Source organism: Schistocerca americana, chromosome 5 (assembly GCF_021461395.2).
Source record: "Schistocerca americana isolate TAMUIC-IGC-003095 chromosome 5, iqSchAmer2.1, whole genome shotgun sequence".
Taxonomy (NCBI): domain Eukaryota; kingdom Metazoa; phylum Arthropoda; class Insecta; order Orthoptera; family Acrididae; genus Schistocerca; species Schistocerca americana.
The window spans coordinates 202,608,871-202,753,049 of record NC_060123.1 but is presented as its reverse complement, the minus strand read 5'-3'; positions in this window follow the sequence as shown (position 1 = coordinate 202,753,049).

Sequence of the window (144,179 nt, the reverse complement as noted above, 5' to 3'; positions counted from 1 at the left end):
GATCGAGTCTTTATAAGGTTGCCGTCCAAGCTCCGCAGTGTCTTTTGTCGGCAGTCAGTAGGCCTTCAGTTGGTGACACAGTATAATCTAGCAGCAATCATTAGATGATCAAAATAGTGTTCTGTAGAACATAAAAATATTCCAGCACTCTTTGGACTCTGTTTTTGGACAGATACAGTTGTGGGACTTAGAAAAAAATCTGCCATAGTTTGGACTCAGATTATTTGGCACAGTGTGTTACAGACAGAATTGTGCGAACTTCAATTAAATTTCTTAACTAATGAGCTTTTTGAACAGTGAATTGTTGTCAATCAGTCAGTTCATTGGTGAGGGTATTTCACTGAATTTATAGCTGTAAACACAGTCTGGTATCTTCCAGCATATATTAAATTTATGGCGTGATGTTATCCACCATTGGGGTCAAGTCATCTTATTAATTCGACATAACAACTTATGTTGATTACCAGTCAACGGATTAGTGAATGTACAATAAACTACATGTTAGATCTTCAATCACGGTAGTTGGGTACATGAATTAGAACAGAACTTACTTCCAACCTAGCAGATAGCAACTCAGCTGTAACTATTTCACTGTTTAAAGTGTTACAAGTTAGGAAGAATTCTGCTCCTAGATTAACAGAGGGAGAGGGGAGGGAGGGAGAGAGAGAGAGACTGGTTTTACTGTAATAATTAAATTTTAACACCAAACTGCATTGCAACTGGTGTCTCAGTTCTGGAGTGTAATTTACCATGCAACTAGACCCAAGGGCTAGGTTGACGACATAGCAATGAAAAATTAGAGTCATGCTGCAAATACATTTGGTTATATGTGAACACAAGTCTGTTGCCACAGCAACAGAGCCACAGTGAGGTCTTTTCCAGCAGGCTGCAGCAGCCATGCCATGGCCTTCACCAGCACGCCATAGCAGCCACATGTCCTGGGCTTCTGCCGGCACAATGGAACAGCCCCATGCCGAGCAGTCATCAACAACACGCAGGAGGCAGAGTCTGGGCCTTGAGGGTCCAGGTTTCTCAGCATGCCACCACACTGATCATGCCACAATAGCAGCTACCTTTGGCGGCCGTAGACTAAAAGTTACATGGAAATAGCATTTTCATGATGGATGTATCCACGTGTGGAATCTTTGAGGAGAACAAATGTTTCCAGACTGCATTCATCATCATTATACTGGTCTAGTACCTGGCATGAAGGTAGGGGGTGCCTTTGGGTATGAATTACAAACACCTCTGGTTCACACAGCCATCAACTCGGTTGGTCATCATTCATTTCAGAAGGGTTAATGCTCCTGCTGCACCCTGACTTTGAGGTCTTAAAGACATCCTTCAACAGGGGCTGCATGCTGTCCACACAGTCTTGACTTACCTTGATACAAAGGGTGTTCAACTACTACCATGGCCAGCACATCTTCCACATCTGTCACCCATTGAAAACATGTGGTAATGGTTTGCTAGGAGACTAGCATTCCTCCACTCACTAGCCACTATTATTGATCAAACTGAGAGTTCAAGCAGCTTAAAATGATGTACTGTGTGTGGTGAGCAGTAGCAATGAGAGAATGAAGGATAACTTTTTATTTCTTCAAAATTGTAACTGACATTATATGTTCAGTTCTCTGTCATGGCCCAGCCCTGCCTCTTTGTCACAGTAGTGATGTGAGCCAGACCCAGCAAAAAAAAAAAAAAAAAAAAAAAAAAAAAAAAAAAAAAAAAAAAAAAAAAAAAAAAAAAAAAAATTATATATATATATATATATATATATATATATATATATATATATATATATATATATATATATAAAAATAAATCCACGCACAGTACTCATGGATGCCTTCCAAAGCACAGTTACAAAATTTTTAAATAGCTGATTTTGTCCATTATAAACAGTTCTGTGAAAACAATAGGTCTGTTTATAAATAACTTTTCTGCTACCAGTCATAATTTTCATATTTTACGCGGTGCGTTTTGGGAAATGATTTTTCAGTGTGTGGGATTCTGTACAAAAAAATGCACAGCTTTTAGTTAGTTATTGATTTTGGGATGTAGTTATTGGTGAAGTTTGAAAGAATTTATACTTACAGTTTTCTTGTGGTCCATTTGTGCAGTCTCTCACACATGTTAAACATGACCCACAACTTCCACTGCACAGTACACATTAAGAATAACTTACACAAACAAACAGTACAAAGACATATTTAGATGTAGTTGATAGAGATAATGTTACAGATCCTCCACAGATATGCTTTTGTACAGAAAGTTATTTATCTTTACAATACTGGTTATATTTTGCTTACATATGTTTTACAATTGTTTTTTTTCTATGTGTTACTACTTTTACTTAAGCACATTGTCGAAGCACCCGAAGAAATTGTCTGAGTCACACATTTTACAGCAGAGTGGTGAACAAAAGAGATATAAAATTTGACCAAAGAGAAAACAATCTGCTCCAAAAAGGACTAAAACACAGCATAAAGCCTAAACTCTACAACCAGACACTAAAACAGATAATAGTTGCAACTGAAAATGCAGCAGATCCTGTAAAATTAAATTTGAATGCAACAGCAATAGGTCACAAAGTAAGGGAACTTCTTGAGAAAGAAATGAAGAAAGATAAATTTAGATCTAAATAATACAATAAATGATATAAAAACCCTAATAAACTGAAAGACAACCAATCCAAACTGAAAGACAACCAATCCATAATCACAAATCAGACAAAAGCAGTATATTAGTTGCGATGACAGAAAAAGAGTACATAGACGTAACACATGAATTCTCTGATGCTAATAATATTCAACATGAAAACAAAACAGTTTCACAGTAAAATTAAGCAGCAACTAAAGAACACACATTTCCTACTGACAGAACTGAAAGGAAATACCTTACATGCACGAATCCAAAGGCACCATGCCTAAGAGCCCAGCTGACAATGCACAAAGAACGTATTCCAATACGTCCCATGGTAAACTCTATAAGCAGGACAGCATACAAACTGTCACAGAAACTGAATAAAAAATTGATAAAAATTATACACATGAAACAATATATTCTATAAAAAATGGCATTATGCTAGCTGAAGAACTAAAAGGCAAACTCCTCTAAGATGCTCAGTTCTTATCACTAGACATTACTAATCTTCAAACATGCCTATACAAGAAGCTGTAACAGTAACCCAAAAGAACTTTATGAAGCACAAGAAACTTGCATACACAGAGGTCATTGAATTTATTGAACTCCTCTAGCTAACTCTAAGTTATAACTACTTTACCTTTAATCACAACATTTGCGGGTAACCTGATGGCATAGCAATGGGATCATTTGTATCAGGTATCATAGATGATATATACATAAATCACTTGGAACAGAAGTTATTTATCAGCCAAGCTTCCTGTCTAAAGAAAATTCAATTTTATAGAAGATATGTAGATGACACACTTCTGTCAGTGAAGGGGGCGCCAAAGACATTACAAACATTCTAACTTGCTTCAATAATCTACATGAGAAAATTACATTCACAGTGGAACATGAACAAAACAAAAGACATCAGTCACCTGGACCTAAACATTACAAGAAACAACACATGCACATTCAAAATTTACAGGAAAAATACAATGTCCAACACCACAATCCTTGCAACCTCATGTCACCCAGACATCCATAAGAAGGCAGCAAACAGATCAGTGCTACATAGCGCAACTAAAATAACTGTTAACCAAGAAAACATGCTACAAGAAATAAATATAATGAAACATATTGTAGTTGGTAATGATTATACTGCTTTCATGGTTGACTCAGTCCTAAACAAAGTGAAAAAAGCCCCAAACAAAAGTGCCCCACAGAAGAAAAAGACAAAAACAAATGTATATCTGGCACCACAGAAGAAAAAGGCAAAAACAAATTTACATCTAGCATCCCATACATTGGCAATATGTCACAGAAGATCAAAAATATTTTCAAAAATCACAAATCAAAAGTTGAGTTTCCTACATCAAAGAAACTACAACAAAAACTGACACATAATATAAAGTGTAATCATGACCCATAGTCAAACTCTGGAACATAAAAAGTAATATGCCAGGAATGCTTATGTTCTACCTAGGGCAAACAGGCTGAAATTTCAACAATTAAGCTCATTAAAGCCTACACACAGATGGTCAAAGATGGCACTAGTAGAACAGTAACTTGCCTCAGCCGTGCAGTTGATGAATCAAATGAGAACTGCAGCAACAGCAGAAGGAGAGTGATTAAAAACAAGGAAATTACATAGCCAAAGCTGTTTTGTATTAAGTTGACAGTTCAAGGGCAAGATGGCCACGAGTGTGGAAGTTGGAAATTTTAACACGAGAAATTGTTATAGTTATGTAGTTAAAAAGAAAACCTGTGAAAATTGTAAAGCTGAAATTACAACCCTAAACAAACGAATTTCAAGCCTACAATTCATAGTCAACAATTTAAAAAGGGGAATAGCTGCACTGAAGAAAGAAATCGGTGAAGTACAAACAGTGGAAAATTCGTGTGAAGTGAAACAAGATACACGAGAGAAATCATCCGAGTGGATAGCAGTGTCGCAAAAAGTTCGGTCTCAAATCATGAAAACTGTTAAAAGTGTTACTTTCTTAGATAAAAACAAATATGATGTCTTGTGTCATAACGAGTGTACAACTGATCGTGATGTTGTAAAAACCTGTAATTCGGACACCAACAGTAAACTTGGAAACAGTGGTAAGCGCAAACACGTATCATTAAGGAAAAAGTGTGGTATTCTCTTGCTTGCCGACAACCATGGCAGAAATCTATCAAGCATGCTCCGAGAGAAAATTCGAGAAACGGCAGTGACTAGCATAGTGAAACCTGGAGCGGGAACACACCATGTCGTAGACACTGATCTTCAGAAGAACACAACTAGAAGTGAATAAATCTAGGAACACAATAGTAGCCACTGTGCCTCATAGACATGACCTAATTTTACAGATGGTGTGTTAATAAAGAAATTAGGAAAACTAACATCAAAATTAAGAAATTGTGTGCAGAATACGCAAAGTGCGATGTACTGGACATAAGTAAACTACATCAAAACCTGCACACCAAACACGGAATGCACCTTAATTACGATGGACAAAGTGTTATGTGCAATCACATCAGTGAAATAATTAAAGAAAGACTATTATGAAATAGATCTATCAGCTTCCTGAAAGACTTACAGGCAAAAATGAGGAAAGAAAATTTGACAAGAACGAAGAAAGCAGGAAAGAGGAGACATCAGAAGATGCACAAAGGACTGCAGCAGCTACACCTGTAAGTGTTAATTTAAGATCAAGGTGGAATATACCCAAGAAGGAGGATTTTTTCTATTCCCCTCTGAGAAAAGAAAAAACTTAGCATCACCAAACAAGTTAAAGATAGCATCATCAAACAAGCTGAAGACACACCATGAAACTTGCAAAGGACTCCATCAGCAAATTGTAGTAAATAAGGCAAAGTCGGAACCTCCTCACCAATGTATAAAAAAATTAAACAAAACAATTCTTGATCTAAAAGTATACATCCATAATGTACAAGGGCTCAAAACCAAACTTAATGAATTAGAAATTTTGTTATCAAGTGCAAATGAACTGCCAGATACACAGATATTATGTATTAATGAACATTTCATGAGGTATTTTGAAATAGAAATTGTTGTGATACCAAATTTTAAACTCATAGGTCACTTCTCAAGAACATCTTACAAAGGTGGAGTTAGTTGCATATTTGTAAAAGACAACATTACTGCTACACCTGTTGATATTTGCAATTTGTATAGTATTGAAAAAGATATAGAACTGTCAGGTGTAGAGCTTACAGATCTAAATGTTTATATACTAGCACTTTACAGGTCACCCTCTGGTAGCATAGGGACTCTCTACAAAAATCTAGCACCAGTAATAGAAAATCTAAGTAAAAGAAAATCATAATAGTGTTCTAATATGTGGTGACTATAATATAGATTTTCTCTCAGAAAACTCTAGCCATCTAAGCATTAAAAATTTTATGAACAGCTACAACCTAGACCTAATGGTCAACACTCCAACCAGGATAACAAATCACAGTACTACTTGTCTTGATCAAGTAGCAAGCAATATAAATTGTACTGTATCCTCCGCTAAACTAGGATTTTCAGACCACAACGCATTAATTATGCAGGTCTGGTTGCAAAATAACAGTCATGAACATAATAAAATCACTGTACAGAGGAGAAACTTCAATAAAACCCACATGCATACTTTCCTCTTTGATATACAAAATGAAAACTGGCAAAATGTATATGAGTCTCAAACAGTAGACAGCAAATATGAAGCATTCTTGGATATTTTCTGTTATTATTTTAATTGCCACTTTCCCTTACAAACAAAATGTATCAACAAAGATAGAAAATTCTCCAGCTGGATCACCCCAGGAATCATTAGATCACCACAAAGAAAAAGAGAACTTTTTTCATTAGCAAATCTAAACTAGGCAGTAGTGAAGCATTTAAGTCATACTTTACTCTATATAAAAAGATATTAAGGAATGTAGTAAACGCAGCCAAAAAGCTACAGAATGATAACTACCTCAAACTGTCATCAAATAAGAGCAAAAGCATGTGGGAACTTATTAACATGAATACTAATAGAGGAAAACAACTACAAAGTGATATTACCTTAAAAATAAATGGAAAATTAGTCTCCAGTGGGAAAGAAACAGCAGAGGAATTCAGTAACTACTTTACAGAAACAGTAGACAACCTGGCTAACCATCTTAAAAATAGCTGTCCCTTACAACTAGAACCAAACTTATGCTCTGAGACTCTATTTTTAAGGTCTACATCTGAAATTAAACTAGAAAAGACACTTCATAGCAAAATTTAAAAAAAATCATCTGCTGGACAAGATCAAATTCCATGCTTCCTCCTTCATAATTGCAGTATCTTTATCAGTAAACCCCTAGCCCACATAATAAACTTCTCATTCATGAATGGTTCATTTCCTGGTATGCTCAAAATTGCAAAAATTATACCTGTCCACAAAAAAGGAAGCAAAGAGGATCCCAGTAATTATCAACCCATTGCACTGCTTTCAACTTTTAGTAAGTATTTGAATATATAATGGCCACCAGAATCATGTCCTTTCTAGACAAAGAAAATATCCTATCACCTCCTCAGTTCGGCTTCCAAAGTAAGAAAGCTACAACTGATGCAAATACAAGAATTTCTAGATTATGCACTGGAGCTAGTGGACAAAAAACTCCCGGCCATAGGTATCTTCCTAGATCTAACAAAGGCCTTTGACATGGTTAATCATAGTATACTTTTGCAAAAGATGCATTCCTATGGAATAAGAGGAAATGCCTATGACTGGTTTAAAAGCTATTTGGAAGATCGACAGCAGTATGTCGAATTAAATGAAACTAAGCTCTCAGGTACAGCTAGCACTGTACACTCCTCCATACATACCATAAAGCAAGGCGTTCCCCAAGGCTCCATCCTGGGCCCCTTGCTGTTCTTACTTTACATAAATGACCTTCCTCACAGCCTACCAGACACAATAACCCTTTTGTTTGCTGATGACACCTCTGTACTCATATTTGCGCCCGAACAAATTCTCCAATCTAATATAGATATGACCACAGAACAAATAAGTCGATGGCTTCAAAGTAACAGGCTGCTTCTTAATGCAAAAAAGACAATTGGAATAACCTTCTACACTGCCTAAAAAAGAAATCCATTACTACCAACTATATCACTGGACAAAAATAATGTTAAACTTGAAAATGAAATAAAATTTTTGGGGATCACTATTACTGATACGGTCACATGGAAAAGGCACATTGACGTTACCAGCACAAAACTTAGTAAAGTATGCTTCATGATTAGATCAATAAGGAACGTCACTAACACAAGTACCCTAACCACAATGTACCATGCACTCTTTCACTCTGTACTTCTATGGAATCATCTTCTGGGGCCAAAATTCTGAATCAATTAAGATATTCAAACTGCAAAAGAAGACAGTCAGAACAATCATGTTCAAAAAACAAAGAGACACTTGTAAACCATTATTTAAGAAACTAAATATTTTGCCCCTCCCATGCCAATACATACTAGAATTATTATTCTTTACCAAAAAAAGTGTCAACAAAATTAGCAAAAATATGGATTACCACGATTATGTCACAAGATCAAAAACCTCTCTAAGAATACTTCCCCACTCAACGAAACTGTACAGTGATGGTGTCAAGTGCATGAGAATAAAATTATATAACCATCTTCCAACTTTTACACAAGAAATCCAAGAAATAAACAAATTCAAACAGATGGTGAAATCTCTTTTAATAAAAGACTGCTTTTATACCATCCAGGAATATTTGGAATCAAAATTGTCTTAGTGCATGATAATGTATCAAAGCTGAATGTTATTAAGTCAATTTTGTCACATCATGTAACAATTCTCTGTAAAGCTGTAACTTTAAGTAACATAATTTGTAGGTAATGTAAAATAATCATTCTTCTGTGTTCTTGTTTACTGTTGTAGACTCCTGTAAATTGTATATTTGTATTGACTAATCCCATTTCAGTTGTACAAACCATTGTACTGATTTGATCTATGGGACAAATAAATAATAAATAAATAAAGTAAAGCAACACTTTTCTCTACGCTAAAAAGCATTTTCATAACAACTCAACATGTGATAAAAGGCATCATCTGGGTGAAATGTAGCTTCTGGTTACATAAAAAGTGCACAAATATGAATCTTAAGTTTGTAAAGGATGATATTAGGTGGTCATGTTGTAACTGTGTTTGTGATGAACGTGAAGATTTACTGAACACGATAAATCTAAAAGATGAACTAATCAAGTTACTGGATACTGACATTAAGACTCTCAGAAAAGAAATGGTAATCTTGATGCAAGAAAACACAAAACTATTGAACAAAAAATGTTTATGGATTTGTGGAAGCGGTGAATCAGTGACAGAAAATGGTAAAAAAAAGGTCAAATTCAAAATATCAAAAGTGAGATGCAAACCAAAAAAAGTGATAATAATGCTGAAGATCGTGTAGGAAGAAATACAAAATATGTCAAACCTAGAAAAATGTAAGTGGATTGCAGTAACACACAAAAACAAAGGAAGAAAGCATCCAAGATAGTGACAAACAAGGCACTGGAAATAATGTCTCAATACCTTGTGATAATTAAGAACATTGCAGTATCAAATATTAAAATTTATGTCTGCCCAGGGATAAGTATTCATTAATTAAATAATCATTTCAAGAACGTGCACACAATGAAACAAAATGCATTCCTGCTGGTGAATTTCGAAGAAAACTCTAAAGGTGTTTTCATCCATGTGGGGACAATCTTGCTGCAAAGCAGCAGTGAATAAGAGATTGTAAACGAAGCACACAATGTAATCTGGAAGGCGAAAAATGCTTACCCAACATCAAAGTTAATTATAAGTAGTATCCTACAAAGAAGATTGGTAACAGATAAATACATAGACAGGATAAACAATCGCAACAGAGAGGAGTGCATGGAAATTATTCAGTTCTAGATATAGGAAAGTTGGATAGAGGTCAACACACTAACCACAGATTTCATTTGAATTATGCAGGTAAACATTATTTGCGTAAAAAATTAAATCAAATAATAAAAGAAAAGCCTTATATATAAAAATGGTTCATTTACAAGTGAAAGTAGTCCTACAGAAACTTTCGTAGAGTAAAACAGGCTTCACCATGTATATGTGAAGGCAAAGCACTTGACAACAACATCATAAATGACAGTAAACTTAAAATAATATCACAAAACATCCAATATATTACCAACAAAATAGAAAAAATTGATGAATTTCTAAGTGTTAGTAGTCCTCGCGTATATATCTTGTAAGCGAACTAGGGCACAAAACTGAAGAAATGTGTAGCATTAATTTAAGTAATTATAAAACAGTCAGTGTCTCTCACCTCATAAAAACTAGACTATAATAGTAGGGAATGTGAACATAGACTCCTTAACTAATAGTATAAATTATCTTAGATATACTGATGTTTTACAATCCTATTATTACACCCACGTGAATTCAAAGCCAACAAGAATTACATGTGACCCTCGGACATGTATTGACCATGTTATTACAAACTTAAGAAAGGAAGACCTTGCAGTTAAAGCTGTTGAGAACCACATTTCAGACCATAGTACATTAGTCCTAGAGCTTCATATAAACAAAGAAATAGTATCTGATTGGGACCTCTTTACCTATAAAAGGAAGTTTGACTCTCGTACATTAAAGGAAACTTTGGCACACATAAATTGGCATCAGGTAGGCCTCTATGAAATAGAAGATATTAATGAAAAGTGGGACAAATTTTATTCAGCATTAATTCATTGTCTTAATCAAGTGTGCCCAGTGGTCAAAATACTAAAGGAAACTAACAGCTCCAGGAAACTTTAACTTCGCTCTACCATGATAAAACTAAAGGAAGGCATGAAGGATTTATATATTCTTTTTAGAGACATCAAACCACAGTACTTCCAATTTAAATACAAAGCCAGTAGAAAAACCTACAAGGAAGCACTTAAGACATTAAAAGCGTAGATGTATGCCGAACAGATGAGGCAATGTAGTAATGTTACCAAAACAGTGTGGAGTACAGTAAATAAGGCAAGAGGGGATAGCAATAATGCAGTGTGAAATAACATAATAATAAGTGACAATGAAAAGTTGCTGAGTAACCCAAAGGAAGTACGTGAGAGATTCATAGACCAGTTTCCTAAGATGAGTAGCAAGGATGTGATCGACCCACCACAGGCGCTATGAGGTGTGTTACAGAATTGGAAATCCTGAAAACCATTTCCAACTTAAAAGCAAATACATCCAGTGGCTGGGATGACAGTGAAAATTTCTGAAAGAATGCAGAAATCTGTTGAAAGTCACTGAAATAAGACCGGTCATAAAAAGGGAATAACCACATATACAAAATTATAGGCCTATTTCTTTGACACCAATACATACAGATGTACGAAACACTACTTGAATCATTTTTCTGTAAGTACACTCTATTAAAAAACTGTCATCATGGTTTCAGGAATGGCATGTCTACCGTAACAGCTGTAGCTACATTTTTGCAAGTGGTATTGAATAAACTTAATGATGGTAACAAAATGATTGGCACCTATTTAGACCTATCCAAGGCTTTTGACTCTGTAAATCATTCTGATGATTCCTTCTTCATACGGTGGGGCTCTACAAAACAGTTATCAGTGCAAATTAATGCAGAGAACATTAGCCTCATCACAGAATATCTCACCAAAAGCAAATTGGCACTAAATAAGGACAAAACAATTCTGACAGAGTTTCTACTAAATTATAAATCAAGACCAAAGGGGATACAGAACCAGAGCTATCACTTGAGACAATTGACAAACATAAATTCCTGGGTGTAATAGTAGACTAACATCTTACATGGAAGAAGCACATCAGCTACATGTGTAAAAAGATCTCCTGTAACACCTACGTGCTAAAATGCCTTTCTAGCACAGTAGTGCAACCTGTTTTAAGACAAATCTATTTTGGAATTATGCACTCTCACCTGCAATATGGTATCTAGATCTGGGGTATACCAATGGTATATATGGATAGGTCTTTTAGGGCCCAGAAAAGAACAATTAGGATAATAGCTAATATTAGTAAGCATCAGCTCTGTAGAGAATATTTCATTAAGTATGACATACTTACAGTGTATTCATTGTATGTTCTCAGAAATATACTGTTTGTAAAAGAAAATATGGAGCATAGTGTAATCAATAATGAAGTCCATAATTATAATATAAGAAAAAGAGAGGATTACCACATAAAATTTAGTAATAAAAGAGCAACGGATCACAGTCCATTTTTTGCTGGAAGAAATTTTTATAACAGATTGTCAAATAATATAAAATTGTTAAAAGGAAACACATTTAAGACAAAATTAAAGCAACTGTTAATTGATAAATGTTTGCACTCAATCAAGGATTTTAATGTTGTTGTGTACAATTTATCTTTACTTCTAAACTTTTTTTAATGTTCTTGCATTTGTAAACGGACTATGTCCATGACTGTTAAGTTATTATGGACAATACACCATTCATTATTATTTATAACAGACTTGGTGCAGTTTTTATGGATTTGAATAAATTTATTAGTAATAAATGTTTAGAAAAGATGTGCTGCATCTAAGGATGCTAGGGTCACCTACGTTCAGCAATATCAGTGATATTTGTAAGATCATACTTAGTAAGGGAAACTAGTATGAAGAGATGACGGTTTAAAAATGATAAAGTTGAAATGAAAATACGCAAACCGTGTTTCAAAACAGATGCCATTAAGAATACTTAAAAAAAATTGCAAGGCATTCTTAATGCATTTGAACAGAAAATGGGCTAAATTTAAACTATACAAATGGCAGAGAAACAAAACTCAACAACTTGCAAATTACCTTGTTAGAAATATCAAATATCAAGGTTTTATGCTTGAATGAACTTTGGCTTACAGAAGATAGTATCAGAATCTTAAATAACCTTGATAACATTTATGTTGCCAGCGGCTTTTGTACGCGTAATTTACCTCTAGGAGGCTCATGCTTACTTGTGGAAAGAGCAATGGAATATAAAGCAAGATTCTACTTTGATGCCCTTAATGAAGAATGTACATTTGAAAGCTGCTGCACAGAGATGGGGCAATATATTGTAATTTTATCTTTGAATAGAATTCCAGGCACAGAAATAAGGAAACAGTTTTTGTCAAAATTGCAGTGCCTATTGCAAAAACTTCAAAAAGAAACCAAGAAAAGAGTCATAATAACTGCTGATTTCAAGATAGATGTTGCCAGTGAAGCCAACAACTCAACAAAATTCATTGATATGATTCAAATATTGGGTTTCAGGGCTAATTTCACTGGTTTTACTCAAGCAACCAAAATGTCAGCAACATGTACAAATAATATTTTAACCAGTTATATTTTAATGAGGTAAGTAAGTTTTGATTAGATTTAGGATTTTTTGATCATTACGCTCAATTTATGGAGTTACCAAAAACAACAGAACTTTGCTCAGGAAAAAATCTTACACCAAACGCCAGTTCAGCATAGAAAATATGAACTTATTCCATCATAGATCAAATGAGGTGGAATGGGCTATAAGATCATAATATTTTTACTATTTTCTTGGAAAACTTCCTACATGTTTTAATGACTCTGTCCTCCTTACTGGACATCATATAAAAGTAAGAAATAAAGTAAAGTGGATTACCGAAGGAATAAAAATCTCTAGCCCAAGAAAAGGACAACTACATAGGGAACTAAAACATGACAAAAGTCCTGATTTTGTTACCTATGCAAAAAAATAACAAAAATATTTTTTTAAAAGTTATAAAGGCAGGAAAAGAACTGGTAAATTATATATTTATTTCGGATAGCGAAAAAAAATGGAACCCTTTAAGGTCAGTGATCAAAGCTGAAAACAAGTGCCACAGCTAGAGGCTACGATGTTTCCTGAAATCAAAATAGAGGACAAAACTGTTGTAAATTGTGCTCAAATTTCTGAATTATTTAATGAATTCTTTATAAATACAAAGAAATCAAACATCAGTGTAGCAAATTACCCAGATAAGGTAAATCTCTTTAACAATCAGCAATCTGAAGATGAACGTTTCAGTACGTTTACCAAAACTGTTGTAATAGATATAGAAAATATGGTCCTATCTTTAAAAAGTAAAACATCAGCAGGATGGGATTGGATAGCAATAAGAGTATTAAAAACAGTCCCTAAATTAATTGCACAGCCACTATCTACAATAGTTAACAAGTTCCTTCAAGAAGGTTACTTTCCAGACATACTGAAGTATGCAGTAGTTAAACCACTATTCAAAAAAAATGCACAAAAGAACATATAGCAAACTAACACCCAATCCCTCTTCATCCATCACTATCAAAAATATTTGCAAAAGGTAGTCACCATAAAAGATCCAAAATTTCATAGGAAAATTTAAAATAATATCAAAAAATCTGTATGGATTTCAAAAAGGCAAAACCAAATCATCTATTATAAAATATTTTGCAGATAAAATTAGCTCCTCCTAGACAACTCACTGCATACCACAGGAACTTTTGGTGACCTATCAAAGGCCCCTCATAGTGGGAACCACTCGTTGCTACTCTGTAAGCTGGAAAAGTGTGGAATTAGGGGCACTGTACTAGAATGGCTTAATCCTACCTAACCAACTGAAGGCAAAGAATGGATATATTATCAGAGAGAGGAGCTTATACTTCAGAACAGAAAACCATTTCACAGGGAGTACCCAACAGTTCTGCCTTGGATCCCAATCTGTTTGTATACTACATAAATGATCCACCACTTAAGGGAAGCTGGAACAATCCATCTCCTCCATGTTAATTTTAGCAAATAGGAGGAACATTTTTTTTAAAACCATTAAAAATATGCTCTGAAATATGGACTACATGTTCAGTGAATATTTCTGTACAAAGTTATAATGCCAAGTTAAGAAATATTTATTGGTTTTTGTTTTACATTTTCTTTAAAACAGATGCTTATTTTTGTCTCTAAAATTTTGAACTTTTTCTTCTATAACTCTTGAATTATATAATATTTTTTTACAATTTGTTATAAAAATGAAGGAAAAGAAGTAAACAATAATGTGTATAAGTTTCAGTGAATACTGTTAGCAGTTTTTCAGAAAATGTTCCTCATAGATGAAAATTTTAAAGTTACGGGAAATGGCTTCCAAAGTTTTTTAATACATTCCTGCCCCATATGATGGATTATTTGCATTCTCTTCTTTTTCCAGTGTTAGTTTCCTTTTCACTGGTCTTTTCTTCATGTTGTAGGCTTTTGTCTCTTCTTCCTGCACTTCTTAGTTTTTTTTCATCAATTAGGCACATTGTGGAAATGGTGTTGTGTCCTGGTTGGAAACGTAAATGTTTCAGCACATCACATTTGATAATGTTTCCTTCATTGTATGTTACCACTGCATCATACACTCCAAAATGCAATGTTTTTATCTGTACAAACACTCTTTTGGGAATCCTAATCCAAATTAAATTATTTATACTTTCATTTGGATTTTGTGTTTTCCCACGTAAACACTTTTTCAATAAACTTGGCTGTGATAAATCTCTGAATATGGGCTTAATTACATCAATTACAGCATTTGGCCAATTGTTTTTATGGGCATATTCCTTTCATGATTGGTACTTACACCATGAGTCATCACCTGTGGGGCACAGTGTGTGATGTGGGTGCTCATTTGTTGATGCAGTATGAAAAAAATAATGCCCATACAGCTCTCGTCATATGCTTCTTGTATCTTGCCTAACTGCACACCCGTAATACCTCTGCAATCTATCAATTGCTTCATCTGTCAATCTTCCTCTTCCTCCAAGGAAGCTTCTGGGATCCTAATGTCTGCTTTAGTTTGAACAAGCGAGCCCCCATGCGCTTCAGCACATGTCCAATGCACTCCTGTTTTTTAATGTGAATTTCATTGCCATAAGGTTTGAGTTTGTCTACAGCTTTATATACCTTAGAATCACCATCTACTAGATAGTTAGTGTATTGTACATTATGCCACTCCTGTGATCTGGAAAAAATTGCTTCCACTTCCTCTACTTCCATCGCTTCACTCATGCCATGAAAATTAGCTTCACAACTTTCACTATGTTCATCCTTGGTATTGCCCTTACATCTACAATGTTTTGAGAGAATAGCAACATCAATTACTTTGAAGTTGACTCCACTGGTAGCTGTCACAACTCCATTTAAAGATTTATGACCTCTACGTTGCCATGATCCATCTAAAGCAACAGTTAAATCTCTACAATCACTATTATCTGTCACAGCTTCTTCAACTGCTTTCTTCATTTTTACTGGAGCCATATCGTCAGCAGAAGATATCGCCAATTCACTATAAAATCCAAACTTGGTTAGTGGTTTTGACAAGTTCATAATTCCACATAACATTGTCCCTGTAGCACTGCCTTTGCCGATGCAATGCAAGCCATACACTAGCCTAACATTTATATCATACACCTTCTTTCTACTATTGCCACTATGAAGAATACTGTTAGAATTAGAAAACAAAACTTCTGCAGCACATTTGTTACACTACAATAACATTTTACGTGCCAAACAATGTGTGAAGTTATTTTCAATTCCAGTCCTCTTTTTTGCAAACCTGGCATAATATGTTATGTATCAAATTATTAGAGAGCAAGAAAATGTTAATTATTTCATTCACATCATTACTGTCACTTTCATAGTTTTCAAATTTTTCTTTGCTGTCACAAAGTTTCTTGCTGGAAACATTATCACATTCATTTGGAGGAGTTGGTGAAGCAGTCTGAGCAGCATCTCCCTTCAAAATAACGAAATATTTCTTCTTCCACTCAGTGTGCCTTTTCTTAAACACTCGATTGCTGAAACGGGGCATATTGATATCCACAAACCAAATATGTAAAACAGGTACGAGCAAAATTAGTCAAATATGCAAAATTGAACAGCTAAACAACACAAAGCAAACTCCACAAGTCAACAGACACGGTATAACGTTTGTGTTTACCGATATGAACAGACACTTATCACAGAGATAAAGCCATACAACGTTGGAAAACAAAACACTGTCTAATTCTGCAAAGATACCCTGCTTGCAGTCAGGGAGTGGTGCCGTCAGAGGTGACACACTAAGTCGCTACAGCTGTTTATGTGGCACGTCAGCTTTGCAGAAATAAAAAACACTGAATTCACTTAGAAGGGTGCAACTTGATTTGTTTTATTCAGAAAACTCCAAATAATTTTATAATGAAAAACAAAAAACAAAAAATATTAATTTTGTCTTTTCATCATTCCGGCTCCCCTTAATCCTGAGTGTCACTTAGTTTTATGTGCAGATTACACATCCGTAATCATTGAAAGTAACAGTACTGACCAAATTTCCCAAATTGTATTAAACACTGTAGAAAAATTAGATATTTGGTTTGATTTAAATGGGTTAAAAGTAAACATGGAAAAGATTCAGTTTAAAAAGACTCAGTTAATGCAGTTTAAAAAGACTCAGTTAATGCAGTTTAAAACAAAATATGCAAAATTAAATGATAATCAGATCGCTCACAGAAACCAGGATTTGCAGGAAGCTAGCTGTGTGACATTCCTAGGACTGCAACTGCTTAAAAATCTATCATTGCATTCACACATACAGTATCTTGCAAATAAATTAAATAGCCTAGTATTTGCAATGAGGATATTGTACAATGTTAACAGTATGGATGTAAGAAAAGTAGTATATCACGTCTACTTTGAGTAAGTAATAAGGTATGGAATTGTAATTTGGGGTAAATCAAACCATAAGTGTCGAATATTAAAACTTCAGAAAACCATCATTAGAAATATGCAAAATGTAGGGTGAAGAAAATCATGTCACCCACTTCTAAAAAAAAATCAAGATATATTAAGTGTTCCCTCACTATACATCTATGAGCTGATTATCTTTGTACATAGTAACCCTTTATGCTGCCCACCCACCACTTAAAACTTTACGCTCAAACTCCACAGTATAAGGGTATGAAAATTTATAACAAAGTGAAAGGAAGAGAACTGCTCAGCATAAAATTTAGAAACACTGAAAAAACCTTATGTGAGGAATTAATGCAAAAATGTTACTATTCATATTGAGTAGAAGAAATCATGAATGACAACCTGAAAATTTGAGCAGGAGAGAGCAAATACTTAAGACTGTTACTTTTTAAAAATGTGTTACTTTCTAAGAAAGTTATTACTTAATTAATTAATTACACAGTACAGTGTATTATATTAATGATATTACAAGAAAAACTGCAAACCAGTTTTTACGTTTTGATGAGTATCCTGTACATTAAGTCAGTGACTTGAAACTGCATGTTACAGAACAATAAACTTCTATTCTATTCACACAAGAGACATGTAACATCATCAATAGCTACACACATACATAATGCATGACATCCACTTAGAAAAGTAGAGCAAAATGTCAAGGTACTTCAGTGACTAAACAAAGGGTATAAAATGGATTTGTTAGAACAACTGTAGATATACACACATTACAGAAAATGCGAAGACAAAATGCTAAATGAAAAACTTGAAAGTGAATCAGTGACATTCTTCAGATCTTCAACAATACGCTTATATAAAATAGTAACACATAGGAATCAAGCCATTGTAAAATAGGTGTAAGCAAAATATAATCAATACTGTACAAAAGCATATCTGTGGAGGACCTGTAACATTATCTCCGTCAGCTACATCTAAAAGCATCTTTGTAACTGTATGTTTATGTGAGTGATTCTTGCTGTGTACTATGCACTGAAAGTTGTGACTGATGTATAGCAAGTGTGAGACAATGCACAAATGGACCATAAGAAAACTGTAAGTACAAGCCTTCCAAATTTCGCTACTAACTACATACAAAAATTAATAACTAACTAGAAATCGGGCATTTTTAAAATAGAACCTCATACATCAAAAACATAATGTACAAATGGCATAGTAAAAAAAATACACACTTGAAAATGAGAATCATGTCTCAAGATGCGTCGTGTAAAATATGAATAAAAGAAAATTGTGACTCGTAGAAGAAGAGTTATTTATATGTTTTTTAAAAAAAGAAGAAGAAGAAGAGCTAGTGGGAGCAAGCGGGTCGAATACCTCTCACTCTGGCTGTGGCAGCCTCAGAATAAGGAGATTTGTGGCTCTTAGAGTTAGCTGGAGGGAAATAAACATGCATGATTCTTAATTTATGTGTTTTTATTCACATAGAAACTAGAGAGTTCACCTTGGATGCTCACCTACCATTCCCAACTGCATACTGACACCACAAACAGGTGTCACTGAAGTTGGATCTTCCCAATCGTTAGGTCCAGTTGAAACATTCTTTTTACCACCTTCCTACAGAGAGGAACCAGCAGGAGTATTCTCAAGCAACATCTAACTTGCCGAGGGGTTCATGTGGAGTGCACACGCTATGATGGCTCCACATAGCATGTGGGCTCACATCCCTGGCAACACCATGCAGCCACCATAGGCTATTCTGGAGTGGAAGACAGTCTCATGTTTGCTGCGGACTACGCCACTACATACCGCAGCACCACTGAGGGTCCTGTCAACCCAGCCATCAGCAATGATGATGATTCCTCCAATGTCAACACCACCACCTCCGGATGCCACAGCCACGCTGTACATCTTCACTTGATGCAGGAAAATGATGAAAGTGTTGCTGCAATGTGTTGCTACTTTTCTTCACCTCCTCCATTGCGTACTTCTGTTGGGGATACTCGTTACTGCTTAATTTAGAGCAGGCTACTGTTGAGACCCCTCTTTTGTAACATTATTGGTCTACTGAAATCTTGGCCCTAATATTGTAACCTCGACTGATATGTGAATATGTACCTTGTCACAGCGGTCAGAAACGGCTTCTGCAGTCATTGCTGCTTCAAATGAGACAAATCATCTCATGCTCCTACATATGCAGCTTAATCAAAAGGCACTTGGCAAATTAGAGTTACAGAGAAAGCTTGATAGAGTTTTAAGTGAGCCCCACTGTAAAACCTGGCCAGCATCAATACAGACTGTTGCAAGCTCTTCCAAAGCTGCTGCAATGGGTCCTATCATGTACGTGCCTAATGTTGCCAGTACTCTCCCTGCATTTAATTTCATATCTTCATTTTCTGGAAAACCAGGTGGAAATGTCACCACATTCCTCCAAAATGTCTGTGATGTAGGACAAACATGTTCCTGGCCCGAATGTATTCACATATGTAGAGTGTGTTGATGCATTGCGTGACACACATTGCAATGTTACCCACAAAGAGATGTGCCATAAAATAGCAGGAGAAAAGAACGGTTACAGCAGAGCAATAGAAGATGGTGAAACAAGCAAGGGGCGAGGCCGGCCACCCTCCCTCACCCCTGTAAAAAACAATGAACCCGATAAGAAATGGAGACACCTCAGAGGTGGCAAACTTAGTTTAAGATGTCAAGCTGAGAGGAAAGACTGTCAGGATATTAACAGTCACAGACCCTCAGATTAGTGTATTATTTGTTGGACATACTGATAAGCATGAGCTTAAACCATCACATTACAACGGAAGTGGATCAGGTAAAGAAATGATTATTCCTTGTTTATTAAACCTGCACACTGATGGAAAACCATATGCATGTGATATGGAAGTAGTAAGAAAGTGCAGATGGGATTTTGATGTCATCCTGGAGAAAAATATCTCAACCCGTTACCAGGTAGCAATAGACTATGAGGTGCTAACTGTTTGATTCAATGACGACATGCACTGCTTTGACAGTGAGTGCACACTGCAGTTGCAAGGGACTTGCAGGATGAGGCCTCTGATAAAGCTTCGCATCTGGCTGTTAAGGACTACCACACCTGTAAGAATCAATGGAGGAATGGGAAAAGTTATGTAGATCAATGTCAAAGACCAGATGCTGCTGAGATTGGAATGTCTGGTGACCTGTTCACCCAGAACAATGTTCTCGATTGATTGCAGATCCATATCAAAAGGGGTTTAACTATACCAGAAGTACTTGCAAGGAAATTTTGAGTGCAGGTGTGTGTTAGTAATTTTGGTAAATCGAAGACAGAAATTCCACAAGGAACTATACTAGCAAGTGGAGACGAAGTATTGGAAGCAGAGAATCAAAGACAGAAGCAATTTAAGAGGAAGGTAAAGAAACATTTACCAATGAGTGAGCTTTGTACTTTCACACCTTCACTATGAAATCAGTGAAGGGAGAAGTTGGCACATTTGCCAGAATCAAAGCAGAATCTTTTATATCCAGTTTTGGAGCAATATGGGTGATTAATTGAGGAAAGGCAGTACTTGCCAGCAACTGATCTTGTATAGCATGAAATTCCCATGAGAGAAGCTAGACCAACTGCTCTGAAACCATTTAGATTACCATATCATTTACAATCTCTTGTTGAAGAAACTATTCAACAGCAGCTCACTATACGGATTATTCAACTTCTTGCAAGTCCATGACTTTCCCCTGTAGTGTTGGTCTCAAAAAAATCATTAAATGGAGAGAAATCCTGTCGTCTGTGTGTCAATATGAGGGTGGCAAACGAAGTTACTACCCCTGACACTTACCCTCTACCTCAGATTGGTGAAACATGGGACCAATTAAGGAATTGTAAGTATTTTACCATCCTTGACATGCATTCTGGGTACCAGCAAATTCCTATTGCACCACAAGATCGACCCAAGCTGCATTAGTGGTTTCTAATGGATTACGTGAGTCTCTCTGTATGCGCTTTGGTCAAAGGAACGTGCCTGCCACTTCCTATAGAGAGGTCTGAAGCCTTCTATGTGTCTCAGATGATATAATAATTTTTTCAAGGACAACTGAGGAACATGCAGAGAGATTAAGGAGTGTGTTGACTAGGTTGCAAAATGCACGCCTAAGTGTGAAGATAGAGAATTGTTCATTTGCTAAGTTACAGGTCCAGTACCTGGAACATCATTTTAGTGCAGATGGAGTTAAGCCATACTGCAGGTTGCAGAAGCTATAGACAATTATCCAGTATCTACAACTGTTAAATATTTGCAACCATTTCTCGGACTATCAAATTATTATTGCCATTTTGTGGAGGATTATACTGTAATAGCCAAGCAATTGACGAAATTGTTAAAGAAGGGTGGGTGATGAATCTGAGAGGACAGAGGAATGTGATATAGCTATGAAACAAAATTAAGAGCATTTTAATCAGTTCACCTTTGTTAATCTACCCAGATTTTGATTCAGTCTTTCCACAGATGCATCTGATTGTGCTATGAGTACTGTTCTTTCTCAGGGACACAATGGTGAGGAAAGATCTTTTGGTTATGCCTGTAGAAAGAGTTTTTAGCCCTCATGTTTGGAGTTAACTATTTTAAATGCTACCTATATGGATGCAAGTTCATTGTAGTCACTGATGATGCCGGCCTTGTATGGATGTTAAGTTTGATGGACCCCAGTAGCCTCTTAACTCGATGGGCACTGAAGCTAACTGAATATGGGAAGGGGGGGGGGGGGGGGGATGTACACTGTCAAAAGTACACATCCACAGTTTGTCACTGGAGATGGTATTCTATATCACAAGAACCCCTTGGATACCAGAGTGGTAATATCTGAAAGAATTACAGCAGCACATTATGGAACAAGGTCATGACAGTTTGCAGGCCAGTGATAATGGGTGAAGTGCTACAAATGCCAGGATAGCCTCTCACTTTTGTTGGCAAGTCAGGCAAATAGATTCATGGAAATATGTTCAAAATTGTGTACTTTGTGCGCAACGAGCACCTCTTCCAAGGAACAAAATTCCATTACAGACACTCCCAGAAACTACAAAACCATTTCAAACCATAGCATTAGACATTAATGGCCACTTTCCACAAAGTGCCCAAAACAATAAGTTTATCTTGTCTATTCTTGACCATTTTCTCTGTACTTAATTCTAATACCACTTAGGGATAAGACTGCAGAAACGGTTGCTTGCACCTTTTCAATCATTTGGCTCTCTGGTTCGGAAGCCCAGATGCTATATTAACTGACCAAGGTACCAGCTCTATGTCTGTTCTATTTATGCAAATGGGTAAACTGTTAGGTTATCGGCCCCCTTGACATGTCTACATCTACATGGATACTCTAAAAATCACACTGAAGTGCCTGGCAGAGGGTTCATCGAGGCAATTTCCCAATAATTTGCTATTATTCCCATCTCGAACAGCGTACGGAAAAATGAACACCTATATTTTTCCATGTGAGCTCTGATTGCCCTATTTTATTACAATGAGTGTTTCTCCATATGTAGGTTGACATCAACAATATATTTTCACATTTGGAGGAGAAAGTTGGTGATTGAAGTTTCATGAGAAGATTTCACCACAATGAAAAATCCTTTTGTTTTAATGGTGTCCATCCCAAATTCTGTATTATGTCCATGACCCTCTCCCCTATTTTGCGATAACACAAAACATGCTGCTCTTTCTCAGGGGACAGGCAAGCATGGTGTACGCAGTCTCTTTAGTAGACCTGTTACATTTTCTCAGTGTTCTGTCAATAAAATGCAGTGTTTGGTTTGCCTTACACACAACATTTTCTATTTGTTCTTTCCAGTTTAAGTTGTTCGTAATTGTAAGTCCCAGGTATTTAGTTGAATTTATGGCCTTCAGATTTGACAAATTTATTGTGTAACTGAAGTTCAATGGATTTCCTTTAGCACTCATGTGGATGGCCTCGCACTTTTTATTATTTAGGTTCAACAGCCAATCTTTGTATCATACAGATATCTTTTCTAAATCATTCTGCAGTTTGTTTTGATCTTCTGACGACTTTACTAGATGACAAACGGCAGCATCATCTGCAAAAAATCTAAGACGGCCGCTCAGGTTGTCTCCTATAAGGAGCAGCAGAGGGCCTACAGCACTACCTTGTGGAACACCAAAAGTCATTTCTGTTTTACCCAATGATTTTCCAATACTTACTATGAACTGTGACCTCTCTGACAGGAAATCATGAATCCAGTCATGTAACTGAGGTGATATTCCATAAGCATGCAATTTCACTACAAGTCAATTGTGTGGTACAGTGTCAAAAGTATGCTGGAAATCTAGAAATATGGAATCAATTTGAAATCTTTGTCAATAGCACTCAACACTTCATGCGAGTAAGGAGCTAGTTGTGCTTCACACAATGTTTTTTAAATCCCCGTTGACTGTGTGTCAATAGACTGTTCTCTTCGAGGTAATTCATGATGTTTGAATGCGATATATATTCCAAAATCCTGCTGCATATTGATGTTAATGACATGGGCCTGTAGTTTAGCAGATTACTCTTACTACCTTTATTGAATATTGGTGTGACCTGTGCAACTTTCCAGTCTTTGGGTATGGATCTTTCTGCTAGTGAGTAGTTGTACATTACTGTTCACTATGGAGATAATATATCAGCATACTCTTAAAGGAACCTAAGTGGTATACAGTCTGGACCAGAAGACTTGATTTTATTAAGTGATTTAAGTTGCTTCACTACTCTGAGGATATCTGCTTCTAAGTTACTCATGTTGGCAGCTGTTTCTGATTTGAATTTTTGAATATTTACTTTATCTTCTTTGGTGAAGGAACTTCAGAAGGCTGTTTTTAGTAACTCTGCTTTTGTAGTACTGTCATCGATATTATTTCCATTGCTATCACACAGAGAACGCTTTAATTGTATTTTGCCGCTAGCATACTTTATATATGACCAGAATCTCTCTGGATTTTCTGACATGTTTTGAGACAAATTTTCACTGAGGAAATTATTATAAGCATCTCACATTTAAGTCCGTTCTAAATTTCATGCTTCTGTAAAAGGTCACCTATCTCAGACATTTTGCATTCCGTTCTAAATTTCAAGCTTCTGTAAAAGATCGCCTATCTCAGATATTTTGCATTCATTTAAATTTGGCATGATTTTTTTCCCATAAGATGAATGACCGAATGCTGTCTTATTACATGGGAAAGACCCATATATGAGATGTGTTCAGAAAGTAAGGTGACTTTATACTTTTATGAAAAAATATTTATTTATTATCAATATTCATGTTGTACCCTTCAAAGTAATCCCCCTCAGATACAATACACTTGTGCCAATGCTTCTTCCATTCCTGGAAGCACTTCTCATAAGCACTTTTTGATATAGCCTTGAGTACTTCCAGAAATGCAGTTTTTATTTCCTGAATCACTGAAAATCTTCGTCTCTTCAGTTTTGGGAACATGAAAAAGTCACACAAGGCCAAATCTGGTGAATATGGTGGCTGAGGCATGACTGCCATGCTATTTTTGGCCAAAAAATCTCTCACAAGCAACAATGAACGAGCAGGTGCATTGTCGTGGTGTAAAAGGCATAAATCTTTTTTCACAATTCCAGAATTTTTTTGCTTATTGCTTCTCACTAATGGTGCATAACGTCAAGGTAAGACTCCTTATTGACTGTAGGACCTTGAGGCAAAAATTCATGATGCACTACACCATGGTAATTGGGGGGAGGGAGAGGAAAACAGTGAGCAAAACTTTGACATTTGATCGAACTTGGCGTGCTTTTTTTGGTCTTGCTTTCCAAGATGCTTCCATTGGGAAGAGTGGGCTATGGGCTTTGCTTTTGGGTCATAACCGTAAATCCATGTATTGTCACCAGTCACCAGTTATGGCCCTTTTGAGCAAATCAGGATCATCACTGACGTCATTCAAAAGGTCCTGAGCAATGCTTATGTGGAGGTTCTACTGATCAACTGAGAAGTTTTGAAACAAACTTCGCTGACACAAGTCTCATGCCCAAAATACCCAAAAAAATTGCATGACATGAGTCGACAGATATGCCAACATCTGCAGCAACTTCTCTTACAGTAATTTGACATTTTTCCAAAACAGTTTTCTTCACAGCTTCAATGTTATCATCTGTTGTTGAGGTGTCGGAGCGTCCAGACCAAGGTTCATCATTGGCATCTTCTCGGCCATCTTGGAAGAGCTTGTCCCACACATAAATATTTTTTTTTACTTAGAGCAGACTCACAGTATGCCACCATCAACATTTCAAGTGTTTTATAGCATTTGAAACCATTTTTCACACAAAATTTGATGCAAATTCTTTGATCCATTTATTATAGTAATCAAGAACCAAAGATCACATTAAAACACATCTAACATTTCTAACTGTCAAAAACAAACAAAATATGCTGTACACTTGAAACTGTGGACATATGTTTGGAACATGTGTACCAGCATAACAAAAAAAAAAAAAAAAGGGATTGACAATCAAATGTTTGTTGCCTGCACAATTTGAAAGTCACCTTACTTTTTGGACAGTCCCCGTAGACTGTGATACATATGTTGCTTTGGCATATAACAGCCATATGCATGAATTAACTGGGTATTGTCCCCATGAGACAGTCTATGGAAGACCCATGAACTCCCTATCTGAACTCGATAAACTCCCACTAGGAGTAAATGTGAGAGAAGTATAATGACTGATCTGTTGTCTTAAGTCAATCTGGATACAGGTTAAGCAGAACAACACCAAAACTACTCAAAGACAGTTGCACCATAGTAACAAAGTGACTATGCTCCCGCAACATGAATCTGGTGATCTTGTGCTGCACCAAAATCCAGTAGTATGAAAGGGAAGACACCTCTACACCCCAAGGTCTAGGGACTAAGTTTGTTATGTCTACAGAAAAGAAAATACATTGTCAGATTTAAAGTAGAGTACAAAAATGTGAGGAATAATTAATGTATAGGTACAAGGAAGTCTGGAGTGCAAGTCAGCATTGTCATTTGAATTGTGTATATAAATGTGTACCAGATAGACAAATGTAAATGCAACAGAGATGTATGCTGCCCCTCAAAATGGAAGAAGATGCTTGCACTGCTTTATCACATGTAACAATATTGTGAAAGTAGTAGTAGTAGTAGTAGTAGAGGGGTTTTTGGGCGCACGACAGCAAGGTCTTCAGCGCCCGAATATTGTGAAAGGAACGTTGCTCTCCTATGGTGAGCAGCAACTTTCCTTTTCATAATATTGTTACATTCCATATTAGATTTTTCATTATTTTATCACATGTAAGTGTGCTATGCTATAGAATAAGTTGTAGAGTTAAGGATTAGTAACTAGAGCAGTGTAAATTGAAATGTGTTGCTTTAAGGAGAAAATGAGTAAAGTGACGATCTACTGAACTGTAGAAGCTGTTACAATTATGGCAATTTATGCCAAGTAGTCTAGAAAAAACTGTAAAGGTACTATTAGGCCTCTGAGAACATTAGCTGTTGAGTCAAACAGATAGCAACTGTTTAGCTATAAATGATCTAGACTGTATGTAGCAAAGCTCTGTGCTAAGGAAGATGGGTTTTTACAAGTTTTACTGCATTTTTGCTGTTTGGTCTAAATGACTTTGAGCTGAATGCTATACAGTTTTGTCACAGACAAATATGAGATAGAGTTGATCAACATAAGCAAAACATCTTAGTGCTCAAGTATTACAAATTGCCTCTCATATGCTTACCAGTAATTAATTTCACAAGAACACCTACGTTCTATACTAGCCTCATTCAAGTTTCTGTGTACACACAAATGACATGAATTATTTTCCGGTAGAAAGTCTACCAATTTTATCTTTTCATGCAATTCTCAGTGACATTCTATGAGGTGGTTGAGTAAGACTCATCCAGGAAGACAGAGTGCTAAGCTTTCACATTGGTGCCACTAACATACAGCAAGCATGACACTGTACCACAACACAGTCAACTACTAATTCTCAGTCAATCTACTATACTGCTCCACAATAACCTATGAGAGACATTAGAACATTAAGAAACTAAGATTACATATATTTCATTAATTGAATAAGTAGACAGCCACATCTAAATAGTAATGTCAGGTAGGACGACTTACAATTAGTTGAGCTACAGTTGCTGAAACAATTAATACTGTGTACAGTAATTATATTTGTTCAAGTTATTTAGGAAACCAATGCTGAATTAGGTGACATAATTGCTGACCACTTCATACTCCTTTAACAAGTTGCTTTGCGAGGAATTTGTCTTGCAGGGTGTATACGCAGTCAAGGGAAAAAAATTCCCAAATTTTTCCTGGATTTCCTGGTTAAAAATACAGTTTCTCCCAGATGAAAACACACTTTTTCCTTGTTATTAAGTGACCGTATATTTTCCCTTGGAACTGTAAAACTTATCAATCCTTTGAATGGTTATGTTTTTATATATGGGCGTAGAGTTTCCCGGTGCTTTAGAAAATGAAACTCAGGGAAGAAAACTCCTTTTGGAAAGATTTTTGATGTGCACCGACATGTATGCTGCATATTTTCGTATTATGAAAGTATAAATTCAAATTCCACCAAACACTGCATGTTACTTTTTGAACCATTGTAATCGAGATTGCGATGTGCTTTTGCAAGCCAGTCTTAGCTCATGTCATGTGATCCCACCAGCCAATGACAGCGGATATTCCGACCACAGCACATGTGATGTAGTCAGCCTATAGCAACATCACTGTTAAATAGTGCAAATACACAAACAGGAAAAGTTAATGTTTTAAATTAATATGAATAGTGTTGCTACAAGAAAAGCAAAGCTTTCACATATAATGTTGATATTTTTTGCGTGTGTTACGTTCTAAGATATATCACACAAATGTGAAGTAAATTTTTTATGCAAGTCCAGTAATTTGTCCTCAGAGTTTTCCACAAATAAATTAGCTACCGCAGAGGAGAGAGAGCTTCCCATAGCACTACATCAATTTGCTCCTAATAACGACATTAATGTATGATCTGGGCTTGAAATACTTCTAAATGGCTCATCATCAAACGCTCTGTGATTTAAGAAATTCATCATACATTCTCGCACATAGTACAACTTGCGTCAAAGGAAACGCTTTTCAAACCACCATTCACAATATTTTCCCGCGACCTGTTAGAAATAGGTTCGTTTCAGCAATCACCAGAGAGCACCAGGTAACAGGCACCACCACACTTCGGCAGCTGCTATGATGCAGGAAGTCTGTATATTCGTATGTGTAAAATATTAAAAGATCTTACATTATGTCATAAAAGAAAAAAGACATCAGAGGATACTCCAAGAGCATCAGAATTTCGTGAAGCATACCAAAATGGAACATTTAAAGTGCATACTTAAAGAGCACATTCATATGTCCAGATTCCCAATGAAGTAGGCCTCGACCTTACGTTAAGCTTTTCAGTGTGGGTTTCGGGATGTAAATTTTCTTGGAGTAACAGTACTGTATTAACTCATTTTTGATTCTTTATTATGGAATAATGCCATATGTGCTATAAGATGAAAATGTGCACTTGAAATGCAGCAAGAAACACTTTGTTTCAAACACATTGACTGACTCAGCGTAAAAGATTAATAAAAACCAAATTTCTTTAGCAACCCAACAAAAATAACTTCATTGTTCTACAAGGCGATTAATGCATGGCTGTCAGAAAAGTGGAAGGTTCACAGTACATAAGTAGTGGATGAGGTGCAGTGCCCAAAAGCCATTTTAATCAGTCAGGAGAAGACACAATGTGTCCTGTGGTACCATGAGACACGACCACCAACCACAGTGCAGAGACACTTCCAGACAACATTTGGAAGGAATCCACCTGATGTCAAGAGCATTAAAGCCTGGTATGAGAAGTTCAAGAACACACGATCGGTTGCTGACCTTCTGAGGTCTGGTCAACCAAGAACCTCAGCAGACAGGGTGGAAGCTGTAAGGCAGTCTTTTCTGCGAAGTCCAAAGAAATCGGTGCGCAGGGCCTCACGTGAATTACAGATGCCAAAAAGCTCTCTCCATGACATTTTACACAAACGTTTATTGTTTCGTGCATACAAAATGCAAATCGTTGAAGCCTTGTTGTCCAATGACATTACACATCTATTATGACTTTGCGGTCGAAATGCTATCACGTATTGAGGACGATGATGGTTATCTCAGACAAACCGCCTTTTCCGACGAAGCGACCTTTTTTGTCACTGGAGTAGTGAATCGCCATAATGTGCGCATTTGGGGTTCACAACCCATCTCTATCCATCTACATCCATACTTCGCAAGCCACCTGACGGTGTGTGGCGGAGGGTACCTTGAGTACCTCTATCGGTTCTCCCTTCTATTCCAGTCTCATATTGTTCGTGGAAAGAAGGATTGCCGGTATGCCTCTGTGTGGGCTCTAATCTCTCTGATTTTATCCTCATGGTCTCTTCGCGAGATATACGTAGGAGGGAGCAATATACTGCTTGACTCTTCGGTGAAGGTATGTTCTCGAAAATTCAACAAAAGCCCGTACCGAGCTACTGAGCATCTCTCTTGCAGAGTCTTCCACTGGAGTTGATCTATCATCTCCGTAACGCTTTCGCAATTACTAAATGATCCTGTAACGAAGCGCGCTGCTCTCCATTGGATCTTCTCTATCTTTTCTATCAACCCTATCTGGTATGGAACCCACACTGCTGAGCAGTATTCAAGCAGCGGGCGAACAAGTGTACTGTAACCTACTTCCTTTGTTTTCAGATTGCATTTCCTTAGGATTCTTCCAATGAATCTCGGTCTGGTATCTGCTTTACCGACGATCAACTTTATATGATCATTCCATTTTAAATCACTCCTAATGCATACTCCCAGATAATTTATGGCAGTTGCTGACCTGCTTGTAGCTAAATGATAAGGGATCTTTCTTTCTACGTATTCGCAGCACATTACACTTGTCTACATTGGGATTCAATTGCAATTCCCTGCACCATGCGTCAATTCGCTGCAGATCCTCCTGCATTTAGGTACAATTTTAAATTGTTACAACCTCTTGATATACCACAGCATCATCCACAAAAAGCCTCAGTGAACTTCCGATGTCATCCACAAGATCATTTATGTATATTGTGAATAGCAACAGTCCTACGACACTCCCCTGCAGCACACCTGAAATCACTCTTACTTCGGAAGACTTCTCTCCCCCTGGCGAGGTCATGGAGTGCACCAGAGGCAGTCCAAAGGCGAATGTTTGGTGCGCGCTATTGCACAATTGAATTATCGGGCCATTCTTCTTCACTGTGGCTACCATCACATCTGCAGTGTATCTGGACATGTTGCAACTGTATGCTGTTCCTCAGCTGCTTCAGTATCACCCTGATGTATTTTTTCAGCAAGACGGTGCACCGCCTCATTGGGATTTGGACGTCCGTGCCTATCTCGATATGACCTTTCTTGGGCGATGAATTGGTCATGATGGGCCAATGGTTTGGCCTCCACCCTCTCCTGACATAACCCCATTAGACTTCTTTTTATGGAGTTATGTCAAGGACAAGGTCTACCGAATACGTGTACCAGATCTTGAAACCCTGCAGCAACGGATAACCACAGTCGTTGAATCGATCCCTCCAGTGATGTTGGCTAATGTGTGGACGGAAACTGAATATCGCCTAGATGTGCTATGTGCTACCAAGGGTACTCATGTGGAAGTGTACTGATGTGTGAAAAAAACTTTGATAGTTTGTATACAAGTAGACACCAGTTTCATATTTGTATCTTACTTCTAGCCTGAGTTATCAGTTTATGTAATCAGGGAAAGACTTTTTGGACACCGTGTATATTAGCCTTCTGTAATTACGTGAATGTATTTTAATTCACTTGATAGCTCCCGGCCACAGAATTCCATTTTGTTTTCATTTAACATGAGAGCAGTAAACGAAAAGGAAACAGCAAAATCACTAAATGTAAACACGGGTCACGTGGAGACTACACACTTCCCCACTATAACTCAGACTGCTCTGCACATCAGCCTTGGATCTACGATATTTCCGAACTGGGACAATACTAAGATAGTGGTGGCACCTGCCCCTGCCCCCCCCCCCCAAAAAAAAAAAATCATGCGTTGAGATACGACATCAAAAATTTAAAAAAAATCGAATTTTCAAAAATATGTTCATTTTGTAGCGCGCACATCTTTCTGAAGAGTCTGATACATAAAACTTATATGTTCGAGGAAATGTAAAACATGTTATTTGGTCTTAAGTGTGCCAGAGTGCAGTGCCACCCTTTTTCACACAGCATTCTTCTATCACACATCACTGTATTTCGCTCCGTGGAATTGAAATGTGTATATTTTGTACTGGATGCCATCAAACTATATTCAGAACAGTGCAAATTAAAATGTCCTAAGGTGCCTCTCCTGCTCCCAGTCGCCTGGTTTGACATCCTGCCCCTCTTTTATAAAAAAACACCACAGTTAATACTGGATGGGTTTATTTGTAATCAGGAGAACCAGAACTCTTCAGAAAAAAATGGTTCAAATCGCTCTGAGCACTATGGGACTTAACATCTGAGGTCATCAGTCTGCTTGAACTTAGAACTACTTAAACCTAACTAACCTAAGGACATCACACACACATCCATGCACGAGGCAGGATTCGAGCCTGTGACCGTAGCAGTCACGTGGTACCGGACTGAAGTGCCGAGAACCGCTCGGCTACAGTGGCCAGCTTTTCAGAAAATGTGCACTCTTTATTGCCTGTTAGCTAATAACTTTCTGTTTTGGGTGACATAAAATTAAATATAGGATACATAAAACCAGTAAAGACACGAGTGAAGCAAGACAGTACACATTTCTTCAGTCCTTAGCTCCTAGCATTTTTCTCTCTCTAATATTGCTACAGCTTTACATGGTGTGCTTTCCTTTCTGCAACAGAATCTATTACCTCATCAAAGATCGCCAAACACTTTGCTACATGAAAAGTCAAAATATCGTTGTCTAATACAGCGCAAGCTGTTGATACAAATAGTACCCAAGACTAGTGTGGTTTCTAGATCTGATTACGTCTGTTTTGACACTGTCTGCTAGATAAAACAAAATAGGCATTTCTAACACTGCAGAAATTGTAGCACACACCAAATAAACATGACTGTTTTGGCACAAATGGTCATTTTTATAGCATGGCAGAATATAATTCACGAAGACCAACATAAAATGCCTATTACACCTACTACAAGCAAAAAGCGCATGTTAGGAAATAGTTTCACATTTCATTCATACGCTCCAGTTTCTCGAGCATGAGATCATAAAGCAGTAGTTCCAGATTTTTATATAAATTTGGAATCCCCATATTATTCCCTCTTTTGTATGATGTCCCTATTTCTTCTCCTTCCTTGTTCTAACAAACAATCTTGTCATGACTAACTCTGGAACTACTCTTGCTTTTGTCAAAACTTATTCGCCAGTTAACTTCACTAACCCTTCCAGGATCACCGGTTTAGTTATCCCTGATTATTCTCCGGTTAGGTGTTGTTATGTTCATACAAACCATTTTCTGTGCTACTTCCAGAATAGAACTTAAGCAGCTGCTAGACAGGGACTGTACAACTGGCCCTTACTAGTGTAGTGATCTGGCCAAAAATTTTCTGACAAAATTTCATTTTCCTGAACACACTGAGTAAATAATACGTAATCTTTCTTACCTGTTATTCCTTTATTTCCACCCTGGTAGTCTGAATGTATGGATTTCCCTAGTAATTATAACACCACTGATCATTTGCAAACTCAAACAACAACATAATCAGACAGCGATTGGCATTCACTCGTTCAGCTTTACTCCGCTCAGCTTGTACAGCCCGGTCCCCTTTTGCCTGCACGAAAGTTGATTTCTAGATGCGACGACAATTCCCCTGACAGAGGCATCACGTACACTTTGCACGCATTCAAAACTCAACTTATGGGATAAAACTGCTGATGTCATTGGTCCCTAGGCTTATACACTACTTATCCTAACTTACGCTAAGGACAATACATACACCCATGCCCAAGGGGGGGATTCGAACCTTTGATGGGGGGAGCCGTGCAAACCATGACAAGTTGCCTTAGACCACACGGCTACACCATGTGGCTTATGATTCATTCAGAAATCAACTTACAGAGTGTGTTCTAAAACCAACAGGGATGCACATCAAAACCATATGAGTAATCGATAGACCAATGTGCACTGGATGCTAGGCACTTTGTGAAACAAGGTTTTTTTTTTCTCTTCAAGAATGCGAATCCCCCCCCCACCAGTTGCATCTAGCTGCTTGCTGCGCATGCGCATGAGCACACTCGGCACACTCGTAGCTGCTTAAATGAATCTAATGTAAACAGTTGTGACGTCATGCTCATCAGAGGCAATTTGTTGTTATGAAGCATTGAATAGTTTTCCTAAAGCCTTTGACATATTTTGCTGTTGGCAAACGCTTGTATGAGCACTGTGTTTTGTTGTTGTATATGGCACTTTTCCTTTGCAATTTATGTTTTATTTTCGTTTTTTTTCTCGTTCATGTTTTATTGTTGCAGTAAAATTCTGCAGTAGTGGGTTACAGTAATATACTTTGTTAGAGTATCGATTCTTACCAGTCAAAATTACAAAAATTCAACTGAAAACTAAAACAAAATCCCGGAATTCTAAAAAATTCCCAGGTTTTTCCCAGATCTCCTGGGTCATATACACCCTGTCTTCATCAAATTTTCCCAAGTCAGTAATTCATATCTTTGTAATAAAAGGAACCTGTTTCTAACTAAAGAGTCAACCAAGGTAAGTTTATTTTCGCCAGTCCTGGGAGATGTACAGTACCACAAGGAATATTATAAGAAATGTGTGCTCACGCTATGTACCCATGGATTATCTACCAAATGCCACAATGTTATCCTGATAGGACACAACAACCCAGTTATAAGCTGAGAATACCAAAAAATTTCAAGTGGGGAGCCATACAGATAACGTCACACCAAGCATGAATTTTTGCTGTGTACGTTCCCACCTTTTCCACTGCATGGTGACCACCACGAAGGACTTACAGAACATAGCCAACCCTGGCATAATGGATGGCACGTGTCTGTTTGGCCACACCCTCAGCTCACTCATGTGCGATTACAAGGTAAAGAAACTGTGACACAACCTCCAACTCAGCCTGTCATCCATTCCTAATACTACTACTACCTGATAGGTTTTCGATCCCATTACAGTTGCGTCATAATGGTGTTCTTTGAAAATAATGGAAAAGAAAGAGTAAAATGCAAAGATTTAATGATTAACTGATTGCACATTTTGAATAATAGTCGACAGATAAGGATCAAATTAATACTTTTACCACTGTCATGTACCAAATAAACTATTCCCGACCATTTCATAACTTTCTTGTAAGCCTTTTGTGTAATAATGACCAGTAAGCATGGCTCTTTGAAAAGATTTTACTGGAGTCCACAAGTACTTTGATTTTGCTGTTTAACTCCCAGGGACAAATACTGTGGTCAATTTAGCTGTCGGCTAAACATAATTTTGTCCATCCTGCTAAGACACCTGATTGCCATCCATCTGGCTGGCTTAGATTTTTGTATCTATTATTGTGGTGTAGGTGATTAAATTGAGTTCTATATATTGGCAAGGGCCCTTCTGCTAAGTGCATCTTCGTGATTCACCTACTATGAGGAAAATATATCCAAACCATGCATGAAATATTTGACCCTTAAGAGTGTTTAAAATAAAATTATGGTTATGATCAAATCTCATTCAAGGTACAGTCTAAACAATACTCATTCCTGACAACCATCCATAATTCCATGATCAGACCAAAGTGAAATAGGTTGTTTGTTTATTAGTTCCACATTAGAACTCTGAACTTGCAGAAGTGATTTTATCTATTTGGCCAACAAAGCCACGGGGGCTATCAATTTTCAACTTTGTAATTACTAAGTATTGACTAAATATCTTTCTATGTTAGAATACACAGGAATTATGTGTTCACCTCCTGGACATACCATGAATCAATATAGGTGTTGGCACCACCTAATAACATGGAATATTGCCGCCTATTAGCCATGAATATTCTCCGTAACAGCTGCCTGTGGAGCTGCAGCGACACATCGCCACAAGCTGCCTGGACAGGCGTGCAATCTGATGCTGCTGAGACTGCACATACCAAGCGCCGATAAGCAACACACTTCATCACGAGCCAGGTGCTGTAGAGTGCACTAGCAACCCAGTACATTCGACTTCAAAAACTCTGCTAATATAGGCCAATATTGTACACTATTTGAATTTAAGTGATGCAACATTCCTTTTTAATAGGCTTACCTCTATCCACCTTGGGGTATCTACACCAGATTTACTGGGAGAAACCACAACTGAAGAGGTTTTACAGACTATCAGCCCGTAGCAAGCCTGCCACTTATGCGCTGGACTTTCACAGTCCCTACTAGATAATCACATCAGGCTAAGTCAACCTTCTAAACAAAAGAACATTAGTACAACATACTGGAATAATGTATTTGGAGACACAGTTGACTTTTAGCAATCCAAACACAGTACCAAAGCTGTTACAAATTTTTGATAATTAGAACTGTACACCACCACATAGGAGATACTCTTTGTATTTGCATATTACATCATACAACATTGCATTGGAAGACACATAACTACTGCAAACACTGAGAGGAAGCACATGTTGCAGTACTACACATAAACTCAATAATGAAAAACTGATTGTTATATTATTTCTAGCACCATGATACACCTTACACCTGAACATAAACTAGATATTCATGAGCCAACTTATTTTGATTTATTCGCCTAAGGGCAGACACAACTTGCACCAAGTCAATCCAGTACTACTTTAAGAAGTGATGTCTCATATTATGTTTATTACCAAGCTCCCATTATTCGTCACACTGGTATGAACCTTCTGATTTACACCCTAAGTTCATCACTGAAGGACTGTCAACACTGTCTATGAGTGTCATTGATCCAGCAGAACTGTTTGTTGTAGACATAGGTAAGTTGAGTGTGAGAACTGAAGTGCAAACCACACAAGCATCCACATTTAAATAGAGACACCCTGACTTAGTAGATACAAGGAAATAGTTTTTCTTTACTAGCAAGACTAAAGAAGCAATGTGAACACAAGATGTAAAGATGTTATTATCAGTAGCCTCATAGGATGCAGACATTTTCAAAGTACCTTCGCAAGTTCAAAAGTTAGAGTGGAGTGGGAGAGGGGGGTGGGGGGTGGGGGTGGGGGGGGGAGGAAATTGCATCAGAATTAATAATGGAAGACTTGACTATATCTACTGCTGCTCTAGCTACTAATAACGATTATTGTGTTTAGCACAACCTTAATGAGGTCTACCTTGATGTTTTTACATCTAAGTATATTAGATTTTATGATTTTGTTATATACCTGTAACTACATGTTGCTGCAGTAAGTTTTTGAGACTTTCCTTTGTAATTCTCAGTCTTTTGCCAACTCTATTTTTTGCTTCCTTCTTCTGTTGAGGAGTGACCAGCCCAGGATAAACTGGACTGAGTCACTCCGACAATAGCTAATCTGTCTCATGTTTTCCATCCAAAAACCATGAGATATTGCTCTCCTCTTGACACATAATTCTGTAATTAGTTTCACACTGGCCTACCATAACACAGTGTCATCATTCAAGACATACAAGGTACAAGTCTATAGACAATGCTGAACTGACTACTACATCTGATGACGATAAGAATAAAATACCTGTTAAATCTATGGCTGGTCATGCTATACTTGATGGTCCATCCATTTTTATAGAATGAAAATTTAATTTTAGTTTCATTACTAATGACACTTTTCCCATTGTAATGGTTGGTTTACAGTATCAAATGTTAGGGAACATTCCGGTGTAAGTAATGTTCCTGGCCTTCAGAGTTTTGCGAATGTGATGTGAAACAACGTATTGATGATCAATCAGTAAGCGGTTGGACAATTCCAGGGAAAAAAACCCTTTTATTATGGCCCACACTAGGCCTCCGACACACATGCTGTGCCCCTTACCTATGCACAGAAAGCATTAGCCCGTCTTCAGCCACATACAAACACCCTGTATTCATACGCAACATGCAATCTATTCACACACACTTAAAGTCTTGCCCCTCAGGCATCTCTATTATTTTACTGCCATACATGTTTTCATTTTTGTGGTTTCAGTATGTTATGACACTTATATGGTAACATGGTGTGACCCACTGCCCCCCCCCCCCCCCCCCCCCTCCCCAACCCCCGACTAATAATGATATTGTGAATGTTAAAAGGCACATCGCTGCTGCACAGTAAAATACACATGTGCAATATCCACTGCAAAACTGATGGCAGTCTGAAGCTGGAGTGTCATTAGGATTTTGTCATTTGGCTGCACTCAGAAATTATATATTGTCTTATTACTGCGCACCTCCTTAGCACGCTACCAAATACTCTTCATACACTCCACAACACTTTACACTAACAAGTCATTTCATTTTGTTCAGAGAAAACAATTTAGCTTTATTGCAATAATTCTACCTCTAATTCATATAACTGAATTTCTGGCTTCTCAAGGTTATAGCAGCACTACTAATGAGTCTCTATGTTACACCTGGTATCTCCTTTGCTGAACTCCTTGTATCAGCTTCCTGTCTCTCTCCTAAAAACTGTTAGGAAGTAAACACTACTGTCCAACTGTACACCCAAACTTGCAGCTAAGCCTGCTTGGATTTTGATGCTTGTTGTTTGGATAAAACTCTTTGACAAGCCACTTCTTTTACTGCCCAAAAGCATGAAACGCTTGTACACCTACATGTTCAACTCACATAGCAAGGACAATCTTTTGTCTACTACCAGACAAATTTGTAGTGAAACTATTGAACCAATACAATAACGCAAGAAACTGAGAAATTCAATCCAGCATGAATTACTTATTATGCACCAGGAGCTGTCAGACTTAACTGCTGCCACAGAAATAAGTAAGTGCTACAAATTCTATTGTATAACATCCACGAACCAAAACACATGCTACCAAATTGCATGCTATTATTCAGCTAGGTTTACAACAAAAACTTAACCATAACTCATTACCTGCTGAACTGTTCTTGCATAAGCTCACTAACATTTCTTGTCACCCACTGTCGCCAGTACTAATGGTGTACCCTATATGGGAATCAACTATGCCATATTATTATTCTATTGCCAAGGTATATTTAACATGATTAGTAGATGTTTTATAGGTATATTTCTACCTGTCACTTGTGCCAACTGTGAATTTGAGTGTTACTCTATTCCCCTTGCCTGGAGAGCCACCCAGCAACACATCCTCTGGCAAAGATCGTCAAATACATGCAGCGATATCTCTTAATGCCTTTCAGTCCCACACCCACACAAACTATTACACGTGTTCTATGAATCACTTATTACTGGGGTAAGCAACTGTGAAATCACAATATTCCTAGAAGAGGATAAAACCGTTCCTTCCACTCATACTGTCCTTACGATAACAAACCTCAGTTTATTTCTGTCAGGAACAATTTGTTGTGCTCTGTGCCACAATCTGCCTCAATAGATTTGATTTGCTATCTGTTGTAACAGCGACAATTCCAGTCGCAGGGTGACCGAGAAAGCGCAGCGGGACCAAACAGAGAGCAGCCCGTGAACAAACAAACGAATGGAAAGGACGGACACAAAACAACAACGGACGATCAAGAGACCTTACGACGACAACATGCAAGAAGTAACGGGGTGACAGAGACAACCAAATGAATCCAAGACTTCCACTAGTAATGAAAACAAAGAATGGTAAACACGTTGTCTGTTGTCGAGGCAATATTTCAAGATGCACACAACGATTAGACTCACTGGCTGAGCGAGAGGCAGGCACTTAAATACATGATCGGGGCACCACTATTGGCCACTGGGAGCACATATTCCACTGTGGCACCCTCACATTAAAGGCGGGCCACAAGGCGCGTGCCACCACGGCTTATGGCGCGATGGTGCAGAGACCTCTAGGGGTCTTCTACGTCCGTGCCATCTGGCGTGTATTCCAAGTCCACGGCACACAGTACGAGATCCCTCCCCCCTGAAACTTGAGCATAGGGGCAGAAACGCCCCGGACGGTGCCGAGGTGGGCGGCAGTGGGAAGAAGAGCCGGGCCCATCAACCACTATTGGTGGGGAGGAAGGGACACCCGAGGTATCCATAACGGCCAACCCAGAGTCCAGGGTGGGGGAGGAAACGGCCGATCCACCAGAGGATGGGGAGGGCCGGTGGTAGGCCCACAGGGAGACGGCAACCGGGGGCAGGGTCAGTGACTCAAGAACCACGTCCGTACTCGAAGAATGTAGGGGAGGAGGTGGCGGTGCGAGTCCTGTGGGGGCATGTGAGCAGAACTGATTATGATGACGGCACTCCAACCATTCTGACGTCTGCACCAACGTCACACGCTGCCCATGGGCTTCGATGACCGTGGCGAGCGTCCAACCGGCCTTGTGCCCATACTCACGCCGGGGTCATAATGCTGTGACGGCCAAGAGTGGGGGTGGGAGGGGGATGGCATCAGCAAATGGAGCAGGGTCCATGGCTGTTGCCCATGAAGGAGCTCCGCCGTAGTGCAATAGGTGCTCAAAAACAGGGTGAGGGCCGACATCGTTAGAGATGTGTTGACCGCCTTTGTCAACTGTTGTTCATAAGTGCGGACAAACCTCTCCGCTGCACCATTGGATAATGGTGGAAAGGCGGGCTACGGATATGTTTGATACCACTGGCATGACAGAAGTCATGGATGAGGACGTTGTGAATTGAGGGCCATTATCGGAGACCAATGTGTGTGGCAGGCCCTCAGTAGCGAGAACCTGGGCCATGGCTGTGAGTGTAGCCTCCAGGGTGGTGGATGCCACGCAGACATCATATGGGTATCTGGAGTAGACATCCACGATGGGCTGTGAGTGTAGCCTCTGTGGTGGTGGATTCCATGCAGACGACATATGGGTATCTGGAGTAGACATCCACGATAAGTAACCACATGGACCCCAAAAATGGGCCCGCAAAATCGATATGGATGTGATCCCTGGGCCGGCAAGGCACAGGCCAGGGTGCAAATGACTAAGGGGCTTGCCTGGTGACGTGCTCACACAGTGTACCCACAGACCAGGTGGTCAACATCGCCATCGATGCCGGGCCAAAACTTCCATACGGGACATACCCCAGTGTCTGCGGTGTAACAAACTGAGCACCTGAAGTTGCAAATCTGGAGGGATGGCCACCCGATGGGCATCTGACTCCGTGGCCAACAGAAGGACATCGTCAACCACGGAGAGCCTGTGGGACAGGTGGTGCCAGGGGCTGAAATCAGACTGCATGTGACGAGTAACATAGGAGGGCCACCTGTGGACCACGTAGTGGAGAACCTGCCGTAAGAGGGTCGCGGTGGGTAGCCACGGCAATGTGAGCAGCCATAAGAAGCAGACCATCCAGCGCATCCCGGCGGGTGGAATCAATGTGAAAGCAGAGGACCCCCTGTTGGTCAAAGGTAGGATCGAGGCCTGCTGGGAGACATGACAAAGTGTCCGTATTAGCATGGTGGGTGGTGAGTAGCACTGGAGACTTTAAGCCATCCGGTCTGGAAGCTGAGAGTGGGGTCCAAAAAGCAAAAACAAGGGTTTATGGTCCATCAGGAGGGTGAACTTTGCCCCAAAGAGATAGGTGTGAAATTTTTGGAAGGCGAACACAATAGCCAGGGCCTCCTTTTCAATGTGGGAGTAGTTCCGTTGTGCTGGGGTCAACGTCTTAGAGGCATAAGTGATGGGCTGTTCGGAGCCATCGGCATCCCAATGTGTGAGGATGGCCCCAATGCCGTATGCTGGTGCATCAGCTGCCACATCCAAGGGGTGGTTCAGAGAGAAGGGAGTAAGGCAAGGGGCAGGCTTCAGCATTGCCTTTAAACAGAGAAAAGCCTGGTCACAGGCAGGAGTCCAATCAAAAGGTACCCCTTTATGATGCAAGTGCTTGAGGGGTTGAGCAATGGAGGCAGCCTGGAGCAAGAACTTAAAGTAATAAGTAATCTTGCCCAAAAACACCTGGAGTTCAGATAAGACCTTGGCACGAGGAAGAGCCTCATTGGTTACGACATTACGACCCGAAGGGCAAATGCCAGCTTTACTAAGCCAGTGGCCTAAGCATTCCACTCCGAGTTGGAAAAAAAAAAAAAAAAAAAAAAAAAAAACAACAACAACACTTGTCCACCCGACAGCGTAAACCTGCAGATTGCAGAGGGTGAAATAAGGTGCTGATGTTTTGCAAATGTTCTGGTGGGAACACCCGGTGACCAAGATGTCATCAAGATAATTCATACAAGTGGGGATATGCTGTGTAAGCTGCTCAAGAAACTGCTGGAAAATGCTGGCACTGATGAGACACCAAAGGGAAGGCGCTTGTATTTATACAATCCGAAAGACGTGTTGATAACCATGATGTCCTGAGATTCGGCATCCAAGGGTAACTGGTGGTATGCCTCAGCCAGGTTGATCTTTGAAAAATACAAGCTTGGTGAGAAGGTCTTCCTGTCAGGGAATGGGGTAAGTGTCAATGAGGGACTGACTACTGACAATAGCACTGATGTCCCCACACAGCTGAAGGGACCCACAGGATTTCCGTATGACCACCACTGGTACCGTCCAGGCACTGTATGTCACAGGCTTCAGAATGCCAGTGGCCTCGAGCCGATCAAGTTCCTGCTTAACTGCCAGCTGTAAGGCCACCAGAAGGGGATGGGCCCAGAAAAAGCGAGGCTGCACATCTGACCGTAGGGTGATGTGCACCTGAAAACCGGAAGCACAGCTGAGATCCGTTGCAAACAACGGAGCCAAAGCAGAGCACAGATAATCCAAGTCCAGAAAAGGAACAGCTGTGGAAACGACCCTAACTTTGTCGGAAATTGAAAAGCTAAATAGTTGAAATGCATTCAGACCAAAAATATTCGAAGCCGACGGGTGGTCAACAACAAAGAGGGTAAGGACCAGAGAACACACCTGTACGCCGCCTGGACAACGAACTGCCCATGAAGGGGAATGGAACCTTCTCCGTAGGCGACCCAATGGCAAGAGGTAGGTGACAACTCAGGAGAGCCCAGCCGGGTATACGTCGCCATATTAATCAGGCAGATGTTGGCCCCAGTGCTGACCTGAAAAGTGACAACCTCAGTGAAAAGGCGGAGCGTGAGGAAAAGCTCCTGCGCTGATGGGTCATCCTGTGCGTTGACCGATTGCAGAGCATGGACTGCATCTTGAGGCCAAGGAGGGGCAGGACTGGAGCAAGTCGAACGACTATGACAAACCAGTCGGGTGTGGCCTTCCTTGTTACACAGGATGCATGTTTTTCAGCGGTGGGGACAATCAGCTCGAGAATATGCAGTAAAGCACTGTGGGCAAGATGGGAGTGGGCCGCGTGACCAGCGATGAGGGGCGACCTCAGACGCTGATGCCATAGAGACGGCAGACAATGAGGAGTCGTGACAGCACTGGCCTCTGTCAGATGGGTCACGTCGACGTAGCGAGGGTGGAACCTGCTGTGATGCCTTGACCGCCATCACGTGCAGCTGTGCCATAAGATGCTCATTAGCCACTTGAGCAATTTCAAAGGGGTGAGCAATGCGTAGAATCTCTTACAAGGAGGGGTTATCGAGTTTCAACACTGCAGTACGGACCTCAGGATTGGGAGCCAGCTGAACCACCACATCCCGGATGAGGGAGTCCGCATACGAAGCCTTACGCAGCTGATTGGTGCATGTAAGATCGCATCTACGGCTGAGACCTTGCAAGACCATGACGATACGATTGACCAGGCTGTTTATGGTACCAGTGGAACTCCAGCCAAGAAGCGATCACATTGTAGCGTTGGGAATAATAGTTTGTCAGCAAAAGGCCTATCTCCTGGAAAGAGAGAGCCACGAGATCAAACAACAGTGCCAACTTGTGGAGAAGAAAGAACGTGTCTGGGGAGGCCCAAGACAAAAAACAACAACCACTGCAAGTAGTTGTTTGTGACTTGAAAAGCCGTGAAATGTTGTTTCAGTCAATGTAAGTAGGTTTCCCAGACCTATTTAGCGTCATTAAAGGGTGGGAAAGATGGTGGATGTGGGAAAGCATTGGACACCCGAGGACTTGGAAGCTGTTGTGGTAACACGTCCCGGGCATCAACTTTGTCCGTTAGCAACTGCAGCGACTGTTGTAAGATGTCTAACGAGAGCTGCTGCTGCTGCTGCTGCATGAGCTGCTGCAGTTGCTCCAGAAGACAGACCAACTTCGCCTCCATGCTAACAACAACCACCGTTACCTCGTCACCAAAAATGATGTAACTGCAACTGGAACAGTCGCGGGGTGGCCAAGAAAGCATGGTGGGACCAAACGGAGAGCGGCCCATGAACAAACAAACGAACAGAAAGGACGGACATGAAACAGTGACAGACGATCGAGAGAGACCTAATGATGACAAAACGCAAGAAGCAACAAGGTGACAGAGACAACCAAACGAATCCAAGACGTCCACTAGTAATGAAAACAAAGAATGGTAAACACATTGTCTGTTGTCAAGGCGATATTTCAAGATGCACGCAACGATTAGACTCACTGACTGAGCGAGAGGCAGGCACTTAAATACATGATTCGGGTGCCGCTATTGGCTGCTGGGACCACATGATCCACTGTGGCACCCTCACATTAAACGTGGGCCATTGGGGCGTGCGCTGCTACGGCTTATGGTGCAGAGACCTCTAGGGGTCTTCGACGTCCATGCCATCTGGCACATATTCCAAATCCGCGGTGCATGGTACTAGACTATCAGTCTGTGCTCATGTTCCAGACCTACTAGATCATCCTAGCTAACAGTGAATTATTATTTAACATTTCTTCAACACTAGCCTTAAGCTTTTGTGTTATACCTACATGCCTTAAACCTTTTATGTTATACCTACATGAAGTACCTACTGTGTTATCACACACAGACAGCGTGCCAGTGTTACCCAACAATTCTAAGACTCCTCTTAAATTCCATTAATTAGCTTTTAGCTACAGAACACGGACAGATTACCCTCGACTGCACTACCGTGTGTTTTAGCGAATGGCGTGGTTGAGATAATATGCGTCAACTGATCATTCCATGTGCTACGTCTGTACCATTAGCTTTCATTGTTGTCCACTTGTTGTATAGACTCTGTAATACTTGTGGCTATTGTAGATGTTGCAAGCCAAAGTCCCAAGTTCTACCAGAACAACAGTCATCTGGTGAATATCATGGTAAATGTCTAACCACTCATGACAATTCCCAGGCCTGGTCCTCTTACACAGTTAAGATATAGAATTTAAGGACTTTTGTTATACTTCATGTTCAGCTTCTACATGTAAATGCATCATGGTTACTTAATGTGAGGAGTAGATTCCATTTATACTTAACAAGTTTTGCTTATCAAGGGAACACCCTAGTTTACAACCCTTGAGCACAAACAATTAGTCAATAACGTGAATTAGGGGGATTACTTAAATTGGTCACTAGATGAATTATTCATGGAATAACCTAGCAGTCATGTAAAAACACTTGTACCTTTATTACTACTTCACTCCCTCTGTATACTGTTAAATGCCCAAGACGCCCCTGATGTGCCCCCTGTCAATGAGTGTTACAGTCAACTGTAATTGGCGAAGCCTCTCCCTGATCCAGCTGGCCATCTCGCAATGGACACATTGGTTCTGATCACTGGTCCACATCACAGTGCCTGTGCATTGCTGTGCAGCTGCTCAGCAACTACCCAGCTGATCATCACTGCCACCACCACCCTTGCACCATCATCAACTCCACTTGGGAGGTCATCATCCAAATGCCACACTCAACCCGGTGACATGGCATGAGCAGGCACACACTCAAAATTAGAGGCAAAGCCACTAACTGTTTAGAATTTACAAGGCAAAAGACAAAAATTGAGAAATTTTGGAAATATGTAAGTGAAAACTACTATAACCCACACTCCCTCAAATATTTTTCTACTTATATATTTTGCCCTCCAATATGTTAACGCCCCATAATACACTAAATGTCAATGTTGGCAAAACCTTTTGTTCAAGCCAGTTCATTATTATTCAAAATGTTTACTGTTTTTCTATTTTTTGTTTACTAGTTTGGATCAACTAATGTTTGCTTTTCAGATCTGTGATACAGCTCCCTTGGAGGGGGCAGAGGGGGAGGCAAGACTTGTGTGTGGGTGAGAAATAGGAATGAGAGGATGAAGGGTAACTTTTTATTTCTTCAAAATTGTATAATTGATGTTATATGTTCAATGCTCCGTCATGGCCCAGCCCTGTCTCTTAGTCATAGCAGTGGCAAGAGCCGAGTCCGGCAAAACACTGGATGTCGCACAATCATTCCACAGTACTCATGGATGCCTTCCAACGCACAGTAATGCTGAGCTGGGGACCCCATCCACAGTAGTGCTTAGTGAGGTACACCTATTACAATGCTACCAACCCGCCAATGGGAGGAGTGGATGCGCGTCACATGGGGTATGTCGGGCAGGTCGACAAGGAAGCGTCACTATGGACAGCTTGCTCTCCTGTCTGCCAGCTCTGCTACCCTCTGGAAGTGTCTTCCAGCCCCTTCCTTTGAAGGCAAGATGCTTCTCACTCTGGCTGTGGCAGCCTCCTCTTGCTGTAGAAATGATCACAAGATCTGTTATCCTTTGGAGAAGGTGATGTGAAATAAACCTCCCTGGGTCTTAATTTACGCACTTTTATTCATGTAGAAACTAGAGACTCAACCCTGGATGCCCAACTACTGCTCCCAGTTCCATCCTGAAACCACGGTACTCATATCTGTGAATCAAGCTCAACTGGATTTGATGCCAAGCTAGATTACAAACAGTCTATTGTGTACTAAATTTTCCACCCTGTAGACGCCTGACTTACTTACAAAAATAATCAGGTATTATTCTTGCACTACTGAAATTCGTTATTTGCTATCCTTTCTGTTGTTGCAGTGTGCTTGGCAGAAAATGTAACTATTATAAAAAAAAACATCAAACATTAGTGAGTCTTGTATCTAGCAGTGAACCTGTGCACAGCTTCTATACTAGACAAATAAATAATGTAAATATTATGCAGACAAAAATGGTACTATTCCAAAAAGGCATACAACCTTAGCATCAAACTATATATTGCATTATCAGGATACATTAAAATTCAAATGGACTAAGAAAAATTCAAATCATCAGTAAATGATTACTTGATTGGCAACAGCTTCTATTTTCTGGGAGAGTGTCTCTAAAAATTAAATTTTCTCACACTCTGATACTGTATTTACTCAAAATGTCAAGGATATGTAATAATACGTCTTGCTGAAAAAGAAATGTGTTTATATAAGAAATGTTAGTAACAGTTAAGAAATAATTCAATGTCTAATAGACATAGCACATAATCAATTTACAGGACAATTCAATAAATAAACAAATTTCTTAAAGAAGAAGCAACTTGTTAGGGTAAAGAAGTCCAAGAATGGTTGACAACTGGTTGATCATCAAGATAAGATGGTTTTTCAAACACTGATATCACTGCTCTACAATTTATCGTAGTACTATCTATTTAGACTAGCTCTTACTGGATTGCATAAAGCCAGAGTTTTCTTCAAGGATAACTCAATGAAGAAGACAGAAAATAAGAAAAACAAAATAAAAAGCACTACTGCATAACTTAAGAATAAAATACTGATCAGTTATTGGAATCAATTAATCTATGCATACAAATTATAAGAAATGAGAGGTAGAAAGTAGAGAAAGACATGAAGTGACTGACTAGTGTTTTGTTCTTATAACTTCATTCCTACTGCTATGAGTTGCCAAAATTGAAAATTTGGAATGTATTTTTCAATACTAATTTCTGTATCATCTGTAGTCATCTTGCTACATGTAGTGACTTAAGTTATTCGCCTATACAATATTATAATTTAAGCAAATTTAATAACTGAACCATTATTAATTCTATTCATTGTACATTTTTAAACCACCAATGGCCTTGCCACATTAGTAACATCAGTTCACTGAAGTTAAGTGCTGTCAGGCTTGGCTAGCGCCTGGATGGGTCACCGTCCGGGTCTGCCAAGTGCGGTTGGCAAGCGGGGTGCACTCAGCCCTTGTGAGGCCAATTGAGGAGCTACTTGTTGAGAAGTGGTGGCACCAGTCATGAAAACTGACAAAGGCCATGTGAGTGGTGTGCTGACAACAAGCCTCTCCATATCAGCATCTGGTGACGCCTGAGGGCTGAGGATGTCACAGTGGCCAGTCAGTACTGTTGGACCTTCAAGGCTTCTTTGGATGGTGTTTGCTTGTCTGTTTTATGTTTTTAAACCAAATAGTCGGTCACTTAAGGGTCTACAGCTGACACTATGCAACAACTGATACTAACAATAACTCTTACTGATAACAGCTATTTTGTAACTTTATACAGAATTATAAAAAATACGTACCACCAAAATAGGACTTGCTGGTTTAAGCTCAATAGCCATCGCAAAGTTCTGGATAGCAAGAAGCAGAATTTTTTCTATCCTGTAATACAAAGATGCTCTGTAAGTAAAAAACTGAGAAAATAATCGTAGTCTGTTTTGTGGGGCAGTTGAAAATGAAAACAGTAACAGAAATAAAATTTTCGTTCAGGCATTTGGTAATAGTATGGTCATTTGTTTTCATAGAATCTTTGTTAAATGGAATGGAACTGCTCTGCATGTTACCTAGGCTATGATACATTGACAAAGTACAAGGTGCTATCCAAAATGTTTGGGAATGGTGCTGCCATCTGTTGAAAACCTTACATTTGGATTAATTGTCACCATCACTCTCGAAGTAGTTCCAATCCACACGTACACACCGGTCCCAGCACTTCTGCCACTAGTCAAACATTTTCGGAAGTCCTTTTCCTTGAGGGTGTTTATCACCACCAGTGATGCTTCTTGAATCCGCTCTAGAGTGTCGAACCAACGGCCTTTCAACTTGGGTTTCGGTGAAGTCGCAAGGTGCCAAATCTGCTGAGTATGGTGGGTGGGCTACAACCTTCATGTTGTTTTTTGCCAAAAAGATCCTGAAGAGCAAGGACGTGACAGGGCATGTTGGCGTGATGCAGCAGCCAGTTTCCTTGATGCCAAAGTTCGGGCCGTCATCACCGCACGTTTTCACAGAGCCATCGCAAAATGCCACAGTAATATGTGGAATTCACTGTTTGGTTGGGTGGGATGAATTTTTTGTGCACAATTCACTTGGTATCAAAGAAAACGATAATCATGCTCTTCACTTAGCTCTTCACCTGTCTCGCTTTTTTGGGTCTTGGAAAGCCCGGGCTATTCCACTGGGATGACTGTTGCTTTGTCTCTGGGTCATAACCATAAATCCAGCTCTTGGCGCTGGTGATAACACGTGACAAGAAGGTTGGATCATCAGATGCGGTCAGACGAAGGTCTGTGCCTTCTGATCAGCAGTCAAAATCCTTGGCACAAGTATTGCGGCGACACGATGCATGCCCAATTCACCAGTCAACATTCATTGACATGTCCTATAACCAATACCCACTTTATCTGCAAGCTCTTGAATGGCTCGCCGTTGATCCACATGAACCAACTGTTGAAGTTTGGCAACAATGTCTGGCGTTGTGCAGCTGATGGGCCTTCCAGTGTGAGCATCATCTTCGACGTCTGTACGGCCGGCCCTGAACCGAGCATGCCACTCAAACAGACGCGTATGGCTCATGCTCTGCCTCCCAAACACTTGCTGAATCATTGCAAGGGTCTCCATAGCACTTTTCCCAAGATTCTCACAGAATTTGATACACATGCATTGTTCTGTTCACAGATTCACCGCAAAATCGCCACACGCCAAACACAGAGTATTACAGAAATCACTGTGGACACACAAAACGTCCTGCCAGCTGAATGCCACTCCGCACACTGACTCATCAGATATGCAGCTCTCGTCACCTAGCGGTGTAAAGATCTACTACTCCTACTTTCCAGATAGCAGCACCAGTCCCGAAAATTTTGGATTCCACCTTGTAGTATGCTGGTATGAAGTAAAAAATGTTGTAGGGAAACAGAGTTTCACTTTCCCAATTTTGTGCTAAGGTATTCATAAACATAAGGAATAAGTCCTCTCACCTGTAAATCATTAACAAACTAATACAGCAGGGACAGCATTAACTACATCAATACATAATTTCCTATATTATACACAATTCAGTTTTGTGTCCCCATCTTGGGAAGAAGGGATATTCAAGCAAGTCATTCCCTTTCCTGTTCCACTCGCAAATAGAGCAAAGAGAGAGAGAGAGAGAGAGAGAGAGAGAGAGAGAGAGAAACTTTCTATATGCCTCTACATGAGACCTAATTTCCCATATCTTATCTTCATGGTCCTTACGCAAAATGCATGTTGGTGGTGGTAGAATCGTTCTGCAGTCAGGTTCAAATGCTGGTTCTCTAAATTTTCTCAATAGTGTTCCTCAAAAAGAATTTTGGCTTTCCTCCAAAGATTCCCATTTGAGTCCTGTAGCATTTCCATGACACTTGTGTGTTGTTTGAAGTTACTGGTAACAAATCTAGCATACCACCTCTGAATTGCTTTTATGTCTTCCTTTAATCTGACCTGCTATGGATGCAAAACACTCTAGTGTACTCAAGAATAAATTACACTTGCATCCTTTATGTGGTCTCCTTTACAGATAAGCCACACTTTTTAAAATTTGTCCAATAAAACGAAGTTGACCATTCACCTTCACTACCATAATACTCTGATGCTCGTTCCATTTCATATTGCTGTGCAGTGTTATACCGGGATTTTTAAACAATGTGACTGTGTCAAACAGGACACTGATAATGCTTTACATGACTATTAGGAGTTTATTTTTCCTACTCATTGCACTAATTCACATTTTTCTACATTTAGAGCTACCTGCCATTTAGCACATCATCCAGAAATTTTGTCTAAATCATCTTGCATTCTCCTACAGTCAGTCAGCTTCAACGCCTTCCCGTATATCACAGCATCATCAGCAAACAACCACAGACTACTGGCCACCATATCTGCCAGATCATTTATGAGTAACGAAAATAACTGCAGTCCTGTAACACTTCCTTGGGGCACTCTTGACAATACCCTTGTCTTTGATGAACATTCGCAACTGAAGACAACATATTGGGTTCTATTACATAAGGAGTCTTCAAGCCACTCACATATCTGGGAACTTATTCCATACGCTCATCTCTTCATTAACAGTCTGCAATGGGGCACCATGTTACACGCCTTCTGGAAATCTAGAAATATGAAATCTGCCCGTTGCCCTTCATCCATAGATTGCAGTATATCATGTAAGGAAAGGGCCAGCTGAGTTTTCACATGAGCAATACTTTCTAAATCAGTGTTGTTTCGTGGACATAAGCATCTTGGTCTCAAGAAAATTTATTATAATCAAACTGAGAATGTGTTCAAAGATTGTGCAGTGATCCAATGTTAGGAATATTGGTTTGTAATTTTGCAGGTGCATTCTTTTACCCTTCTTATATACAGGAATCACCTGCGCTTTTTCCCAGTCACTTGGGACTTTGCGCTGGGGGAGACATTTGCAACAAATACAAGCAGCCAGAAAACTGGAAATTATTCCATATTCAAAAGCAGACTATAAGAACACCTTATTAGCCACTTCTCCTTTAATTTAATAGGGTATTTGGAATGAGGGATGTACATTTCACTTAACTCTAATATTCGTATATACAGATCTAGACTCTGCCGGTACATATACATCTGACAGTGTTTTGTGTAAAGTTACACAAATGCTATGTTTCTTAAGAATTTGATGAAATTAGTAATTAAAGAGGAGGCACAATAACTTCTTTCAAAATATCCACTTTTCTCTTAACATACATACAAATTTTTACAGTAATCTAGAAATGATTTAGCAATTATCAATACGACTAATTAGCAGTAGCCGTAATTTGTTGTTACAATGCATCAGAGAAGTATGTAGTGTGCAATTGTCGCTTCTGCCTATTAATGTATAACTTGGTTTTTTCTACATCACTGAAAGACCCCCCCCCCCCCCCCCCCACACACACACAATAAAAATCATGATAGATGTTTAATAGAAATGCCACAAAACATTTCCATATGATCATAAAATGAAGGTGTCGTTGACACACCGGAAGGAAAAGGTAGGTTTCCACTGAGCTCATTCTAAGGTACCTCTTCGAAGTGTTCCATATAAATGTTGGTGAAAAATGGTAAGGAGTATTCCACACGGCTGCTCCTTCTGTCTGCCGATAGTAACCACTATCAAAAAGAAAGTATGTCAACTTCAGGATATGCATATAGTTGGTAGTCTCTATGTCAAATTTCCGGCCAATAAGTTACAAAGATTCTTGCAGGAACAAGCTCATGAAGATGTCACAACTACTGAGCATAAAGTTGTTGAGGTGCTTAATGAAATCCATGCAGTGTGCATATGATGTGGACGTTTTCCAATGCAAGGGCTAATTGTAAGCATATCCTTCAGCCACCTAGAAAGTGAGTATGTCAGAGCACCAATGCTGATAACAATGAGGTATAAAGGCATCCCATCTTTGTAAACCTTAGGAAGTCCATAAAGTCTCGGTGGAACAGATGATCTCAGTTGAAGTCTCTTAAGAAGATTGCCTGGTGTGTTGATCTTCTGATACACATCATCCTTTAGCAGGCCCTGCAACTTCTCAATGTAAGCCTGGAGGCATATTATCACAGTCGCACTGACTTTGTCAGTGGGTAAGACCATGATATTGGAACCATAATACCTGAATTTTCTCTTAGTTCCTGTATGGTCACCCTCTCACTGCTAGAGATGTTTGTTTTCAAAGGTTTAGTTCACATGAGAGCACAACAGATTTTTCGATGTAGGTCTTCAGCTGATTCAGAGGATAGTTGTATTGCTACTTGTTCCATTGCATTGATGACAGTGATACTTGCAGGTTTAGGGAAAGTGAAACATTGAGCCCCTTCTTAAGAACTGAAATCGTGTCCTTATCCAGTTGCTTTGCCATGAGATTGATGATGGTCTTATAGGGAGCAACAGAATGTATTCTCTCAGCTACATGCTTGAAGTTTGATGTTTGACATCCAGTGGCCTTCTGTGGTGTGGAGTCTGCTGCGACCCAAATGACACCATCAATCCATTCTCATGCCCTAGATGGGGCTTAGAGATATTGGACGCATGCCACGCCTGAGTACAGACTTCGTACAGAGCATCACGTAGCACCAGGGGGCAGCAGATAAAAAGCCTGGTGCCAGCTCCTTGCCATTCAGTTCATCGGCACACCTGATGATGACAACATGGTTGTTTGCCTAAATGTTGCGTCCATTTGACACTGACATCAGTAGTTTACCCATAAACTATTCTGTCAGTTTAGAATTTTCCTGATAAAAACTGGCCATAATCTGAATATCTTTTCACACATGCATCTATAGATCTCCATGCTCCTCCTACAGCCTCTCCTTTTACTTAAGTTTCCAAAATACACAAAACAATCATCCAAACCATCCTATTGCAGCTGGTTTGAAAGCCTGCATGAAACATATCTTATCCCTGATAGACCCTTTCATCCTATGTAAGAGAAACTCATGACTTACTGGAATGTCTCAAATCTATTCCCACTTCTGTCCCACCTAGAACCCTCCACATCATTACTGATTTTTAACCATGCTCTATGTAAGCCCTCACATACAGATGGTATCACATCCCTAGAATACTATCTCTCTCAACAACCATCTGAAAATCTCATTAAAACCTTGTTTGCTGTTGCTTTAGACTATTCCATCCTCCTCTTCCCTCTTCTTCATCTTCAGAACGAATGCTACAACAATATCCACAGGAAAAAAAAGACTACACATATGACGCACAGAAAACATTTGGGAAAAAAAGACCCTAACTATCAATATGTACATAATGTGAATCACCTGTTAATATTCAGTTCCTCACCGTACAAGAAAGAATTACTCAAATGCAGAATGTCTATTACTGCACTTACATACATGTTTGGGGATTGGTCATATCTTTAGAAGAACCAAGATACAGCATAAACTCTATCTAGCTGACTTCCCTGCAATCAGATTTGTCGTCAGCTAAAATCTATTATCAGTTTAACTAATATTGTGAATACTTACTCATAGTGATAGTAGCCACGAAGACACAGTGTCTGTACCATATGATTTACTCCATTATACTTGTGTAGTAACCCATGGAGACGGAATATAGGACTATAACTGCCTGGTGCAGCAATTTTGAGTCTTAGGTTTATATAGTTCATCTCTGCTGGATAATTAAACTTTCCATTCTGTGTTGCTATTTCATAGCAGCTGAGAGCTTTTTCATAATCGTGGCAGTATTCATAAAACATTCCAGCATGATGATTGACCTACAACATGACATGGTGACAATTAAGTCCTTACTGAAAGGAAACACATTAATTAGTGATTAAATGATGATTCCTTCATTAAGGAAGTATGCCATTAACATAAAATGCAATTTTACTCATAGTTGACTTAATAAAAATTAGACATCAAATACATACATCACATACTTAAAAAACATAGAAGATAATTAGTTGATACTAGTTTCGTTAGTAAAATTTGCTACTATAACTGGTGAACAGAGTATTATAACAATGTACATTCAACTACAAATTTTAGAGAAAAATATTCCAAGTGATTCTTAGGACACAATAATATTGTATTGTATTGTATTGTATGTTAACCAGGGGCCTAGAAATGACTGGGAGGCTTGGTCCCTGTCACAGTCGCAATGGTCCACAACCCCACTACGACTACCGCAGTCCACTTCACCCCTCCACTGCCCCACACTGAACCACTCTTTCAGGGTTATTGTGCAGTTCAGCCCACAGTGGACCCTCCCCATAGAAAGTCTAACACCAGATGAGTGTAACTCCTACGTTTGCGTGGTAGAGTAAAGGTGGTGTATGCGTACATGGAGAACTTGTTTGTGCAACAATTGCCAACATAGTATAGCTGAGGCGGAATAAGGGGAACCAGCCTACATTCGCCGTGGTGGATGGAAAACTGCCTAAAAGCCATCCACAGAGTGGTCAGCTCACCGGACCTCGACATAAGCCCGTCGGGCGGATTCGTGCAGGGGACCAGGCGCTCCTTCACACTCCAGAAAGCCTGCACGACTAACTGGGTGGGCACACAATAATATATTCCAGCAACTGATATGGCTAGCATATTGGTTGAGCACAGCCACAACTTCTGGGGAAAAGAGCACATAAAATGTATTTTCCACATATTATAATGACACTACAAATGTTGTGTTAGAGAACTGGGCACACAAGTAGAAAATGAAGAACTCTATTTCTATCATTAATGTTATCTCACTACGTGAAGTGTTCCAAATTATACTTCGCCGTCATTAATGTACATGTGTGTCCATTATCAGCTAAAAAATAGTTGGCACAGTATAGTGTTCCTTTTCTTTTTGTATATCATTGTGGCTATTTACACAAGTGAAATGCAGTTCCGCATGACGTGTATGGCTGTTCCTCTCCTCCCTCTCACCACCACCTCTGCCTGCAATTCTTATTTATAGTAAATATATATTCAACACCATTATTTTTATGTTCCTCATTCCACAAAAAAAAAAAAAAAAAAAAAAAAAAAAAAAAAAAAAAAAAAAAAAAAAAAAAGAGAGAGAGAGAGAGAGAGAGAGAGAGAGAAAGAAAGATTTCTTTAACTCAGCTAGCCATTCAAAATACATTTTCCATTATTATCCATTACATATCACCAAATATTAATTTTCTGAAAAATTCATATAATAGGAACAATTTGAAAAACGCGTTGTTCTGTTAATTTTCCGACCAAAATCACACAGTACAGCAATACACTAATAGACAAAATTTATGTAGGTGAACACTTAACCAGAGAATCCAGTACTGAGTGGTGTCTGACAAGGATTCACAACCAGCCTTACTAAACAACTTGTCAGATTACAATGAAATAATGTCATGGAAAACAAAGTAATCAATGAACAGAGAACAGAAAGTTTCAAGGCAGCTTCACAGGATGCTAACTGGAAGGATCTGCATAATGTAACAGATGTCTGTTCCAAATTTAATGTACTTATTTGAAATTAAATGGGCTTCTATCAATCTTTAACCATTCCACTACTGCAGACATACTCTCTGCATTCCGTCTTGAATGCAACTTTGTTGTCACTGTACTGCTCACCAAATGCTGCTAGATGTGCTGAGAGACAACATTCTGGCCACTACCGTATTTACTCGAATCTAAGCTGCACTTTTTTTTTTGTTTTTGTAATCCAAAAAACTGCCTGCGGCTTAGAATCAAGTGCAAAGTAAGCGGAAGTTCTGAAAATTTTGGTAGGTGCCGCCGCAACTAACTTACGCCGTCGAATATATGTAGCGCTACACAGGCATGCTTTGCAGGCACAAAGATAAATTCTGGTGCCAAAACCTCTGCGTCAGTAAATAAATTAAAAATAGGTGAAAGACGAGCTTTTTTCTCCGCCCGGAGTTTCGACCACTACATTTTCATACATTATACAATGAAGTAAATACAAATTCCGTATTGTTCATCTTTGAATGTAGCAGCATTTCAATGTACTACGAAAATCTGACTGGCAAGACTGTTTGGGATGTTTGTCAATTTGGCCAACTCTACGTTCTGAATTTTTTCCTACCTGTGAGAAGAGATGGTTGCTAACAGGAACTTTTATGAATTGTGAATCACATGCAGTATTCCCTTCACCATAAGAATAATTCGAATACAAACATTTTGCCATGCATTTGTTTCATGTTTGCTGCTATCTCATTTAAATCCTGTCTGCCTAATAAACTACGAAACTAGAGTGAGACAACAGCAAACGTGGAAGAATATACATATCATGTCATGTTTATATTCATATTATTCATATGCCTAATAGTGATACAGTCAGAAATGAAATTGACTAGATTTTTAAATCTACGATGACTCTAATTTCTGTGCAGAATGTAATGTACTAAAGAGACGTCTGCAAAGATTTTCAACGAAGAAAAATTTTCACTAAACTCTCGTTCAGAACTTTTTCTATCATACGCAGTCTATTATTTGGTTCTTGTAGATCATTATCAAAGAAAGCAGCAGTGCAAGTAACAACAAATAGCAGTCTCTTCCCATTGTTTTTTGGTAAGTGGCGGTAGCGCGCACAAAAGCAAGCCATGCCGCGAGCGGCAACAGGCCGTAAACACTCATTATCAGAATGCGACAAACAATGCATGACACAGTACAGTAATGCATTTTCAGTTTAGAGTGACGTAAACACCTATAACAAAGAGAACGGCACTTATCAGATCAAAGAAAAATAAGCAATGAATTCAAACTAGATGAAGCACGTGAAAAAGGAAGGGTACCCGTATAAATATGGACGGAGCACCTGACGCATAGCAATGGCTATCTGGTAAAGCTTAACTTCTAGGCTTACGACTTGAACCAAACAATTGTAGCTGTATCGCCATTCATTCAACCTAAATTGTGTCTCATATTACAATGGACGAACTTTGTTTCGATTTGGGGGTGCGGCCTAAAACTTTTATCGCCCCTCGAATTTCGAGTCTCAAATTTCGGGTGCGGCTTAGATTCGGGAAAATTTTTTTTCCTCGATTTTGAGTCTCATTTTTTGGGTGCAGCTTAGATTCGAGTGTGGCTTAGATTCGAGTAAATACGGTATGATATACTTCATCCATTTTTAAGAAAACAGGTCACTGAAAAAAACATTTCTGCACATCTTACGGTCTATCTTTGAACGTTACAGGACTGAATGTGTTTTCTTTATTTTCATAATTATTGTGGTGCCTGAAATTAAGTACAACATTGCACAAAATTTTAAAGTCTGCACAGCATTACGTAAAGTTTTTGTATGGTTGATTTTAGCCCACACATTGATGTGTATGAAATGTAGATAAGATATCAGAATTTTGTTTAAAACTGAGAGCAGATTAATATCCCATTTTCCTTGAATTATTGGTTCTGTGGCCATTGCTGTCCCTGTGCCATAAATGTTTCAAGACACTGAAATGAGATTTTTTGCAAAAGGTAGCAACCAAAGAAGCACATATGTTGTATGATAAATGCTCAAAACTTTTTTGTTCACTGAGATATGCAGGTAACTTGTTTACAACAGTGAGAGGTCAGCAGTAATGGATGAGTAAACGTATTGATAGCACTTAAGGAAAACCTAAGAGCCACATTTAAACATGTCATCAACACCTGACGAGCAGAGGAGCATGATGAATTAACTCATCCACAGCTGTCAAAGGATTAACAGCTGCTAGTTACAGAATACAATGTTGTCAAACTCTTGAAAGTTTGTTATTGTTGTTATAGCTCTTAACGCAACTGCACAATGTATCTATTTACCGATTATTTGGATGAGAGGTTTTCTAGTGATATGTTTCTCTGAAGTGGTGCAATTTCTTGGAAGTTATACCTAAGTGATGTACTACGCACCAATACAGGGTGTTTCAGAACTGATGGTCAATATTCAGGGATATGAAAGGGAGAGATTTGTTTCACAGTATCGAAGATCAAGAATTGCTCACAGCTCTTATGGTATGCATTTTAGAGCCCAAGTTTACTTGATTATTTTGTTTCAAATGATCATTCCTATCATATCCCTGAATATTGACCATCATTTCTGAAACACCCTGAACAAACAAATGTTTATTGCTATAATTATACTGAAACAATTTACATATTTTATTATTATTATTAAAATTTTAGACATCTGTGCCACATTAAAACTGAGGATGATAGCATAATTATATTTAGAGGAGAAGAGCCAGAAATGTGGATATGGGCAAAGTAGTAGCCTACATGCTGAACAACAATAACAGCAGCAATTCAAATGCCCCCACCATCATTTTTCAACACAGACGCCAATGATAAAATTACCTAAATCAAAAACAATGTATATTGCTAATCCCTTTTTGGAATTGAATCCTGCATCTGTGTCTTGGTTTAACAGCAACTAGCCATATACTTTGTCTCAGAAACAGAAAAAACAAAGGATGAAGGAGAACACAGAGAAAGCTGGAAGAAAAAGCCCTAGTTAATCATGCAACTGATACATAGCTATGAAAATGCTTTCCCCACAGAAAGGGAGATATGGACACATCCTAGCCAATTTCAGATAAAATATGATACAACAGCAAACAATGAACTGCAGGATAATATGCTATAGTACAGATCAGATGGGTAAGTTACAGGAACTTAAAACAAGTCACTGTACACATTAACAAAGAACTTTAACTATTATGCTTAAAAAAACAACAACAAATAACAATACAACTATCAAGAAAATTGCTAGCTTTTGGGGGGGGGGGGGGGGGGGGGGCTGCAGCTTTCCTAGGTGCATGAAGTAGACGTCAAAAAGGCTCCAGATTTGTAATGTCTTTAAGATATACTCCAACTGTATTACGTGTTTGTAGGAAAAACAAGAACCATTGTCTCAAAATCGGTTAGTGAGTAGTGGTTCTGTTGTGTTTCATTGGACAAGTGTTGTGAGAAACAGAGGAAATGTCTGCAATTAAAATGTAGAAGTTCTGTGAAATCACTAGCGATTAATGGTCGCAGTCTCCAGTTAGTGGTGAGGTGTGAACAACCTGCTTGGGATTGGAAAAATCAGCATCAACATCAGCAAAGGCATCCAGCATGGGCTGGTGAATAGTGTAGCATACATCAGCAGGCATATCAACTGAGAAAGAGGGTCATCATCTGCTTATGCAACTGTCTTCACGAACTGTGCACTGCGTAACAGGGCAAGACTCAGTATCAGGGGTGAGAGCGAAATTGTAATTGGATCCTTTTATTGACCCAAATGCTTCTCTCATAAGTTCCCCAGCTACACTGTAATCATTGGAGAAGACTGTAATCATCCAACAATCAATTGGGATAGTTACACTTTTGTTAATGGTGGACATGAAACGATATCCTGTGAAAAATCACGAAAAGCCTTCTCTGAACACTATCTGGGACAGACAGCTCAGAACCCCATTCATGGCAATAAACAGTGCTGACCACTGCAATGATGTCCATAATGAATCTGGTATTAGTGGTCATGGAGTAGTTCAAATGACGATTACCAAAGTCAAAGGACAACTAAAACAAGTAGACAGATTTATATGGTCAGTAAACCAGATAAAGAAAGAGTAGTGTCAAATCTTAGTGGGGAACTTGAAACTGTTAGCTCAGGACAGGAGCATGTACAGGAACTATGGCTCAAGTTGAAAAGACAATTGATTATACACTGTATAGTTATGTACTCAGTAGAATATTTCTTGATAGAAGGGACCCTCCATGGCATACAGTCACTGTAAAGCAGCAGTTCCAAGCCAGGGGATAATTTACCCACAGCATAAAAACAAAAGTGTTCAAGTATTTTGGTCATGAAACTAAATTACTTTTAAAAGATCACTATTTCATAACACTTTTAATACTGATTGTTTAAGTTATCAATAATAATTACACCTGACTCCATAAGTTACCAATAACAATTACATTTTCTTTTTTAATTTCAAATACTAGCAATAACATATATGGAAATGTGGTGCAGGTTATAACTTGTGAAATTAGTATATGAACATTTTTCTCACACAGTCCAACCACTACACACATATTTTGCACCATTACACCTATGACAGTAAAACTGACACATATGTACCATGTACACTTTAGTATCTCATAAAACAGCCTTCTCTGAATTGTAGATAGTTCCCAATAGAGTCCAGATATTGCTTCACTACTCACTTCACAATAATAAATGAACTAGTTGACAGTATAACAGTAACTACGTACATGACATGGTGCCAGGTGTGAAGTCATATCACTCCATAATAAAAATAAATTAAATAGTGCATCGTGTAAGAAATTTCAAAAATTAGTAGTCAAAGGAATTTTATGTATTAAATCCAAATTTTGGTTGCATGAAAAGTGCGCCAAAGTATGCAATAATTAAAAAAAAAAAATTAATAATAAAAAAAAAAAACCACATATTAAGCACTCGCAGTGCAATCGAAAGGCGAAATTGTAAAAGTGTTGTGAAGTGATGTAGATAGTCTAAAAAGTGAAATAAGTTTACTTAAGAAAGAAATCGAAAACCAGAAGCGTCAAGAAAATTTCAGTAGTGTGAAAACATCCGCTGCTGGTCATAATAAAGAAAATGCACAAAATACCAATAACAGACAAAGATACGAAAATCAATGAAGAAATAAGTGTTCCTGATTCTTCAAAAGAATATGTAGTGGGGATCAACTCATGGTAAATGAGTGAATGACACTCACAAGAAAATTCACAGAACTACCAGCCACCATGAACAGGTAAAACAAACCTGTTTGTAGGCAATCGAGCAGAATTTATCAGATGAACTGAAATCTAGAACCATGCACAGTACTACCAGCATAGTGAAACCAGGTACTAAATTTCAGGCAGTAACTTCTACGAATCATGACATGACTACAACTTCAACAAACAAAGATTGCTTCAAGCTCTTAGCAGGAACAAACAATGTAGCAAGAAATGAAGCTAAGGACATGTTGATCTCACTCAAAGGAAGACTGCATGAGCTGAGAAGCTCAAATGTGATTGTCTTTTCTGTTCCACAGTGTCACGACTTAGCAGACTGATCATTTGTAAATGAAGAGGTGAGTAATGCAACTATTGGTTGATTCAGGGGAGATATCGTGGGCCCTCTACTATGCTGCAAAAATTGTCTCCATAAGGACACTGTTACGGTGTGCCTAATGGCTGTAATTTGCTTTGTAGAGCTGGCCATTATGTCTCCTTTGTTGATACTGCTGAGTGCTCATTGTCCATGTGGTCTCATTGTCTAGGCAATGATTCCTTTGCTGCTCTAGATGGAAGAAAAGGTGAAGGTTTTTGATTATCATTGGGCTAGCCAAATCATGACGCAGGACTCCACGGATTGTTTAAAAAAAACACACATTTATTGCCAGAACTTGAAAATGACTACACTTGACAGAGCCCAAAAACCCATTGGTGACCAAAGATCACAGTCAGCATACAGTTTCAATTTTGACCATTGACTGCAACATCTATCCTAATATCATTTAAGCAAACGCTTTTTAACATAACTTTAATTAATGTATAATATAACAAAAAGAGGTCTATTTGTCAGTTCCACAACAGAGAGGACCAACCAATGAGGTCATCGGTCCCACTGGATTAGGAAAGGAGGGGAAAGGAAGTCGACCGTGCACTTTCAAAGGACCCATCCTGGCATTTTCCAGACCTGATTTAGGGAAATCACAGAAAACCTAAATCAGGATGGCCAGATGCACGTTTGAACCATTGTCCTCCTGAATGCAAATCCAGTAATGCAAATATCGAGATCCAAAATATATGCACAAGATTCGAAAATGCAATGTTCATTGACATAAGCTGCGTAGGAGGAAAATTCCATGCAACCCACAGTCTACACGTCAACAAACAGGGAAGGATTTTGAAATAACATGGGGATCCAAGGCAGGACTAGGTTTAATAACGAATGAAAAAATAGGAGTGCAGGTAAGCTACTACAAACAGCATAGTGAACGCATTATTGTGGCCAAGATAGACATGAAGCCCACACCTACTACAGTAGTGCAAGTTTATATGCCAACTAGCTCTGCAGATGACGAAGAAATTGATGAAATGTATGAGGAGATAAAAGAAATTATTCAGGTAGTGAAGGGAGACGAAAATTTAATAGTCATGGGTGACTGGAATTCGAGAGTAGGAAAAGGGAGAGAAGGAAACGTAGTAGGTGAATATGGATTGGGGCTAAGAAATGAAAGAGGAAGCCGCCTGGTAGAATTTTGCACAGAGCATAACTTAATCATAGCTAACACTTGGTTCAAGAATCATGAAAGAAGGTTGTATACAGGGAAGAACCCTGGAGATACTAACAGGGTTCAGATAACTGAAAAGGTGGGAATTTAAGGAGATGTGACCTGGATAAACTGAAAGAACCAGAGGTTGTACAGAGTTTCAGGGAGAGCATAAGGCAACAATTGACAGGAATGGGGGAAAGAAATACAGTAGAAGAAGAATGGGTAGCTTTGAGGAATGAAATAGTGAAGGCGGCAGAGGATCAAGTAGCTAAAAAGACAAGGGCTAGTAGAAATCATTGGGTAACAGAAGAGATAGTGAATTTAATTGATGAAAGGAGAAAATACAAAAATGCAGTAAGTGAAGCAGGCAAAAAGGAATACAAATGTCTCAAAAATGAGATCGACAGGAAGTGCAAAATGGCTAAGCACAGATGGCTAGAGGACAAATGTAAGGATGTAGAGCTTATCACAAGCGGGGTAAGATAGATACTGCCTACAGGAAAATTAAAGAGACCTTTGGAGAAAAGAGAACCACTTGTATGAATATCAAGAGCCCAGATGGAAACCCAGTTCTAAGCAAAGAAGGGGAAGCAGAAAGGTGGAAGGAGTATATAGAGGGTCTACACAGGGGCGATGTTCTCGAGGACAATATCATGGAAATGGAAAAGGATGTAGATGAAGATGAAATGGGAGATATGATACTGCGTGAAGAGTTTGCAGAGCACTAAAAGACCTAAGTCAAAACAAGGCCCCGGGAGCAGACAACATTCTATTAGAACTACTGACAGCCTTGGGAGAGCCAGTCCTGACAAAACTCTACCATCTGGTGAGCAAGATGTATGAGACAGGCGAAATTCCCTCAGACTTCAAGAAGTATATAATAACTCCAATCCCAAAGAAAGCAGGTGTTGACAGATGTGAAAATTACCGAACTATCAGTTTAATAAGTCACAGCTGCAAAATACTAACGCAAATTCTTTACAGATGAATGGAAAAACTGGCAGAAGCCGACCTCGGGGAAGATCAGTTTGGATTCCGTAGAAATGTTGGAACATGTGAGGCAATACTGACCCTTCAACTTATCTTAGAAGAAAGATTAAGGAAAGGCAAACCTACGTTTCTAGCATTTGTAGACTTGGAGAAGGCTTTTGACAATGTTGACTGGAATACTCTCTTTCAAATTCTGAAGGTGGCAGGGGTAAAATACAGGGAGCGAAAGGCTATTTACAATTTGTACAGAACCCAGATGGCAGTTATAAGAGTCGAGGGACATGAAAGGGAGGCAGTGGTTGGGACGGGAATGAGACAGGGTTGTAGCCTCTCCCCATTGCTATTAAATCTGTATATTGAGCAAGCAGTAAAGGAAACAAAAGAAAAGTTCGGATTAGGTATTAAAATCTATGGAGAAGAAATAAAACCTTTGATGTTCGCCGATGACATTGTAGTTCTGTCAGAAACGGCGAAGGACTTGGAAGAGCAGTTGAATGGAATGGATAGTGTCTTGAAAGGAGGGTATAAGATGAACATCAACAAAAGCAAAACAAGGATAATGGAATGTAGTCGAATTAAGTCGGGTGATGCTGAGGGAATTAGATTAGGAAATGAGACACTTAAAGTAGTAAAGGAGTTTTGCTATTTGGCGAGCAAAATAACTGATGATTGTCGATTTAGACAGGATATAAAATGTAGATTGGCAATGGCAAGGAAAGCGTTTCTGAAGAAGAGAAATTTGTTAACATCGAGTATTGATTTAAGTGTTAGGAAGTCGTTTCTGAAAGTATTTGTATGGAGTGTAGCCATGTATGGAAGTGAAACGTGGATGATAAATAGTTTAGACAAGAAGAGAATAGAAGCTTTCGAAAAGTTGTGCTACAGAAGAATGCTGAAGATTAGATGGGTAGATCACATAACTAATGAGGAGGTATTAAATAGAATTGGGGAGAAGAGGAGTTTGTGGCACTTCTTGACTAGAGGAAGGGATCGATTGGTAGGACATGTTCTGAGGCATCAAGGGATCACCAATTTAGTACTGGAGGGCAGCGTGGAGGGTAAAAATCGTAGAGGGAGACCAAGAGATGAGTACATTAAGCAGATTCAGAAGAATGTAGGTTGCAGTAGGTGCTGGGAGATGAAGAAGCTTGCACAGGATAGAGTAGCATGGAGAGCTGCATCAAACCAGTCTCAGGACTGAAGACCACAACAACAACAACAACATGGATCCAAGAAACAGTAGGCAGTAAATGGAACAGGCAGTACTGTGCTATAGGGCCTATACCCCTCAACGACTAAAACCACAAACTCTCGGGAAAAATAACCACAAAATGCCAGGTCAGTGAAATCAATACATCAGCAGAACATGAGTAATGTGTTTTTAAGCCTTTTGCAGACCTATATCAAAGCATGGAGTTAGTTTCATTTATGTCAAACAAAACCTAGATTATCTTTGCGGACGGAATGTAAATAAAACTTAATGGGGTCGTTGTGGGGGTGTTGTGAGGGTGACATGGTGTTAGAAGGTGGAAAGTGTAACATGAGGCTGAAATGAAAATGAAAATAAAAATATATGGGGAGAGATAAAGGTGAACTAAAAAGCAACTGGAGATCTGATGTGAAAAAAGGCGAAAAAGTGTTGGTTAAAGCTGGGCTATGTTGATCCTGTGGTGAACTTGGGTTGGTAGATAGCAATGCACACAAAGGTTAGGTGGTTGTGTTGCCGCCAAAACACGTTAAAGGGTGGAGAAATTCAGGAAAATTTCGAAAAAACTGCGTGTAAATGTATTAAAAGGAGTGGTTTTGTGGTGGAAGATTATGAAAATGAGGCTAACAATTGTCTGACGAAGAAATAATGACGTTAAAACCTGTGGGAAGCGGCTAAAAATGATCGGTGATGTGGGAAACTGAAATAAAGCGAAAGTTATTAGAACTGGCCAAAATGGTTGTTTAATAGGTGAAAGGAAATGTTTGTGAACTAGAAACTTTCTAGTTCACAAACAAAACCTAGATTATGTGATACAAGATAATGTAAAACTGCAAAGGGGAAGGTGTCTGAGGTTACAGCCATAGAATTAACCATAGTGAAATCAATAATTTTCTGCATTTATAGATCACTAGACAGCAATGTAAATTAATTTTTTTGCGTATCTTGATCTTGCTGTGAGTAAACTCAAAGGCTACAAAAGAACAGCAGTACTATGTCGTGATTTTAATATCAATGTTTTTAAGTAGTGGTGGCAGTAGTACAGAGAGCAAGAACTCTCTTAATGTTACTGAAAGTCACAACCTTCATGTAACAATAAACTCCCCAACCTGTATCACAAAACTAGTGCCACTCTGTTTGCCCAAGATCGTGTAAATACAAACAGGTACTCCACTCAGACATTCAACACAGGATATAGTGATCATCGGGCACAGTTACTTACAGTGGGTCTCAGCTGCCCCCCCATCTGTGGATGAATCTATAGTATATAAAAGAGGATCTTCAGCATGTGTAATATAGAATATTTTCTGCAGTTGCTATCGAATGAATCAAGAGATAATGCCCTTAGTAAATCTCATACAAATGCCAGTTGGACAGGGGGGGGGGGGGGGGGGGGGGACGGTAAGTCAAGATGAGCTAGGAAAAATCATAAGCTCATTAAAAAATAGTAATTCAGTAAGTGTTGATGAGATTCCTGATCATTTAAGAAAACTGTCAACAAACTTTATTCTCGCACTATTATTAGACTTTTGCAATTCGTCACTGTCACAGGGCATTTCACCAGCTCTGCTAAGAAAAGTGGCTCCCAGAAAATGTCAAATTACAGACCTGTAGCACTGCTATCTAGCTTTTCAAAGATTACATAGTAGAACCTCTCCTGGCTTGGTTAACAAAAATTTTGATTCAGAATAGTTCTATGAGTATTCCAGCATCGTTGCAGACCGCAACTTGCCACTGAGATGCTACCTTTCATCTTGTCAACCACATGCAACAAACAAACACTCTAAATTTTAGGTATTTTCTTACATTTAACAAAGGCTTTTGATATTATAGTAAACTGACATATGGCCGGGAGCACGGTGTGCTGACCACATGCCCCTTCATATCTGCATCCAGTGATGCCTGTAGGCTGAGGATGACACGGCAGCCAGTCAGTACCACCGGGCCTTCCAAGGCCTGTTCGGACAGAGTTTAGTTTAGTTTTGATATTATAGATCATTCACTTCTCTTAAAATAAAAAATATTGGTATGTGAGAGGTGCCAAATGAGTGGCTGATATCCTATTTAAGTAATCAAACTCAAATTACTTACGTCCAACATGAACACACTAACACCACACAGAACTACTTTTCAATACCATACTCACTGACACAAAAAGTACCACAGGGTTCTGTCTTAGGACCATTTCTTTTTCTAGTATACATTAATAATCTGCCCTCACACATTACTGATTTCTCCTTGTGTGGATGGAATGCAGAAGCAGCACTATTTGCAGATGATACCAGTCTGCTTACTGCAGCAAAAAATAGTAAAGACATTATGACTGCTGCAGGTGTGATTACAGATGAAGTTTCACAATGGCTCTATAGGAACAGGCTCATCTTAAGCCCAAAAAAATGGTTACTATATACATTTGGCCTCAGAAAAAAATTATACAGAAAAGACAGTAATTCCCATGAAGAACCATGATATTCAGAATGTCACTGTGACAAAGTTTCTAGGTCTTTGCCTGCAAGAAAATCTGAAATGTAACTCTCACATAATATCCTTAAGCTCCCACTTCGTAATAAGAGTACTATCCAGCAATGTAACTCTTGAAATAGTAAAAATGGTGTATTTTCCTCGGGTGCACTCGCTATTAAGATATGGTGTTATCTTTTGGAAAAATTCTCCTCCTGCCATAACAACACTCAGGAAGCAAAAGAGAATATTCCAAATAATAAAAAAAGCAAACAATGGAAGTTGCTCTAAGAATTTTTTTCCAGAATTTTTAATGCACACTAGACAGACTAAGCATATCATACAACAATTAAATATAAAGTTACCAAGGAATCATCAGGAGCGAGACACAATGCATGTAATATAGTTTCTTGCGCTATTTTTTTGTCTTTGTATGGGTTTGGCATTGACCACAGACCCTTTGCACATCTAGCATTAGTATATGGGCAATTTCTGCCATATTTCAAAGCTTCAAGATACAATTCCTTTGCCATGGAGAGATATTCCTTATTGTCTTTACTTGTTATAGGCATTTGCTTCCATACTTCATCTTGATGCCAGGAACTACGACTGTTAACAGAAATACCAGTTTACAATCACATAAATAAAATATATGCAATATTCATCCACTTTTCAAGTATATTTAATGTATACCTGCTCCTCCAGTTTCTCTGTAAACGGGAGTTCAACAATGGATCATCACAGGCTGATCCTGCCTGAGCAGCCATTCTCTGCCGATAGTGTGCACCTGCCACACTTCTGTATGTATTGGCCAAGTGCACCAAACAGGATGGATTGGTGGGATTTAATTCCACTGCTTTCCTCAGCATCTCTATCTATAATTGTATTTCAATTATCAAGTGCAGTTACATAGCAAAGAAACAAAATTTAGCATTTCTGCATAATACAATAACACACTGGTGCAATACTGTGGCTCCATCATCCAAAACTAGTTACGGTTAAGGTGTGTTTACATCTGTGTGCCTTGCGCCTAGTCGTCATGCACTTGTGCTTGTCCCACACTCAAGCAGAGGCATGCATGTAGATGCACACCTCTTTCTCAACAAACGTGTACAGTGATTCACATTTGAGTGTTCACATAGGCCAGGAAGCGAGTTGCTTCAAGAAGAGGGGGAAAACTGTCTTTCATATTTTACACTGTAAAAACACTTGAAGGTGTATAAGACTAAATCACAGTTAATTTTAACTTGTTTTTTCATTGAAGGCTTTGCTATCCTGATCATGGTGGTGGTAGGGGGCGTTTGGGGAACTGGCTACTTTTCATTTTGATTGTTAGTTGCACAACATTCTCATCAATTTTGAAGAACGTATTTGGTTTAAAAATCTGATATATTTACAGATGGTAGTGTGGGATCTTAACATCTTAATAAACCATTTGTCTTTAAGTAATCTGTAATGATCATTGTTAAATGACAATATCTGTCAAACAAATGCACTTCATTTAAAAATCTTGTGCCAGTGTGTGCAAGTCGATGGAGCTTGCATCGTATCCAAGACTGCGCAACAGAAAAACCAATTTCTAGTCATCAATGTAGGCCTAATATTGAAACCCTGTGTGATTTTAATCATCCATGTTCTGAAAACTCTGAATGTACATGACTATTTACCTTGGTGGCTACTGATGACACTAATCCTCTGCTATAATCATACTCCAGCCTACATATTACATCATCATAAAAGGGAAGCAATTAATTTTTGCCCACATCTTACCATTAAGTAGAATGTACATTTTGTATATGATATTAGATGAGGAGAATGAATTAATGTGAGGTGAGACTTTGCTGTGTATTGGCTACAATAAAATCTTGTTACACTCTACAATTTCTTTCTAGTTGGCGATGAAAAATAGAAGCACATTCGATAGATGTTTCTACATCTAAAGTGGTTAATACACAATAATTTCCTGTTTGACATTTTCACTTTTGTATTTGTTGGAGGGCAATTAAACAAAAAGTAAATAATTACCTTATTCATATTTACAAAGAACTGTACACACAGCTCTTACCAATAATGTTTCTTTTAGAAAATTCACTTGATGAAACAAAAGCCAAATGTAAGTTAGTTTTAAAGGACTTGTTCTTGGTTCACCTGATTGCACCTTACCACATTTAACACTTCTCTGTGTCTCTATGGTGTTTCCAGTTTGATTTTTCTATTTTAACAGAAAGAATATTGGGCAACTTTGGCATAGCCTCAAGCATTGTGCACCAGGTAAATGAATTACTCGGGATATTAAGGAGATGGGACCTGGATTAAGTTGGAAGAACAAGAGGTGGGTGAGAGATTCAGAGGGGGCAGTAGACAAAGATTCACTAGAGCAGGGAAAAGAGAAACTGGAGAAGAGATCAACAGGAAGTTCAAAACGGTCAAGCAGGGATGCCTAGAGGACAAATGTAATGATGTAGAAGCATATATCGCTATGGGTAAGATAGATACTGCCTATAGGAAAATTAAAGAGATATTTGGAGAAAAGAGAACCACCTGTATGACTATGAAGATCTCAGATGGAAAACCAGTCCTTAGCAAAGAAGGAAAGCAGAAAGATGGAAGGAGTATATAGAGGGTCTATACAAGGGCGATATACTTGAAAGCAATATTATAGAGATGGAAGAGGACGTAGATGAAGATGAAATGCATGAAGAATTTGACAGACCACTGAAAGACCTAGTCGGAACAAGGCCCAGGGAGTAGGCAACATTCTATTAAAACTACTGATAGCCTTGGGTGAGCCAGCCATGAAAAAACTATTCCACTTTGTGTGCAAGATGTACAAGACAGGCAAAATACTCTCAGACTTCAGGAAGAATGTAATAATTTCAACTCCAGAGATAGCAGCTGCTGACAAATATGAATACTACCAAACTATCAGCTTAATACATTATGACTGCAAAGCACTTACATGAGTTCTTTACAGAAGAAAGGAAAAGCTGGTAGAAGCTGATTTCAGGGAAGATCACTTTGGATTCTGGGAAAATATATGGACTCTTTCGCAGCTGACATACACATTTGTAGATACATAGGTGCAGTCACCAGTTTTTCACTGCCAGCCATTCAAACATTTTGCAGAAAAACGACTTCATTGTTTTACTGGTATTGCTTTCACAGTGCAGTGATTCAACTTTTATCCTTAATGAAGAACCAAAAAACCCTCCTGAAGAAGGTTAGTCGTATTACAAAATGCACCATAGTACACTCCAGTATCTGATGAAGGACATCCATGAACAATTGCAAAACAACAAATACTTGCAGGAGTATTTCAGCAGAAGAAAAACTATGTATGACGATACACCAAGATTAAATTAGTTTAGATTCAGATTTCATTCCATAGACCCAAAAATGATATGAATCTCATGACTGATGAACATCTCAGAAAGTATAACACAAAAAACATAAAACATCTGAATGTAATTTACTACCCTGATCTTTTGTCAGGAGATTGTCAAAATAGGTGAATACATTACAGTAAACTAGAAATGCTAATATTTACAGAATTAATACACCGTCAGAATGAAACATTGCTATGCTCATCAACAAATTTATCATACACATAACACCTAATCTTGACTGTTGTGAACAAGTGCTGTCAAAACCGAAATCTAACAGACATTTTTACTAAAGCTTGTCTACCAGTCGATGTTAAGATATTCATCTATAGAGTAGAAGGAGTTGCCTGTCAAAAAGTCTTTCAAACTCTGTTGAAATCGTGCTTTATCTGACACCAGGTTTTTAATGGTTACTGGCAATTTACTGAAAATGTGTGTTCCTGAATATTGGACCCCTTTTTGGGTCAAAGTAAGCGATTTTAGATTTTTATATAGATTGTTCTATAGTGATATATGTAACATCATACTTAATAAGGGAAACTAGTACGCAAAGATGGGGGTGTAAAAATTGATGACAAAGATGAAACAAAAATACACAAACAGCATTTCAAACCAGATGCCATTAGGAATATTCAAAAACGTAAGAATACGTTCGTAATGCACTTGAACATAAATGGGTTAAGTTCATATTACACAAATGGCAGAGAAACAAAACTTAACGACTTGCACATCATTCTGTCGGAAATACGAAATATCAAGATTGTATGCTTGAATGAACACTGGCTTACAAACGATAGTATCAAAATCTTAAATAACCTTCATAATTTTTATGTTGCCAGTCACTTTTGTAGAAGTAATTTAACTCAAGGAGGATCATGCATACTAGTGGAAAGATCAATGGAATATAAAGCAAGACTTGATTTCGATTCCCTTAATGAAGAATATATATTTGAAAGCTGTTGCGTAGAGTTAGGGCAAAATATTGTAATTTTATCTGTGTACAGAATTCCAGGCGCAGAAATAACGAAACGTTTGTTGTCGAAATTCCAGTGTCTATTGCAAAAACTTCAAAAAGAAACCAAGAAAATAATCATAATAACCACTGATTTCAACATAAGTTTAGCCAGTGAAGGCAATAACTCAACAAAATTCATTGATATGATTCAAACATCGGGTTTCAGTGCAAATTTCGCTGATTTCACTTGAGTAAACGAACAGTCTGCGACATGTATAGACAATATTTTAACTAATTACACTTATAATGAGGCAACAAAGTTTTGTTTGGATTTAAGACTTATCATTGCCCTCTGTTTAGGGAGTTACCAAAAACAATAGAACCTTGCTCTAAAAAAACCTACACCAAACGGCAGTTCAGCAAAGAAAAAAGAAACATATTCTATCATAGATTAAATATGGTGGAGTTGTCTATAGATCACAGTATTTCATGCTCCGAAAATTTTGCTACTTTTTTGGAAAAATTCCTGCTCATTTTTAATGAAACTTTCCCTCACAAAAAGTAGCAAATAAAGTAAAGTGGATTACTGAAGGAAGAAAACTCTCGAGTGCAAGAAAAAAGCAGCTATATAGGGAACTAAAACATAATAAAAGTCCTGATATTGTTACCTATGTAAAGAAATTACAAAAAAAATTTTAAAACAGTCATAAAGGCAGCTAAAGAACTGGCAGATAATAGATTTATACTGGATAGTGAAAACAAATCAAAGGCATTATGGCCACTGATCAAAGCTGAAACTGGTGCCACAGGTAGAGGCCACGATATTTCTGAAATCAAGATAGAGGATAAATCTATTGAAAATCCTGCTCAAATTTTTGAATTGTTTAATGAATTCTTTATAAATGTGAACAAATCTAATGTCAATGTAGCAGAGTATCCAGACACAATAAATTTCTTCAATGGTGGACAACATGACAGTGAATTTTTCAGTACCTTTACAAACACTACAATAAAAGATGTAGAAAATGTGATACTGTCACTAAAAAGTAAAACATCAACAGGATGGGATGGGATACCAACAAAAGTGTTAATAACAGTCTCTAAAATAATTGTGCAGCCACTAACTACAATAGTCAACCAGTACCTTCAAGAAGGTTATTTTCCAGTAACACTGAAGTATACAGTAGTTAAGACACTATTCAAAATAGGCACAAAGAACATTTGGGAAACTATAGTCGAGTCTCTCTTCTTCCATCACTGTCAAAAATATTTGAGAAGGTGGTCACCATACAAACTCAAAATTTCATAGAAAAATTTAAAATAATCCCAAAAAATCAGTATGGAAAGGCAAAACCACAATATCTGCCATTAATAATTTTGTTGATAAAACTAGCTTGCCTCTAGATAACTCACTGCACGCCACAGGAATTTTTAGGAATTTTTTGTGACCTATCAAAGGCCTTTGATAGTGTGAATCACTCCTTGCTACTCTGTAAACTGGAAAAGTATGGAATTAGGGGCACGGTACTAGAATGGTTTGAATCCTATCCAACCAACCAAAGACAAAGAATGGCTATAACATCAGAGAGAGCAACTTCAAAAAGGAAAACCATTTCACAAGGAGTACCCCAAGGTTCTGTCTTAGGTCCCATTCTGTTTTTGTTGTACATAAATGATCAGTCACTTAATATGAGTGTCACTCAGCTTTATTTGCAGATGACACATCTTTAATAATTGAAAGTACCATTACAGATCAAATTCCACAAACTGTATTAAATACTCTAGAAATCTTAGATATCTGGTTTGATTTAAATGGGTTAAAATTAAACATGGAAAATACACAGTTTATGCAATTTAAAACAAAACAAGCAAAATTAAATGATATTCAGGTCAGTCACAGAAACCAGGATTTGCAGGAAGATAACTGTGTGAAATTCCTAGGAATGCAACTAGTAAAAAATCTATCATGGGGGTAATGCATACAGTACCTTGCAAATAAATTAAATAGCCTAGCATATGCAATGAAAATATCGTACAATGCTACCAGTATGGGCATAAGAAAAGTAGTAAATCACAGCTACTTTGAGTCGGTAATAAGGTATGGAATTGTATTTTGGTGTATCTCAAACTATATGTGTCTAATACTAAAACTTCAGAAAGCCATCATTAGAAATATGCACAATGTAGGGCGATGAAAATCATGTCGCCCACTCCTAAAATATCTGAGTATACTATGTGTTCCCCCACTATACATATATGAGCTGATTATCTTTGTACACAGTAACCCTGATTTATTTGTAGCAAATCATTTTCAACATGATTACAATACCAGAAATCAAAATAATTTTATGCTTCCCACCCACCGTTTAAAACTTTATGCTCAAATTCCACATTATATGGGTATGCAAATTTATAACAAAGTGAAAGGGAGAGAATTGCTAAGCATAAATTTAGAAACACTGAAAAAATCCTTATATGAGAAACTAGTGCAAGTACTTAGGTCTGTTAATCTTAAAAGTTTGTTACCTTTGAAGAAAAATTGTTAACTGCTTAATTGAGTAATTATTCAGTACTTTATATTATATTACTGGTATTATAAGGAAAATTGTAAACCAGTTTTTGTGTTTTGACGAGTCTCCTGTATTTTAAGTCAATGGCTTGAAATTGTATGTTATGAGACAATAAACTTCTACTTCTACTTATACTTAAACTTCTACCTAGTATTGATACTATGTATTGAGCTATTGATTGGAAATAGAGATATACTACTTGCAACAAATTTAATAAAGGAATAAACATACTGAGCAGCAGTGGTTAGAGTACAAAGTTCTTCAAGGTTTCCACATGATGTTCTTGAATTTACACCACAAATGATTCTTATTACATGCTTTTGCACACTAAAAACTTTTGCTCTATTTGATGAGTTACCCCAGAATACACTCCTGGAAATTGAAATAAGAACACCGTGAATTCATTGTCCCAGGAAGGGGAAACTTTATTGACACATTCCTGGGGTCAGATACATCACATGATCACACTGACAGAACCACAGGCACATAGACACAGGCAACAGAGCATGCACAATGTCGGCACTAGTACAGTGTATATCCACCTTTCGCAGCAATGCAGGCTGCTATTCTCCCATGGAGACGAACGTAGAGATGCTGGATGTAGTCCTGTGGAACGGCTTGCCATGCCATTTCCACCTGGCGCCTCAGTTGGACCAGCGTTCGTGCTGGACGTGCAGACCGCGTGAGACGACGCTTCATCCAGTCCCAAACATGCTCAATGGGGGACAGATCCGGAGATCTTGCTGGCCAGGGTAATTGACTTACACCTTCTAGAGCACGTTGGGTGGCACGGGATACATGCGGACGTGCATTGTCCTGTTGGAACAGCAAGTTCCCTTGCCGGTCTAGGAATGGTAGAACGATGGGTTTGATGACGGTTTGGATGTACCGTGCACTATTCAGTGTCCCCTCGACGATCACCAGTGGTGTACGGCCAGTGTAGGAGATCGCTCCCCACACCATGATGCCGGGTGTTGGCCCTGTGTGCCTCGGTCGTATGCAGTCCTGATTGTGGCGCTCACCTGCACGGCGCCAAACACGCATACGACCATCATTGGGACCAAGCCAGAAGCGACTCTCATCGCTGAAGACGACACGTCTCCATTCGTCCCTCCATTCACGCCTGTCGCGACACCACTGGAGGAGGGCTGCACGATGTTGGGGCGTGAGCGGAAGACGGCCTGACGGTGTGCGGGACCGTAGCCCAGCTTCATGGAGACGGTTGCGAATGGTCATCGCCGATACACCAGGAGCAACAGTGTCCCTAATTTGCTGGGAAGTGGCGGTGCGGTCCCCTACAGCACTGCGTAGGATCCTACGGTCTTGGCGTGCATCCGTGCGTCGCTGCGGTTCGGTCCCAGGTCGACGGGCACGTGCACCTTCCGCCGACCACTGGCGACAACATCGATGTACTGTGGAGACCTCACGCCCCACGTGTTGAGCAATTCGGCGGTACGTCCACCCGGCCTCCCGCATGCCCACTATACGCCCTCGCTCAAAGTCCGTCAACTGCACATACGGTTCACGTCCAAGCTGTCGCGGCATGCTACCAGTGTTAAAGACTGCGATGGAGCTCCGTATGCCACGGCAAACTGGCTGACACTGACGGTGGCGGTGCACAAATGCTGTGCAGCTAGCGCCATTCGACGGCCAACACCGCGGTTCCTGGTGTGTCCGCTGTGCCGTGCGTGTGATCATTGCTTGTACAGCCCTCTCGCAGTGTCCGGAGCAAGTATGGTGGGTCTGACACACCGGTGTCAATGTGTTCTTTTTTCCATTTCCAGGAGTGTATGATCCCGTATGACATAATAGAATGAAAGTAAGCAAAGTATGCAAGTTTTTTATTTATATTTATATCTCCTACATCTGACATGATTCTCACTGCAAATACTGACTTGTTTAGGCACTTCAGCAATTCTGTGGTATGCCCTTCCCAACTGAATTTATTATTGAGTTGTAACCCCAGAAATTTATGTCAACCTCTTTGATCTGCATGTCTTTGTATGTTATACACACACTGGAGGGAAATCTCTTACAGGTTCTGAACTGCATATAGTGGGTCTTTTCAAAGATAAATGACAGTGAATTAGCTTTAAACCATTTATCAATGTCAGTTAAAATTTGATTAGCAGCTATTAGCTTTACTTGACTTTTAGTCATTGTAATGTTTCTATCATCTACAAACAAAACAAACTTAGCATCTGGCAATGTAACAGATGAGAGGTTATTAATATACACAAGAAAAAACTTTGTACTCAGGATGGAACCTTGAGGAACACAACACATAATTAATTTTCAATCAGATGAAGACTGACTGATTACTGCACAGGTATTTCACAATGACACCCTTTGTTTCCTGTTAGATACAACTCGAACCATTTCGAAGCATTGCTGGTGACGCCATAATATTCTAATTTACTTAAGAGAATGCTATGATTCAAACAGTCAAAGGTTTTTGACAGGTCATAGAAAATGCCAGAAACCACTAATTTATTATCTAATGAATTAAGTATATTCACACTGTAAGTGTAAATATCTTCCTCTATATCAGAACCCTTAAGAAATCCAAACTGTGATTTGGACATTATATTATTTGCAGTTAGATGCTTAAGGACATGGTTCAACATTAGCTTTCTAAATATTTTTGAAAAAGCCCGCAAAACTTAAATTGGTCATTAGTTTGATGGTATATCTTTATTCTCCTTCTTTTGAAGAGGCTTAACTTCAGCATTTTTTAGCCAGTCTGGAAATGCTCTACTGATAAGAGATTGATTACACAAATGACTTAAAACAGATCTCAACTTGCATAAGCACTCTTTGATTAACTTTGTTGATATGTTATCATATCCACTAGAATACTTGGATTTTAAAGATTTTGTGATGGATGCTACTTCTCTGGGAAATGTGGGTGTCATTTCCATTTTACTGAGGTTATTTTTTAAAGACTGGTCTCAGATATCCATTGCACTGCTCACCCAACTTGATAACCTCATGCTGTCAGTAACAGAAACAAAGTACATGTATCCACAAAAAAGAGATTTTCGACACTATGTGCATTTGTTACCAATGTCGCATTTATTTTTGAGCTATCTGTGCATCTTCCTTTTCGGCCCCGCCTATCTCTGTCTTCACTACGTCCCATACAGTTTTTATTTTGTTGCCTGATGTAACTATCTTATTCTCACAATAAACCTGCTTTGATTTCTGGATTACTTGTGTCAGTATTCTTTGTAATGAATTATAATCAGAGCTGTTTCTAGATAATATATACAGTCTCCTACTTGTCCCATGTGGTATCTTTATTCCTTGTGAAATTAATGGTTTATTTTTTGACTTCTGTTTGATTTGAGTTACCTTCAGGGGAAAATAATTTTCAAAAGCAGAAGTAACATTAGTAATGAATGATTTGTATTTACCATTTGAGTCAGAAGTATTGTAAACATCTATCCAGTTCGTAGCTTTGAGCAATTTCCCAAAATTCTAAATTTTTGACTGATTTATTACCCTCTTGTACTCAGATTTAATACACTTTATCCTGACAAGTTTCAACATTTAGCACAAGATGCTGAATGTTATGATCAGATAGCCCATATTTTTGTGATGTAACTGTTTTTCCTACATTTGTCAAATTAATGAGTTAGTGCATGTTGTTTTGTATGAAAACTTTGTACATAACTCACTGTGTCCCAGTCATTATACAGAACTTCTTGTACTTCAAATTTTACAAACGTTTATTTTTGAAGAAGAAGGGTATTTACTATTCTCCTCAGATTTCTAAGGAAGGGACAAGTATTATCAACTTAGTTGGTGTCTTGGCATGCCTTCATCACACCTAAGTTGTCCTCCTTGCTGCTAAAATTCTTTGTAAAATTTATTAATTAACTTTTAATGATGCAATACTTGGCAGTGGCAATGCTTCATCAACTGAAGCTAATAATGACCTTTCAGAATGAGCTTCATCTCATGGCACAGAGTGAAAAGTGCAAATTATTGAGACAATCTCATTTGGCTCACTGGTTCTTTTCCCACTGAGAAGGAACTATGCATAGGTCTTGGAGTTAAAACCTCTTACAAAATTTATAAGTGAAATCAAGGCCAAGTGGAACTGTGTTTTGATGGACTTATCCCTGCATCACCTAATCTTACTTCGCCAAATTTTTTTAAGCTTTTCTCTGTAACTTTCTCTGAGGCATTTACATTCAATTTCACCATTTTAACTGAAATAATAATAAAATTATCAAGAAAATATTGTCACAGCAGAAGCTGAGTAGCACCGTGGAGTAGAGGTTATGATGCTGAACTGTTGCATAGAGGGTCGTGAGTTCAAAACTCACCTGGACTGTACAACTTTGATTTCTATATTCAGTTCGTGAACATTTTAGAAGTATCCACAAATGTCAAGAATCATTGTACTGGAATGTTCTGTAGCTGTATACATACTGTATACATTCTGGCCGGAGGCAGTTCGCTCCGCACTCTTGTATGTGCACATGCAGAATAAACCTTTGTTAAGTGAGGTTAGTGCTCGTCATTCATCTACTTACATCATCTTCTATGTGACATTATTCTGGTGGAGACGCTGGGTATAGGAACTTGTGATACCAAACATTATCGATGACACAGTGGCTCCCATCAGGGCACGACAGAGCAGCCATTTACATGGCGAGAAACCCGAGTTTGGGCCATATTCAACAGATCGCAATCTACTGGAGACAGAAGAAGAAGAGGATGTTACGATGACAACAACTGTGTGCCACCACATGAAACATCCTTCTAGGTTCTCTGGTGACGATGGCCAAAATCCAAACAAGTGGCTGAAGGTATGTGAGTGTATAGCTGAATTTAACAAATGGGATGACACAGTGTGTTTGGCTAATGTATTTTTCTATCTGGAGGGCACTGCCAAGCAATGGTATGAGAACAATGAGGAGAAGTTCACAAGCTGCGAAGTATTCCATGCGGAAGTGCACAAGTATTTCGGTGACACACAACGAAAGTATTTCAGCGACATACAATGAAAGAAGTGCAAGGCTGAAGATAAATCCAAGAGCAGGGCACAGCATCCAGGAGAAACTACAGCATCCTACATTTAAGACATCTTGGAGCTGTGTAAAATAGTGTATCCCAGAATGAAGGAGGAAGACTAGATTGCACAGCTCATGAAGGATGTTGCTGAGGACATGTTTCAAGGCCCACTCCTGAAGAAAATTTCGACAGCAGATGACTTCATAAAATGGTGCCATTATATTGAGACAGTGAATCAAAAATGAATTACATGCAAGAAGTTTGAACGGCTTCAAAACCTTGTATCGATGTCTGTGATGGAGGAAGCAACTGATTTCACAAGTATTCTTCATCAGATAGTGAGAGAGGAAGTTCAGAAGGCACTTGGATTGCACAGCGAGCAAAAAACCGAGACAATTCAAGAGGTCATAAGGGAGGAAGTTGAACAGACATTGAACCCAATCTCAAGACTCTCATTTGGTGAAAAAGACGAGACTGAGGTGGAGTTACCTTCCTACAATTCCGCATGAGGAACCTGTTTGGGCACTAAGGAAGACTGGAGGACCGAGGATTACCAATCAGTATGTTTCCACTGCAGATGACTGGACATGTGGTGCACTGTTGTCAAGAAAGACGATGGATATTTGATGAAGCCCATGCCAGAAGACGGTAGACCAATCGTAGCCAACACCAACTCTGGAATGACAAAGATGAACAAGAAGATGTAGGTGCAGGACGACGGACACCATTGCCGCAAGCTACCCGCTGGAGAGGATGCTCCCCAACATGCCGATCAAGGTCTCCATCGCCATTTAGAAGCTCCAGCCAATCACCTAGCTGCTGCAACCTGGAAAACTAAAGGGTACGACCTTCCTTGGAGGTGAAGCCACTGAAGAGAAAAATCCTCCTCCATCGATCACTACAAAAATGATAGGAAACTACGTTGATATCCTCATGGGTGGCCGACCAGCCCAAGCTCTTGTGGACTCTGGAGCGTAATATTCAGTCATTTTGGAGAAGTACTGTCGCCAGTTGCAGAAAACTGTATTCATCGACAGCAGAAAATCTCTGCCAAAGGTGGCTAATGGGAAATATGTAAAACCTACAGGAAGATGTACCATTTGTGTGGGTCTATAAGTGGCCATACACAGCCCTTAGAATTCATCGTTTTACAAGAGTGTAGTCATGACATCATTCTTGTATGGGACTTTTTGAAAGCTTCTCAGGGAATTATAGACTGTGGTTGCTTGAAGATTATGCTAGACGAGACGAGATATTGTGGACAGGAAGATTCACATCCAAGTGTGTGGAGACTATGTGTGCTAGATGAAGTGATCATTCCTGCAGTCAGCACTAGAAAGGTAACTGTCACGTGTCATGCCATGCATCCACCCATGGATCTTGTAGTGGAATGTAAGAGAAGCATACCACTGAGGAATAACTTGGTCATCCCAGCCTCTGTCGTCTCATTTAAGAACAGATTCGGTGAATTGTGGATAGTCAGCTGTCACCGAAAACTGCAGATCCTTTCAAGATGAATGTGCGTAGCAAATGCTGAGCCATTAATTGCAGAACAGCTGAGCATCATAGAAACCTCCCATGCCGAGTCTGTGGGCAAAATTAGCGCTACCACTACAAGACAAGATCTTCTAGCTCGACTATCGCCAGATCTCACTCAGGAAAAACAGACGAAGCTACTAGCCATTCTTCAAGAGTTCTCTGAATGCTTCAATCCACAGGTGAAGAGCAAATCAACCAAATCGACAGTAAAGCACTGGATTAGCACTGGAGACCACCAATCAATAAGCCAGAGAGCATACCGTGTGTCAGCAATGGAACGCCGAATAATTCACAACGAGGTAGAGAAAATGATGAAGAATGACATAACTCAGCCGTCACAGAGCCCATGGTCATCACCAGTGGTCCTCATCAGGAAGAAGGTTGGCGGTTTTGTGTCGATTACAGGAAGCTTAATAAGATAATTAAAAAGGACATTTACCTTCTCCCACAAATTGACGATACACTAGATTGTCTGAAGGGGGCTAAGTTTTTCTCAACCATGGACATGTACAAGGGATACTGGCAAATCGAAGTAGGTGAGGCTGATCCTGAGAAAACTGCATTCATCACCGCTGAGGGCCTGTATGGGTTTAAGGTAATACCGTTTGGTTTGTGTAATGCACCAGCAACTTTTGAATGGATGATGGATAATCTTCTACGTCATCTGAAGTGGACGATGTGTCTCAAGAAAGTGTCTCTTTGGAGCAAAAGAAATCAAAATACTTGGACACCTTGTGTCAAACAAAAGTGTGCGGTCAGACCCGGAAAAGGTGAGATCTATAACGGAATTCCCTATTCCTAAAGGTATTAGACATGTGAGAAGCTTCGTCAGATTATGTTCTTATTACCGTTGTTTTATCAAAGACTTTTGTATCAAAGCCAGGCCACTCCCAGAGCTGTTAAAAGCTGATGCTAAATTTATCTGGGGTGGTGCTCAACAAGATTCTTTTGATGTGCTGTGATAAGCTCTGACGACTGACCCTGTACTTGGTCTGTATGAGAGAGAGCACCTACAGAATTACACACAGATGCCAATGGGTATGGGATGAGTGCTGTTCTGGTGCAAATTTAGGAAGGAAAAGAGAAGGTTATAGCCCAGGGCTTCACAACATACGTGCTCGCGGAGCAAGTTGTGAGCAGCAAGGCGCGAGCATGGAGCAATGCGGGCACGCTACACCACTACCGGACCAGAGCGAAGAGTGGGGAGAGTCACGTGGGGCACACAACAGCTGCCGCCAGTCAATATAAATCCGCGGCCACCTGCAGGGATACCACTCACGAATTATTACTGTGACAAATGAAACAAATAAAGGAGAATGTACACGTGCCACATAATTTTATTAGCTTAGTGTATGCCTCTACATTCGTACTAATTTGTGAACTGTTACACAATAAAAGGTGTCACTGAAGTGTGGGGTTCTCGGTTATCTTGTACTTTTTGCTCTTTACAATTGCGTCTACGTTCGGAGTAATTGTTCTTGTGCATTGCAGGCGCATTGCGTTTCTCAGGCGCGTCTTGTTACATTTCATTGCAGAGAACAGTTGTTCACAAACATACGTGGAAATCTATCCTGAGGGAAGCCTCTGTAGGATTCCAAAATGTTTTTCTTGTTCTGAAATTTGTCTCTGTATTCTCTGTCACACTGCAGGTCAATAATTTCTAGTTGCAGCTCAGGACGAATCTCTTCAATATTCGCTGAATATGGAGAGGAGAACAGATCAAAATCACTGTCTAATGCTGTCAGATCTTGAAAGTGTTGATCAAATTCTTCCTTAAGGGCATGTGAATAACGCTCACAGTCTTTGTGAACATCTTGCATGGATGATAATGTAGGAAAATGAGCTAGATTTCCTGTTTCCAGCTGACTCACCCAAAGTGTCAATTTCATTTTAAAAGCTCGTATTCGATCTATGAAATGAGCAATTAGCAGATCTTTACCTTGTAGTGAAATGTTCAAAGCATTCAGATGGCTAATTAAATCTGCTAAGAACGCGAGATCACATTTCCACGAAGGCTCTTTCAATTCAGGAACACGCATATTATTTATTTCCATGAACATATTTCTCTCATTTAATAGGAAAAAAATCGATTTAATAATTCGCCACGACTAAGCCAGCAGACCTCGCTGTAATAAGGCAGGCTACCATACTGGCTTTCTACATACTCAAGAAAGCTTTTAAATTGCCTGTGTTGTAGCCCATGCTTCCTTATATAATTGGTTGTACGAAAAACAACACTCATCACATTTTTTAGAGTGATACTCTTTGCACGTAAATTTTTCTGGTGGATCAGCCAGTGAACGCCCCTTGTTTCATTCGGCACGGTCAGTTTTTGCATTTTCTCCTTCAACAGTGCGACGAAACCTGATTTTTTCCCTGTCATCGCAGGTGCACCGTCTATAGACACTGAAACTAAAGAATTCCACGACAATCCTATATTTTCATCACTTTCTTCAACACTACTTAAAATATCACCTCCGGTTGTAGTGTTCTGCAAGGGTACTACATCGAGGAGCTCCTCTCTCAGCTGAAGATCTCTGTTAACACCTCTAATAAATATGGTAAGCTGCGCTGTTCCTGTGATATCAACACTTTCGTCCGGAGATAGAGAATATGCCATAAAATCTTTAAGGATATTTGCAAGCTGGCTCTGGACGTCGTCTGCCATGTCCTGTATGCGACGCATAATGGTCATGTTAGATAATGGCACAATCCGAAACTGTTCAACTTGAGATGGACACAAATGTTCCGCGGCAACTACCAAACATTCTCTTATTAAATCACCATCAGTGATGGGGAGCAGGGGTTTTGCTAAAAGCAAAGCAATTTTGTAACTCACTCTGAGAGCTGCCTCAGTTGATTTTTCTTCATCGTCCAGATCTTCTTCGGATAGCTTCCTTTTAAGTTTAATAACTTCCTGTGCACGATCTGGTCCATCACATTTTCCACTTCCATAGTCTTTTGCGTGGTACAACATATAATGTCGCTGCAAATTAAATTTCCTAAAAGAATTCAGGGTTTTGTGACATACTAAACATTTTGCAACACCATCTTTTTCTGTAAACAGATACAATTCCTCCCAATGGGGGTTGAACTGCGAAAGCATGGCTGCGGTTACACAACGGCAACTTGACATGATTCTTAACCAGCGAAGTGACTGTTAGAGCTGATCGTAGTACTTTAAACGTTACACAGTCGGCGCAAATTCAATAGGCACGCTGCGGCCCTATCCAAACGTGCGCGCGCATTTCCCCTCCCTCCCTACTCCGCGACGTTGCACCTGCTCGCGAGCACGTGCCTGAGCAGACGCAAGTACTCGCACTCAAAACCGGCCAGTTGTTAAGCCCTGTTATAGCCTATTCTTCTAAGACACTTACAAAAGCCAAGAGAAGCTACTCAACTACAGAAAGAGAATGCCTTGCTGTGATCTGGGCCATGTGGAAATTTCAACAGTATCTCTATAGAAGGCCATTCACAGTTGTTACAAACCGTCAGTCACTTTGTTGGCTGACATGTCTTAAGGATCCAACAGGACAACTAACCAGGTGGGCACTATGTTTTGAAGAGTATGACATTACCATAGTGTACAAAAGTGAAAGAAAACACCAAGATGCTGACTGTCTCTCAAGAAATCCTGTGCAAGGCCATCAAGACTTTGATGAAGATAGTGACTGTCTCGCTGCACTCCAGGATCTCTCTGCTGAGCAGAAGAAGGAAACCAAGATATCTCAAATTATGCTTGCTTTAAATCAGTCAGAGGATGTGAAAGCACAATTTAAGGTAGTTAATGGATAACTTTGCAAGAAAAACTTTGATCTGTTTGGAAAGATGTGGCTACCAGTGATTCCTAAACACATGCGCTTCGATGTTCTACAGAAATTCCAGGACGCACCTGAGCCCGGACATTTAGGATTTATTAAGACATATGATAGAATCTGCAAGAGATTTTTTTGGCCAGGTTTATTTAGGAGTGTCCATCACTGTGTGTCACACTGTCGAGAGTGCCAGAGGAGAAAGGCAGTTCCTCAGAAACCACATGGCTGACTCATACCAATTCCACCAGCCAAAACGCCTTTCCAATGTGTTGAGAGTGACCTCCTCAGACAATTTCCAATGTCTGTTAGTGGCAATACATGGATTATTGTTTGCACTGATTATCTGACACGCTATGCCATTACAAAAGCCGAAAAACAGCTGAAGCATCTGAGGTAGCCAAATTCATCATGGAAGACATTGTATTAAAACACGGTGCCCCAAGGTTGTTAATTACAGGTCGAGGGAAAGTTTTTCAATCGAATCTTGTGACAGAGATAAACTGTCGGTGCAACATTATTCAGTCACATGGTGACTGTCTACCATCCGCAAACTAATGGGCTTACTGAATGTCTTAATAAGACCTTGGCCAACATGCTATCAATGTTCATCAATGTTGAGCATAGCAACCGGGATGAGGTGCTACCTTTCGTGACATTTGCCTACAACACCGCCAAACAAGACACTACAGGATTTACATCATTTTTCCTGGTGCATGGCCGTGAGGCGACTATGACAATGGACACTGTGTTTCTGTTATGTCCTGAGGACGTGGTTGATGACTATATCGGCCAGGTGTTAACCAGAGCTGAGGAAGCTCAGGAGTTAGTTCGACTCCACTCGCTGCAGGCTCAAGAAAATGATCTCTGAAGATATGATGCGAGCCACCGCCCTGTTGTCTACCGGCCTAGTGACCTCGTCTGGATCTTCACTCCTGTTCGGAAGATTGGTCTCTTTGAGAAGCTCCTCAGGCACTACTTGGGACCTAATAAGGTTGTAAGACAGTTGTATGATGTTACTTATGAAGTTGAAGATTTCGACCCTGACAGGCAACAAGTGGGAAGGTGAAGAACAGCATGGCAGTAAAAAAAGTTCCAAGAAGATCACCGCCAGGGAGAGCATCAGTCATCGGGAGTTGGAGTATGCATGACCAATGACTCATCCCCGCACTAGGACAAAGCAACACTGAGTGGCTGTTCTCTTAAGGAGGGAGCAATGTCGCAGAAGCAGCTGAGTAACACTGTGGTGTAGTTGTTATGACACTGAACTGTTGCTCTTGTGTTCAAAACTCACCTGTTTTGTACTGGAATGTTCAGTAGCTGTATATATACAGTATGTGTTCTGGCCAGAGGCAGTTCGCTCCGCGCTCTTGCATGTGCAAGTGCTGAATAAACCTTCATTAAGTGAAGTTAGTGTTTGTCATTCATTTAATTACACCTTCTTCTACATGACAATATTGCTCTTTAGTTCTCTACTGCTACAAAACAATGAAAATAGACAGAATATGTAAATCTCTATTTTAATAATAATATATAAAAAAACCTGGAAAACACATTACATGTAACATTACAATGCTTGTAACTTCTTCCCAGTGGTTTTACTATGTGAAACAACTTGTTTTTCTGTAAGAAAAATATTAATTTGTGCGTTGATATTCCTGGTAAAAATATAGGGGAGATGTCCAATGTGTTTACTGCAGAAGCTGAAGCATACTCCCACTGTCTTGCATCGGCTCACAGCATGCATTAGGATTATTAAACATTCTGAATGTTGCAGGTGTGGCACAGCATGGCTGCCAGTGTGGAAACAGCCTAAACACAGGTTCAGGACCACCTAAAACATAAGGCTTACTTACTGTGAGGGGGTGAGAGGGGATACCTATCACAATACTTGCGAGTATCAACAATAAAATTCTGTATGTATCTTATTGTTGACACTCACAAATAATGTAACAAGTAGAACCTTCTGAAAAAGGTACCTGAAAACCTATAAAGAAACTAAATTTCTTTTATGCAACTATTCCGTTATTATTTCGTTATATATGACTACAGTTGCTGAGGATGGATAAAATACTAAGCTTGCTAGATTCTTAATATTTATAATGAACTGGCCAGAATATGCCATTATATGTATTTTATTTATTTTGCAAAACTTGGAATCTTAGGGATGAATACTAGACATGAGAAGATGTGAAGTCAGAGTTCTGATTCCTGGCCCTGACAGGCCATACGAGCCCAGTTGACTGCTGTGTTATCCTCTACCAATGGAGGCATTTGATGCGGTATATAGGGGCATGTCGTTTAGCACACCACTCTCCTGGTTATTGTTGGGGTTCTTGATCTTGGAAACACTATCAATTGGGCAAGTGACCCCTGAGGTGGCCTCATGACACTGGCTGCAAGTGGTACCAGTACCAGGAATCAAATCTGGATCCCCCCCGCACAGCAGTCAGCAATGTTGACCATTCAGCTACAGAGGTGGACTAACCAAGAGAATACTTTGCATATAAAAAAAAAGTAATGATCATCAAATCAAGATGCTTGTAATGTCCTTCAGTTCATGTTATGATTGCATATTTTTGCTTAACTTGGAGAGCTTGTGAACTGAGGAATCAGAAAAAGTCTAAATCATCTAGATATTTTATTGTTGCTGTGATGAATTCAATTCGCTGGCTAAACTGGTTCCATTGGGAGCTGAAATCAGTGAAGCACAGAGGGGACCAATTTCTGCAGTATATGGATCTGCAACATACAAGGACTGGCTGGAGGTAATGAAGAAGTACCGGACTTTAGATTTGGGTTTCCAATTCAATTTGTAAATCAAAAAAGATTTTATGGATGCATGTTTCAGCTAGATATTACAGTGTTCTTTTATTTATTCTTGATGACACAAACTATTTATGAACAAAAGTGGCTCATAAAGCAACCAGAATGGCTTCAGCACATCAAAGGCCCCACAATGACTTCTTTTCAGATTCAGATTCAGATTCAGATTCTTTATTAGTCATTCAGCATTGTTACATGCAGTAGACTTCGTCAGTTCACTTAACCTATTAATTTTACAAAATAAATTTTTACATATTTAAGTTGATATTGCGCATTTCTAAAAATTCTTCTAATGAATAGAATGGATTAGTTAACAAGAAGTTATGAACATTATCTTTAAATAATTTGTCAGGCTTGATTGACCCATTTTTAGACAATTTGTTATATATTTTAATTGCCATATACTTATGACTATTGTTAGTTTTAGCTAATCTATTTTGTGGCAACAGCAGAGAAGTACACGTTCTTGTATAGTAGCCATGCCTTTCATTTGTTACACTTAAATTAGGTAGTTCAGCAAGTATGTAGTTAACACTGTCAAGAATATATAAGTTAATTACTGTTAAAATTCTATATTTAATGAACAATGGTTTACAATGTGTTCTATTATCTACCTTAGCCATTACTCTGATTGCTTTCTTCTGGATCACCATAATTTCATTTATTTTTCTGCTGTTTCCCCAGAGTATTAACCCATACCTTAAAACAGATTGAAAAAAGGCGAAGTACGCTGTCCTTACGTACTCAAATGTCACACAACACATCAGTCTCTTCAACAAATATATAACTCTTGACAACCTAACCACTATGTGATCAACATGAGAGTTCCATGTTAGACTGTTGTCAAGTACAATACCTAAAAACTTTGCCTTTTGTTTTTCTATTTTTGTAGTCTTTGATAGACTGAACCACATATTCTGGGTCTTTTCCTCATTTAATAGCAGACCATTGGCATTAAACCATGATGTTGCGTTTTCTTTTGCCAATTTCATATCACTTACAAGGTTATCAAGTACATGGTTTACAGATAGAAAAGTTGTGTCATCTGCATACATATATGTCTTTACATCTATATTTCCTGGTAAGCCATTTATGTGTACAAGGAAAAGAAGTGGTCCCAATTTAGATCCCTGTGGCACTCCATGTTGAACCTCGAGTATGTTTGACAGATGACTTCCTGAACTCACCACCTGGTTCCTTTTATTGAGGTATGATTTGATGAGTTTTAAACTTTTATCACATATTCCATAGTACTCAAGTTTAGAGAGCAGAAGTGAGTGGTCAACACAGTCAAAAGCTTTGCTCAGATCACATAAGGTTACCTGTGCGTGCGCATGGTCCTCAAATGCTGCTAGAATGTCTCTGACTAAGAGCTCTATGGCATGTATAGCTGAACTTCCTTTTCTGTAACCAAACTGTGATGCACTTAACATACCATTTAGTTCTAGGTACTCATACATCTGCTTATATATTATGCCTTCAAACACTTTTCCTAGTACTGGAATTAGTGAAATTGGTCTGTAGTTTGCAGGATCTGATTTGACACCCTTCTTAAAGACTGGAGTTACCTTGGATAGCTTGAGAGGATCAGGAAAAAACCCTTCTATGAGACACAGGTTTATAGCATATGTTAATGGTGCTGCAATGTAATGTATGATTTCTTTCAATAGATTGTTTGACATATTAAAAATATCTGTACTGTATGAATTTTTCATTTCTTTGACTATTTTAAGAACTTCATGTTGGCATACCTCTTTGAAGTGTTTCAATGATGATCTGGCCCTATTATGATTTAGGTTTGCTCTCTTCAGATAATCTATACATGTTACATTGGGTTTACTGATCAGCTTTTTGATATCATCAGCACAGCTTACAAAATATTTATTGAATGTATCTGCTGGTATTGGGACTGTCTTGTCGAAGTTTCTGACTTCACCTTTAACAGTATTAATTACTGACCAGGCTGTTTTGCATTGGTTTTTACTATTTCTTATGAAATTTGTGTTGTATCTTAGTTTCGCCAATTGCAACTCTTTCTTATACTGTTTCTTAGTGATTTTTTCGAGGTCCTTAATTTCATTAGAATTGTTTACTTTGGCAAGGCGCTTCAACAGCAGTAGCTTATTTTTTAGATTCTCCAGTTCTTTGGTGTACCAAAATTTACCCTTTCTTGTTTTATGGTATTTCTTTTGAACAAGATGGGCTTTTAAAATATCTGTTAAGTAATTGTGGAATGTTTCATAAACTGTTTGGGCACTGGAATCACAGTTTTGAAATAATTTGTCCCAGTTTGTTATGTTCAGCTGGTGTGTTAGTTTTATGAGATTGTGTTTTGTTAATATTAAGGTATTGGATTTTGTTAACTTTTGTGCAGCCTTGCTCTCATCCCCTTTTATAAAATGTCTTAACTCTACCGTTAACATGGAGTGGTCTGAGAAAACAAATTCCTTTACCTTGGTGGAGTACATATCACGAGCACAGTTGACAAAAGCATTGTCCAAGCACGCTTGTAGTCTTGTTGGTTCTGAATTTACATGATGGAAGTTGTGCTGCCTTAGCATATTCAGTAACTTATTTACACTGGGTTTGTTACATGTTACATCAAAGCTTGAATTAAAGTCTCCCCCAATTACAGTTACATACTGTTTCCATTTCGTTATGTAGCAGAGTACACTGTCTAAATTATCTAAAAAAGTTTTATCATCTGAGTCAGGGGAATGGTAGATACATACTATGATAATTTTCATCATATCACATATGATCCCAGTAATTTGAAAGTGTTTCTCTACACATGCCCAACTAAGATCTAGTTCTCTACACTCTATTTCATTTGAAACATAGATAACAGTACCACCATTGCGGTACTGAGATCTGCAAAAACTGTTTCCATATTTATAACCTTCTGGTACATAGTATTGTATTTGTTCCGGTTTAAGCCAATGTTCTGATAGACATAAGAAAGAATACTTATTCTGTGGCAATGACTCCTCCAGAATTTCAACTTTATTTTCAAGACCCTGAATGTTTAAAAATAGGATGTTGTTGTGACTTATCTGTGAATTAGCAGGCTGGTTTTTCACATTTTTATTTTCTTCTTGGCTTGAAACCATAAAAAATTATCACTGAATGACACAGATGTATTTTTCCTTTGGCTCCTCCTTAAGCATTGCTGTGTTGCTGCTCCAGTCGTTGTTGGTTCTGCTGCTGCTGCTGCTTCTGCTGATAATGATGGTGCTGCTGCTGTTTCACTTATTTCTGGTGTTTGTTGTTCTATAACTGCTGTGCCTTTCTGTGAATTGTTAACATTTGGAGTGTTCACTTGCATTAATAAAATTTCACATTTGTCTTGGAGGGGTGTAGCTTCACTGACATCAGATTTCACATTGGATTCTACAGGATACACACACTTCCTGTCCATGAGAGGTATGACTTTTCTATCATCACACTGCACATTTGAGATTTTATTTACAAGTTCTAAAATTTTTGTTGCTATTACGTTTTTTCCAAGTACATTTAGATGGGAACCATGTGCTGTGTGAAATCTTTTCCCTAAATTGCTGATGTTCACAAATGTTACATTTTCAAACCGCTTGCAAATATTTTGCATCTCTTTATTTGCAGTTTCAATTTCTTTGTTTACACAGGACCATTCCATCAAGTCGTAACGGTGTGGCACTGAAAAAACAATAACATTTGTTCCTCTCAGCTCATACAGTTTTCTTTTTAGCGAGATTAAGAGATCGTTTTTTTCGTTCCTAGCTATATCATTTGATCCCGCCAGGAAGATGGAAAAGTCCTTTTTGCTCAATGAGGAAATTTTTTCTTGACTCATTGACGTAGCAGCACTGAATTTTGCTCCTGGTTTTATTGTACAGTTAAAACTAAAATTCTGACTACTTGTACGCCGAAATTCAGCGGCTGTATTTCGTCCTTGGCTGTCAGCATACAGTTCAATTTTACCGGTACTTACTGTTCCGAGATTGCCTGTTTCCTGCCTACCTTTGCAGTAAGCGAAGTCTTGTTTGGTACTATTTATTGCGTCTTGTTTGCTAACACATGTCGATATTGTCTCAGTAGAGCAGCTTAGCGGTAGAAGATTTTTCGTGAGCACTTTCGCATATGATCTTTTACTTAACTGCTGCTGAAATATTCCTTAATGTGCTTTCATTTTTTATTTCCAGGCTGTTCTTCTTTGTAACGAACTGTTGATAGGTTGTTAGCTTCACTCTGTCTTTATAATCCACAGAAATAATCAGCCATAAAAAATGAAATACATGATAATACTGTTCAAATTCAATGTGTTTATTATTAGACCACTTTGTCAAACTGCTAATGTGAAGGTAAATTTGAATGTGCATGAAAACTGAATCTTTTAACAGTGAAATGTAGTAAAACAATGTACTAAACAGAGATAACTGTGGACAAGCACACAACTCTTCCAAATATCTCCCTGTCTGAGATGGGGAGACTCCTGCATCTGCGCACAGTAACTCATGCACAGATTAGGGGATTGCGTGTCTCTGCACCAGAGCAATCTCCTCTTTGCCTCTTCATTCAATGGTCCCCAACCACCCAGTGTGCACAGAAAGTTGCACAGGTGTAAACACACCTTCATATGAACTATATTTAACTGTGCTATTCTTATGGGTTTTCTATCAAATGTTTTCAGTTTATTAAATGAGTAAGCCTAATGTTTGCAGCAGTCAGACATTTAATATACTAGTGGAACATCAGTAATACTAACATCCTTATAACAGAGTTCCACTCTAAACTTCTAAGGCACAACCAAATATTTTGCAAGCCTTCCATAACTTGTTAAGCTGATAATTACACTCCCAACCTCATATAAATCAACCCAGGTAATTCCAACATATTCTTCTTGAATAAACTGTTACTGTTTGAGGAGTATTTATTAGTATACATAATCATATGAATTTCTTTATAAAACATTAACGTGTTGAAATCCCCTACATTGACAGTAGTAAACATCAAGATGTTAACTATTTGAATCCTGACATTCCATTCTAATAAGATTGATATTCAAGCAAATTTCATGATGAATGCTTCCTGTAGTTCCGATAATCAAATAACTCATTTGGTTCTCATTACCAGTTGCTGTAATGACATCTGCACTTGACAGTGAGGATCATTAATTACTTGGCAACATGACCCTGCAAACAGAAATGGCCTTACTGGATCAGACAAACATATTGTGTAGCTTTGATGAGAAGCAGAATACCAAGGGAGTACTCATTTGTGTTGAGATAAGTCGTTGGAGATTGCTCCTGAACAATGCTGAGAGGGTTCTTTTGGTCTACAAAGTTCTCAGCAAGACCTCCAGCTAATGGGGTGACAGACTGCTTATTACACTAAATGCAGGCTGTATGGGAAGGACTTTTTGGTGTGGAATGGGTGGTCCAGGACAAATGGGGAACTTGTGCAAAGGTTTTGGCGAAGAGGATCAGATTGTTATAGTTGGTAGAGCAGGGAATAGCCTGGTGAAGAACAGTAATTACAGAATTAGGGGTGACCTTGATGAAATAAGAGTAGCAATTACACACACAAATGTGTGTTTTGTGGAGGTCCTGCAGTGCCATGACAAGCCCTAGGTAAACACTGCTGTGAACCCTGTGAACACTGAGTTTAGCAGGCTGCTGACTGAAATGAAATCTGAGCAGGCTGGTGATGACTGAAACGAAATCTCATACGTGAGCACTGCTGTTGGTATAATTGGGAGATGGTAATATACCAGACGTGGCCTACACCTGAACAGGAAAAGGAAAGACAGGCTGGATGAGCTTCTTGCAGATGATATATGGGACATCACCATCACATATAGCAAGTTACCTGTAGTTACTCATGTCAGAGGACTCCCTTTTTTGGGGTTAGAATCAGGATTCAGGCATCCTGTTTCAAAAGAAGTGAAAATTAAAGAAGAGCCCCACAAAATGCTTAAAAACACACAGAAAAGTAAGGTTAGCTTACTTCATCAAAATATTAGAGGACTGCAAAAGAAGACAGAAGAGCTTCTTGTCTGTTCGGAAAATTTAAGAGGCTTCTGGAAAGAGAAACATCAGGTGACTGTCTCAGCACTACATAACCACAGGGTTAGATAAGTTACACATAAAAGGAAACACTTATTGCAGCTTAGTCATGCAGAAATATCATGGGGAAAGGAGTTGTTCCACGCATTAAGAGAAAACAAAAGTTCAAAAACATGGGTTCAGCACATGGCGGTGGTGTGCAAATGTAAATTAATGCTTAAAAATAATTCACTTTTAATTGTAACTGTATATGCATCCCCACTGTGAAATTTTTAACTATTTATAAGGAATCTGGATTCCTTTCTGTGCTATCTGTCACACAGCAGTGAGCAGTTAATAGTCTGTGGTGACTTCAATCTAGATTTTCTGAAGGATTCTGATACGAAAGATGACCTAGGAATCTTATTTGGACCCTACAATTTGATTTCTGTAATTAACTTCCCAACATGGGTGGATAAAGACAGTAGGACCCTGGTTGATAATATTTTCTTTGATGAAGCTCAAAGCAAGAAAATAACTGTTTATCCACTAACAAATGCTCTCTCTCATCATGATGCACCGTTGGGATAAATAACATAGTGCCTTACAGTATGGACATTCCTCAGTGGAATTAAGTTAGAATAATTAATGGCTCCAGCACAAGTGTTTTAAAGAAAAGTTTGGAGCAGGTGACATGGGATGTAATTTAAAATGAACCAAATGCTAATGTAAAATTTAATCCATTCCATGATAAATTCAGATCATTATTTGAAGATAGCTTCCTGAACACACTAGTCAGAAAGGACACTAAACAGCCATGTAAAAAACCATGGATCACTAGAGGGATTACAGTATCTTGTGGGGAAGAAAAAGGAAAATGCATTGTTTGGCAAGAACAAGTAGAGATCCTGCAGTTGTTTCAGACTACAAAAACTACTGAAAATTACTAAGAAAGGTTATTAGAAAATCAAGGAACATGTACATAATGTCTTCCGAAAACAAACTTAAGGCTCTATAGTATGTAGGGAAACTAGAGACAGCACCACCAGCCACAGAACAAGACATCATCACTGTTGAATTGAATGGAAGGGCTATAAATGAGAGTCACAGGCAGCAAATTCATTTAATAACTATTTCTTAAATACAGTAGAAAGCATAGGGACAAACAGTTCCTGAGCAAAATCACAGCAATATGATGAAAAAGTAGCTTTCATAAAATTCAAGCATATGAATGTACACCTGCTTCTCCTTCTGAAATTAAGAAAATTGCACATTCTACATCACAAAAATAAAAGCTCATCTGTTTTGATGGTGTTTCCAATAGAATACTAAAAGTTTGTTCCCATGTTATAAGACCAGTCTGAAATATGTAATGCATCATTAATTCAAGGCTTTTTTTTCCAGACAGATTGAAATATTCCATTGTTAAACCCTCTTTAAGAAAGGAGGTAAGAGAGATGTCAATAACTACCGACTTGTTTCACTGCTGACATTATTCTCCAAAATTTTTGAGAAAATGATGTATTCTAGAATAGTATCTCACCTTAATAACAATAGCATACTGAGCGAATCAGTGTGGGTTTCAGAAGGGTTGCTCTGCTCAGAATGCCATTTACACTTTCACTCACTAGACTTCACAAGCATTAAATAATAAAATAGCAGCAGCTGGTATTTTCTGTGACATCTCTTAAGGCATTTGACTGGGTGAATCACAGTGTTCTCCTACACAAACTGACATTTTATGAGATTGGTGGTACACCCAATTGATGGATAGTAACATATCAAACCAAAAAAGTTCAGAAGTATGTACTTACTAATTCAAGCAATATAGCCAAGAAATATATTTTTGACCAGGCAGAAATCATGTATGGGTTCCCCAATGTTCAATCTTAGGTCCACTACTGTTCCTCATATATGTATAATGATCTTCCTACTAGTATAAAACAAGCAGAATTAGTTCTTTTTGCCACTGACACTACCACTGCAATCAATCCAAGAATACAAACAGGAAGAAATGTGACAATATTATGAAGGGCAGCTAGGAACAGTCATGACTGACAGTTAAGGGGGGGGGGGGGGGGAGGGAGTGGGAAAGGAGAGAATGAATAAAGGTGTAAGTGTGTTGGTGGAATAGAGGACTGTAGTGCCAGAATGGGAACAGATGGGTAAGGACAATGACTAACAAAGGTTGAGGCCGGGAGGGTTATGGGAACATAGGACGTATTGCAGGGTGAGTTCCAACTTGTGCAGTTCAGAAAAGCTGGTGTTGGTGGGAAGGATAAAGATGACACAGGCTGTGAAGCAGTCAATGATGGCATGCTCAGCAACAGGATGGTCCAGCTGTTTCTTGACCACAGTTTGTCTGTGGCCATTCATGTGGATAGACAGCTTGTTGGTTGTCATGCCCATGTAGAATGCAGCACAGTGGTTGCAGCTTAGCTTGTAGGTCACATGACCAGTTCACAGATAGCCCTGCCTTTAATAGGATTGATGATGTGTGTGACAGCATTGGAGTACTTGGCAGTGAGAGGATGTAAGGCACATGTCTGTTACAGACATGAGTCATGAGGCAATGAGGGACATGAGTCATGAGGCAATGGGTTGAGCGCAGGGCTTGTGTTGAGAGGGATGAGGGTGTTATGTAGGTTTGGTGGGCGGCAGGATACCACTGTGGGAGTGGTGGGGATGGTAGTGGGTGGGAAAGTCCTCATTGCAGGGCATATGAGAGGTAGTCAAAATCCTGGTGAAAAGTGTGATTCAGTTGTTCTCGTCTCATGTTGTACTGACTCATGAGGAGACTGCTCCTCTGTGGCCAGATGGTAGGATTTTTGGAGATGGTGGGCAACTGGAGAGATACATCATGGGAGATCTGTTTTTGCACAAGGTTGGAAGGTTAATTACGATCTGGGAAGGCCTCAGTGAGACTGTTGGTATATTTCAAGAGGAACTGCCATGAAAAGAATGCACGGCACCTATCAAAGTAGAGGTATTGTTGGTGGTTGGTAGGTTTGATATGAAACTTCATGGCAGATTAAAACTGTGTGCCGGACCATGACTCGAACTCGGGACCTTTGTCTTTCGTGGGCAAGTCTTCTACCATCTGAGCTACCCAAGCATGACTTATGACCAATCCTCACAGCTTTACTTCTGCCAATACTTCGTCTCCTACCTTCCAAACTTCACAGAAGCTCTCCTGTGAACCTTGCAGAACAGCACTCCTGGAAGAAAGAATACTGTGGAGATGTGGCTTTTGCCACAGCCTGGTGAATGTTTCCAGAATGAAATTTTTACTCTGCAGTGTAGAGGCTCGATCCAGCACACAGTTTTAATCTGCCAGGAAGTTCCATATCAGTGCACACTCCACTGCAGAGTGAAAATTTCATTCAGGTTTGATATGGCCAGAGGTACTGATGTAGCCATCTTTCAGGTGGAGGTCAATGTCATGAAGGTGGCTTCTTGGATTGAGTGGGACCAGGTGAAACAAATGGGAGAGATAGTGTTGAGGTTCTGGAGGGATGTAATTGTATGTCATCATCCTCAATTCAGATCACAAAGACATCATCAATGAATATAAACCTGATGAGAGGTTTGGGATTCTGGGTGTTTTGGAAGGATTCCTATAGATGGCCCATGAATAGGTTGGCATGTGCCCATAGCCGTATCCCAGATTTATAGCTCAACAATTATGTGAGGGTGTTACTGAGCACAGCAATAGCCCATGGTCAGCAAATATTACTATTGTACCCAAAAATTCAGTTGACAGTCCTCAAAAATATCGATTTTTTTGTGACTACCGTTTCTTGAATGGATGAACCACAATGGATGGATATCTGATTCCACACATTGTGGACGCATTAGTCAACTTTTCAATGACTGATCTTCAAAGTGGTTATTATCAACTGGAAATGTTTCCCAAAGACAGATCCAAAGCAGGCTTCACAACACCTTCAGGTCACTACCAATATCAAACAGTGGTGTTCAGATTGAAATATGCTCCGGCTACATTCCAAAGTCTATTAGAGGGGATATTTCATGGATTACAACCAAGAATCTGTATGGTGTATCATGATGATGCCCAGGCATCTTCAAAATGGTTATTAGGGTTGAAAGATCCATCAACAGCATGGACATTAAGGTTAAGGGAGTCTGATTATGAGGTAATTCATAAACCAAGAGCCAAACATATGAATGAGCCAAACATATGAATGCTGATACTCTAAGCAGAAATATAGCTGTTTTATGAGTAGTAAGTGGAAGAGAGGCAGATTCGACAAAAGCAAAATCAGCTGACAGTGTGAATTGTTTCAATCGCAACCTCAGTTTGAAAGGAAAGAAGGCTTGCTATTCAGATCTATAAGGTGTGGACCTCTCACTGTAGTTGCTGCATCCCTGAGAATGGAAGAGTTATGTCAAGCACACAACCACGTATTATCAGGTCATGGAGGAAAAAGAACTACTGACAGACATGTTGCTGAAAGATTTTGGTGGAAAACATGTGATGCAGAACAATATCCAAGAAGCTGCATCCAGTGTGCACAAGAGCAGATTGTAGTCATCAGAAAATTTAGTTACAGTTGCTACCCAAAGCTGACAAACCATTTTCTATGCTAGGATTGGATGTCTTAAGATCTCTTAATAGAACACAAGTGGGTAATACATATCGCCATTCTGGAAGAACAATGATGCAAGTGCAAAATTTAACAAACATCTCAGAAACAGGTAGTATATACAGTGAAACATCAAAGCTGTTTTGTTCTACATAGTGCTGCTAGAGGATAGTTGCATCCTTGTGGAAATATCAATTGTTGTGGCTTAGATTGGGAAGAACTTTGTTAGAATTGTTAGTTGCATTTTTTAGTTTGGTGAGTTAAGTAAAGTATCCAGTGAAGCAAGGACACAAGTGCTGAACAGGGTGGATCAAGAATAATGTTGGCTAAAATCCTACATCCAATAATGAGGTAAGTATACATTCTGTCACTATTTTCCTGTCATTTATGTAACTTCTGAATCATAATCGTTCTTAGTGTCATTGTTTTCACAAATTTTAAATAATTTTTGTGTCATAACTGTTCTTATCGTTTGTTGAGGTGAGCAAAATGGATTGAATACATTTAAGTCAATTTCATGTCTGTTTTACTGAGGAAAAAATGAGCAAATAGGGGAAGAAGATTATGCACTTTGATGTCAAGGGGCTAATGAAGGATAACAGGGTAGTGATGGTAAATAGTTCCATGATAAGTGAAACACATACATGGGTTGGCAGTGTAGAGGAACAGGAGGGGTGGACAAATGATCAAAGTGCAGCCTCAAGGATCACCATCAAAACATAAGTTCACTGTGACACAAATCATGAAAGCTTCAAATGCATATTTGGTTGAAAGGGCAAGTGCAATAAAATCAGATTTGAAAAAGAATGTCTGTGAGTTGTGCTTTCCTGAGCAGCAGTTCTCAAAGCAGTTCAGATTCGTCCTCTAGTTCAAGTGAGAATAATCAAGCATCAAGAAGTTTTCCTTGATTCTGCCTTTTCCTCAATTTTGCATTCTTTAAGTCTGGACCACATGAAAATGTAAAACAAGCATTTCACTGTAAACTGAAAATAAAAATCTGCAACAGCAAATCTGGAAATTAAAAAAACAAGAGGGATAGTGCTGGAATGGTATAAAGAAACACAGTGTCAACACAAACATGGTTTCTACATTTCTACATTACTTGCAAAGAGCACAATGGAGAGTGAACAGCTAATGAGGGGTTTTTTTCCCCATAAAGTGACCATGCTATATGTTGGATGAGAACTGCCACAATGCAGATGAACACCCACCTGTAACTGCAAGAAATGTGAAACACATTATGTAGTTGACCTGTGAGGAAGTCTGACAAGGGCAAGGATTTTAGAATAATTATTATCGTTAATGTGATATATGCAGAAAACCCATCAACTGAACATTTAAAATTTAATATTTACCTCTTCTGCATAGGGTTCAGTATTGCATGTCTTTTCATTTCTGCGCAGCCTCCCAATTATTTTGGCACAGTACAGATTCCACTCCCAATTATCTGGATCAAGCCCGAGTGCCTCTTTAATCCAAGGCAATGCCAATTTGTTGCCAACATAACCATATTCGCACAAAACAGCCCCTCTCAGGGCAAGTACAACTGCCTCACCAATGGAATTTAGTGATTTTGACCTGTTCAGTGCAAGCAAAAAATGATTTTAATAATGCAGTTATTAATGTGCTGTTTGTCAAAATTTTTGTAACAAGCTTTTCATTCGCACTATAATGTAAATCACGATGGCAGAAAATACATTATGTGTCAGCATCAATGAGTGTTTTAAATCACAAAATGTCATAAAATATTCAAGGAAAGCATGATCAAAAACGTTCAATTGTACAGTTATTATTGCATATAGAAAAACAACATTAAACGCTATTTTGAAATATTTTCTAATTCTGTTAAGACCTTCTAAAAACTAAAGTTAAAGACCATATCTACAATGAAGCTCAGAGCATGATGAAAAGTTCTCGGTTTTTCTTATATTGAGGCAAATGTGTTCAATAAGATGTGATGTGGCAGCTTAATCGGACAAATAGGTTTGTCTGTGTCAAATGGGTAACATAGAATACAGAGCTATCATAAAAGTCATTATTTTCAACAATTCATTGCCAATGGATTTGAGTTAACAGGAAAAAACTTGAAAAAGTCGACTGAATGTTGGGTGAGTACTATTATTTAAGGTTCCATTTAATATTCTATGCACAAAGTGGACCCAACAGATTCCTTACATCAGTTGCTGAAGGTAAATGTAACGAAATTTGAAGCAAGGATATTTGTTGAGTGCTGCTAAATGTGCTTATACAACAAACGGATAACTGATGGATAGGAATTAACAGACAAAAAATTCCAGCTGCATAAAATGAAAGATCATACAATGGAAAAAGCATTATTTACTGTTGTGTTCAATAGCCTTCAGTGATGGCTGGAGTATGATGCTAAGAAAAGAATGGAATTCGATTATTTTAATTGTAAACACAGCAAACAAGGAAACACAGTTTTAAAATCCATATTAAGACAAAAGAACTGGATTTGTCACAGTTATTAATCAATGTTGATGATGAGAAATCAGAATAAATTTAGGGAGTTCTCCTGCAGTGTTAAATTTTGTGATGAACATAACAGGAAAGAAAAGGAAAGATTTTGGGCAGTTTCTCTTATAAATAGGTAAGAGTATTACCATGCAACTTAAAGATCAAAGTTTGGTCTACCTCTTTCCCTTCATTAACAATATTATGAGAAGGAAAGTTGCTACTCGCCATATAGCACAGATAATGCGTTGCAGGTAGGCACAATTAAAAGACTTTCACAATTAAAGCTTTTGGCCACTGGCCTTCATCAACATTAGACACACACATGCACACAAGCACACTCAATGCAAATGGAACTCATACACACAACTGCAGTCTCAGGCAACTGAAACCACACTCATATGATGAGTAGCAACTTTTCATCTCATAATATTGTTTTATTCCATCTTGGATTTTCCATTGTTTGAACTTTATCTTCACTAGCAATAAATCCACAGCAATATACAGCAAATAGGGGTGAACACCAGATAAAAAATTAGTCACCTCCAGGAGATATTACAATTATACCATGGAACCCTACTTCTAGTTTTGGGCACTGATAACCTTAAGGTTGATTGCCACCACCCCATGAACACAGACACACCTCTAGTCTTGATAATGCCCAGAATTTGGTAGATAATAAGTTCACAAATATTTTCTGGTGTGCCTTATCCAGCTGAAGTGACTCAATGTTGGTCAGATCTCGTAGAGCTACTATACGGGGTGGTCCATTGATCGTGACCAGGCCAAGTATCTCACAAAATAAGCATCAAATGAAAAAAACTACAAAGAACGAAACTTATCTAGCTTGAAGGGGGAAGCCAGATGGCACTATGGTTGGCCTACTAGATTGCGCTGCCATAGGTCAAACAGATATCAACGGTGTTTTTCAAAATAGGAACCCCTATTTTTATTACATATCCGTGTAGTATGTAAAGAAATAGGAATGTTTTAGTTGGACAACTTTTTTCGCTTTGTGATAGATGGCGCTGTAATATTCACAAACATATAAGTACCTGGTATCACGTAACATTCCGCCAGTGCGGACGGTATTTGCTTAGTGATACATTACCCGTGTTAAAATTGACCATTTACCAATTGCGGAAAAAGTCAATATTGTGTTGATGTATGGCTATTGTGATCAAAATACCCAACGGGCATGTGCTATGTGTGCTGCTTGGTATCCTGGATGACATCATCCAAGTGTCGAGACCATTCGCCGGATAGTTACGTTATTTAAGGAAACAGGAAGTGTTCAGCCACATGAAACGTCAACCATGACCTGCACCAAATGATGATGCCCAAGTAGGTGTTTTGGCTGCTGTCGCGGCTAATCCGCACATCAGTAGCAGACAAATTGCGCGAGAATCGGGAATCTCAAAAATGTTGGTGTTGAGAATGCTACATCAACACTGATTGCACCTGTACCATATTTCTATGCACCAGGAATTGCATGGCCACGAATTTGAACATCGTGTACAGTTCTACCACTGGGCACAAGAGAAATTACAGGATGGTGACAGATTTTTTGCACACCTTCTATTTAGCAACGAAGCGTCATTCACCAACAGCAGTAACAAAAACCGGCATAATATGTATTATTGGGCAACGGAAAATCCACAATGGCTGCGACAAGTGGAACATCAGCGACCTTGGCGGGTTAATGTATGGTGCGACACTATGGGAGGAAGGATGATTGGCCCCCATTTTATTGGTGGCAATCTAAATGGTGCAATGTATGCTGATTTCCTATGTAATGTTCTACCAATGTCACTACAAGATGTTTCACTGCATGACAGAATGGCGACGTACTTCGAACATGATGGATGTCCGGCACATAGCTCGCATGCAGTTGAATTGGTATTGGATAGCATATTTCATGGCAGGTGGATTGGTCATCGAAGAACCATACCATAGCTCGCACGTTCACCGGATCTGACGTCCCCGGATTTCTTTCTGTGGGAAAAGTTGAAGGATATTAATTTGCAATCGTGATACACCGACAACACCTGACAACATGCGTCAGCGCATTGTCAATACATGTGCGAACATTACGGAAGGTGAACTATTCGCTGTTGAAGTGAATGTCATTACACATATTGCCAAATGCATTGAGGTTGATGGACATCATTTTGAGCATTTATTGCATTAATGTGGTATTTACAGGTAATCACGTTGTAACAGCATGCGTTCTCAGAAATGATAAGTTCACAAAGGTATATGTATCACATTGGAACAACCAAAACAAAATGTTCAAACATACCTAGGTTCTGTATTTTAATTTAGAAGACCTACCTGTTACCAACTGTTCATCTAAAATTGTGAGCCATATGTTTGTGACTATTACAGCGCCATCTATCACAAAGGAAAAAAAGTGGTCCAACTAAAACATTCATATTTCTTTACATACTACACGAATATGTAATAAAAAATGGGAGTTCCTATTTTTAAAAATGCAGTTGATATCCGTTTGACCTATGGTAGTGCCATCTAGCGGGCCAACCATAGCACCATCTGGTTTCCCCCTTCAAGCAAGACAAGTTTCGTTCTTTGTAGTTTTTTTGTTTGACACTTATTTCGTGAGATATTTCGACCAGTTACAATCAATGGACCACCATGTGTATGGAGCCAGGGTAAAAGTTTAGGAAACGTGAATCCTACCATTTAAATGAAAATAGATCATAATTCTTGTAAAATCTGCTCAAAGAAACTGGCAAAATTAAAACTGTGAGGATGGATCGTGCTTTGGTAGCTCAAATGGTAGAGCACTTGCTCATGAAAGGTAAAGATACAAAGTTCGAGTCTCAGTTCACACTCAGTTTTAATCTGCCGGAAGTTTGTCAAGATAAACTTGAAACATGCAAATAATCAAGACCAGTGGATATGCAATCAGTGTGCTATACATGCTACAGAATTTAAAGTGAATAATATGCCAAAAATCCAGGAAAGGAAAATTATGCCTCTGAAACAAAAAATAGTGGAACACAAGATCAAGCGTGATAAATCGTTGGTGAACTACAAAGAACTAGAAGTGAAGCTTAAGGTACTAGAACAAGAAATAAACAGTAAATATGGGGTTATGATCTTGTTACCCAAGTTCCAAACATAAATGCCCGTAACAAGAAGTGGTGTTCACTGGAAAATAAAATTAAGAAAAGTCTAGACATAAACTTTGCTCTAATTCAAGTGTTGATTGGAGATAGTAAAAATGTCCAGTCACAAGTTATGTGTGACCCAAGTCCGATACTGTCACAATCCTTAAGTAAATCCATCACCTCAACACACAAAGAAAATGCATTAGAGCATGAAACAGAGCCTGTTGCAGTGTTTGTGTGTGTCAGACAAAGAAATAGAGATAAAAAACTTGATAAACACTTAGCGTTGGATACTATTGGTGATCATAGCAAGTATAGTACCGAAACAAATAGAAAGGAAAGCACCCAATTGTTGTATGCTGTTGTGGTAGCTATCAAAACAAATGCTTCAAACTGTGTTCACACTGAAGAACACACTCACAAAAATGTCTGAGACAGAGAATTCTTGTGCTAATGGATAGTCATGAAAGATATTTACGTAATTTCATTATCTCTGAACTAGATGATTATGTACTGTGGTGCATTATTCTCTGAAGTGATAAAAAAGTTGACTGAAAACCTCGGTCAAAATGATACAGTGATAGTTCTGGAGGGGACAAACAACAGAGGACATTTTAAACCACAGCAGTATTATAAACACTGCAGTCATTGTACTTTCTCCAACTAGTCATAAAACTAATGTCACCACAGCTAAGCAAGAATATTAAGTTGTTTCATAGAATTTTTGTGTCCTCTATAGATAACTCGAATTTCAACAGCTGTAGGATAGCTTTTAATTTTGAAACAGAGATTAATGAAGTTTCATTTCATCATGACCCTTTTATAGGTGAAACCCAAAACAGGAAAATACCAACACAAAAACCATCAAAAAGGATCTATCAATAACCAAAATATTCAGTCATTAAGAAGTAAACTTGTATGTTTAGAAGTACTTGAGTGGTGATGATAGTCCAACAGCGGTATGTTTCACTGAACACTGGCTCCATGGGCAGAAAGTATCTCTGCACAATCTACATAACTATTCAATAGTATCATACTTTTGCAGGACATGTAACAAAAATGGGGAAGCCGCATGTTTGTGAAACAACGGCTTGCAAACATGTAAAGACCAAAGTTAATTAGCAAAATTCAGTAATGAAAAAGCTTTTGAGTGTTCAGTAATTGAAATTGTAATCCAAAATATAAAATACATCAGGGTGTATCATTCTCCTGAGAGTAGCCCCAAGTCACTTTTAAATATATTTCATAGTGTGTTAAACAAGGGTAGCAGTTGTAAAGGGAATAACAAAATTGTACTGTATGATGACTTCATCACTGATTACAGTAATGTACCAAAACTGAAAGAGCATCTCTGCTCATTCCTGATCTAACACAATTTGTATAATACAGTCAATGACTACACCAGAATTACTACAAACAGTAACAGTAACCGAAAACTGTCTGTTTGATCACAAAGGACAGATCACATCAGCAGAACAAAGTATGAAGCCCAGGACACTCTGTGTCAAATATCAAGAAATATACTATAACAACATAAGTACCTTCAATCACAATCTGGCTACAGAAGGCTGGAATGAAATTCAAAGTAACAACAAAAGTGCATACAGTTTTGGCTTCTTCAAACCGAATATTGTGAACATATTAAGAAAGCATTCCCTATCAGAAATAGATGCATAACAAATAAATAAAGATAGAAAAATATGTTACAAAGGCATCATTGTTTAAAGCAAAAGGCTTCAAGTTATGCACAGAATAATTAAATACAAAACTAACTGCTTGCATTTAAAATGGCACTGCCAGGCATATAAAAAAAATTGCACCAAAATAACAAAATACACAAAGAAAATTGAAGTTGAGTAGGACATTATAAACTCAGACACCAACGCAAAAACAGCGTGGGTGATAATAAGATCAGAAACAGAAAAGGCAAAATATAAAAATAATAGCCCCATGATTATTGGATGGACAAATTCACTACAGAGAAATCCAGAAACCATAGCCAAAGCACTTAATGAGTTCATAAATGTATGCAAAAATCTAACAAAGTAAATGTCAACTCTGACAACAAGAATCAAACAAGTTGAAAAACACAAAGACTCAGGAAATTTACGGTATCTCAAATATCATCTACATGCATCCTGTAAGTATTACATCAATTTAATCTCAAATCTTTGAATGCATTCTGTGTAACAGATTAATAAGCTTCTTCACATCACTGAATATAGCCAGAAGCCAACAGGGATTCCAAAAAATGTATCTACTATCTCAATATAATAGAGGGAAACATTCCACGCGGGAAAAATATATTTAAAAACAAAGATGATGTGACTTACCATACGAAAGCGCTGGCAGGTCGATAGAAACACAAACAGACACATACATACATACACACAAAATTCAAGCTTTCGCAACAAACTGTTGCCTCATCAGGTAAGAGGGAAGGAGAGGGAAAGACGAAAGGAAGTGGGTTTTAAGGGAGAGGGTAAGGAGTCATTCCAATCCCGGGAGCGGAAAGACTTACCTTAGGGGGAAAAAAGGACGGGTATACACTCGCACACACACACATATCCATCCACACATATACAGACACAAGCAGACATATTTAAAGACAAAGAGCAGCCTGCAGGAGTATCTACTATCTCAGCAACACAAGAACGTGTGGACTACATACTGTAAACACTTGAGAGGGAATAATTTATAATTAGAGTATTCTGTAATACATCAAAAGCTTTTAACCTAGTTAATCACATTCTCCTTGAAATCCTAAAATTCTATGTGGTAATAGGCAATTAATTTTATAAAATCTATTTAATGAATAGATACCAAAAAGTAGAAACAACAGATGAGGAGAGAAATGAATACCCGAGTCAAGCACAGTTATAGGGCTGCACTGGACTACAACAATCTCAGGCCAAGTGAGCCCGTGACGTTGCCACAAGGGCCAAGCAGTGTTGCACGCAAGCACCGGTGTACTACAAGCTCACAAGAGTCACACATAGAGATGCAGCCTGCAGGTTGCAGCTGCAATGCTTCGCACTTAACAAACCTGTGACTTCACTGTTCAGGGCTCGACAGGCTGGCCAGTGCTGTGCACAACCGCTGATGTGAAACTAAATGTGGTTTGCAGAGGAAGGAGTGCATGTCAGTAAAAAGGAAAATAAAAGAAAAACTATTCAGTGGTGAGTATAGAACCACACAGCTTGAAAGAAGGGGATAATGATGGGAAAACTTTAATTCTGCTACCAGTTCACTGGGTATTGAAATTTATGCTCATGCTAAAGTGTCAAATCACACTTCACACATTTCTCACCATCCATGCATGTCTACTGGGTGAGGTGGCACATTGATTAGCACACTGGAATCACATTCACGGGGATGACAGTTCAAACCTAGTCTGGCCATCCTGATTTAGGTTTTCCATGATTTCCCTAAATTGCTTCAGGCAAGTACTAGGATGGTACCTTTGAAAGGGCACGACCAACTTACTTCCCCATCCTTGAGAAAGCTGCATTTGTGCTCCATGACCTACTACAGAAAATTCAACAAAAATCAATACTATTTGCAAATGACGCAAACATTTTAATTAAGGGGTGGCTCTAGAAGAAGCTACACACAGAGAAAATTGAAGTTGAGTAGGACATTATAAACTCAGACACCAAGGCAAAAACAGAGTGGATGATAATAAGATCAGAAACAGAAAAGGCAAAATATAAAAATAATAGCACCAAGATTACTGGATGGACAAATTCACTACAGAGAAACCCAGAAACCATAGCCAAAGCACTTAATGACTTCATAAATGTAATTATGTAGACTAGAAAACTGGTTTAGAAATATTAAGTTGATAAGAAATTACAAAAAACATCACGTGCTTTAAAAACAACTGACCCAAAGACAATGAGTTAGCTCATTAAAAATCAAGAAATACAAACGTGAACAAGTACCTTGCATAAAATTTCTGTCTCTCCACCTTGATGATAAACTAACATGGACAGAGTATATCAACAGAATGAACTGTAAATTAAATTCAAGCTACTATGCACTATGGAAGTTAGCCAAAATTAAAAAAAAAACTTTTACTTTCCACACTTTGAAACAATAATGTCATTTGGAACAGACCTGTTGTACATTTCAAGAAGATACTCATCACAGAGAAAAGGGCTAATCGCATAATGACCATCACCAACAACGAATGAGCTGCAGATCAAAACTGAAACTGCGGAACATTTTAACCAGTAACAAACGTATACATATAAACATACATGGGGTGTACCTATTCTGTTGCCTTCTGAACAGTATCAGCAAAATAAAGAACATTGACATCTTTAAGTACACAATCAGAGATATATTGGAGAAAAATCCACCTTATCCTGTAAATGACTTTACTAATTATTGGAAGGAAAATCCAAAACTGTGATTACTCATCATTCAACTAAAAAAGAAATTATAAATGCACATACATAATAGAGAATAGTGACATTCTGTGAAAAAGAACTGAATACACTGTAAAATATCATAAATACAGAGTGGGCAGAAAGTAAATGGCTGTTAAGTTTCTAATATTGATTGATTAATATTGGAAATAGTGCAAACATACAGAACATTAAATAGGACAGTGATTTTTCATGCCACATAGTATTGATGGTGGCTACGAGAGACAGTACACACAACAACAACAAAGATGGCCAACTGCCTTACAGTTAGAGAACGAGCGCAGATTGCTTTATGCTATGACGTGTGAAATTTGATTGGTCTTGTGCAGAAGTGGCATGCAGTGAAGGGAAAGAATGGCACAATTCATCCAGAGACAATAAAGAATTATTCCACGAAGCTAATGACCATAACTTTGTTAAAAGATGCAGCAAAAAGAGGTCAATTATCCTAGTATTGGTGTCTTGAGAATGTGGCAATTGTGCAGAATATGTTCAGTATTAGCCCAGGGAAATCAACATGCAAAGCAGCTCACAAGAACAGACTCACAAGGCATGCTGTGAGTCAGGTGTTGGATAAAGAATTAAACTTTTGAGCATGGGAACCCCATTACACGCAGCTTCTGACACCAGAAGACTGCGATCGTACAATGGCATATGGAGAGTTGATGTTGTGTTAGCATGAAGATTGGTCTCAATGAGTTCACATCACCCTCTGGAGGCCATAATCCATGTGGGAGGTATTGTCAATTGGCACAAGTGCCATTAGTGGTTGGCACATACTCCTGGAGTTGTGATGGAGAAGATGAATTCTCACCCAAAACTGAGCGTGTGGTGTGGAATAACAGCTGCAAATGTCATCAGCCAATATCTCCTGCATCACACAATGAAAGGGGAACGCAACCTTCAAATGCTTCATGATTAAGCTTGGTCCACAGTATCTGAATGAGAAATAACTTAACCTTCATGCAATATGGTGCACCACCTCACTTCGTGCGAAAATGATTGGATGAGATGTTTCCAGGACATTGTTTCTGGAAATGTGGACCTCATGAACAGCCTGCAAGAAGTCTAGACCTGATGTGAGACTTATTTTTATGGAACAAACAAGGAGATGTACCAGATGAAAACTCACACAATGGACAAACTGGAAGCATGGATTTACGAAATTCTTACCAATATTTCATGTAATTTCCTCCAGAAAGCTGTGGAATCTATTCCATCCATTTGAGAAGACTGGTTGACACTACAGGTTCCTGATGGACTTTTAACTTATGCAATCATATAACACTGTACATATTGTATTAATTTCAAATAAATAACACTGCAAAGATGAAAGTTATATGTCAATTTCAATACCTAGTTACTCCCCATGCTCCCTTTATACTTTATGCCATAATCTATGGCTGTAAAAGCACTAAGTTGTAGATAATTCTTATTGTATAATAAAAATGTCAAGGCCTATATGTAGTGATATAGCAGGTTGTCAACTGAAATACATCAACTGGCTAAATAAATAAAACTGTGGGCATGTTAACTGCTATGTTTCACCTGCTGATATGGTTCAAAAATGGTTCAAATGGCTCTGAGCACTATGGGACTCAACTGCTGAGGTCATTAGTCCCCTAGAACTTAGAACTAGTTAAATCTAACTAACCTAAAGACATCACAAACATCCATGCCCGAGGCAGGATTCGAACCTGCGACCGTAGCGGTCTTGCGGTTCCAGACTGCAGCGCCTTTAACCGCACGGCCACTTCGGCTGGCGCTGATATGGTCCCAGACCTTTTCTATAAGATTAAGATGTGTTCAAAATGTTCAAATGTGTGTGAATTCCTAATGGACCAAACTGCTAAAGTCATCAGTCCCTAGACTTACACACTACTTAACTAACTTATGCTAAGAATAACACACACACCCATCCCCAAGAGAAGACTCAAACCTCCAGCAGGAGGGGCTGCACTATGGTGCCTCTAACAGCACAGACATTCCATGGTGCACAAGTGTGTTATGGTAAAGTCTGATAAATTTCCATGGAATAATGGAACATTTTTGTTGCATGTTCTCTATATATATAAATGATTTGGTGGACAGGGTGGGCAGCAATCTGTGGTTGTTTGCTGATGATGCCATGGTGTATGGTAAGGTGTTGAACTTGAGTGACTCTAGGAAGATACAAGATGACTTAGACAAAATTTCCAGTTGATGTGATGAATGGCAGCTAGCCCTTAATGTGGAAAAATGTGAGTTAATGCAGATGAGTACGAACATCAAACCTGTGATGTTCAGATACAGTATTATTACTGTCCTGTTTGACATAATCAAATTGTTTAAACATCTGGTAATAATGTCGCAAAGTGATATGAGATGGAACAAGTATGTGAGAACTATGATATGGCAGGCAAATGGTTACTTTGGTATATTGGGAGAATTTTAGGAAATAGAGGTTCACCTGTAAAGTAGACTGCATATAGGAGGCTGGTGTGACCTATTCTTGAGTACTGTTCAAGGGTTTGGAATCCATACCAGGTCGAATTAAAGAAAAACATTGAAGCTATTCAGAGGTGGGCTGCTAGATTCGTTACCAGTAGGTTCGAACAACACATGAGTGTTATGAAGATGCTTCATGAACTCAAATGGAACTCTATGGAGAGAAGGTAACATTCTTTTTGAGAAACACTAATGAGAAAATGTAGAGAACTTGCACCTGAAGCTGATTGCTGAAGAATTCTACTGTCACCAACCTACATTGTGTGTAAAGACCACGAGAAATTAGGTCTCATATGAAGGCACATAGCCAAGTCATTTTTGCCTCATTCTATTTGCAAGGAAAGGAAATGACTAGTAGTGGTACAGGATACCCTCCACCATGCAATGTACAGTGGCTTGCAGAGTATCTATGTAGATGTAGATGTAGATGTCTGAATTGGTCAGTGTGTTAACCATGAATGTAAATCAAGAAAAGGGAGTTATATTTCATTTAAAGAGTGGTATTGCAGCACAAATCAAAACAGAAAGGCATAAAGTTCACATAGACTCTGCACCATAATTGAGGGTCATTTACTTTTGGATTAACGAATTTAAAGGTAGTCAGACAAACACTGAAGACTAAGCCCACTCTACCAGTCCAATTGAAGTCACCACAAGGGAAACCTTTGACAAAATCCACAATATGGTAATGCAAGGCCACAAAATAAAAATTCATGAGATTTCTGAGACTGTAGGATTCTTAACTGGGTGCGTACATAATATACTGCATGGAGAATTGGCTATGAAGAAGTTGCTTGAAGATGGGTGCCGCGATTGCTCACAGTTAACAAAAAGCACATCCAGAACAACATTTCAACAGAATGTCTGGTGATGTCTAATCACAATTTGAAGACTTTTCGTACTGATTTGTGACTTAATGAAACCTGGATCCATCATTACACACAAGAGTCAAAAAAGCAGTCAAAAGACTGGACTAAGGGTAGTGAAAGTAAACCAAAGAAGGCAAAGTCGAATGATATACCTTTGCTCGTGACACGTGCAATTTCAGAGATCATGCACCCTTGCAGTTCACACGTCAGTTTATAGAGGCTACCTGGGTTGGCCTCCTTGGTGCATTCTGGTGAGCCATCAAAGAAACAGCATTATTTAAGCAATTGCAAATGAGTGCTCGGCCTATTCTGTAAGCTCTATTAATGTTGTCCAGTCACTGTGCTCAGTGCTATGCAAAACCTGTACTTCACTGTACCTTAAATGTTGCTCTATAAAGTACTATGCTACACAAATCACACTTGTGCTCTGTACAGCAAAATTGTCGACAAGTAAGGGTTACGTTTTCTCCGTGTGTGAGTGTCAGTGCTAAGTCACCAAACAAACATCGCAGTGGAAGAAATACTCCAAAGTCTCACTGCCCAGCAGGAAGCTTTCACAGGAACAGCAGCAGGCTCTTGCCATCACTCTAAATCAAATGGCATCTGCTTGTTCACAGCAGGTTACTCTCCCGTCAGTGCAACCACTGCCCTTTCTGGCATACGATGAATCAGCTGAAGATTGGGGCTCCCAGGAGACATGGTTACGCCATATTTCCAGGTTTTTTCCAGGACAATGCAAACCTGTGTAGGCCTTTCTTTCTTTTCTGGCTCTGATTGCGCATTTGTCAGTTGTTGTGCCAACTTGTACCTTTGCAAGGTCAGCTCAAGCTATTACTGTGACAGAACATGTCACTGTGACACATGCAGAATTTTATTGTTGTCAGAAATGCCCAAATCAATCTTACAATGCCTGGGCTGCAGAATCATGCTCGTTGAGCCGCTGTTGTAAATTTGTCACTAGAACCCATCACGAATTCTACACTGATCACATGGTGCGTAATATTAACCATCTGGCCCCAGATAGGGAACCCACAAAAAAGTATTTTAATGTAAGACTCTGATGCATATGGATGTGCTCACTATAGCACACATATTTGAACTGTCACGGGCCACAGATGATCATATTGCTGCACGAGGGTAGGTATCAGAAGTTGCTTAGTCAAACTCTGTTAGCCATGCTGCAAATGTTCAGGATGATGGAAAACCCATTGCAGCAGTACAACCTTCAACTCAGTGTCACTTGGTACAGCATCAGTTACGGTCACAGCAACAACAGGCCGCATCATAGCACTGACTGCATGCCCTCCTTCTGTCTTGCTTGTATTGCTCTCCTTCTGTCTTGCTTGTATTGCTTTGTACACATGCGCAAGCTGCATGCCCTAAGCGTTGGGTGCTCGCAATTTTTCAGCATTTTTGAGAACAGCTCACAGCCTCTACACCTGGCTGCATCATTTACCTCAACAATATCACTGTTTTGGGTTCTTCTACTGAAAACTACCTCAGCAATCTTCAGTCTTTGTCTTCTGTTTTGCAGTCTGCAGGTCTCAAGTGCAAACTTACCAAATATCAATTTTTCCAGCAATCAGCTGAGTACCTAGGTTTTGAGGTTTCTCACACAGGAGTCAACTCATTGTGTCACCATGTTGATGTGATTGCCAACCTCCATTAGAGAACTACAGGAGTTTCTAAGTTAAGTTGTATACTACCATAAGTTTTTACTGGATGCATCAATTGTTGTCCAGTCCCTGCATGTGCTTTTGTGTAAATATGTGCCTTTTTCTGGTCCCCAGTTTTGACCGTGTGACCACTTTGCTTAAATCTGGGATTCAACCCACCATGTGTTTGGCCACCTTTCAGCCGGGTCAGCTTCTCATGTTGGCTATAGATGCCTCTCAGCACAGTCTTGGCAGAGTATTTGAGCACAAATATGCAGATGGGTCTGAATGACCTATTTTTTTATGCTTCTAATACTTTAACTCCCATTCAGCAATGACATTCTCAGATTGAAACGGAGGTTTTAGTGATTGTGTTCACATTTAAGAAATTTGAAATCTACTTTTATGGTTCTAAGTTTCATTTAATCATGAATCACATGCTATTGTTTGCTGTTCTTAACCCTTTCTCTTGAGGATACAGGGCACTGGTCAAAGCAGGAAGCTCTCTTCCTCTTCCATTGTAATTATCAGAACCATTACTGGCCAACAGCACAACACGAAAGACTGATGCCTTATCTCACCTTCCAATCGGGTCGCACATGGCATTTGAACAGAATGAGTGGCTTTGTTTCTATTTAGACCGAACTGCGATTCCATCTGGACAAGATGACTTACCTGTTTTCAATTCTCTCAGTTGCTTCTCTATACCACAGATGTCAATTTCTACATCTTTCACCCAATAGTCTATACAACAGTCAAACAACACTGTGTTTCTACGATAGGGTGCCTGAGTGTTAGTCAAAGAAGGAACATATGACTGCATCCCAGTGATCATGGCTGTTATTATCCTCTAAGAAAGGCATGCCCACATCATACTCAAAGTCACTGTAAAGAAACTTCTAAAGAAACAACAACTACTATGCATTAGGTCTAAAACAAAACATAGGGAAACAGATAGAGAGACATTGCATGAAGTGAATTTGGCAGTCACAAGGACAATGCGTGAAGCCTTCAATGTGTACCATATGAGAATCTTTTTGAAAGATTCATCACAAAAGCTAAGGAAATTCTGATCTTATATGTGGCAGACAACAGAGAAGTGATGCCGCAACACTGAAAGCAAACAGGTCGTTGTGTGACTAGGGCCTCTTGCCGGGTAGACTGTTCGCTGGGTGCAAGTCTTTACATTTGATGCCACTTTAGTGTCTTGCGCATTGAAACAAACAGGTTCCAAAGCAGCAAAAAACAGTTTTGTTTCTGACAACTCTGATTGTTTACTCTTAGTCTTTGTTTTTTTCTCAATGTAAATTCTTTGGTTCAGCATTCTTGGTATCTTGATGAATTTATGAATGCTAATAATTAATAAAGGAATTTAGTGTTTTGCAGGGATTTTTTAGTGTGCATTAACTGTGATAGATAAATAGTAACTTGACCCAATGGTTACAAACAAAGTACCAGTGTAAATAAAAACAACAATGGAAGACAAGAATTTATAAGGAGGGAGGTGATACAAGGCACCCTGGTTGTAACTTCAGCGGCGCATCAGTCACAAGTTTGATCTTGTGTTTGGCCCTCTGTTTATTGTCATTTTGGCCACAGAACCCAAAATCTTTGTTTGCACAAGTGAAAGCAATTTTTTTCTACAGTGGAATAATGAACGATATGGTGAAGATTGCCTTTGCGGTCAGCCAACTTGACCAAAACTTCCCGTCTATGGTGGAAGATATGTGTCAACTTTGAACAATAGGTTTCCAGGCCAGTAGAACAACAAATTATCCCATTATTATACCATAAAAAGATGGGGCAATGACCCTCATAATACCTCTGTCATTTAAGAAGCCTTGTATTTGAAATTAATTGTGGACTCATTGTCTTGGGTTTTGTGGACAAGTCACTTGCTGGTACCAGTGTGGGAAATTCAGGAATGAAATTTATTTTAGATATAGTTGGTAGAGATTGCTGATCAAAAACATTCTCACTTCCATGAACCTAAGTTACAAAGTTCCTTCATTAGCACGTGACAGTGACAACAGAAATGGCTGCAACACAAGAGCTGTACAGACATCCAAGAAGGGTTGCTACGAAGAACAGGCATGATATAACAGTTGTAATGCCATATATAGACTTCATGATGCAACAAGGAGAGACTTCCAACAGATGATGATATGTCCCCTAGATGACAGGTAGCATACTTATACTCCTCTAAGAACAACAGTGGCCCTCACCCACAATTATTCCAGATTGGCTGGTACCACAACTGGTTTGATCAATGGGCAAAACAATGCTCACCACTGTGTGACCCCACACTTCCAGAGCAGCTCATCAGCTGTGTGACCCACTATGAAAATTATATGCAGTGCTAGCACAACAGACAATTAGATAACAGCCTTAGTTGGCCCCCAGCATATTAGTAAACAGTCATTTAGGTGCATGTTTGAAGAAACCAGAATGATAGATCTCAAATGCGGTGATAAGACAGACAAGATGGTACAATACATTTTTTCACAGACTCTTTGAATTAGACATATTTCCATGTTGCAAATTCCTGATAGACATGGGCTTGGATGCTTCATTGTTCTCACTCAAGCTGGTATGAGTTCAAAGACAACCAACACTGCCACAGTCCTCTGCTCCGAACAACTTCAGTAATTAAGACGTTCAGTGAGACTACAACTAGACTTCAGTCTTGGCAAAAATTTTCGGTGGAAATTTATTGTAGACATATTAGAGTCAATAAATAGCACAGATTTCCTAGCTCATTTCAATTTGCCACCTGATGTCAGGAATGACAGTTTAAACAACAGCACTTCAGGTGGAATCACTTACGGCATCCAGTTATCTCACTCAACAAGAGAGGTACAAGAGCTGAAAAGAGTTTTTACACAGCTGCTTCAACAGTTTCATTAATCACTACACCACACAGAGAGAAGAAAGCCCTGATATTCAACACAAGACATTTTATCAAGACTACTCCAGGCTCACCAGTACCTGAACACCTGCAGAAACTACCACCTGATTGTCTGGCAATAGCCAAACAGGAATTTCACAAGCTGTTATGAGATATCAGTTGCTGGGCATTCCCATTGCCTTTGCTCTCCAAGAACGGTATAACTTTCAGACCATGTAGTGACTACGTCACTAAAAACAAGCAGAATTAACAGATAAGTGATCTTTGGCAAATTTGCTAAAATTTGACAATTTGTTAGCAAGATCACATTTTTTAGCATAGTGGAGTGTGCAAGAGCTTATATGCAGCTTCCAGTAGCAGCAGAGGACACCACCAAGACTGCCATAACTACTCCTTTTGGTCTTTTTGAAAATGTTTACATATCTTTTGTACTTAAAAACAGAGCATAGACATGGCGAAGATTTATTGGCAAAGTTTCGCATGGCCTTCATTTCTGTTTCGTTTGAATTGAAGATATACTTTTGTTTCTAAAACAGCAAGCAAACATGCACAGCATCTGAGACAGGTTTCATAACATCTCAGTGACTATAGCTTAACCACCAATAACAAAAAGTGTCTGCTAGAACAAAATCCAGGAGATTTGTTAGAACATTTGCTTACAGCACCAGGAACTTTTCCTTTACTGGAAAAGGTGGTAGGTATATATCAAGTGCCACTTTCTGCTAAACAAGAATTACGGAGATTCTGGTAATTTTATACTGTTGACATTTACTAGGGGCAGTGGTGCTACAAAACCTCTTATAGTAGCACTCCAAGGCACCAACATCAAAAGTAACTGTAGTAGCCACCAGAAAGATCGCGGGAGGCGCACATTGGCACGGCGCGTCACGGACGGTAGTTGCCGCAAGTAGAGTCCCGTCCACCAGAAGGCATGCGAGAATTCGGACGCAACCTCTGCCGGTATGACAACAACAACAACAACTCCGGCAGCACGGGCCGTGCCCAGTCAGTTAACATCGAGCATGCCTAGGACACAGTCCCGGTCTACGCTAAGTGAAGTACGACGTAAACGTGAACAGTGTTACTACAGTAACTGCAGCATCATTTGGTTGCCAGAAATGCAACAGGTGTTCAAGTCAATGAAAGAAAGTGTGGTCAATGCAACACTTTTAATTCGCCCTTTTCACCTGGAATGTATGGCTATTGTGGTATATACCAATCAAACAGCAATGGTGCAGTTTTGCAGCATAACTCTGCTTGGCAGATTCTTGCATTTTGTGCAGAGAAAAGGAAGATACTGAACTTCAAGCTGCTTTATGACTACTAGCACCTGCCACCTTTTTTACACAGGCTGTAATGCTCCACATGTACCTCCTAGGCAGTTCCTATGACCACCACAGTGCAGCAAGATTGTGCTATGCAATTGAGACCATGGGCGCTGTTGCCCATGCAGTACCAGATGGTAGGTGAGGCTGTGTGGAGTTCTTTTGTCTGCAATTTGGTGTTTTCTTTTATTAACTTACAGCAATTACACTTATTTTTAAAGAAAAATTCAGGAATTTGGAAGTAGGAAATTATAAATTTTATGGTATAAGTTAAAAAGAGTATAAAAGAAAACAGGAAAGAGTAGATATAGAAATCCCTTCACCAACACCATGTGTGGAAGGAGATTTGGCATTGAACTTCAAGTCCAGCATCCCTGTTTGGTGCTACCCATTTTAGTATTATCCACATGAACATCCCTCTTCGGGAACTTCGAGAAAACTCGATCTGTTCAGTCCATGTGCATCTAATCTATGTTGATGTTGTTTGTTAGAGTGCTGTGTGAGTGGATATCTGTTATATTACATAACTACTACTAGTACTACTACTACTACTACTACTACTATGTCAGTTAGCAAAAAATTCTGTATGGTTTAGAACAATATCCTGCCCCGATGTAATCTAATAAAGTTATATACTATTCTTATACAGCTAAAGGAGAAATAACAAGCCACCACTAACCTATTATTACCACGTAAAAACATTTTTGTAGAATAAAACTAGATATTTTTTTGGGTTGTGGACCCATTAATTTTGTATAACTGCATAATGTATATGATCTGTTTCTGTTGTGTATTTGCTCTCGTTGATTTTACTTGTTTTTTTTTTATTATTAAATTTATATTACATTCATATTGTTACATTTACAATGATATGTTCAATTATGTAACTACTTAACAATGTTGGGTACAGGTTTAACGTGGATGCTAGAAAAATATCTATCTGTAGACTTTTTTAATTGCTTCTACCTTTACTTACATTCAGTTATAATAAGATATAAACTGCAATCTTTGATTAACAATCACATGAGTAGTTGTACATATTTTATTGATAATATAATGTAAATGGACAAATCAAAAAAATCTACTCACCAAGTGGCACCAGGAGAACACACGCACACAAAAGGATTTAACTTTCACAAGCTTTTGGAACCAGTGGCTCCTTTTTCTGGCAGAAGAACTGAAGGGGAAGGAAGAAGGGTGAAGGGAAAGGACTGTAGAGGTGTACGGAAAGGGGTACAGTTTAGAAGTCACCCAGAACCCCAGGTCAGGGGAGACTTCTTGGATGGAATGATAAGGAAAGACTTTCCTTCTCACCATGTCCATCTCAACATATTAGGCAAGGGAGTTCCTATTACTGCAAATAATGTTGTCCCCGTATGGTCAGGCTGTATGAAGGGATTTTTGGTGTGGAAGACTTGACAGCTGTCAAAATACTAATGTGTAAGTGTATTTTCCTTGTGCCTGTTTGCAGTTTAACATGCCACTTTATGGTGAGTAGCAATCTAGCTTTTCCTTATATTGTTACAATGTAAGAAGGTATTTAGAACAATGAGCTCCCCCCATACATTATCAGCACTGACATCAAAAACATTGATCATATGAAACCCAGCTTGCACCTTCCTTCCATCTATACTAAATAAAACTGTAAAACCCTATACAAGCTAATCTCCAAAACTACTAGATGAATTTTCATAGAGTTTTCACAGGTAACTTGAGTGTAGCTTGGAGCAATGTACACGCTTTATTTTATCAAAACCATATCATGAAAAAAAAGTCATAATTTAAAGTTTTACAATTGTCTGCTCAGCTTAGTAGTTTGGATATTTAATCATCACAGAGTAGTGCACCAAAGAACCAATAGAGGGCAGTGTTAGTTTTATAGTATACCAAAGAACCAATAGATGGTGCCGTTAACTTTTTAATTGGTGACAGATGTATTTTTGGAAGTTTATATTAGTGACATAATTGAGTCCCAAAATCTTATCTTTATGAATACAAACTGACATTGAGTTTACTTGGCTAGGAAATATGAATTTACTGATTTTCATTGTTCATTAAAACTTAATGAAATTGCACTGCTTCTTTCAATGGGTTTTATTTATATTCTTTGCTTGGAAACATGAATTTATTACATTTGCTTTGTGATTTGGTTGCCTACTCATTACATTTCAATTTCATTTTGTTTCACAATAAATATCCTACAAAATGGTCAAGTCTTTCCCAATACACCAGAATGACTAAAAGACTGAGGACTACGCAGTGTCAAAAATCCAATGAAGATCATGAAGTGAGACCTCTGCAGTTCAAGAACATTAGTTTTAACGTGTTCTTTGGGAAATCCTTCCAAAAGTGACATATGAATTTTCCATCAAACATGACAAACACAAAAAATTCTATAATTTTCTAGAAATAATAAACACTAAGTAGCAAATCAGTACTGGTCACCAGATTTGAACTGGTGACTTGCAATATGGCATCGGGTGACACTAATTGCTGTTCCACACATAATGCAGTGAAGCTCATGGAATTGTCCCCTCTTCTGGAGAAACAATGAACTTCTGTTTTGCAAGTTCTCATTGGAGTCAACTACAGTATTCTAAATCTAGCTTTTCAGTGGTCATCTGTATGACAGCACTCATGTCTGGGCCATGTCATCACACCCTATTTACTGTAATAAGCACTGTAGTTCTCAATAATTGAGAGGGCCTGTAGTTCCCTTGAATGTGACATGCCTATCTTTGATCTGCAGTTCAGGACTGTAATATGGTTCCACACAGAGCATATGCATGACGTCAGTGCACTTTTGTCTTCTTGATATTTTGTTGATATCCAACAAATGACAAAGTACACAATATGGCCTAAATTAGAATTTTAGTAACTTTTCTCATAATCCAACTTCCCACATGGGCATGAAAACCCATAACAAGTCTGCTGGACTGTAGCTTCTTAGGCGATGCTTGGCATTATAGTGCTCTTGTTCCTTCTCTTGGACATCCAGAGACCTTACATGAACCAACTGTCTTGCTTCTTCACTCCCAGTGATTAGGTGTTTCACATAGTTATCCTGATTATCATCCAGTTAAAATGGGAATGGTGTATCAATTGTCATTTTGGTCTGATGACCATGAAGCAGCAAGAACAGTGTGAAACCTGTAGTGTCTTGCTTTGCTGTGTTTATGCAAATGTCACAAATGGCAGTATTGTATTCAAATCTCTCTGTTTGGCGTCATTTTACTCCAAGAGAACATCTGATAACATATTGTTAAAGCGTTCAGTGAGGCATTCGTTTGTGGTAGTAGGCAGTTTTCACTTTGTAGGTGATATTGCTATGTGGAATTACCTCTGATATTAGTCTTTACTGGAAAACTTTTCCACAACAAGAGATCATTACACAGGGTGCTCTGTGCTTCAAAATGTGCTCTTCTGCAAGGTACCTTATAATTTCTGTCACTTTGGCAGTCAGCATGCTTTGGCGACAATATAATGGGTGTAGTCATTGCAGTCATCCAGCACTACCCATTTGTTGACTCTGGGAACCTCCCCAATTTTTCAATTCTAATATGGTGAAATGGCACTACTGCAAGCAGAAATAACTGTGATGTGCTTTTGTCATTAGCTTTCTGTACAGTGCTTCACATAGTGCCTAATGGGTTGGTAGACACTTGGCCAGTGATATCTGCACCTGATTGTGTCTAAAGTCTTCACGAATCCTAGGTGACCAGATGGAGTATTGCGGAAATACTTCATGATAGTTGGCTGTACATGAGCTGGGATGATGAGTAACCATTTCCACCCCACCGATCATAGTTCATCTTACACAATTTTCCATTTATTAAATGGAAATCTCCTTTCATTGGTTCATCCTCCTTCAAGGCTGCTATTGTTTTCAGCAGTGCTGGATCTTCCCCCTGTTCAACAGTAATGTCATTTAATGTGGTGATGACTGGTATTTCATCCATGCTGTTGTATTCTGCCGAAGGATTCCTTCAAAGGCAGTCAGTATCCTTGCATTTGCTTCCACTTTTGTATTGATACAATAAACCCTTCAGGCTAGTTAGCCTGCATGGAAAATGGTGTCCAACACAATGATGAATGGTTTGTCAAACAAATACAGACAATGTGTTGATGACACAAACAACTGTAGGGTACTGTTTTTTGGTTGTAGAGCAGGTCTGGAGAATACTCTGGAAGTTGAAGCTATCACCTTTCAGCATTCCTAACTTACCACTAGAGCTGCACCTATCCAATAGCCTATAGTGTTGGTGTGAAGTTCTGTCTCAGAATTCCCATCATACAATCCTAGGACTGGAGAAAATATTAGTGCCTCTTAAGGACAAGGAATGATCTTCCTGAAAAATGTGGCATCTCCCTTCAGTAGTTGACGCAAGAGATGCGGAATTATGACAGTATAAGCACCTTCCAAGAAAAATTCTGACATCAAAAACGTGCCAAAGAGTTAGAAAATTTGTGACTGCTCTTATTTTCTCTGGATCAGAGCAGACTCCATTGCTATTAACTAGGTGCCTCAAAATTTTTATTTCTGGGGCAACAAAGAAGTAATTTTTTGGATTCAAGTAGAAGTCTGCCACCTGAACACACTTCAACATGGTGATAAGTTGGCTTCCGCCCCCATCAATCTGATAGCAAAGACAAGTATTCCATTTAATGTGTTTAAGCAGGTTGTCCATCATGTACTTGCAGGTGAATGGAGAATTACAATCTAAATGGCATACCTTTGAACTCATACAGGCCATCAGGTATTATGAAGGCAATCTTGTCCCAGTCAGTCATGTCACCACTGATACATCAGCAGCATGTCTTCACATCCAAAGTTGAGAAAAACTTTGCTCTTTCAGGAAGTTTAGGATGAAATGAATGTGTGGTAATAAGTACACATCTTCTTTTGTGATTTTATTCAGCCTTCAGTAGTTGATGCAGAAATGCCACGTGCCATCTTCCACAAGGACCGTGGGAGAGGGCCTAGGACACTCTGCAAGTTTAATCCTGCAACACTTCTCCACCTTCTCCTGAATTATGCATTGTTCAGCCCCATGAGATCATATATGAGTGCTGGCTAATTGGTGAATGAGCCCCAATTTTTATACAGTGTGTTAGCATGGGCCACTTAGCTGCTTTTCTCCACTCAATTCAAAATCATCCGAAAAATGGTGCCGAAGATCTAACACTTGGTGATGTTATTCCTCAGTTAATTTAATAAGCAGCTTCCTATACTGTGTTGCCTATAGTGACAATGGAGCACAGTTCTTCACTGATGGCACTGATCTACCAATCCTTGACGGGTTCAGCTGTTTCTGTGTATGCACCTTTATGGATCACTGCTTTGCTCATAAAAATTAGTGATCCAGTTTTCCTTGATGACCGGCTCCAAAGCTTATGATCATTGCTGGTATGTAGATTTCTTTTATGAGGCTGAGCAGCTTCTTGCAACCAACAAAGGCATCACAATTTAACTGTGCAGATTCTTGTCATCCTCAATCTATGACTGCTTGAGAAGATTGCAATAAGTCACATCCAGAAATAACATCATGACTGCATTCTGTTAAAATGACAAATTCAAATGGCTTTCTTCGCCAATGATTGTTATTCCTACAATATGTGTTTATGTCGGCAGGACATATTTCCTATTTGTAGCCTTCAGCAGAGTTGCTTTTGTTATCACGTTTTCTTTAGTTGGCGACAATAAGCATTCAACGTTACAGATAAAGAACCCCATGAGCTAACAAGTGCCAGGACTGGTTGGATGTTGGGCAAGAGAATCTAGGCAAGGAGTAAAGGAAACAATGTACGTTAATGTCAGCAAACACCAGTTTAATTCACTTACAGAAGGTATTCAATATAACCACCACCAACTTCAATACATTTGTGTATCACCAAATGATGTCTTGGCATATCCTTGGCCCCCTTGCTCACTGAACATGACATCTCTGGATTTGCATTTCTGCAGATATACGAAAACCTTGATGTACAAGACACCCAAGGAGTCACTACAAGACTTTGTGGCACAAATCCAAGTAGCAGCTGGACTCATATGTGATATGTGGGGATCTTTTCAATCATTAGGGAAGACATCGTCAAGTGATCCACAAAATATATCAAATCTGGTGGCTGTCACCCAGTGATGTTAACTGTTACTCCACAATGATGCAGCCCAGCTCACAGCAATAACCATTAAGATCCAAGAAAAGTGGTGTTAAGTTTGGCAACTTATTTTAAATGTTCAGAAATGTAAAACTGTGGGCCTCACAGAAAATTAGTATCCTAAGACTACAACATCAATGAGCCACAAATGGAATCAGTTAACTCATAGAAGTGCCTGGGTGTAACATTTTGTATGGATATGTAAAGGAATGATCGCATAGCCTGAGTCACACGTAAGGCAGATGGCAGACTTTGGTTAGTTGGGAGTATACTGGGAAATTGGACTTGTTACAAATGACTTGTCCATCCCATATTAGAGTATTGCTCAAGTGTGTGGGATCCATACCAAATAGGACTAACAGGGGAAACTGAATGCAAATGATGAAGGGCAGCATGAATTATCACAGGTTCATTTCAGTCACTTGGACATGTCATAGAAATGTTAATGAACATTAATTGCCAGACACTTGAAGATGCCAATTATCCTGGAAATGCCTACTTACAAAGTTTCAAGACCCAGTATATATATTTCATTCTCCTCTGTGTCACTCCCACAGGACCGTCGACACAAGATTATACCAATTACAGCATGCGCAAAGACATTTAAGCAGTCGTTCTTCCTGTGACCCACAGACAACTGGGATGGGAAGAAACTGAAATATTTGGTACGATGCCATGCTAAGTACCTGACACCATACTAAGTACCCTCTATAATGCACTTCACAGTAGTTTGCAGAGTTTGTATGTGGATTTACAAGGAAGTGGAACACATGGTTGCTGAGAATGTTGAAATAAACATCCTGATTCATGTTCATGGTAACCTGAGTGAGTGGCAGCCAAGCAATGGTAGGAGAAATACCCTCCAAACATCCAAATGCAGTCTAAGCCATGTCCTCTGCACACTGTCAGTTAAAACACCTCATTGGACCATCAGTGCAGCCAGTTCCCTGCACAACTTGAAAAAAGGCGAAATTGTGGCAGTACACGTCTCCAGTCGGCTACTGTCTAGCTTCTGTTTTGTCTTGTCTGCTGGAGATATTTAGATTTTTGTGCCACGAGGTACCAGACTCCAAATGTTCACTGCATGTAGTTCCCTTCACATTATTTGCTTGGAAACTAGTTGATACGGATACTGATAGCAGCAATTTCTACTGTGTTAGAAACCAGCTGCCATCAAGAAGACATAACACTCTTCTCTGCTCTCTATCAGTTAGGCTCTCTTTGTAACCATTCTTAACCCTTGAATGGGTGTGCCAGTTTTTAAAACACTATTGGGCACATGACATAATTTGTACACATGTAAAGAAAGCTGTCTTTATGTTTCCAAGGTAAACATGTATGCACAAAAATCATAGGTTTATCTTATTTTAATTAATAGACAATGAAATAAACTTTCATTATATCACTCTGTTGCCACATAAAAATGTTACTCCACAATAATGACCCACTCAAGATGTTAAACAGAGCAGCTGAATCTAATCCTAGCCAACCGTTTATTTGTTGCTAATTATATCGTAGGCAATTGCCTCATTGTGAGATTGTGCTGTTAGCTCAGAATCTGACTCATTTCCTTGCACGGATTGTAAATTTTTCCTTGTCTAACATGGTGTTTCTTGTGTGTTGTTGCTGCTCACTTGGAAGTATCACAGCATAACTTAGCACTGTGTTAGCCGAAGCAATAATGAAGGAATAGGAATGTGCTTGCAAAAGTAAAAGGACAACAGAATCGTACAAGACAATGCTATTTGTGGATCGTACACTTTACACATAGGCATGCCCACTCAAGGGTTAAACCATATTATGTGGCTGTGAATGGTATGTCAATTTTTGTAGACACACTGGACGATCTGCAATGACACATCAATAATGTGGCACACTCCGTCCATGGTGCAGCCAAGCGCATGTCAAAACACTATAGCTCCTTACTATCTTTTGTCACTCACTATATTGGCCTGTTAGAGTGTTGATTCCTTACATCTATGATGTTCAAAAGTGATCAATATTCTTCTAAGGTGTAGCTTAATATTTTGTCTAGCAAGCTCATGTTAATTTCACTGATATCTTTAACTCTGACTTACTTACATGATGGGAAAGGGATCACTCTAGTACAGGGGAACGGTATTGAATTATTAGGAATTCACCTCAGAGAAGAAAATTTTAGTAGCAGCAGTAAAAACTTTTGAGTTGCTAATCTATTTATATGAAGTGCAAAAGTAACACATGAAGTGACATATTTGTAAGGAGTGTCCAGACTTGATGCTGTGTGATATTAATTTTTATTTCTTTCCTTTTCACTACACATCTGTGTTGGCTAAATTGCCATTATCAAGAGACCTGTGGTACAACATGAATGACATTATTTTCATTATTTATTTTTGTGCTATATCATAACACAGCATGGTTTGCTACTTACACGTACATTGTCTAGATGGACTGTCATACATACACCATCATCTGCAACTGTATTTGGACTGTAGTTCTATATTTGCTGAATCTAGGTAGTAATTAATTTGTTATGACAGTACTTAGACAATTTTTGGGATATGATGTATGTTTATAAAGTATAAGCACTACTATACAGATGACACATAATTTGGTCTACATTTATAGTGGTTGTAGGTGCTATTAACATGCAAGTAATCTATGGTTGGCGTATGTTTGTAGAAGTCTATGTTTATAATGATCATAGTTGCTAAAACACACACACACAAAGTGCTTATACTTTGTAGACATACGATATCATTGCTGCAACTGTGACTCAGTGACAGTCCACATACAGTTGTCAATGATGTTATACATATTCAATCCATTTACACAATATATACGTAAGCACCAACTTATGCTCAATGTTTTACCAGAATAGAAACATGATAATGAAAATAATGTCACCCACACACAGGTCACTTGATAATGCCAATTTAGCCGAAACAGATTTGTAGTGAAAGGGAAAGAAATCAAAATTAATATCACGTAGAAAGAAGTCTGGAATCTCCTTAAATATGTCACTTGTTCACTTATACTAAGCTGCAGGGCCTATAGAACATAAAGTATATACATGAATGCATGGCCTACAGAACATAAAGTATATACATGAATTAATGTAAACTAGTAATCATAGCAGCTAAAGCAATCACCAGAAAATAAAAAGCTGAAATTAAAGTGTATATCAGTAACTTAAGACTAATAACTTACAATTGTTCTATATACTCTATTATTTTCATTACATCCTGTCCATAGCCAAAAGAAAATGCAACATGAGCAAGACTTGCAGCTGTCACACACTGCAAAGCATACAGTTTTTGCAATTCCTTGTCTATTTCTTTCTGTGTTTTACTGTGGTTACACAACTGTGTTTCCAAACATCTTTCTGATTTATCTGCAGGTAGTTTCGTAGATGAACTGCAGCTTTCATTATCATTATTACTTTCAGTCTTCCAATTCTCAAACACATTCTTTTGTGCAGTATTTGTGTCTGTCCATTCACAATGTGTCTTCATATCAAATAATTTTGCAAACAGTTCCATATCTTCTACATCATTCTTAAGGGGAAATTCCATAACTGCTTTTCTGTGATTTATACACCTGCATTATAATGCAAAACATTAGTTATAATTAAACCCACAAATTTAAAAAACCAGTAATTTTTTTGTTATTTCTTTTAATCAGAGTAAAAAAATTAACTAAGAGCACAAGCAGTTTTAACAACATATTGAAACATATTAGAATCCTATCTATACTATACTTTTCACACACGAGTTTACAAGTATACAGGAGAAGAAATCCTACAGTGTGGTCACCTCTCATGTCACCATAGATGGCCAACATTGAAATATTTGATAAGTATTTGAAAGGATGTTCAACTGATAATATGTATGGTAAGTTGCCCTCACATGGAAAGTGCCATTGAGTGGAATGTGTTTACCACAAAATAACATGACACAAGAATGATGAAAATAAATTGTACTTTGACACATATGAACAAAAATGAAATTTAGTTTTAGACATTCATAACTGAATTGACTAACAATGTTGAAAATGAACTAAGACATAGTGAACAAATGGAAATTCAGTCCATCCCTCTCAACACAAATACTAAAAGGTAGATAAAGGACAAGAACTACCAATGGATTTTACAGTTAAGGTTAAACTTCTTGTGAAATTAATAGCATGCTAAACACAATTAATGGAACACAAGACACTAAGAGCCAATGAATTTTACGATTTGTAACTTTCACATTCACCTGTACACTTACAATATCTCCAAAACTGTATCCATGATAACTGCTCTAAACCATTCTTCAGATGTGGATACAATGAATTAACAAAAGCTGCAATAACAACTCAAGAATGTTTCTTGAGCTAATTACTCAGAAAAATAGTTAGATGTGTCAACTGCCATAACAATACATTAAAGTATATCCCCCAATTAATTTAGGGAGTAGTTTGAACACATCCACAAATTTTATAAAGTTATATCAGATCTGTCTCTTCACCTGTTGTAAAGTAGAGGGCAGATTTGCTCAGAATCAGCATCTGCCCTAACATTGAGATTTTTAAGCCGCAAACACTACATATTAGTGAGTCATCCTGTCAGAGCAGAGCAGGAAGCTGTGTACCATTGGACAGTGTCCTATATGCAGACAAATGAGAAGAACCTCATTTTCATCTCAAAAGGAGAAACACCAAGTAATCTCTTTACGAGTGACATCCTATTGTCCAGCATCATCCACCATTTCCCTACATAGTGGAAATGCAGCAAGTTTCTAAAATTAACTTGTCCATGCAACTTGCAGAAGTAAACTTGTACAAGTTTTTGTTCTAATGTAAACACCTCAGCAAATGCTTGAAGAAGTTACCTGCTACTAAACACATCCATTTAGGTGTGGCACCAACTATATCTTGGATCGAACATGAGACCCTGTACCATCACAACCTTTAAAATTTAGCCCACTGCCCTTCACTAACAAATCAAATAAGTACATATATGGCACAAATGGCTAAAATCAACACACACACACACACACACACACACACACACACACCGCTCTCTCTCTCTCTCTGTGTGTGTATGTGTGTGCGTGTGCGTGTGTGTGTGTGTGTGTGTGTGTGTGTGTGTGTAAGATTACACAATGGAAAATCCACAATGGAATGTAACAACATTATGAAAAGGAAAGTTGCTACTCACCATATAGCAGAGCTGCTGAGTCGCAGATAGGCACAACAGAAAGACTGTCACAAATAAAGCTTTCGGCCATTAAGGCCTTCGTCAACAGTGGATGACAGACAGACAGACAGACACACACACACACACACACACACACACACACACACACACACATAGCAGCTGTCAAAGTGGAGATATTGCTGGTGCTTAATAGGCTTGATATTGATGGAGTTACTGATGTAGCCATCTTTGAGGTGGAGGTCAGCATCTAGGAAGATGGCTTCTTGGGTTGAGTAGGACCAGGTGAAGTAAATGGGGGAGAAGTTGTCAAGGTTCTGGAACGCCCTCAATCCAGATCACAAAGATGTCACCAATGAATCTGAACCAGGTGAGGGTTTAGGGTTCTGGGTTTTTAGGAAGGATCCCTCTAGATGGCCCATGAATAGGTTGGCATAGCATGGTGCCATGAAGGTTTCCATAGCCATACCCCGGATTTGTTCGTGGCTAATGCCTTCAAAGGCAAGCAAATAGTTGGTCATGGCGACTAGGAAGGAGGTTGTTGGTTTGGAAAGGTACTGTTAAATACTAGTAAGGCCATGGGAATTAAGAATCTTAATGTGAAGGGAGGTGGCATCAATAGTGACGAGCAGCGCACCATGTGGTAAAGGGACAGGAACTCTGGAGAGTCAGCGGAGAAAATGGTTGGTATCTTTTATATAGGAGGGTAGTTTCTGGGTAGTAGGTTGAAGGTGTTCATCTACAAGAGAAGAGATTCTCTCAGCAGGGGCACAGTAACTGGCCACAATGAGGCAGCCTCAGTGGTGGTTAGGTTTATGGACATTAGGAAGCATATTGAAGGTAGGAGGGCGGGGAGTGGCAGGGGTGAGTAGATATATGGACTTCGGGGGGAAGTTCTGGGAAGGCCTAAGGATTTGAGAAGTGACTGGAGATCCTGTTAGGTTTCTCTAATGGGGTCACTGTGGCAAGGTTTGTAGGTGGAAGTATCTGAAAGCTGGCGGAGTCCTTCTGTCTGGTAATCCTTGTGGTTCAAAACAACAGTGGTGGAACCTTTGTCCACAGGTAGGATTACAAGGTCCGGATCAATTTTTAGATGGTGGACTGCATTTCTTTCTGCAGATGTAAGGTTAGTTTGCATATTGAGGGATTTGGGGAATGATGGTGAGGCAAGTTTCGAGGTTAAGAAATTCTGGAAAGTTAACAGGGGGTGATTTGGGGGCAGTGGGGGTGGATCACGGTTGGATAGGGAACTGAACTGAGTTAGGCAGGGTTCACTATTGGTCTTTGGCTGAGTCTGACTGGTAGGGTTGGTGGTGAAAAAGTGTTTCCACTATAGGGACCGGGAGAAGAAGAGAAGGTCTTTAACAAGTCCTGCATAATTGAATTTGGGAGTGGGGCAAAAGGTGAGGCCTTTGGAAAGGACTGATATTTCTGAAGGGCAAAGGCTTCTGGAGGAAAGGTTCATGACTGTGTTATGGGTCTGTTTAGATTCTGGGTTCTGCGTGGTGATGAGAGGGAGTTTTGGAGGGTGGGATAAGTGTGGTAGGTCTGCGAGACAGGGTCTGTTAACTATGAGGGGACATGGGGGAGGTTTAAAGGTTGTTGTAGAGGTAGTGGACAGTGGTACTCCAAGGCAGGAGTACGAAGTGAGCGGGATGGAGAGTGTGGCGTTGTGCATGTTGCTCCAGTCCCTGCAGGGCAAGAGTTTCAAAGTGTGTTATGGGTTCCAGGAATTTGGGATTGCATAACAGGAGAATTTTGTGGATGGAAAGACGGTACTGCAAGAAGGTTTGGGCTTGGTTGATATGGTTTTGCAGGACTATGTTGGTGAGGGCTAAGCATTGATGGAATCTGAACAGCTGGAGGTTATTGTGGAAGGAGGAATGGCAGCCAAAGATGGGTAATTTGATGGTAAGACCATTTGGGAGGATTCCATGAGCCAAGCAACAATACTGGAACAGTATGCGGGACTGAGATCTGGCTAGGGATAAGGAAACTCTTCTGTATTGATGCAATGGAAGGAGCAAGGATCCATGGTGGTAGAAAAATTGAGAAAAATAAATAAATAACGTAGAATTACGTCCAAAAAATTTCGCAAAAATACACCCAAACACATGCGAAAATTCTTGAAAAGGATGAAATGGATGCAAAAGGGGAAAACAAGATGAAATCTGTGGGAGTCGAAGATAGCGAAAGGCAAAAAATCACTAAAACTGGCGAGAAGTCACAAGGATCAAAGTAATTAATAAATAATAACCATGTACACCACCCTCACCATACTATTCTTCTGTCCAACCAAACCTACTAACCACCAGCAATACTTCCACTTTGACAGCTGCCACCTGCCCCATACCAAGAAGTCCCTTCCATACAACCTAGCCACCCATGGTTGTCGCATCTGCAGTGACAAGCGGTCCCTCTCTAAATATATATTGAGGGTCTCACTGAGGCCTTCACAGATTGTAATTACCCTCCCAATCTTGCACAAAAACAAATCTCCCACGCCTTATCTATCCAGTCTCCCTCCACCTCCCAAAGTCCCTCCATGTGGCCACAGTGGAGCATTCCCCTCATAACTCAGTACCACCCAGGACTAGAGCAACTGAATTACATTCTCCTCCAGAGTTTCGATTACATCTCATCGTACCCTGAAATGAGAAATGTCCTGCCCACTATCCTTCCCACTTCTCCCACAATGGTACTTCGCTGTGCACTGAACCTAAACAATATGCTCATCCATCCTTGCACAACCCTTCTCCCAACCCCTTATATCGTTGCTCATACCCCTGCAATAGATCTAGATGCAAGATCTGTCCCATACATCCTCCTACCACCACCTACCCCAGTCCAGTCACTAACATCACCTATCCCATCAAAAGGAGGGCAACCTGTGAAACCAGTCATGTGATCTACAATCTAAGCTGCAACAGCTGTGCTGCATTCTATGTTGGCATGCCAACCAACAACCTGTCTGACTGTATGGACGGGCAATGACAAAGAAACAAGTGGACCACCCTGTTGCTGAACACACTGCCAAATGTGGCATCCTTCATTTCAATGACTGCTTCACAGCCTGTGCCATATGGATCCTTCCCACTGAAACCAGCTTTTCCAAATTTCCCTGCAATACGTCCTATGTTCCTGTAACCTTCCTGGCCTCAACCTTCGTTAGTCACTGTCCTCACCCATTCAGCCCCTTCCCTGTTCCCATTCCAGCACTACACAGCCGTCATTCCACCATCACACCCTGTCTTTTTACTTCTCTTCTTTCCTGCTACTCCCCTTCACTGAACCTGCAGCACTTCATTGCCTGCCACCTCCACCATACTATCCCTCACCCTCCCTGCTCCAAACTCCTCCTTCCCCCACCCAGTTGCCACTCCCATCACGCACTGATGCTGCTGCTCGCAGTATGGTTTCAGTTATGTGAGTTGCGTTTGTGCATGTGTGTGTATGTGTATGTGTATGTGTGTGTGTGTGTGTGTGTGTGACAAAGGCCTTAATGGCCAAAAGCTTTATTTGTGAGAGTCTTATTGTTGTGCCTGTCTGTGACTCAGCATCTCCACTATATGGTGAGTAGCAACATTCCTTTCTATATACAAGATCATTATCTTATTGTGCACCAGACATGAATTATTTGAGGGAAAATATTTTGTTCATTCACATGATACAAGAAACAATGAAAAGTTATCCTCCCTACCCACCACCTCAAACTGTATGCCCAGGGACACAATACATGGGAATGAAAATTAAATGGGAACAAGTTAACGCAGACTAATTTAGGTCGACTTAAAAGAAAGCTACTGAAACATTATTTCTCAATGTATAAATTCATGCAGGACAAAATGTAAATTTGAGCTGGGTACAACATGTTACAAATTCCAAGAAATATCATTTGAGTGTTATTATTTGTTTTAGTGCTATTATTTATTAGTTAAAAATAATTGTAACTATATTGTAAATTTTTGACATGTCTCCCACACGCAAACCAAGGGGATTGCAAATGTATGTCATGAGATGAATAAACCACAGTTCCACAAGTTGCTCCTATCCTGATAAATCTTAGGATTTACCAATGCAAACTGATAAAAGCTGGATCAAAGACTCCTGCCTCCATCGTGCAGGTTCAGACAAGTTTCACTGTCGCCAATTTTGTGTTTACATAAGTTGATAAATCTTAGGATTTACCAATGCAAACTGATAAAAACTGGATCGAAGACTCCTGCCTCCATTGTGCAGGTTCAGACAAGTTTCACTGTTGCCAACTTTGTGTTTAGATAAGTTTCTTTGTTGGTAATTATGATTTCTCAGTGTGCTCATCGCTGCATAATTTCAGTCAGTGTCGAGCATCGTGCATATGGTCATCTTTGCGACTCGTTTTAGTGGTGTTTCTTCTGCAGCTTTGCATCAGAATAAGTGACGTTATTCATAAGTGAATCAGTGAATAAGAAGAAGGACAACAATTTTTATGTAACTGCTGAGCAATATAGTATTCTGTTAAGTGAAGTGAAAAATGTAAAAATCATTTCCAGTAAAAAACTGTTCATACAGACATTTGAAGCGATATGATGTTCTCAACATCTGAAGTGAAGAGAAACCTATAGCATGGGTGTCTGATGGAAAAGAAGAAATTCATTATTACATTCATTTTGGTGAAATGTTTAACATACTACATGAGACCAACATTGCTATAGGCCGTGGCAGCTGAACACAGATGATTTTGGAACTGAATCGTAAGTACAAGAATGTGACTATCGAATCGATCATTACTTATTTGAGAATATGTGAATCATGCCAGAAAAAGCAAAAAACATTGAAAAGGAGCGCAGCAGTGAAACCTATCATACACAGTGAAATGAATTCATAATGCCAAATTGACTTAATCGACCTGCAGGCAAACCCAGACAATAATTCGAAGTTCATACTTGTATACCAATATCATTTGACAAAACTTGGTATCCTCCATGCACTAACTTCAAAAAGGGCTGATGAAGAAGCATATTGTCTTTTGGGCATTTTTACTACATTTGGTACCCCAAGTATTCTTCATTCTGATAACAGTAGAGAGTTTTGTAACCAAGTCATTCAAAGTTCATGTGGGTTGTGGAGATATATAAAGATAGTTCACGCAAAGCCGAGGCACAATCTGTTTCAGGGATCAGTCCAAAGAGCAAATCAAGATATCGAAAATGTGTTATCAACTTGGATGGAAACAAATGAGACTTCAAAATGGTCTGAAGGGCTGAGGTTTGTGTAAGCAGTTCAAAATAGGGATTATCATGAAGTTGCTTGGGGTTCCAATGAAAATGGGCATTGTGACTTCAGGTGTTCCACATAATTTAATAAAAATTATAAACACTGAAGAAAATGTGGAAACAATGTTAGATACCACTTCCACTGACTCACAGGAAACTGAAAATGATGAATAAGGAACTGATGCCAGTGAATCAAGTACTGGAACTGAAGGAACAGAGGTAGAAAGTGCAGCTGCAGCAGATGACAAGGCACCAGAGACACAGGATTTGACGACAGTTAACAATGAGACACCGGCATCAGCTGAAGTTTGTGATGAGATGCTAACAAATTCCAACAGTGTTCATAAAATGAAACAGATCCGAGAAGCTGCCAAAGAAGGTCTTCAATTGCATACAAAGAAAATGAAAGCAGCCTCATGTAACAAAATTCCAAAACCTTCAGTTGAACAGAATGTGAGAATTAAGGTCCCAAATGTAGACAGGGCAAAAACTGATGTAAAGTCTATAACAGCAGCAGTGATAAATATTCAGGATGACAAATTTTATCAACTTGGTACCAAAGCTGGTAAAATGAAGTCATTCTACACTAGGAACAAATTTACATTGTGCCAGGAAAATTTATCAATGTCGAAGAAGTAGCAAGAGAAGAAATTAGTCTACGGAAAATGGTTTCCAAACAATCTGTTGTTGGAGGAAAAGGGTTCAAAAAGCTCAATTGCTTAAAAAACAGTAGAACTAAAAAATGGTTGTGTAAATTGTCTTCCATGTTATGCAAAATTCACTAGGTAACATTTTTTACAACATTTTTCACTAAATGGAATATTGCTCATTTTAATTGCATTGAAATGTGGGAATGTTTAAAATACATAAATTTACAATAAATACAAACTAAATTGCTAAGCTGATTTTTTTTAATGAATACTGTTTTACCAGTTGGTATGGGTTCATCCTAAGATCTACAATTCTAGGATTTACCAATCATATTACTTTTACAGTAACATATATACTTTGAAGCTGGTGTACCATGCCCTGTTTGAGTCTGTCTTGAGGTATGGCCTGATTTTCTGGGGAAATAGCTCTTAATATACTATCATTTTCAAACTACAAAGACAAATGGTAAGAATAATGACATTAAATAAAAGAACTAAACACTGGAAACCATTGTGCAAACGCACTTGGAATCCCTCAACAGTAATGTAGACAGCCACACACAACACAGAAACAAAACTCAATTACAAATTATAGCTCACAACACAAAATTACATGCTGATGGGGTCAAATGCATAGGCATTAAAATATACATCCACTTCCTATCAGGCATCAAAACAAGCAAAAATCCAAAAATAATGAGAATTAAATTAAATGACTTATTACTAAGTTGGTGCTTCTATTCTGTATACGAATTTCTTGAAACAAAATATTAATTATTTGTAATAAGCTGGATTTTGTTTTAACTGTAATGTACAGTATGTAATTTTTATCTGTGTGTGCACTACATGAACAAAATTTGGTAATACAAATATAATCTCCAGTAGGGACCCATCTGTATGGAGCATTCATGATAATGGTAACTATGCAGAATATGTGGGGTATTTCTTAGTAATGTAAATTTTTATTTGTTATTCACTTGTATGTATCCCTACTTAGCACGATAATTGAAACTGCTGTGTCTTATAGCTTTATGTTCTTGTCTATGCCTCTGGTATGTGAGGTATGTACCGCCACCACCATCTCTCATCACACACCATGTTACCATAATTTTTAATTGACTTGTCCTATGTCATAATGTGCTCTACTATACAAAATGTACGATCTACAGTACCAATAATAAATAATTAAATACCGTACCTGGGAAGAGAGAGATACAGGTTTATACCCTATCCCCAATGTTATTCAGTCTGTATATGGAGAAAGTAATAAAGAAAATCAAGTAGAATTATGGAAAGGGAAATAAAAGGTCAGGGAGACAGAAATGAAAACTTATGTGTTTGCTGACGACACACAAATTCTGCCAGAGAGAATAAAGGACTTGCAAGGGCAGCTGAATGGAATGGATACTGTCTTGGTAAAAGGTTGCAAGGATGAACATAAATAAACATAAAAAATGGTAATGGAATGTAGCTGAATTGAGCCAGGCAATACTGAATTTATAGTGTGCGTAACTATGGCACTTGAGGAAGAAAAGGAAGTTTGTGGTATATTTTTTGACCTTTCAAAAGCTTTTGATTGACTATACCACAACATGAGATGAGGTCCCATGCTCTGAGGAGCATAGGAGACGATGAGGGTGATCCGCACAACGTATTATTAAAAAAATCTTAAATGTTATGGTATAAGGGAGAAAGCAGCCATTATCATAAAATCATTCACCGGAAAATAGAGAACAGTGTGCAGAAATAAAGCAAAATGCTAACAATACTATCACAAATGTCTACCCAAATTTTGAATTTGTTAATACGCACTGCCTCAAAGATCACTGCTGGGCCCACTACTTTTTATTTTATATGTAAGTGACATGCTCAAAATAGTAGGTGGAAACACTGTCATGTATGCAGATGACGCTTCATTTGTTATAAGCAGTGTTTCAGCAGGCAACTCACAAGAGCAAGTTTCTCTAAATATGGAAAATTGAAACAATCATTTCAGAAGAAATTATATTTTTATAAACTTAAATAAAACGACATACATGCAAATACATACAAACAAATCACCGAACTTGAACAGTATTACTATCAAGCTTTTGGAGACTCGAATCTAAGAGAGACAGAAACTTATAAATTCCTGGGTGTGACAGCACATAGGTACTTGACATGAGAGAAGCATATAAATAATATTTATCATAAAGTGAGTTCACATATATTTCTTATGAGAAAAATACACTGTTAACAATGTAATATGTGCTAGTTTATTCACTAATTTCATATGGAGAAATCCTGCAAATGTGCACATACAAAAGGTATTAAAGATACAAAAGAAGGCTGTCAGATGTGCAACAAAATTACCTGTTAGAGATTCATAGAGAAATAATATAAGAGAAAACACGTTTGCTTTCAAAAATAAACTATTAAGTTACATGATTTAAACTTGTCCACATAGTGTTAAAGAAAACCTCGAAGCAAAAAATTAATGTAATGTTTCGTGCGTAGCTTTGCAAATATGTAAAAAACTTTCAGAGAGCATAAAGTGTCTTTAATCGTTGGTAATTATGTATGTACGTCAAAGTATTTTTCAGATGCTTGTATTTTAGTGGCTATTTTTGAAGAAATTTGTCATTTTATTGATACATGCAAGTAGTTATGTATTTTTGAAACTTAAAATTTTTCAAACTTCACGTAAAATTGACCAATACCATTGTACACAATGGTCCTCATTCATAATTAAATCAATTAGGAAATGAGACACTAAAGCAGCAGATGACTTTTGCTGTTTGGGCAGCAAAATATTATTGGCCTATGTATAGAAAAAACTGCAGACTGGCTACAGTGAGAAAATTATTTCTGAAAAAGAGGAATTTTTTAATACTGGTACTTTATATGAATTTAAGTTTTAGGAAGGTATTTGTCTGGAGTGTAGTCTTGTATACAGCCAAAACATGGACTTTAAGCGCTTCAGACAAGAAAGGATAAAGGCTTTTGAAATGTGGCACTATAGAATAATGCTAAATATTAGATGGGTAGATTGAATAAATAACGAGGAGCTACCAAATCAAACTGAGGAAAAATAAATTTATGGCACAACTTGACTAAAAGAAGAGATCAGTTGATAGGACCCCTCTGGAGGCATCACGCAATCACCAATTTGGCAATGGAGGGAAGTATTGGAGGGGGGGGGGTAAGAATTATAGAAGAAGAGCTACACATGAATGCAGTAAGCACGCTGAAGAGTAAGAGTAAGTAAGTGACAGTAGCTAGCTATTAAGACATGAAGAAACTTGCATAGGGTAGACTAGCATGGACAACTGTACAAAACCAGCCTTTGAACTAAATACACAACAATAACAAAGCAACAGTAACAACCACCACGGCCACTTTTGTTACTTCTGTTTGAAAATTATTTATTTATTTAGCCATCTGTAGACATTTTAACATGTATGTATGTTGTCAGTTTGTGTACTTTCACATATTTATACAGTTATTTGTTACATGTAATTAAACACTGTCAAACATAAGTTATTTACAAACATTTTGCTCCTTATCAAAACATTACATATAGTTAAACATTGTGAGACAAAAGCTATTTGCAATAATTTTTACTAAGGAATTCACTTATAGTGTAAAAACAGTGTTCCTGCAAATACAATTTAAGATTTTGCCTAAAGCAGTACATGTTAGCTTTTTTTTTTTTATTTTCTGCGGCAAGTTATTATACAGATTTACACCTTCATACAAGAAACTATATTGAGTTTTATGTTTATTTTTCCTGTACAGGTGAATACAGTGACTTGTTCTTGTGCTATAGTTATGAAAACTGCTATTTGTACTACAATTTTCTATATTTTTCTTGATATACAGTCTGGTTTGGAATATAAATTCAAAAGGAACATTTAGAATTTCTAACATTTTGGAAATTTCTCTGTATTGGGTCCACTTACTGCTTTTTGTTATAATTCTTACTGCACTCTTTTGCATTTTAAATACTGTTTGTAAATTCTGAGAACTGTTTTCCCAGAAAAATTATACAGTAACTGATTAGTGAATGAACATAACTAAAGCAGACAGTTCTCTCTGACATTCATCACTGCATGTGGATGCTAGGACTCTTTAAGTGCATAACATATTGTGGATATCGTTTTTGAGAGTTTCATAGCATGTTCATTCCAGTCATTTGGCTGTCAATGTGCACCCTAAGAATTTTGTTGCAGGTACATCATCTACGGAGATCTTATCTAGCTTTAAATTTAACGAGCTCTGTTTCCTATTCATTCTAAAGCATATTGTATTTGTTTTCTTTATGTTGAGGGTTACTTTGTTTTCCTGTGACCATTTGTAGACATCCCTCAGCACTTCAGTAGAATTTTCCAGCATTTGTGTCTTACTGGTGATTAATATGTTGCTGTCATCAGCTCCATGGCTGATATGTTGTGGGAAATCATTTATACATACCAGAAACAATACCAGGCTCAGTACACTTTTTTGAGGGATCCCAATATTGATATATTGTGGAAACGATATATGTTTCTCAGTGTACAGGGCGTCCCATTCAAACCTCCCTGATTCTGAGGACCCAGGAAAGAAAAACCACAGTAAATACGACAACAAAAAAATACACCACATTGTAGAGCATCTCAAAGAATTTATATTTCCATGTCAGAAGTGCCATGTATCATCACCAGAGTGCAGCATGGTCACATGAAGTGAAAATGGCGAATCCACAGCAGCGTGAGCAAGCAGCAGTGTGGTTTGCAGAAACAAAATCGCCGATTACTATGCAAAGAAATTATCATTGTGTGTATGAATGTGATCCATTTGATGTGAAAACAATTAAGGAATGGTAGAGGAAGTTTCTGGCAACAGGAAGTGTTCTGAAACATTATGGCAGTGAACGTTATGGAGCTTCAGGAGAGGCAGTGGACAGCATCAGATAAATGGTTCTCAGAAGCCCACAGAAGTCAATTCATCAAGCATCTAGGCAACTTGAGGTACCTTGATCAACATTGTATTGTGTAGTTCACCAGTATCTTCATATGTGTGCTTACAAAGTGCAAATTCTGCAACATCTGACACTGAACTAGAAACCACGCAGACAGAAATTTGCTGTGGGTATGATGCAGTGTATCAATAAGGAGGCCAGCTTCCTGGAAAGATGTTTATTCTCAGATGAGGCAACCTTTCATCTATCAGGAAGTGTTAATAGGCATAATGTTCAGATTTGGGGTTCACAAAATCCGCATGTTGTCATTGAACATTGTTCGTGATAGCCCTAAGGTAAATGTCTGGTGCGGGCTAATGCTCGACAGAATTGTTGGATCGTTCTTCTTTATGGAACAAACAGTGAATGGGTCAGTGTATCTGGACATGTTGGAGCAGTTTGCGTACCCTCAGATGCAAGACTTGCAACCCAACATAATTTTTCAATGAAATGGAGCTCTGCCACATTGCTCAACAGCACTTTGCAAGTTCCTGGATAGGAAATTTTCCAGTCGTTGTATCGGATTCAGAGGGTCCATTGCCCGGCCATCACATTCACTTGATATTATGCCGCTTGATTTCTTCATGTGAGGATTCGTGAAGTACCATGTGTATGCGAGCAAAGTGGATGATATTCCTACATTGCACCATCATATCACTAATGCGATTGCAACAATAACAGAGGAAATGTTACAAAGAACTTGGCTATAATTGAATATTGGCTTGAATTCTTCATGTTACAAATGGTTCACATGTAGAGCTGTATTGATGATAAATAAACAAATTCTTTGAGATCTACAATGTTGTGCAGTTTTCATTGTCGTATCTACTGTGATTCCCCCGTCCTTTGAAATCAGGGAGGTTTGAGTGGGACACGCTGTACTTTGATCCACTGGAGATGTATGTGACCTCTACTGAATGTACTCAGTTTTCTAGACATGAATGAAACCATTTGTTAACCACTCCCCTTACTCCTTGTGCCTCTAACTTAGGCAACAGTTTCTGGTGGTCAACTGTTATCAAATGCCCTAGACAGATCTAGGAAAAGGCCAGTTACATAGCTGTTCTCATCTAATGCTCCTAAAGCAGTTTTTGTGAATACTTCACAAGACTTTCATAATGCTTCATTTGTTCCTTAAACACATTCACATTTCCAGAAGCATAAAGTCGACTTTTTTGCCTGAATCATCTTCCACCCTGTCAATCACAAAATGGAATAGCGAGTTATTATCATTAACTGCTTTCATTGCAAGCAAATATTCTTGAAGAGACTTCTTATTTCTTCTTCCACTTGTGGATCTTGGCAGCACTTGTCTTAATGGTGAATTCTTCTGCAAAGCTTTCTTCAGAGCAGTCCACAATGTAACACCATTTCCCTCCCGCATGTAAAGCTTAGCCAAACCTCCAAGCAAGTTTTTAGTGAAAACAAGCATTTTCAGTTGATTCCAACCCATTAAAAATGTTGTTTCATCAAAGCCTGAGATCCACATTTTAACAGGATATCCATCACTGCCTCAAATGAATTAAGAGCACCATCAATATAAGAAACAATAGAGAAAATCCACACTAAACCTAGGAATGTGGTGAGAATTGTGTTTTGCTTTTATTGTGTTTCTGAATCAGACACTTTCATCTTATTCTCTAGTAAACCAAACTCCATTTGGATTGCATCCTCTTCTTCTTCATCAGCATTCAATGGTATCATTAATTTTCAATGCAAGTTTGTCAATGTTGGGTAATTAACAATAAATTTCAGTTGTCATTTCATTTCTTGCTCCACTATCTATACACAATATATTGCATACTGCTCCCAGTTCCACTTCTGAAAACGACTCTTCAATAAATGACTTCTTAGCTTCAACTTTGACAGTTTTTGAATGTAAAGCTAAGCCCTAAAACTCTAGCAAGTGTTTCTTGTTCTTTCTGTCATATGGAATTGTTTACAAAATCAACTTATATACAGTTTTAATGGATTTAGGCAATGCAGAGGATATATTTTTATTTATTTTCTCCTTTTCACTTAATGTTGTCATTTCTGAATAGTGCATAAACTATTTCACTCTTTATACCATTCCAAAACAGCTAAAATGACTGTTATAACGTCTCAAAACGTATAGCTAAGCCTGTTCATTCCGAGTTCCAACTCTGCATCCACTTCAATAACTTGTTTTGTGTAACACATTTTTTATTTCATTGAGAATTTCAGCTGTCGTCATAATGCTTAAAATTTCTTCTTGCAACTGATACTGCTAATTGTTGTTACATGTGAGACATCCTCATAGATCAAACATCCACACAATCACACTTCATTATGTCATTAGAGGCAAATCAGCACTCAGAAATGTTCGTCATAAATAGACAGCCACAACTGTATCATCACTAACTCACTCCTCACAGCTGAGCCCCCAAAATTTATAGGACAAAAGTTCCAACCAATCCAATGTAACTTGCAGTGTTTTTCTTGTTGGCTTGCTCCTTGTAGTTGAAGCTGAGTCAGAACACTTCCTGTGATCTGTCAATCAGTGTAATATCTGGAAAAAAACTGGTCACTGTAGTTGATTCTCTTGAAGCAGAGGCCTTGCTAATTAGTGGTTCTGAAATCCCACTTGTAGCTGAACAAAGGCTTGGCTTCTTCGTGTTCTGCATCTGTTATTGGAGCAAAACAAGATAACTTCTGCTCATGTCACAAAAAAGCGCATCCACTACTTTCCCTTTACAAACATATATTTCCTTGAACGGGTGTAGAGATCATTAGAGTGACTCATGAATTCGAGTGGAATAGAAGTCTTCGTACTACCTATGCCTTGAAGGCCCAACACGACATTCCAACAAAACCATCTTGTGTTTTATTTTAATTCTTGCAGAGTGTGGTTGCTTCTTTATGGTCAAGCCACCACCAAGCCACAATGCCAAAACATAAGAGGACCTACCCACAGCAAATGAAGCCATCTATATGTTGTTGCATCTTGCAGTTTTCTCATATTTCGCACCTCCAGATGAAAACAAACACCTGCACATAGTATCTGTTCTGTGACTTACTTCCTCCTTAATATTGTTCTGTACCCTTGTACTACACAAGGAATGCTGTTTGTCTAAACAGAATGGTGGTGGTTGTGGGGATGTTTAAGGGGGACTAAACAGCTAAAGTCATCAGTCCCCCAGCTAAACAGAATGCAACATTAGAGTCTTTAATAATATTAATAATAATTATATATCATTATCAAACAACAATAAACAACCTAATTACTTAAAAACACTGGATATGGTTTCCTTTTTTAAAAAGAAATAAAACTTCATTTTTAATAACAAGTCTTTTCAGTTTTGTTATCCACTTTGTGTACCTCCATGTTATAAACTGCTTCAACTTGCTAATGGTTTTGATATTTATTTATTTAACAATACATTACTTTCAAGTCTGTATACTCAAGAGTTTCTTTTTTACTTCTTACGAATATATACATAGTTACCTTTTTGCTCTTTCTCACATTATTAGTACCTAAAGGAGTTGCTTTTCGGGTATATGCATACTATTGGACAGAGTCAAATCTCAGTACAGGCTCCATTCAACAAGCATGGAACACTCCTGCTCCAACCATTTTAGTCTCTACTATCAGGTAAGTCTATTCATTTATAAAAACTAGTTTGGAGCAAACTATCCTATCATGACCATCACTCATTATGCAGCTCCATACTTCTGTATTCACTGCATTTACACTCCTTTTAAGGGCACTCCCTGTGTCAAAATCTATACCATTATAGATGTGGGTTACCATTACTTCCCTTTAAAAAAATAAAAATAAAAAAAATATATGTGGTATGGGTAATTCCCTCAATGGATTCATCTGACCAAGGTACAGACCATCCATTCTATTGCTCTCCTTAGCCTTACCTCTCTCCTACCTACATTAAATGGTACACGTCATTCCTCTCACAGATTCACCTGGCCTGTTGGCCATTCCTCCTATGGATCCGCCTACCGTTTTCCCCTCCTACATCTCAATTGCTATTTTGGTATGCCCCTTCTTAAATTTATCAGTAAATACAGTTACTAGCCTCCTTTTACTATCTTTTCCCACTCTAAACAATAATTTCCTCCCATAAATACTTTCTGGTGACATTACTAGATTGCACTCTATCTAAATATCTTAACTTCTCTCTCCTAATTTCTCTTTCTTCCCTTGTTTATAACACACATAAAATCACTAGGTATACACACTACTAACATTTAAGTATCTAGCTTCTACTTATTGATACATATAGTTTATCATTTACTTTCTTATAATCAATAGATTTAGACAATAAAATAATTTTATTCCAGGTATTTCTTGCAGTACGATAACGTTAGCACTTCATCTCCTGTTATTAAAATTTTTGCCTCATGGACTTACTCCTTGTTGAAAATTAGTTAGGGAAGACAGATCTGGTACTCTTAACGGAGAAGTAAAAAAAGGATATAGAGAGTCAGGTATGTTAGAACCGAAGAAGCAAAGAAGACAGTACCCCATAGATCGATTCCCTTCTCACCCTCCACCCCACTGCTAAGGTACTACACAGTGGCGCCTGAGAAAGATGTTGTTTGGCATTCCCGACGTAATGGACTTGCTATGCCTTCACCGTCACAGATACCCCAAAAATTGATACTAACAATCCCTATGAAATGCAACAGAGAAGGCAAGTGTATTCATGTAAGTCCTCATCAATGGTCAGTATAATTTCTGTGATCGATCTACTCATCAGTCAATACTCAACAGAGGTGATATCACTACCCATGATTAACCTCCCATAATAAAATTCAAAGATGAACCCAACCTTTCCATTCTTCTTTCTTTATGTTTGATAAATGTACAGAAACCAACAGCTTCTTATTCTAAATTCCATAATATGTAGCTTACTGTA